We start from the raw sequence: 144,179 nt of genomic DNA on the forward strand, positions 1-144,179 counted from the left end.
TCTCTGGAACTAGAGTTACAGATGATTGTGAGCTGCCATGTTGGAGTTGGGAATAGAGCCCTGGTCCTCTGGAGGAACAACCAGTGCTCTTAACTACCGAACAATCTCCTCAGTCTTAAAATAATTTCTTAAAAATTACTTCATTTAGAATGAACAAACAATAAGCATCATGTTTTGTTCTGTGGGAATGTCTTTATCATTAGGAAGTTCATATTTCTTTCTCATTCAGTGACAGTAGGATTGATACCCATCTGCCATTTTTCTGTGACCTTGTGGTCTGAACGTGAAGTATCACTAGAGGCTCACGTGTTTGAACACTTGGTCTTCAGCTGGTGATGCTATTCTGGAAGGTTGTAGAACCTCCAGGAGGTGGAGCCTTGCTGGAGGAAGTGGGCCACTGGAGGTGGGCTTTTGAGGTCATAGCCTAGTCCCATTTCCTGTCATTATTCTCTTGCTTCCTGACTGTGGACACTTCATAAACAGCAGCTTCATGCTCCTGACACCTTCCAGCTGCGTGCCACCATTCCTTCCCCTCCATGATGGAACACAGCCCTCAAACTGTGAACCTTTCTCCCTTAAGTTGCTCCTTGTCAGGTAATCGATCAGAACAAAGAGAAGATCAACTAAAAACACATGGGCTATTTTTTCAGGGTGCAGAAAATGTGTTTAACACATACTGAATAAGAAATAAAATATCTTTATGTGGAAAAATATGTAAGTGCTACTGAAGTCAGGTGGGCAGTTAATTAAAAGCATCAATCTGCATAAACATCAAGGAAGGGCTGTGCTGGCCACTGGGGCAATCTGGAACTCAGTGACCTCTTATTTACAACATACTTCTAGCTTCAGACAACATCTATAGGCTGAATGATTACATAAGAGGATGATAGGCTCTTTCTTTAAGAAGATTGTCATCCCCAACATAAGTATTCATTGTTTTGTTTTGAATATTCACAAAGCAGTGCATTGTGCTTTGGAAATAAAATATCTAGATTGGGACAGCAGTCATTTCTTTTTTTCACATCTAAATTTAATATGGATGAAATCTTGTTACTATGGTATTTTACTTTTCAGATTAATATGGAAAGACTTTTTAAATAGCAAAAATAAGCTTTGAATCTCATGTTCCACACTGTTGGGTTGCTGTATGCAACTTCTCAGGAAGTAACATTAATTGCAAATTTTGAGGGCAGTAAAACAACACAAAGAAAAATGTAATCAAATGTTAGTACATGGCCCTTAATAGAGTGAGTCAAATAATGTTCTCATCGACAATGGAAGCTTAGTTATCTAACTTCATTGTTCCTTATAATGACTTTTGCCTTAATAGGCAGACTCCATTCAGCATGGAAATGTTTTTCATAGGAAAATTTCTACAACATGTTTTCTGTTTTATTTTCTGTTGAGCTTATTGGAGATAAACCTCTCCTATTGATTCAGAGAAATCTTAGGAGTGTTTCATTATTTCACAGTGCTGGAAGATAACCTACAGCATGAATGTTAGTGATAGCCATCATCATCATCATCATCATCATCCTCATCATCCTCATCATCCTCATTATCCTCCTCATCATTGTTGTGATGATATTGTGATATTTATATTTGTGAGTATATGTCATTATATGTGTGGGAACATTCTCAAGGGCATAGTTTTTATTAATTCATTTAATTTGTGTGAAAACACACTGCAGAACAGTCCAGGTTTCTTTATCATGGTACAAATGATATAATGGAGGCATCAGCTCAGAATGGTTTAGCAATTGTTCTAGGTGGCTCCCTCAGCCCAAGGCAGAAGTGCTGGGGATTCATTTTTAGGCATTTTATCCATACAGCCTTAATTCCTCAGCCTTCACGCTTTTTAGTCTCTAAGTAGGCATGAGATCAATGTCAAGATTGAGTTGTGGCTTTGTACAAGGTGGGAGGTGGCTGATGGGTAGGTTATTTTCCTCTTCCTCCCTCCTTCTTCTAGACAGAGGTAGAGTTTCATACTATAGCCCTAGCTAGCCTAGAACTGAGGACAGTCCTGCTTCAGGCTCTCATGTGCTGAGATTATAAATGTGAGTCACTGTGCTTGACTTTTTAAATCTTAATAATCATGACATCATTCCTTTGTCATGAGGAGAAGAGTTTTGGGAAATATTCTATATCCTAAGGTGTCCTGAATGTAACATTCCTGGTATGTGATGTTTTTCCTCTGTCATTTCATCCACAATTGGTTTACTTCAACATTTTAACTTTGGTTAGAACCAACTCGTTCAATCTGTCTTCTTTTTCCAAGATGCTTGACTGCCTTAGGGCTTCTGTAATATTTGTTTCTCATTTCTGAGTGCTGGCAGATTTGGTGGATCTGTTGCCATCACTAGGGTGATTTGATGGGAAAGGCTTCCCCAGAGGAGATGGCCTTCACGTCTCTCTTCCTGCTTTGTGGGAAAATCAGGTGGACTTCATTTACCATTTTTTGACACATTAATATTGTTGAAATTGATCGTAGTCATCAAGTTTTGGAGCAGTCACAATTCACTCCATCCCCCTGACTGCTTTTGGTTCCTTTTCTTTAAAAAAAATTACTTGCATAAGGCATATTGTTATAGAAGTAATGAGATGTAGATAATTATGTATACCTTTAAAAGGAACACACCATATGCTGATAGTCAAAGCAATCTCTACAAGAATATCAGTGCCATTTTTTCACAAAATAGAAAACACTATTTAAAAATCTATATTAAAGTATAAGGAAATCCTAAGCAGCCAACTAAAGAAATCTTGACTTGAGAAAAATCCAGCCAGACAAATAAACCAGAACAAGACCCAACCAAACAAAAAATTCAAAAAAACAAAAAACAAAAAACAAACAAACAAACAAATAAAAACAAGGCAGGGACATTATCTGATTTAATACCATAAAATTAGTAATTGTGATAGCTTGGATTTAGTATAAAGACTTTCAAGCAGTGGGAAAGAGCATCCAGAAGTGAACCTGCACTTCTGTGCTGACTGGTTCCGTGAACATGCTGAACAGGGCGGTCCTTCCAGTATGGAGCTGGGAAACCGGAGATCTCCATGCAGAAGATTGAGACTAGACCAGCATGTCTCACCAGACAGGGTCAACTCAACATGGCTGAAACTTAAATGCAAGGATCAAATCAAGGGGACAGGACCAAAACAAGGGACACTGGGACTCTGGCAGGAGCACACCAGGACACTGGAATGAGTAAGGAATGTTTAGACACACCCAAGACCACAAGAAGTAAAAGTAAATATAAACAGCCGGGCGGTGGTGGTGCACGCCTTTAATCCCAGCACTCGGGAGGCAGAGCCAGGTGGATCTTTGTGAGTTTGAGGCCAGCCTGGTCTACAGAGCAAGATCCAGGAAAGGCGCAAAGCTACACAGAGAAACCCTGTCTCAAAAAACAAACAAACAAACAAACAAACAAACAAACAAATAAACAAAAAACCAAAAGTAAATATAAACAAATGAGATTATATCAATCTAAACACCTCTGCACAGCAAAGGAAACAAGAACAAAAAGAAAACATCACAATGGGAAAAAATATTTGCAGGAGAATGTGTCACAAGGGGTCATTACCCAGAGTCTGTTATGGAATTCCCCAATATGGTGGTATTTTATTTGTACTGAAATGTGATTTTAGTTGTATGTTAATAAATAAAGTTGCCCGGGGGTCAGAGCTATTAGAGCTATAGCAAGAGTGTGGTGGTGGTGGTGGTGGCGGCGGCGGCAGCGGCGGCGGCGGCGGCGGCGGCGCACGCCTTTAATCCCAGCACTTGGTAGAAGAGCGAGGTAGATCTCTGTATGTTCAGAGATACAGCCAGCATTGGAGACACACGCCTTTAAGACCTGGAGGGCTGTACATAAGGCAGTCACATGTTTGGGTTTACAACCAATGAGAAGGCAGAACAGAAAGACTATATAAAGACATACACACAGGAAGTAGCTCTCTTTCGGAGAGGTAGGAGCACCTCAGGAAGGGGGAGGTTTTAGCTCTGAGCTCTTTTACATTGGTTCTGTGTTTCTTATTTAATAAGACGGTTGGTTACATCTACACCCCAAACACTGTAATGAACCTTAAATAACCTCACTGAAAGTGGACACTGTATCTACAGATGTCCTAGAAGAAGCCATGCAAGCGTGGAATATTCAACATCATCAGACATTAAGAAAATCCAAATCAAAGCCACAAGAGGATAATCACTTTTCTGTAGTAAGAATGGCTGTAATGAGAAAGGCTAACAGTAACAAATTGCTGTTACTGTTATTGATGCAGATGAAGAGAAAATGGATCCCTCACACACAGTTGGTGGAAATGTAAATTAGCTCCATCATAATGGGAAACAGTATGGAGGTTTCCCCCCAAAAAATTAAAAATAGGAGCTAGCCACAGTGGAGCATGCCTATAATCAGAGACAGGAGGATATTCTGTTAGCACTAGAGGGAAAAAAAAACACATCATGAACCAACAAGGAACAACAAAACAATGAAATCTATACATCACGAGGACATCTGCACTCCTATGTCTGTCAGTGTTTCTTTTGTCAGTGTTTCTACTAACAAATGACTTTTCTTGACCACTGACACTTTAGGATTCTAACTTTTTAAGTTAAAAGTTAAGTTTGTAGGTTGGTAGTATACAGTATATCCCAGAGCTTGTTTTCTTTCTTTATTTATTATGTAATTTTAAACAGCATGTCATATATCTTCCCATACCACTCTCTAAGGGTTAAGTGGATATGTCCCAGGGATACACACTGGCCTTATTTCTCCTTTTCCTTCTGCTGACCATGCCAAAGTGAAAAGTGTCCTACTTGTACCATCTAGTCCATGTGGGCGTTATCTGTATGATAAATTCATAGAACTGAGATTTCCAGATAGGAAGAAAATTTGGAAATTTGACAACTGTGGTCAACTGGCTCCACATAGGGCTTGATGCACACAAGTCACCAGAGCAGAAGTTACTCTGTCCCTTCAGCATCAACAACAGGCCATGTTCATATGTCAGGTGAGCTGCCTCATACACATGCTATATCAGCATGGTTTCAATTCTCAATTTTTTTTTTATGTCAAGGACTTCTGCATCACCTTTAGGATACTGTTTTTTTTTTCTTGTGAATTTCTGTAGCTATTTTTATATTAAAATCATTAGGTCTGTGATGTCTTAGGTTTTTTTGTTTTCCTAGCTATTTTTTTGTCTTCTCTTAAAGTAGCTGGTAGAATTAAGCCTTCTCATGTGATGAATTTGTCAACTTTCCTTTGAGGGCTTTTCATTTTGGTAGCTGCATGGCAAGGCCTCACTGGGAGCTGTAGAGGATTTCAACTGTGTTCTCTTCTGGTCACTGTGGTTTCAGGAACTTTGAGACTCTCTTGAATCAAAGCTTACCTCCTCCCATCTGGTGACTCATTGTCTCTGCACCATGTGTTTTAGGGATTTACGTTTCACTCACCAATATCTGGTGCTATGCTACTTGGGCTTCTTTTTAGACCTTTTATTTTCATCTGTTGCGTTAGGTGTCTACTGTCAGATTTATGATATTGTATCTTCATGACATCCTATAATTTAAACAGTTGTGCAAGCCTATCTCATGAGTGCTGGCATATGCATATATACATACATAAGTACAGATGATTAAACTGAATGATAACCATCCAGTCAAATACTTCAGTAGCTTGCCAGGTAGGTTCATCATATGAGAAGGAATGGAGTAGTTTTTCTTGGTTACAGTAGCCATGATGGGAAGTAATAAGGACAGGTTATTTTTTAATGCCTAACATTTGACATTATAAATCTATGATATTTAGTGAGTGAAAGAGTTTAGTTGTAGAATAAAAATCTGATAAGATACAATTCAAAGGCCAGTGAGATGGCTCAGTGGGTAAGGAGCTTGTTTCCAAGCCTAATGCCCTGAGTTTGAGCCCCGGGACCTACATGGTGGAAAGAGAGGACCTCTCTCTTAGGGGTTCGAGTGGAGAGCAAGTAGAGACGAGAGGCAGGAGAGCTCCTTAGAAGGTGGATTCTCAGGACTTCGTGGATGATTTGATGTGGAAGTGACATTTAGGGAAAGCTTCTTGCATTCTACGGACGGTGCAGCAAAGCCTTAAGCAGCACATTGAACAAGAACAAAACTGCCTCAGCTTCCTAAAGCTGCCTGCAAAGCTGGAGGGGTGTAGGCTGGGGGGTCTCTCACTTCTCTAGTACACATTGTTTACACTTCCACTGACAGGTCACTTGGAGTGAGTGCTTGTGTGTCGTGTGACTCTATTAAGCCATTGACAGGCATTAAGTGATTTACCCTCACTATAGTCCTATGAAGTGGATGGTGGCTTGTTCTCATTTTTATAGATAAGGCAACGAGGCAAAGTGAGCTCGGGTAATTTTTATCTCATGCTTAGATGTGGCAGATGGCCTGGACTCAAGCCTCTAGCTTTGGAACTTTTAATCATCTTCAGTTGTCCATGTGTTGTGTTCTTAATTTCCTTTTGGGATCACTCACACTACTATCCTGGTGTTCTCCCTGCCTTCCCTTCTGTGACTGTGAGAGAATACCCTGGTGAAAGCCACTCCAAGAGGAAGGGTTTCTGTTAGCTCACCATTCCTAAGTGACAGAGTAAGCCATGGCAGGGAGACACGGAAGCAGAACTGTGAGGCTGCCCCGCAATCGAGAGAGAGAGAGAGAGAGAGAGAGAGAGAGAGAGAGAGAGAGAGAGAGAGAGAGAGAGGACAGGTAGTAGCAGAGACCATCTAAAAAACCTCACAGTGCCTCCCTGTCACCCCCCTTCCCAATGTACTTCAGGCTCCACCTCCTAGAGAGTTCACATTCTTCCAAACAGTGCCACTAGCTGTTTGGAAGATACAAAGAGCTACTATTGAGCTTCCTCCACAGTAAAACAGTAACTAATTTCTCTCCTTCATTGAGTAGCGGCTTCCTGAAAGCTAGGGTCGGTGTTGTCTCTCAAATGAGTCTTCCCTGCTCTGTCCCAACTGCACTTTGCATTTTATAATTGTTTTCTCTCCACTTTTACAATTTGCTCATGTGACATATTTTAGGTTTTACTGATTTTTAAGCTGGCAGCATTAGTTTCCCAGAATTTTGGAGTCTGACCTAGCCCAGGGCTTCCTTGATCTTCGCCCTCAGAAGATGGAAGTCAAACAGATGGAGTACCTCAAGCAGGAGGGAGGCAGTGTTCTGAAGAGACACCGACCCTCCCCCACGTTCCCAGCTTCTTGATTGTGAATGTCAGTGTAGAGTGTGCAGTTTGGGTTCTGTCTCACACTGAAATTGCTCCACATCCAAGTCAGCAGAGAGGATTAACAGCAGAGAGGATAATCATTCCTTCTAGTCAGACATAGTGTTCTGGCTCTTAGATTCATAAGATGGAGGAAACAAACGATCAAAGGCCAAAAGTCACAGTAAGGGAGACAGCTTAGGAATCCGGTCCCCTGTTTTTGTCTAAGATCTGTCCCTGAGTTCACGATCGCCCAAGCACATGGTTGGTGCACCGAGTTCCTTCTGACCATGTATGGCTCCGACTCTGTGCTCATAAACTTGTATGCAGAGGCATGCAGTGTCTTTCCTATCTTTCACATAGCCCCACCAACTCTGAAGTCTGTGACTCCTCCAGGATGTGACATGTCTTTTGCAACAGATGATTATCTCTGTAGATAGCACCTCTAATAAACCCCAATAAATAGAAAAATAGAATAGTCTTTATTTTATATTACACTATAGTGTGCTTTTGGAAATTTTGGCAAAATGAATCTGTTGTTGAGTGTGGATAGTACTGAGCTTTGTTTTTGTGTCCTGACTTTGTGTTTTATGCACAACCTTTAATGTCTGGCTGAAATGTGTTTTGTTAAACTAGAAGGCTTCTGTGATCTTCCTACTCTTCTCCAGGTTCACCAGAGGTGGTAGCCACAAGTGTACACTGTAAGTATAGTTCAGAGAGAATACTTAGTGTTCAAAGTGATGTTTTATAAATGTGTTTTCAATAATTTAGAAGCACTCTGTAGATCTTGGGTGTCAGTAGATAGCAAGAAAAGTTACATGTAATCCATGGATATTTCAAGATAGAAGCTTTCCACTGGCTTACGTGTCTGGACTGCATAGAGGAAAGAATCTTTGTTACTTACTTTTATCACTATTTTATTTATTTAATTTTGATGTTGTTTTAAGATAAAGTTTCTGTGTAGCCCTGCCTGTTCTGGAATTTGCTAGGTAGACCAAGAAAGCCTGGAACTCACAGAGCCTGCTTCTTCCAAGTGCTCGGATTAATGGCATGTGCCACCATGCCTGACCTGTTGTTATTATTTTTTAACTATTTCTTTTTAAAAATTAATTTATGTGTGTGTGCATGCATGTGCATGCATGCAAGTATGCACATGCATGCCATGGTGCACATATGGTGAGGGAACTTTCAGCAGTCAATTCTCTCTTTCCACTGTATGTGTCCTGAGGCACCATTACCTATTGGGAAACACCTTTATATACTGAGCTATGTCCTTATCCTCGAATAATCTTCCAGTCTTCCTGCCTCCTTTGGACATTGGCTATCTGGTTAAGACTGTCAATGAGGAGGCTGGGCATGGTGGATCCTGACTCTTTCCACAAAAGCATCTGCTGTGGTTCCTGTATGGTCCCTCACTGTATATTCCTTTTCCTCTCACATGTCCTTCTTCTTCCAAGGTAAAGGCTCTAGTACTTTTCTTTCTGTCTTAGTCAGTGCTGTGAAGAGACACCATGACCATAGCAGCTCTTATAAAGGAAAATATTTAATTCTGGCTGCATTACAGTTCAGAGTGCATTATCATCATGGTGGGAAGCATGGTGGCACACAGGCAGACATGGTGCCGAGAAGTAGCTGAGAGTTCTACATTTAGTTTAGCAGACAGCAGGAAGAGAAAGGGACGCAGGGCCTGGCTTGGGCCCTTGGAACTACAAAGCCCACCTCCAGTGGCACACTTCCTTCAACAAGGCCACACCTCCTAACAGTGCCACTCCCTTATGACTACACGTTGAGATCTAGGAGGCTGTGGAGCCCATTCATATTCAAACCACCACACTTCCTCCCAGGAATGTCCTTTTTCATCTCCTTATGTTGTATACCCTCTGAAGCCCTTCTCTGCCTATACATACTGATGCTATACTTGCTTAATGAATATATGGATAAATGAACTATTTATGTATCTTGTAGAATGACAGGCTATGGTTCTTTCCTGTCTTCCTAAATGGTTAAAACTCATTATGAAAAAGATAGTAAGCAGCAAGCAAAGTGAGAAGCAGCTGGCACCCAGAACCTGGTGGTGTTGGTGTCAAATGCTCCAGGGGTATGAATATTATATATTATTTTCAAGGCAGATTCAGACTTTATTAACATCTCTGATTATAATTTCTTTGCATGCTTTAATTTCTTTTTTTCATTTTTCTTTATTAGGAAATTTTCTACTCATTCCACATCCTACCCACAGATCCTACCTCCTCCCTTCTCCCACCCTCCAGCCTTCTCTCCCAAGCCACCTGATATTTCCACATCCTCCAAATGAAGGTCTCCCATGGGGAGTCAGCGGAGCCCTGCACACTGAGCCTAGGTAGGTCCAAGCCCCTTCCCGCTGCACCAAGGCTGTGCAAAGTGTCCACAGGCACCAGATTTCCAAAAGCCTGCCCATGCAACAGGGACAGATCACGATCCCCCTGCCTGGGTGCCCCTCAAACAGTTCCAGCCAAACAACTGTCTTCCGTATCCAGAGGGCCTAGTCCAGTCCTATGGGGGCTCCACAGCCACCAGTCCACAGTTCATGGACTTCCACTAGTGTGGCTGGTCATCTATGCAGTCCTCCCATCATGATCTTGACATCCCCTGCCTGCAGAATCCCTCCTCTCTCTCATCGATTGGATTCCTGGAGCTCAGCCTGGCGCCAGGCTGTGGATCTCTGCATCTGCCTCCATCAGTCATTGAACAAAGGCTCTATTATAACAGCTAGATTATTTGCTAGACCGGTCACCAGAGTAGACTAGTCCCAGCACCCTCTAGACCACTGCCAGAACTCCAAGGTGGGGTCATCCTTGTGGATTCCTGAGAGCCTCCCCAGCACTCTGCCTCTTCCTGTTCCCATGATGTCCTCATCTTTCATGGTATCTTCCTCTCTGCCCTCCCACTCTGTCCCTGTTCAAGCTCGACCCTCCCATTTCCCTATGTTCTCATCCCCCACTCCTCGCCACCCCCCCAGTCCGCTCATGTAGATCTCATCCAAGAGGCTCCCTCAGACATTGACTCTTAAAGTTATATGTTTTTTTAGATAAATCCTTTTTTTTTTTTTTTTTTTTGAGACATGGTTTCTCTGCGTAGCTTTGCGCCTTTCCTGGAGCTCACTTGGTAGCCCAGGCTGGCCTCGAACTCACAGAGATCCGCCTGGCTCTGCCTCCCGAGTGCTGAGATTAAAGGCGTGCACCACCACCGCCCGGCAGATAAATCCTTTAATGGGATTTCTAGAAAAGAGATTCTTCCTCATTATCCCTCTTCCTCTCCATTCCCTCTCTTTGTGTGGTGTGTGTGCATGCATGTGTGCAGGGGTACATGTGCATGTGTATGTGAAGGACCTAGGGAGGGTATCCAGTGTCTTTCTTGTCACCCTCCACTTCAGACTGGTACTCTCACTCAGTCTAGAGCTAGATTGTCAATCAGCAGTCCCCAGCAATCCTCCTGTCTCCACCCCACCCACAGCTCTAGAGTTACAGGCACATACATGAGCATGGTCAGCTTTTTAAGTAGATTTTGGGGATTTGAACTCATGCTTACATAGCAACTAATTTTACCCACTCAACTCTCTCCTTACTCTTAGAAAAGTGATTTTAAGATTTGTGTAGGAATATGGTTTCCTAAACCTGCATAATGACAGCATTAGTTGATATGCCAGTGTGGATGGGGGAGTTTCACAAGGCCACAATCCTAGATTAAGAGCTATAGGCAACCAATGGTTGCTGAGAAAGAATCAATTTTCTCTAGGTACTAGACCCCTGATAGGCTATCCAATCCCAAATGGTCAGTCCTAAAAACATGTATATGTGACCAACGTTATATGAACACAGAAGGTTGTGTGCACGTGTGTGTGTGTGTGTGTGTGTGTGTGTGTGTGTGTGTGTAAAACAATGATAGTTGAAGGAGAGATTATGCATTTGAGAGGGAGTTGGGAAGACACAGGAAATGTTGGAGTGAGGAGAACTAGGGGTATAAATGATGCAAATACAATATTCCCGTATGAAATTCTCAAAAAAGTAAATTAAAAAAACAAAATAAAAAGTAGTTGTGCAAACTAAAACCAAAATAGATTTGTGTTGCTGATATCAAAGATTCTTTAGAAGACTCTTTAGATAACAGAATAACAAATATAAAGCATTGCTCATCTTGTCATTAGTGTTTTCTTTGAATGTGACTTGAAATTTACCAAATCCATTTGCTTGTTCTCCGTACATATCATTTGTTAGTGTGTGCTTCATTTCACAAGGTTCAGTGTGAGTTAAGAGCACTTTATCCTCTGGAGTAAGACTTACAGGTAGTTGTGAGCCTCCATATGGTGCTGGGAACTCAACCGGGGGTCCTCTGGAAGAGCAGCAAGTGCTCTTAACCACTAAGCCATTGCTCTAATTCCTTGAATGTCTCCTTATCCTGTGTTGTCTTCCTTAATTTTTCCACTGTTTTTCTTGGGATTCATTGATCTTTTGAAGAAAAAGTGGTTTTGTTTCTTTATCTGGTACTTCATACACTTCAGCATCTTTGGATACTAGGGAATTATGCACTTTTGGAGGAGTCATGTTACCTTGCTTTTTTCATAGTTATTAAATTAGTCTGTGTCTATTGGTATTTCTTTTCCACATCTACGTGAGAGACCTTTTAGGGAACTACTTTCTCTTAATGATGTATCCTGGGATATCCAATCCCTGTGAAACATTCAATACATTTCCCATTGTATTTGTGGTATATGTTCCCTGTTACTTCTTCACTGATGATTGTTGTATTTTGATCTAGTGTCTATTGTGTTAGAGCATGGGGATCCTGCTTTCCCATAGGTTTCCCAAGAATGGATTACTTCTTTCAGATTTTGTAGATGTATTATAGATAGTGGAATATATCTTCAATTACTCCTCTACTCTTGTCAACACTGTATAGTCTAAAAGGTTGTGGTCATACTTATATGGATGAGCCTCAAAGTGTTGGTGTCCACAGTCATTTTGTTTCTCTGCTGCTGTGGTAGGGTGTGGTGTCTTAGAACATGTCTTTAAGACCCCTTTATCTATGCTCATTTGCATCTTGGTCATTGCTTAGAGTTTCAATCATTCCTATTCTTCAAATTTATTTATTTATTTTATTGATGTTTGAGCAGAGATTGGTTGTATCCAGCTACTCTTAGCTGGATTTGGAGTTTTGTTCAGATGCAGAGGTCTTATACATTAGGCTTGACATGTTGCTCTCAGTCACCAGTGCTGTATAGAAAGGGGAAGGCCATAGTAACAGCAGCAAATAGCAACAATCCAGGTACAGAAATGAAATAAAAGCCAAATACCAATGGGATGACACCTAACAACAATAAAATCAGTGGGGGCAGAAATTACACAATGTAGAGACGTTTTAAAAGATAATAAGAAAAGGAAAAAACAATTTAGAGAGAAGAAAATGGGAAGTGGAAAGCACAGAAAATTAGAATTTTTATATATGTAAAAGAGAAGAAGGTGAAAAGTGAAGATGAGGGAGGAAAGGGAGAGAGGGAGGAAATGTAAAAGGGATAAAAAGATTTTGACTATTAGGAAGAAGAGAAAAAGGAAAACCTTAATTGAGGAAGGAAAATAGGAAAAACAGTATATATAATATATATGTATCTGTATAATTTTTTTTTATATTTTCACCAGGGTGGCTGTGTAGTTGTGTAGATAAGAGTGGATACTTCCTATCCCTCTCACTCTGTACTTCTCTTTGTACCTCCTTGGACTTTGTACTTTTTAGAGAAAGCAAAGATGGTGGAACTATTCATCCCTCTGTCTTTTTTTTCTTTTTTCTTTTTTTTACGTAACTTGATCTGTAGAAGTGGTTTAGGATTGGAGCTTGTCAAACAGTTTTGTTTTTCTGTTCCCTAGTATAAGATAGAATTGAGTCAAAGTTCCTGACTACTGGAGTCCACCCTGGACAGATTCAACTGATGGACTGTGAGGGCTGGACTGGCACAGAGTCCTTAGTAACCCATGAAGCGGACACAGAATGCAGGTCAACGAAGCATACTCCTGGCTAGACAGGGCAGGGTGAGTCCTGTGCTTCACACCATGTGTGACTGTGGTTTTCTGGCCCCTGATCCTGCTGAGTCTTTCTACAGTCCTTAGCTGGTTGGTCACTGGAGCAACCAACTTTGTTGTTGTTAATAGTTCATATCATTTTTTAACCTTTCATGCAAATGCATTTATTAAAGGGAATTTTGCATCTAAGCAGTTAGGATTCCTCTAAAAATACATAGAAATCAAAAGATTAAAATGAGTCTTTAATGCTAAACGGGAGGACCAAGCTCATTTGGCTAATTCTGGGATGTATCGGCATCACAGAGGTGAGCACAGGAGGCATGCAGCACAGTCTACTCCATCTACCAAGCGTCCAGTGTGCACCTGCTGGGTCTGGACAACACTGCAGATGCTGACAGTTTAAGCACCAATGAAGTCCCTGCCGGCAGGGGGATTATCGTGGGGGATACCAACCTTGGTGCACAGGGGGACTAGGTATACTAGATAGTGATTGCTTAAGAGAAAACCAGGATGACCTTGTATTAGAGTCAGAACCAGCAGAATGAATCATAAACACACACACACACACACACACACACACACACACACACACACACACAAGGATTGACTAGATTGGCTTATATGATGGGATAAGTAGTCTAATAATGACCATTTGCATGTTAGAGAGGCTGAGAACATGGCGGCTGCTCAGTCCACAAAGCTGTCTGCTTCAGCAGTCCCAATCTAAGACTAAGAGTCTGGAGGATTCTTGGAGAGTCTCTGGTCTGCAGTCCATATCGGACAGGAACTTGGGCTCTGATATCAGCAAAGGGTAGAGTCAGCAGCAGCAGCAGCAGCAGCAGCAGCAGCAGCAGCAGCAGCAGCAGCAGCACCAGAATAGGTACACTCAACAGCAAGAAGTGAAAACTGGTAAGTAAGCAAATGCTGCTTTCCCTCAGGCCTCTGTATCTGTGACGGCATTGGAAAGTGCTGCCCACTCTTAGGGAAGAGTCTTCCCTCAGTTAATTCTCCCTGGAAATACCCTTACAAAATACGCCCAGAGAAACATCTCTTGTTTGATTCTAGATCTATCTGGTTGTCAGTCAAGATTAACCATCACAAATCTACCCCTGGTCAACTTGACAGCCAACTACCTCTCCTATGTAATGTTTAATTTACAATTGAAGGAAAAATAAACAAGGGCCATAATTGGCCTAAGATGATATAACAAATCTATGGATAACCAAAACATGCATCTTCTTCCCTCAGAATAGATGGCAAAGTCCCTTGAGGAGTGTTTAGTCTTTTAATAGTACATGACTTAAGTGCAATAATAATGATTTATTAACATTTACTGATGTTATCCCAATTGATCTTATATTATGTGGTACATAAATAGAGGAAAGAAAACACAAATATCTGATTAGTATGGTTATATAGCCATAAAAGATGTTAATAACTGCCTTTCTGTATTACCTATTCTGTATTTCCTTTACCTCTAACGAGCACCTCAGCAGGTCCTGGCTCTTTGCCTGTAGGTAGTCCACACTTTCAGTACTGAAGCATCTGAGCTGGTCACCATCTTGCTCCAGTTGAATTGTAGTTTCCCACTGACTTTAATCACAAGGCATGCGATCATTAAATAACACCCTAAAGCAGTGGTTCTCAAACTGTGTGTCACAACTTCTTGCAGGCGGTGGAGTTGAATGACGCTTTCACAGGGGTTGCCTCAAACCATTGGACATATCAGATATGTACATTATGAATTCATAGCAGCAGCAAAATTACAGTTATGAAGTAGCAACAACAATAATTTCATGGTTGGGGCTCACCACAACATGAGGAACTATATTAAAGGGTCATAGCATTAGGAAGATTGAGAGCCACTGCCCTAAAGGATCTCCTGTACCCCAGTTATAATTCTTACCTCTCTTGTTGAGGGGCAGTCCATTTTTTCCCCCTGCAATATGGATCAATCATCCATTATAAAACTGTTACCCTCCATTTATCCCATTGACTCAATGGCATTAGTAACCTGAAGTGGCCATTGGGACATCTTAGCTTCTAGTTCATGGAATGTTTGTTGTGCTTCCTGGCAGAAGCATACTTCATCTGGAATCAGTCTAGGCTAGTAAAGAAGAAGGTCATGGGAACAGGAAGCAAAACCTTGACAGTGAGTCACTAGGGTGATGAATGAGTGGTCTCATCCTCTTTTTTTTTTTTTAACGCCTTGACTCTTGGATCCATAATACTGGCTAGAGGAGAAACAGCACCATGTATCGAATGCTGACTAAGCATAAGTACAGGATTGTGAGAAACCCTGCCACAGCTCTCCAAGCTATTGCCCTTTAGTTGGTACTGTTAAAAGGTCATTCAGTCATTCTTTTAGGTCAAATCGTTCATATGTTTCATTAACTAATACACAGTTACCAGTTTTTGAGGCACTACATTAAACAATAGCACAGTAATACCTAGTCATAAAATCTGTAACACTGCACACAGTAGATGGGCACTTTTGATGAAGGTGACTAATTCTGCCATTGTCATCCATTTTACTTATTTTTAGAACAGCCAACAAAACTTTCATTCTCCAATGCTTATTATCGGTAGCCCTATAGGCTACATCAGCACTTAATTTCTAGATGAAAGATGAACTCCTTTCAAATATTGTAGGCCGACAATATATCATCTTCAAAGGGTGATTTTTGTCAATCAAAAAAATTCCTTCTTGATGTATATGAGGGTTCAACCTTGGGTATGATGATCTCTCCCAAAAGAGATTTTTTCAAATACCTGCCTTCTAGCAGTGGGTGGTTCCACCATGGCAGGTAACAGATGAGAAGGAAAATATGTAGCAGGGTCTGTTAAGTGTCTCCACAAGCTGCTGGTCTTAAAGACAAGGCGATCTCCACTCTCTTCCATCTCCAACACAACCCCACTGCATATTCTTTTTGACAAGCTTGGTTGAATGGCACTCAGCTGGGGCTACACTAGTAAATGCTGATTGGGATAATGTATTTGTAGGAACTTACAGTTCCCAACTCAGCAAGCTATTGGCAGGACCTTCTCAAGGCAAATTTCTTCATCACAGCAGCACATTTACTCATCTGCTGTGCAGATTGTTGACCATTGTAGCATGAATCTTAAAAGTTCTTATTAATAAAATCAAACCTGAGGCCAGGTATTGGGGTCAGAGAGACAGAACAAGCCACAGCTAACCTCACCTGGCCAACTTCTCAGCTGGTCTTGTTTCCTCAGACTGGAAGCGTCTGTGTCCTTATATCCAAATGGCTCTCAGCTGAACTGTGCTGCTAGAAGCCTGAAAGCTTAACCAGCCAAATGCTTCTAGTTTCTGGTCCTCATGCTTTATATACCTTTCTGTTTTTGCCATCACTCCCTGGGATTAAAGGCTCGCTTTCTGGGATTAAAGGCGTGAGTCACCATGCTTGGCTGTATCCTTGAAACATAGCCTCTGGAATGCTACGATTAAAGGCGTGTGCTACCACTGCCCATCCTCTATGTTTAATATTGTGGCTGCTCTGTCTCTGACCCCAGATAAGTTTATTAGACTGCACAATATTTCAGGGAGCACAATACCACCACAGACCATGACATCTTTTTTTTATAATAAAGAATTTTTTAATTCATTTTACATACCAATCACAGATCTCCTTCTCCTCCCTCCTCCCACTCCCCCCAGCTTCCTCCCCCAGCCCACCCCATCCCCTCCTCCAAAAAGCCCATGACATCTTTCCCTCTTTCCCTTCCTATCAACTCTTCCTTTCGTACCACCGTTGAGCCGAGTAAGCTCAGCATGGAGGCATTCTTCCTCTGTCCTGACAATCAGGGTCTTCAGGTTTCTCCTAGACTCTGTCTGTCTGATGTTGAACTTCAAAACATTACTCAGTCACCCTCCACAAGAAACTGTTTGTTGGGTGTCTTGATTCCATGTCATAAACAAGCTGTTTGCTTCTTACCTTCCTCCTTCACTTGGCTCTCTTTTTAGTAAAGAATTAGTAATATATGAGTATAAGGACAAACTCCTCTCAATATGTGCATTTTGGAATTTATAAAATATAAAATTTAGAAGAAGAACTAATAATTGATGAGATATACAATTTGGAAGAAGAAGCTAATGTGTTTATATATGAATCTGTTGATAGGTTGAAGGTGTATACTTATTACATTTTATTGTGTGTGTGTGTGTGTGTGTGTGTGTGTGTGTGTCCTAGTGCATGTGTATGTCAGAGGACAACTTTTGGGAGTCAGTTCTTTCCTTTTACCATGTGTGCCTTGGGATTGAACTCAGGTCCTCTGGCTTGGCAGCAAGTGACTTTACCTGCTCAGCCATCTCAACAGCCCATGAAAATATGTGTGTTTTTGTTTAATATTGGGAGGTAATAGTAGTATTGCAGATGGACACTCAAATCCTTATTAAGTTGTAAGATGGTGACTGCCTTCAGTTCTTGAAGAAGGTTTTACATTTAAGTACAAGGAAATTTGCTCAGTATTTTTGTATGACATAGTTGCAAAGGATTTTAAGGACAAATATCTGTAGAACAATAGGTGATTTATAGTTTCCAGTCAGTTTGACTATTCAGGAAATGAATTTGCTAAAGGACATAGGCTCCTTCAATGCCATCCTAAATCAGGAAACTTCCTTCAGTTAAAAAAAAAATCACATGCAGTGATATTGACTTTTGTGTCTATGTCACATTCATCCTTGTTCATATTCTCATGTGATGACTAGTCTTATCTTTGAATCAAAGCCATACTGATGAAATCCAGTATCTGCCTAGTTAGGTGAACTTGCCTTGAACAGTGTACATTCTCACACATTCTGATAGCTTAAAACCTTGCTTGCAGCTCTCTTAAAAGGCTTGATTTGGGTGGTTTCTTATTCTCACTCTACTTCTTAATGTAGTTTTTCATTCACACTTTTTACTTTTTTATTCTTTCTAGTTTTCTTGATTGCTGTGGGATGGTCTGGATGTCAAATTACTCTGATTGGTCAATAAATAAAACACTTATTGGCCAGTGGCCAGGCAGGAAGTATAGGCGGGACTAACAGAGAGGAGAAAAGAAAGAACAGAAAGGCAGAAGGGGTCACTGCCAGCCGTTGCCATGACAAGCAGCATGTGAAGATGCCGGTAAACCACGAGCCATGTGGCAAGGTATAGATTTATGGAAATGGATCAATTTAAGCTATAAGAAAAGTTAGCAAGAAGCCTGCCACAGCCACACAGTTTGTAAGCAATATAAGTCTCTGTGTTTACTTGGTTGGGTCTGAGCGGCTGTGGGACTGGTGGGTGACAGAGATTTGTCCTGACTGTGGGCAAGGCAGGAAAACTCTAGCTACACTTGATGCTTATTTTTTTTTCTAAATCATTTTTCTAAGGTCTAAAATAATGAGTTAGTCAGATAAGAAAGTCTGTGTGTAGTGCTTTAAGAACCAAGATGAGCTTGTGAAGTGAAATAACCCAAACGCTTCTGGTTACATAAGTGACTCTCTGGGGTCCAGGCACTTAGGCAGACACATTTGTTTTCCAGGCCACTAAGTTCCATTTAAAGAAAGCTCTGTAGCAGTTTTCTGAACAAGAAGGGAGAGTAGTGGCTTGCAGTTTGACAGCATCTACTGTAGTTTTATGTGGGTTATCTCCTTTGTCCTGAAAACATTTCTGGATGTTGGTTTATGTTGTTCCTTAGGAGCCTCAAAGTAGTTAATTCAATGAGGGATAATTTGAAGTCCTATTATGTTGCAAAGCTGTTACTAGTTGCAGAGCAGCAAAGAAGCCTAGTATCTAGCTCTGAGCAGCCTACACAACAATGAGACCCTATCACTTATTAGAAAGTGTGGCTAAAGGTGATGATAGAGATGAGTAATGATCATATAGGACTTGCGTACCGAGTTACTGCTGCAAGACTTAGAGAGTAAACTAGTGAGCAAATCTTGACAATTATAAGTAACCTTGAGCCAACTTATTTTTTAAGTAGAGACATTGGATTCTATAATGCCAGAGGTATGAAAAGTGTGTGTGTGTGTGTGTGTGTGTGTGTGTGTGTGTGTGTGTGTGTGTGTTTCCCCATGTGGACAAGCAGCCTCACGCTCCTGCCGCCATTCCTTCCCCACTTGATGACCTGTTTCCTCTAAAACCGTGGGCCAGAATGAACTCTGCTTCCCATAAGCTGCTTCCGTCAGACATTCATCACAGCAATGAGGAGAGGAACTAGTACTTGAGCTCAGGCTCCCTAGGGTGTTAGCTATGTGATGTTCAGCAAGTTCTTCATCTGAGTCAGCTCCCATGTACTCATCTGACGGTGAAGAGAGTTGCATTTGTAGAAGATTGCCTCTGTCTGGAACCCACTAAATCCTTTGGAAGAAGAGGAAGGCAGAGGAAAGGCCAATTTCCTGTCTGCTGAAGCAGAGACTTACTCCTCTTCCTCCTTGGATGTTGGCACTCCTTGCTCTGGGACCTTTGGATTTAGACTGTGTGCCTCCCTTTTTCTCTGTCCTTCAGATTTGAAGGGGAGCTGCACCACAGCTCAGCCAGCCACCACTGCAGATGGCAGATCATGGGCCTTGAAACCTCTACAATCTCATGAGCCAATGCCTGAAAACATGTCCCTTTCTCTGTGTACCTATCTACCCACTCAGCGCTGTGTTTTTGGAGAGCCCTGATGAACCCAAGTGGATAATGAATAGCAACGATCTCACTACTGAGTCAAGGAGGGTTTTGAAAATGCTCCAAATTGCAAAATTAAAAGTTAGTGTTTTCTGGGTTTATAGAAATTGTTCTTTCATCTAGACTTGGTGTCTCGTACCTGTGATCCCAGCACTTGGGAAGCTGAGACAGGAGAATTGCCACAAGTGTGAATCCAGCCTGAGTTACAGACTAAGACCCTTTATCAAAATAAAATGAAATAAGACAAAACTATCTGGGATTATGTGGGTCCAGCCCCTCGATAGTCCCCTCCCAGGGTCAGGGAAGAATCTACAACTGGCTGATAATTAATCTTTGATGAAAAGAAATGAATCTATGTACATGAAACTCCTTAGTTCATACACTTTATTATTATTCTGTGATAGTTCTCTCTCTACACAGCTTCTATTCTGCTCTCATGTTTAGCTCCTTTCTTGCCTGATTTCTCTATATTTGTCTACTGTCCTAGGTTCTATCTTAATTCCTTCATCTAGTTCTGTCCCTTCTAGGTTCTCATCTATCTAGTTCTTTCCTCTATCAGCTCCTCTCCCGTCTCCTTCTCTCTCATCTGGCTCTTCCTCATCTTGTTCTTCCCCATCTGGCTTTTCCTCATCTTCCATCTCGTTCCTCTTGTCCTTTCTTCTAGCCCTTCAATCTAGTTCTTCCCCATCTCAGTTTGTTCCTCTCAAGTTCTTACCCATCTAGTTCTTCCATTCTCTTTTCTCTTCTCTGTCCTCTGCTTTACAGTTATATATCTCCCCAAAAATCACAATCCTCTCCTCCACCCAGGACATCCAGCCTGAATTTCCTCAGGCAGTGATTGTCCGATATCAGGATCAAATGGAGGGTTGATAAGAATTACAAAGAGGGGCACTAGTTGTTAATTGCCATTTGCGACCCAAAGGGGAAGTGACTAATGAATTAACTAAAGGCTAAATACGGGTAATATCTAAGAAGAGGGATCTTATGTGCACAACTATAATCTTAAATGTGTTTGGTAAAAGATGTTAAAAATCTATAAGTTGCTAGGTCAATGGGAGAAAATAAAACTGTCTTCTTGTTTCCTGTGGCTCCTATCTGTCCAAGCTATCTGCCGTTTTTTCTGCAGGCTGGGGGAAAGTGTGCTCAGTCTCTAGGCAACCTGTGTACAGGTAGATGCCTCTGGTGATAGTTAAAAGGAGATCTGGAACTGGAGGTAAGGTTTGGGAAAGGAGGAAGTTAAGCTTAATTAGCACATCCACCAGGCCTTCTCAAACAGGTAGCCTGGATGCTTAAGTCTGTTCTTAGAGAGTACAGAGGTATCTCTGATAAGGTACTTCCTCCATCTGGGGATGCACCTGGCTGGATGCTGCCAATGATGATAATTACAGGGAGGCTTGAACTGGGATTTCTGGCTGAGCATAGCTGTTAGCACAGAATGTTATCTAAATATTCCTAGAAGTGGTTAGGTAAGTAGTTAGAGGTCTATAAAGTTAGTAAGGCTGTAAGAAAGGAGGGGTCTGAGCTAAATTGTGTAAAGCTATTACTTAATGTCTACGTGACCTAGGCGGTGTCCCTTTGTGGAATTTACCTTAAGTCAGGAGACTCGACTGTGGGTTATCACTGTTAATCCTCGGAAATTGGGTGACCACCTGGGTGACGTCTCCTTTAGTCCTTGAAAGTGGCTAGGGGAGATATCTGATTCCAGAGAAAGCCTTTCCTGAGGCTGTTCTCCAAATGCCTGGAATGTGTATGTCCAGAGAGTGATCAGTCCACATTGTTAGCCCTTCTTAGGGAAAAGTCAATTGGGAAAACTATGAAGGCACACATGATTTTCATAACAGAATACAGCTGATATATAACAAGCCAAGTAACACCAAAAACTCTTTGGGATTTGGCTTCCTCTGGAGGAATTCCCTGATTCCTCCAGGTAGTGACTTTGCCATAACCAGCTGAGCTCTTATGATATTCCTGCGGCCCGCAGCACAAAACACATAAAATATTGTTTTCCTCTCCAAAGCCATGACATTGAATGGACTAGTAAAACAAAAACAAAAACAAAAGCAAAACCAAAAAACCAAACCAACCAACCAAACAAAAAACAGATTCTTTGGTTCTAAGAATATAATTGCTGTAAAATGATACCTTGGCCTCAAATGTGGTCTGAAATTTAGTTACTGTGCTAGCTGTGACCATTGAGGGTAATAGGTAGCATGTTGCACAGTGCTTTGTGGGAGGGTAGGTGCTTAATAAATTTACTGAAAGTCCTGCTGATGCATGGCTGTCAGCTCAGCACGTAGGGGGCCAAGACAAGAACTCTGCAAGTTTGATGTCAGCCTGATCTACATAGCGAGTTCTAGACCAGTCTTGTTCACATACTGAGTTCTAAATCACCAGAGCTATATGGTGAGACTCTGACTTCCACCCAACCAGCCAACCAACCAACCAACCAACCCACTGATTCACCCACCCAAACAAGACAGAAACCAAAGCAAAACACAAACCACTAATAAATGACAACAAAAAGGAGATTTTCTGAGTGAATGAGAACTCAACACACGGAAGGTTCAGTGACATCTGCTCTTTACTGCGGAGACACATTTATCCTGGCTTCTTACTCTGAGGTCCATGAACCACTACAGTTGTGCATATGAGTCCCGCAGCACTCAAAAGCACCCTGCACAGCATTAAATTGTGTGCACAGTCTTTACTAGGGAACAACTTCATATTTTGATCAGATTCTCAAAGGCATTGCCTTTATGTCGACTTTACCAACCCCTCCCAGTGTTACTCCGGAGATGCAGTTTGGGCACTGGAGAACCAGCAGAGACCTTCCTGATGCCCTCGTCTGTGTAAGAAGCTGCATCCAGGAGAGTCGATGTAATAAGTGGGCAGCCATAGTGCTAACTGAAGAAAGAACCATGTGATTATGTAGGCTGGACCCTGCCACTTGATGCATGCGTGGCTCCACCTCTAAGATAATTTACAGCCATTAAAATATCCTTGCTCTGGCCCTGAAAAGCTTTCTTAGGTTTTGATTTTTTTCCCTCTTTTAACCATAAGCCAGGCTTTACAGCCTCACCATGGATAAGTGGGAAGTGCTGGTGTTCCTGAATAAACCATTTCCTTATGGCTGGAGTTCTTGCCCTTAGTGAAAAGTATGCTGGACCCAGTGGAGGAAACTTCTGGATTGTAGGTTATAGAAGTTTTAGTCCCTGCCATGAAACACTTTAAATAGAAATATTCTCGAGGCAAAGCTCAATCAACCATAAGGGATTTGCAACACGAAGCAGAGGCTGTGATGTCAGTTTATAGGGAAAGCAATGGTTGGTTTCTGTGTTCAGTTTGGGGTTGAACAGGATATTAAAAAAAACTTAACGGTATCTGTATCATGAGTCATAAATGGTCATATTAGTAAAAACAAACTCAGAGCCAGATATCGGTGTGGTATTGTGTTCCCCCAAATATTGTTCATGCTAATAAGCTTATCTGGGGTCAGAGACAGAGCAGCCACAATATTAAACATAAAGGATAGGCAGTGGTAGCACACGCCTTTAATCCTAGCATTCCAGAGGCAGAAATCCATGTGTTCAAGGATACAGCCAAGCATGGTGACTCACGCCTTTAATCCCAGAAAGCGAGCCTTTAATCCCAGGGAGTGAGGCAGAAAGCAGAAAGGCATGAGGATCAGAAACTGTTTAAGCATTTGGCCTGGTTAAGCATTTGACTGGTTAAGCTTTCAGGCTTCTAGCAGCACAGTTCAGCTGAGAGCCATTCAGATATGAGGACACAGAGGCTTCCAGTCTGAGGGAACAAGACCAGCTGAAAAGTTGGCCAGGTGAGGTTAGCTGTGGCTTGTTCTGTCTCTCTGACCATCCAACATTTCACCCCAGTAACTGGCCCTGGATTTGTTTTATTAATAAGAACTCTTAAGATTCCTGTAACATATTGGGGTGAATGCTGGAAGATCAGAGAAGCAGAACAAGCCACAGCCACCTCGCTTCGCCAATTCCTCAGCTGATCCTGTTTCCTCAGACAGGAAGCCTCTGAGTCCTCATCCAGAATGGGTCTCAGCTGGACTGCTGCTCAAAAGCCTAAAAGCTTAACCAGCTAAAAGCTTCTAGTTTCTGGTCTTCAAGCCTTATATATCTTTCTGCTTTCTGCCATCACTCCCTGGGATTAAAGGCTCTTGTTACCACGTCTGGCTGTTTCCAGTGTGGCCTTGAACTCACAGAGATCCAGGCAGATCTCTGCTTCTGGAATGCTAGGATTAAAGGTGTGAGTGCCACCATTTTCTAGCCTTTGTATCTAGTGGCTGTCTGTTCTCTGACCCCAGATATATTTATTAGGGTGCACGATATATTGGGGAACACAATATCACCACAGGCATTTTTTTAAAGCTTGCTCTAATCACTAACATTTTTGGTTAAATGTTTCTTTCTGGATATGATCAGGGGATTGTTTATAATTTCACAATTGCTTCAGAACAGTAGCAGGATTAATTCTTCTGGTTTGTAGTCAAATTGCTGCAGAAATACTTGGCTTTGTTTGTGTTGGTTTTCTTTTCTTTTTTTTTTCTTTCCTTCTCTGGGTGTGTGAGAAATTGTCAGGGTGTGAGAACAGTTGGCAGACATTGTGCCTTCTTGAATTTAGCTAAGCTTATCTCAGACTATGATGGCCAGAGTTTAATATGTGGTTCCTTCCAGAAAACCATTGGCCAAGTTCAACATAGTTTGGCTGGTGGGAAAAGTGTGGAACATTCCATGTGACACTAGACTTCTCCCCCTAAATCCGAGCTCAGAGCTGAGGCCAATTGTGTGGATAAACGGACATATCTGACCACAGAAGCAGAAGTAGTCAACACTGCACGTCTCACATGAAGGTTTCTTCCATGATCACATTTGGAGTCATCAGTTAATATCTGAAACAGCAATTTGAGAGAGAGGGGTGCATGGAGGGATAGCTACAGATATTATAAAGATATCTGTATTTCTTAAAAAAATATGTATTCGATCTCTGAGTATGGAGGCTCTTTCGTCTCCATCTCATTTGATAATTAGCACATCAGCCCAGTGTAGACTGCAGGCATATTTTTTCTTTTGAGAAATGCACAGGAAGAAGCAAGATTAAGCCAAACATTTATATAACCAGGAAAAATGACCTAGGAAAGACGGGAACTCTATGACACTCTGTTTACCCACTGCAATGTTAAAATAGTCTGCAAGTGAAACAAAGCAGGGTCCCTTGAATAAATCACCGAGAAAGTATAAGGATAGACCAACAGCCAAGAGTACTCCTTGAGTTATCCATGAGATTGCATTCTGTCTTTTAACACTAGACACATAGACACACATCCTTTGAATGGCACACTCTCCTTAATTCTTTCCCTTGTTCCTATGATGGGAGCACATGAAACAGTAGGCTACAATGAATGGGAATTGGGAAAGGATACAGGTGATCAGGAGAGAGCAAAATATCAGAGTGCCTGGGTGGTAGATTCTAGTCAACACCCAAATCTTAGTTTAAACCTGAGGCAGCTTAATGAACACTGAATGTCTGAAAACCACAGCTACATACTTTCATGAGGCCAGATAATGTGCCCTATGACATTGGCTTTTCCGAGGTCAGCATGCCTAAGGCTGGTTTTAATAAAAAACTGGAAGAACAGAAACTCAAAACTGACAGAACCTTCTTAATTCATGATTATGTGGGTTTGGAATTCTGCTGGGTCATTTATCTACAAGCAAAGATAAGCTCTGTTGTAAAGAGTTCTCAGAAGTTGGCTAGTTTGCCTATCTGCATGCTGCAAAGGAAACCCAACTTGTTGTGAAGGATATTATCCATGTGGGAAGTATGTACCCTGCAGCGGGGCCCTGACAGTAGCTATAAAGGACTTATGTGAGCGCTCTACTCATGGCTTTGTTCAGGCATAAAATAGCTCCAGGTGACTGTAAGAAAGACAGAATTCTAGAAGCAGTTGTGTGTCCTCAAGAAGCATCTCATTAGGTCCGGAGAGATGGCTCAGCAGTCAACAGCACTTACTGTTCTTACAGAAGATCAGGCTTTGGTTCCCTGCGCCATCATGAGACAGTTAATGACTGCCTGAATATAACTCCAATTCCAGTGGTTCTGATGTCCTCTGACCTCCACAGGCACCTGTATGCTCATAAACTCACACAGGCACATGTACACATATATGAATAAAAATATAACAAAGCTTTTCATCCAATTGATAAACTGAAGTTCAAATAATTATGTGAATCCAAGAAGTACAAAACGTGGTTGTCTTTGTAACTTTTCTATTGCTGGGATAACATACTATGGCCAAGGTAAGTTGTAGGTGGACTTTTCTGTCCCACCAGCCCACTCCCAAATAACCCCACAGAGACTTATTACTAATTATAAATGATTGGCCCATAGCTTAGGCTTGTTACCAACTAGCTCTTACAACTTAAATTAACCCTTATTTCATATCTACTCTCTACCATGTGGTGGTAGATTTTTTTGTTTGTTTGTTTTGAGACAGGGTTTCTCTGTGTAGTTTTGGTGCCTGTCCTGGATCTTGCTCTATAGACCAGGTCAGCCTTGAACTCACAGAGACCTGCCTGGCTCTGCCTCCCAACACTGCCTGGCATGGTGGTATCTTTTTTTCAGCATGTGATATTCATCTCCTGCTTCCTCTGCTTCTGGCTGGTGATTCTACCCTCCTTCTTCCCAGCATTCTTTCAGTTTGGCTCTCCTGCTTAACCTCTTCCTGTCTAGTTATTGGCCAGTCAGCTCTTTATTAACAATGAGAGCAACACATCTTCACAGTATACAAAAGGATTAATCCACAGCAGTAACTTAAAGAAGAAAGAGTTTATTTGGAGCTTGTAGTTTCAGAGGGTCAGAGTCCATGACCATCATGGTGGGCAGCATGGCAGCAGGCAGGCAGGCATGGTGCTAGAGCAGTAGCTAAGACCTATGTCTTCATTCATAAGAGAAGACTAACTGGGCCTTGTGAGAGCTTTTGGAACCCCAAAGCCCACCCACTGTTACACACCTCCTCCAACAAAGCCACACCTCCCAATCCTTCCCAAACAGTTCTACCAACTGAGAACCAAGTGTTCATACATATGAGCCTAGGGGGGCATTATCATTCAAACCGTCCCATGGGCCAGAGTTCTGGACTACATAACATGGAGAAGGTGAGCTGAGCACTACCACTCATCTCTGGGCTTCCTGACTGCAGATTCACTGTGGTCCGCTGCCCCAGGCTTTTGCCTTTGTGCCCTTCCCTCTGTGACAGACAGCTCTCGTCAGGTATTTGTCACAGTGATGAGGACAGTGACACACATACGATCTTCTTTTCAGACAGAGCTTAAGTTCAACAGTGGATTTTGTGCACCTGTCTATAGCTTGAGTATCATGTTATTATTGCCAGGCAAGGCAGAACAGAGGGCCCCTGGGAGAAGAAATCCTGGCTAACTTTCAAACTGGTGAGAAGGAGGCCTCACCCCCAGACTTCCACTCAGAGGCTTGAGGGGCCAATATAGTTAATTTTTCTCATTTGAGAGTTGTGAATAATTCAGTAATTATTTGAGAATTCACTTAGTAGCTAAAATGTATCCATTACATTGAAATCACTGCTCACATCCTATTTACGGTTGGTCATATGTGGGCACATGTAGAGCACAGGGACATGTTGCTTACCCTAAAGTCAAGCAAGGTGACACCCTGCCTTCGATTTTCCCATATTATAATAAAGGGTGTTTCAGGTCTGTTTACTGTATTTATAGCTTTCTGTTCATTTGGTGGGTGTAGTCGGAAGATTTTCTGTGTCCTGGCTTGCCAGTGGTTGAGACAAATCTCTCCCACTCGAGTCCCTCAAGTAAACACACAGAGGCTTATTAATTATAACTGCATGGCCATGGCTCAAGCTTTTTGCTAGCTAGCTCTTATATCTTAAATTAGCCCATAACTATTAATCTATGTATCCACATGTTCCATGGCTTTACCTGTGTCCCATTACGTGTTGCTCCTTGGGTGGCTTGCTGGCATCTCTTCTCTCCTTTCTGGCTCTGTCTTTGAATTTCCCTCCTGTCTTTAAGCTGCCTTGCCATAGGCCAAATGTCTTTATTTATCAACCAATCAGAGCAACACATATTCACAGCGTACAAAAAGTCATTCCCCCATCAGGTGGGTGATTTTGCTATTTTAAAACACCCCTAAGCACAGTACTGAGATCCTGACTGGTACTCCTAAGGAGAAGGCTGCTCTGTGTGTCTTGTGGAGAAAACACACGTGTTAGATAATCTTTGATCAGGCATGAGTTGTGACCATTGGCCCTCAACATGAAATCCAACAGTGTAAATTAAGTAAGGCATATACAAATAGAAACACACACATAATGACTGGAGGCTCAGAGGATCTAACACTGTTTCATCTGGCTGCCTTGGTTCAGAAGTCATTGATTCACTGTTTAAGATGACTTTTATAGACTGTAATGGCTACAGATAACTAGAACTCATTGTACTCATGAGATGAGATGTGATGAGAATGGAAATCACTGACTACAATTAAGGGGAAGAATGAGAAGAAGGGACAGAGCTGGGAGAATTCAGAGTGAGGTCAAAAGCAGAAAACAGATGTTTATTAAAATCAAGTCTCAAGAGTCACTGTGGTAGAAGAGGGTCATATGCAAGATTTCGGGTGAGCTGTGGGGGGGGGCATGTTGTCCATTATAAACTGAGGAATTTGAAATTGATCTTGTAAAGGATTTGAGGCAAAGATGTCATGTAGAGCTCTATGAATGGAAAGAAACTGTTCTGAAAAACATTCTGAAAAACTGGCCTGAGAAATGTGGCAGCAAGGACAATTGTCTCTGTGTCACCAATCTCAATGGACAGGACTAGGAAAATGATCCTTTCCAGAGGCTAATAGTTGATGTTGAAGGCACAGCATGAGGAAGGAGCTGGCAGAGGTGGAGGCATTGCAGGGAAATGAAGGGAGCACAAGGAGAAAATTGAAAATAGTAAGGAAGGTGACTTAGGAAAGGGCCCATCCCAGAACGGGGAGCCAATGTAAATGTCGGAGTCTGTGGGTGGTGTGGTTGCTCTCCTTCGTGTGTGAAAACATAGTTCTGAGAAGACAAGGCAGTCCCAGGAGTAGCCATGGAAACTGTTAAAAAACAATTCCAAATATGTATTTAGTTTCAGGGTCCGCTGCTCCTCAGTCCCCATGTAATTTAATAGCCATAGAAAGCTACATTTCTAAGGCTTGAGAATGGCTGTTCTTTTACCCATTTTACCTTTCCTTATGGTTATGATTTAAAGTTTGTTGTCGGCCATTCAGATTCAAATGTTCTCTGTCTCTGTCTCTGTCTCTGTCTCTGTCTCTGTCTCTGTCTCTGTCTCTCTCTCTCTCTCTCTCTCTCTCTCTCTCTCTCTCTCTGTGTGTGTGTGTGTGTGTGCCTGTGCTGCTCAATGAATCCTGACAGCATAGTACTTAACCTGGACCAATGTCTGCTTTGAAATAACCATGGGCAACAGTTGACTGATTGAGAGTGGCAAGTTCAGATTTCTGGGGTGGGCTGCCTGGAGGCAATACCTTAATATTTATCTTGTAATATTTCCATTAAAATCAACTTTCCGAAAGAAGCAGGATGAAGCTGCCCATGAGTCAGCCAGGCTTCATTTGCAATAAACCTGGATATGTCTGGTTTTAGTTTCAGAAGAATTAGCCACCAAGATAGGTTAGGATGGCATTCATGGCTTTCCTTGGCAGCCAAAGGCTTTTCAGTCTTGAGAAGCTTGGTCAAGGCATCTCAGGCTACAGAAGCCAATGGGGGTCCCCCTGGGGAACTAGTTGTGTCCTATCAAGCAGCATCCTCCATCTCGACTTCAGTTTCCTTAGGAAAGCTGTGCCTTCATTCCCATTTAGGATCAAGCGATGGCCTCCCACACTGCACTTGGCTGTGTGTCCTCATCAAGCTGGCATCAATGGTATTGGTATTTTTTATCTGTGTGTCAGGTATCATAACTTGCTTATAACCCACCCTTCCTAGTGTGGGGTTTAAAATTATTTACATGAATAGGTGTTTCACCTATATGTATGGCTGTGTGCCAATTGTGTGCCTAGTGTCTTTGGAGGCCAGAAGAGGGCATCGAATCCCCTGGGCCTGGAGTTACAGATGGTTGTGAGCCTCCATGGGGGTGCTGGGAATTGAAAAAGGTCCCCTGGAAGAGCAGTCTAGCTATCTCTCCAGCCCTACCTAGTGTGGGGTTTTGCTCAGAAGATTTGCCTGTTTAATTGCTTGGGAATAATTTTTCACCCACCAGAGAACCATGGATGCCAAATAACCCAGCTGGTGTCATTAGTCACCCAGGGCCGAATGTGGGGGAAGAATAAGTGTTTCCTATTTTCTTCTTTGTGAAAATACCTTTCCTTATTTCTTATATACTTTGTAGAATAATATCTAATCCTTTGAGTAATGGGAAATTGTGTCACCTGAGGTATAAAATTGTTCTCCTTGAAAGGAGATTTTTCAGCCTGGGTGAAGCATCATGATTGAGGAATAATTATAATCATTACAAAGTCTCAACTGTGTGAAGGGAGTGGTCTCATAGACTAAAAGGGAATATGCAGACCCTGAGCAAAGTCTACCAGGATTGTAGGAAATGGCAATTCTTTCCTTGGGAGAGAGAGAAAAAGGAGTAAAAGTGGTAACTGGAGGGTCTCTTTAAAGGTGAGCTTAAAGGGCCTCAATTCTGTTAAAGCTAGTCACATAGCTCTATGTCTACCTGAAGATAGCCTTAGTTTACTTCCGAAATACATGTGCTAGCAACCCAAGGGGCGCACAAAATACTGAGCTTGACTTCTTGACCTTGCAGGGGCAGTGGGGGGACCCGTGATGACTGCCTCTGCCAGGCGAGGGTAGGAGAGTCCAACGCTGAAGAACATCAATGTTGTTCTGTGAAGGGCGGTGAGAAAGTGAGCAGGCCTGTGTTTTCTCTGGTGCTGCTGAAACAAGAGCACTGCATGGCATCAGAGAAAAGTGGCAGAAGTTCAATGTAGGGGGAGATAAGAGACATATCCACGGTCCGCACAAGGATGGAGGCTGACAGAAGTGACCCATAGAGAAAAGAAGAAAAGGATAGTTAGCTAACATGACATGTGAACTGCTAACCTGGGTAGGCTCCAACACATACATTTGATGGCTCTTACTTCAAAGGCTCTCGACTTCTACATCAAGACAGACAGCATTGAGAAATTAAATTCATTGTAGACATCCAACCCTTTCCTACTCATGATTCTATAGCTGTGAGCTTCCATCCCTTACACCAGGCCTGGGCCTCAACACAGGTTGAATGGGCTCACTATTTTGTGCTTCCCTTTGACTCAATAACCTGACTCCAGGGCTCCCCAATCTCACTATTGGCTCCCTGTTTTACTTTAATTCTTGATATTGTCAGACCAACTGGTACTCAATTCTTGCTCCCAATTGTAGCCTTTACTTAACAATTGTGCTTCTCCCAGCTGGGGTGGCCACCACAAAATGCTAGGTAAATTATACAGCAGGAATTAATCTTCTCATAGGTCTGAATGTGGAAAAGCTAAGTTCAGGGTCTTGAAACTGAACTCATTGGCATCTAGATGACTGCTTGCTATTGGTGTCCACATATGGCTTTTCCTATGTGTGAGCATCACTGATGTCCCTTTGTGCATCTGACTTTCTCTTTCTTATAAAGTCACCAGTCAGATTGTATCAGGCTCCACAAAAAAACAGATTTAAATTAATTAAATTAAATTAATTAATTACTGAATTACCTGATTTTCCCTTTAAATGCAGTCACATTCTAGGAGAATTCTAGGATAAGCCCTCAGCACGTGAATTTTTTTTGGGGGGGGGCACAATTTATTCCATAGCTGTTTGCTTCAAAAGTTGTTAAGCCATCTTTGGTTAATCTGTTCATGGCTCATTAAAAAGGTTGTATTCCTGCCATGGACAATAATTAACCTTCATTAAAAAAAAAAAAACAGTTCAGGCATCATGGTGAATGTTTTCAAAATGCATCAGATCATTACATTTCAGTGAGTGAAAACTTACACCAAAAACAAAAGATTAATTGAGGGGATTTCCTGTTTATTTCAGAGAAATTACTAATTGTTCAGGGAAAAAACACCAGCTTTATTTAGAGCTACCCCACTGTTCAGAATAGTGTAAAGGATCCCTTTGCTACAGTCCCTGAGTCCCTTTTCTTGGGAAAGAAATAAAGTTGATGAGAATCTGGCTGGGACAGAGGTCACCCTTTAAGACTATGGTAGGAAGCTGGGAGGTGGTGGCGCACACCTTTGATCCTAGCACTTGGGAGGCAGAGGCAGGTGAACTTCTGTGAGTTTGAGGCCAGCCTGGGCTACAGAGTGAGTTCCAGGACAGCCAGGGCTACACAGAGAAACCCTGTCTTGGAAAAAAAAAAAAAAAAAAAAAAAAAGACTGGTAGGAGTTGGTTGAGATAAAATAGAGATACTTGGAAAGAAGATTTAAAATTAACCTTTTTTTTTTTTAAACTAGGAAATAAACCGAAGGCTTTGCAAATGCTAGGTGGAGCTTTTCCACTGAGCTACCTTTCCAGCCCCCGATAAAGGCTAGATTTAAATTGGAATAAGATGCCCACACTAGTCCTTATTTTGGGGAGGCCAGTATTTTTATATGTGTTTACATTTTCCATTTCTGCTGTCGAATGAAAAACAAACCTGGAAATTCATACAAAGGATCCTTTGTATGAAGATTGGCGACAGATAGAAATCAAACCTGTGTTAGATAACATGCCTAGGAAGTGGAGGGGACGCTGCTTCTGGAAGTCTAATGATGGAAAGCATCATAGGGAGCCACATTTACAAAGGGAACATTTTCATTAACCACCCCGAAACTTGAAATCAGCAATCCTTGCCTAACTTTCCGTGTCTCCCAGCTACCTCTCACCCTTTCCCCCTCCACACACATTTCAAAGTTGCTCTGTTATCCTGCGTTTACCCCTGTGTCCTTGAAGCATTCACGACAGTTTAAAATGGTGTTTGGGGAGGATATGTTTGATCCAGTGCAGGTGTTCCCATTGCTATATTCCGGAAATGGAACCTAAATAGAGAAAGCTGTGGGTCATTTTTCCCCTCTAGCAGAGCTCTGGCTGATCCCTCTTCCCTTCTGGGTAAAAGGTAGTGTCCTGTGACTCCCAGGCCTGAAGAATGGGGTTTGATTAAAACCAGCAGCGATTCCCTCCCTCTGCACAGGAAGAGAGGAACTCAGGATGATTTTCTGTCGGAAATGTGAACCCGAGACCTAAACTAACAGGAGCTGTGCCTTCAGTGTCTGAGGTTACAACACTGTCATATTATTTACAGTTGAAACAGACAGAGCCATTAACCACGCTCCGCGTCTTGCGGCTGCAAAATTCTGCTCTCCCCTTCCAGTTCTGTTGTTTTCTGTTTGTTGCTCCCTATGAGGACCAGCGCAGCTGATGATGCCATGTGGCAGGGAGGACCATTCCTGCCATCCCTGTTTCAGAACCCGACAGGAGAGAATATTTCTCTGCCCTTCCCCCTTCTCGTGGTTTGGCTTTGGAACTCGATTTTCCAACAGATCCAAGAAGTTCATATGAGATGTTCTTTCCTGTCAAATAGGATCCCGAAACCTTTTGAGGTTTCTCAAGGACTTGTCTCCATAAGCTGAAAAGTCTGTTCTCTTTCTTTGCTGTTGCCAGAAAAGTAATTAGGCCATTTTTCTAATTATAGTAATCTTCCCCAAATGGCATATAACTTCAAACCCAAACGCCATGTAAATTGGCCAAGAGCATCCTGCTGCCAAACACTTCACCAAGACAGCTCAAACGTAGGAGTTTTACTTTGTGTGAAGGCGAAATATGTTCTCCGTTCCAGTTGCGACCCTGCTCCTCCACCCCCAGCATCTTGCCTAAGAGGCGCCAGATCAAGAGCGTGGATAGAAGTTGCTCTTGTCAGTGGCGTTTTGTGTAGAGTTGCTGTCTGGCAGATGAGTTAAATTTCTTTTGGAAGACATGTTTATTCTCAGCAAAGCGGAACAAGATTAAATTGCCCCGCTCTTGTTACACCCGCTTAACAGATGGTCAGAATGAGGTTCTCTGTGTCACACAGCACAGAGCCAAGTCCTTTTCGTGCCCCTAAGAATAACCTTCTTGTGATCAGCCTTCTCTATTATGCTAACCCAGGGGAAATTAGGTCCTGCTGGTAGGTTTTGTGGGCAGGTAAATTGCCACTTTTGTATGTTCCATTTGCTTTAAAATAATATCCCTTAGAAGTCTGATTTTTCTCTGGAAGCCACCTTCCCGGCCTTTCTGGAAGGGGTTCTGGATTGAAAGGACATTGTGCAGAAGTGTCTAGAAAAAGAGAAGATGGAGTAATGATGAATAAGGGCATTCTGCCCCCGGATGGTGGAGTTAGGATTTTTAGTTATTTAACATCATCATCATCATCATCATCATTATTTTTTTTTTTTAGGGAATGGGCTCTAAAACTGTACATTTGAGGATAGGATAAAACTCATGAGGAAATGTCTTGAGTCCCATTGTATATGGATATTAGACAATATTAGAATGAATTTATGGCCCCTCTTAAAAGAATACTTACAATTTGTCAAGAGTTAAAAGGGATATGAATATAAAAATCTTTAAGTCTTGGATTTTTGGAAACTTTGTTTCAGCTCTACTGTCCTCATGTCTCAGTACCCTCAAAGGATGCTCAGATTCTATACTGGACAGAATAAGGACCAACGTGTGAACTCCTGGGGTCTGCAAAGTCCTGCTCTCATTAAAAGTGTGTGATCATGTGGGAGCTTGCAGTGGGAGATCATTCTGGATTACCTGCATGTGTCTGCTGTAGTTACTGTTTTCATTGCTGACAAAAACCAATAAAGAGAAGAAGAATTAATTTTAGCTCACAACTCCACGCTGGAGAGGGCTCCGCACATTCATGGCTTTGGGCATGGCTCTTGACTCTGGTGGCAGGGGTATGGGATGGCTTGTACATATATCTACAGCAGACCGAGAACAGAGACTTTGGCAAGAATTAGGTGGTCTGTAACTCTCTAGTCCTGCCCCACCCTCAACTCTACACCCGCTAATCAGATACCATGGCCCAAAGGTTCCACAACCTCCTGAACTTGCTTCAGCTGGGAACCCAGTGCTCAAACACAGGGGTCTGTGGGGAACATTTCGATTCAAAGTAACTTCTCTAAGCCCAGTCATACGTTCTTTATAAGAAAGAGGCAGCTCTGACACAGAGAGGAGAGGAGAGGAGGCAAGTGACCATGTGGGCGGAGAGAGGGATGATAAGGCTACCAGTCAAGGAATGTAGACAGCCCCCAGACTTCCCACGCTGGTCCTTCTATAGGGAGTCAGGCTCAAGGTAACCCCTGATGTGTGAGAGTACCTCAGTATATGAGTGTGTGCCTGTGTGTGTGTGTGTGTGTGTGTGTGTGTGTGTGTGTGTGTGTCCTTCAGTTTAATTAAAAAGTTACATTTGTTTATTTATTTGTATGTGTGTGCATATGTGAGGCCTGGGCCTCAACACAGGTTGAATGGGCCCACTATTTGTGCTTCCCTTTGACTCAATAACCTGACTCCAGGGCTCCCCAATCTCACTCTTGGCTCTCTGTTTTACTTTAACTCTTGATATTGTCAGACCAACTTGTAGCCTTTACTTAACAATTGTTAAGTAACAACAAGCTTGAGTGTGGAGTTCAGACTCAGTTCTTTCCTTCCACCATATGGGGCCCAGGGACTGAACACAGGCTGTCAGGCTTGGTGGCATGTGCTTTTACCCGCTGAGCTATTTCCAAATCTCCTTTCCCCCTCCTAGTGGCTGTTTGCATTCCTTGACTGTGGCCCACTTTCCCATCTTCACGTGTCAGTCCCATTCCTACTCATATAGTCACATCACTTCCTCTGATTTTCCCATCTGTATCTTACAAGGTCCACTGGGGTTCATGAGACCCAGATAATCTAGGCCTTTAATCCCAGCACTTAGGAGGCAGAGGCAGGCGGATCCCTGAGTTAGAGGTCAGTCTTGTCTACATAGCTAGGTCCATAACAGTCAGGTCTACCCAGAGATTCCCTGCCTCAAAACCACAACGTCAACAACAACAATACTTATTTAGATCACATCTTCAAAGTCCCTGTTGACATGCCACTCACAGTATCTAGGACTAGAGGTTGATACGTTTTTGTGGAAGAGTTATTCAATTTACCAGAGACCCCGTGATAACATCTCAACCAGAACCTACAAACATAAATGAGATCCAATCACAGTGTGTCATATTATTTTATAATTTATTCTCCCCCTCCTTCCCTCCCTTCCTCCCTCCCTCCTTCCCTCTCTGTCTGTCTGTCTGTCTGTCTGTCTGTCTGTCTCTCTCTCTCTCTCTCTCTCTCTCTCTCTCTCTCTCTCTCTCTCTCTCTCTGTGTGTGTGTGTGTGTGTGTGTGTGTGTGTGTGTGTGTGTGTGTGTGTCTACTACTGTGTCTAGTACTCCAGAGGTAACAAAACTCAAATAGTTGACTTTACAAAAGTTTTGTCATTACAACACTACAATTAATTTAAATGTCAAGACTTTTCTGCCAATCATCACCTCCACCCCTAAATAGGCTCATATTCCAGGTAGAAACATACTTCTTGAATGGCTAATGTAGCTCAATGCATCCTAGGTAAACATTCACTTAAGGGAAGGGTGAGCCCCTTAAAGATCCTTTCCAACTTGTCACCTCCTTGTAAAGTGCATCATATTGGTAAATTGGCATGTCCCCTAACTCTGTGACAGGGAGAGAAGAGAACAGCAAAACTGCCTAAGAGTAAAGACATTGTGTCCTTGAGGACAGCTGGAAGGGTCAACCATTTCCAACTGAGATCGCTACTGTTTATCCTGTGATAAAAAGATGCCTGCAGTGGGAGAGGGAACCCTGGAGTTCAACCATGGAGATGAGCTGTCAGGAATTCCATCCTCAGCTTCCCTAGTCAGTTTTTGCTGGATGATTTGAGCAGCCCATTTTATGAAGTTTTCTTATCTGCCTACCTACCATTTCCTATGTCTTTTTTTTCTTCTTTTACTTGCTGTGTGCTTAAGAAGCTCATTTATTCACAACTGAAAGTACAGCTGTGTAGATCATTCCTTGGGCAGTACAGCATCCCCTTCAGTCTATAGACCTTCCATGCTTTACTGTCTGCACCTTGTATTTACTGACAATGAGAACTATGTATTCAAAGTGGGTAGTTATAGATACTGCAGAGCAAGGATACATTTCTTAGAAATATGACTTGTGTTTTTATCATTAGTGATATGTTGGTCAACCAGTGAATTTATTTATGTTTATTTTAGTAGGAATATCTTAGATTGAGCTGAAATTTACTTCTAAAGGGTAGTTAGATGGCTTCCATCTTTGTGTGTGTGTATAGGCTGGAGGTTGACATGGTGTCATCCTCAGTCACTCCCCACCTTGTTTTGGACATGATGTCTCTCATTGAGAATGTCTCCCATTGCTTCAGCTAGACTGGCCATTATGTGAGCCCCAGGGATCCACCTGTCTCCATCCCTCAAGTGCTGTGGCTACAGATACAGGATGGCCAGTCCAGGATTTACATGGGTGCTGGGGATCCAAACATGGGATCCCCAAACACAAGCATGGGGATCCTCATGTTTGTGTGACAAGCAGCACTTCGCAGACCGAGCCTGCTCCCAAGTCACCCTTGGCTTTTGTCTCCTCTCCTGTGGCTGCTTCCACAGGCTCCTGGGGCTGCTGCAGCTGATGCTCAGCTTATTCTATCCTTTGTTCCCACTGTTGCCAGTCTTCGTCCCAGCTTGCCGCTCTCCGGGGGACTGCCAGTCCTGCCTTCTCAATCCATAAACCTGATTTTGGCCCACTTCCACTTCAAGTCTTTTAAAGGCTGCCCCAAGATGGAAGTTGAGATCAGTACAGCATTTAAGGCCGCCTACAATTCATAACTACTTTTTCCATATTCCTTCTTCCAGCTATACTCTCACATACCTTGTGTGCTTCCTCAAGGTTTTCATGACAGTTTTGAAAGCTGCTGTGGGAAGAAGGAAATTTTGTGATTAAATGTGTGGGAAGTGCATTTTGTAATTCTCTAGAAACCTCACAAAGCCCCCTAGTGTGTTAAATGACTTGGGAAATCCTATTGTAAATAAATTGTTATGGTTTTTGTCTGATTTTTTTTTTAATTGAAGCCAGCATAGCTGTCCTGGAGTACACTGATCTTCTGTTTGCAGGTCTATGGAGTTTTACACCATGAACACAATGGGGGAGTATAACCCAAATTAGAGATGTTGCCGCTCTCTAGCAGCTCCCTCCCCCACCCCCATCACCATGCTGTCAGCCTTCTATCACTGTAGATGAGTTTTGTTCTCAAACTTCATGGAAGTAGTATTTTAGCTATGATGAACTGATTAGAATTTTTGAAATCTTGTCTATCTGTACAACTCAGCCTGATCTTAAACTCGTGGCAATCCTCTTGCCTCTGTCTCCTCCTGAGTGTTGAAAGGTGGGCATGTATCACAGAAGCCAGCTGATGTTTATTTCTTTGAGGCTTGTCTTTTGCTCAGCGTTACGTCTATGACCTCCATCAACGTAACCACATAATTTGCTCTGTGACTGTCAGCCAGCAAAGCTTCCTCCAGGTCCAGTACAGGTGGATTAGTACAGCCTACAAACTGAGAATGATTTTGGACTATAAAAATCATACAGAAGAGTACTCAATAGAGACCATATTTGGCCTGCAAAGCCTGGAACATTTCTTCATCTGCCCCCTCCCCCCACCTTTGCCAGCGCCTGCCCTGTGGTATTTCTTTGTATGAATATACAATTTACTTATTCCTTGTTCTATTTATAGATTATTTCCTGTTTTGGGTTATGACAGATAGTGCTACTATGAACATTCTTAGACAAATTTTTGGTGAACAGAACTACATAGTTTTTTGTGGGAAGTGAATTGTGGATGTGTGTGTGTCTAGATGAAATACTATCAACTAGTTTTACACAGTAGTGTACCAATCTAAATTTGTACTTTTATGTGTGGGAATTCCAACCAGCCTTTGGTACTGAGAGAATTTTATGTTCTAATGTTTCTATTGTGTGTGTGGTATTGTCTCATTTTGCCAAGAAAGGAAAAAAGGATTAGCTCAGTTGTGAGTGAGAACTGAGATTTCTCTTAGTTCCCTAGACTTCTAGAAGGAAGGGCATCTGAGATGTCTGCTGTCGCAACTGCAAATATCTAACTTATTGGTGTCTCCACTCCTTAGACAGACAATGGCTAGAAGATGGTTGTGGAGTTGATCCATCTAAGTTGGAATTTTAGGAGAATATATTTTTACTTTTTATTGTTGCCTTCCTTCCTTCCTTCCTTCCTTCCTTCCTTCCTTCCTTCCTTCCTTCCTTCCTTCCTTCCTCCCTCCCTCCCTCCCTCCCTCCCTCCCTCCCTCCCTCCCTCCCTCCCTCCCTCTCTCTCTCTCTCTCTCTCTCTCTCTCTCTCTTTCTTTCTTTCTTTCTTTCTTTCTTTCTTTCTTTCTTTCTTTCTTCCTTTCTTTCTTTCCTTCTTTGAGACAGGGTCTCAGGTAGTCCAGACTGGCCTTGAACTCTATGGGGCAGATAATGATCTTGAACTTCTGATCATTCAGCTTCCACTTCCCAAGTGCTGAAAGTCAAGGTATGTACCACTATGCTCAGTGTTTGCCTTTTTGCTGTTTCTTAGGCTTTCCTACAGTTACAAGTCTCCTGACTTACCTTCTCAAGTGCTGGAGTCAGAGGCATGCATCACCACACCTGGCCAGAGTGCATCTTATCTTAGCTCTTAAGTATTTCCTATAAGGAATTGGACATGCTTGGCTACTAAATTCAAAGTATGTTACATAATTTAAAAATGTGTTTTAGGTCAAGCATAGCCTTCTGAAACAAGAAAGTCCCAAAATAATTATTAATTTTTAAGAACACTAGATATACCCAAAGGGATCATGGAACTTATTTTATATTACTCTCCACACATGTCCACAGGTGTGCATGTGGATGCTTGTTCATTGAACAATGTTTTGTTCTATTACAAATTATTTTCTATCAATATGCATGTGTTGATTAGAGTTTAGAGTTTTGAGAAAGTCATTATTTATGGTTATCTTAATTACTCTTCCCATTGCTGTGAGAGAACACTCAGACTTAAGAAGGAGTTTGTTTTGGCTTACAGTTCAGGGATACAGCTCATCATGATGGGGAAGTCCCAGCAGCAAGAGCTTTAAGCTGGTCACCTTGTATCCACAGCCAAGAAGCAGAGTGATGAATGTTTGTGTTCAACTCATTTCCCCTTTTTAGTACAGCCCAGGATCTCAGCCCAAGGAATGGTGCCTCCACTTTTAGGTTGGATCTTCCCACTTCTATTAACTCAATCAAAATAGCCCCTCACAGACATGGTCACTGGATACCCTAATCTAGAGAATGTGTGCTTGGAGGGTTGTCTCCTAGGTGATGCTAGCTTCTGTCCGCTTGACACTAACCGGCGCAGTACTCTATTGTTTTCATTTTTCTTCTCTTAAAGTGAGTTCTTGATGACATTCAGGAGCAATGTGAGCCAGTTTTTTTTTTTTTACATTTTACTCCTTTTCTCCATTTTTTTTTAAAAAAAATTATGTATACAGTGTTCTGCCTGCATGTGTGCTGGAAGACAGCACCAGATCTCATTATAGATGGTTGCAAGCCACCATGTGCTTGCTTGGAATTGAACTCAGGATGTCTAGAAGAGCAGCCAGTGCTCTTAACCTCTGAGCAATCTCTCTAGCCCCTACCCTAACTTTAGATGTCATTTGATCCACACTTAACTCCATTCTAGAAATGATTCATTTCTACAGTCAATTTTTCTTTATTGTATCTTCCACAAAACTTGTGTTTCAGAAGTGTTTTTCACATTGATGCTGTGACGTTTATAAGTTTGAATTGCATATTTGCCATACAATGGATGTAGGAAGACGTGGCAGGCTCTTGACTATCATAAAGACGTGGCAGGCTCTTGACTATCATAGAGCCCTCCCCACCCAGTCAAAGCAGAGATGCCACACTGAAGAGGGCTGTCAGTTCTTAGACTCTCAGGGCCATCTATGTTTCAGAGTGATTTATTTGGTAAAATGTACAACCTCACAGGGAACCCCAGTGAAGGAATTTAATAAATCCCTACCAAGCAGATGTTGATCACGACAGCATCATTTTTAGGGATTTTATAGGATCCCGGGACATTTTGCTCATGTATATTTTTCTGAGGTACACAGACCATCCCACTCCCATTCCTCCACAATTTCCCCTGACCACATCAGCTTTCAGACCTGGCAAAATGGTCTTTATATGCTGTAAGACTGCTCCACTTTTGGCTGCAATCAGGACTGACCTTCACTCTAGATCTTGGAAATAGCTGTATTCTAGTTGGAACTAAAATGAATGGCATTTGACACCATGATCATTTACCCCTTAAATTGGGGGCTATGTGCCAGAATGCACATGTATTGAGGTATGGTCTATGACACTCTACAAGGAAGATGTAAGGCTAGGAGAGTAGGATACACCCATTGAGTGTGCACAAAGATTCAGACTTTTGAAGTCTGTTCCCACCTTTCTATGGTTGTAACAGCTGGCTCTCCATGTGATATTTGCTTGTGACAGAAAAGATAAAAGTAAACAGCAGGAGTTTTAGATAATGTTTTAATTCCATCTGAAGTTAAAAACAGAACCTTAATAATACATGCACAACCAAAAGCTTTCCCGGCAGAGGCATCCGGTGTTAAGAGTGCCATCTGATGCAGTTACTTTCTGTCTTGGCTGAGCTTTCCGATTCTGGAATCTGTGTGGGCTACAGCTTTCAGAGAATTTGAATATCGAAGCTCATTTGGAAGCAGTGATATTAAAGGCAGTGAAAACATTGAGTCTTTTTCCCCTTTCTATTTTTGACTCTGCCATTAAGATAAAAGACCAGCAAAAATGATAGAGATGCCACATACAGGACAGAAAATGGACTGCTTGATATGCCTGCAGATACTCGTTCAACACAAGTGTGCAAATAATCCTGATTAAAAGGGAGAGATGGTGGGGCTTCAGGGTGGTCAGTGGACAAAGGCACTTGATGTGAAAGCTCAACGATTTGAGTTCGATTCCCTGAAGTTACCACATAAAAACTGAAGGAGAGAACTGGCTTCACAAACACTGTCTTATGGCCTTCACATGTGTGTGCTTTCACACACAATAATAATAAATAAAAGTTAAAAAACAGAGGTGGAATATGTTCGTATATACCTCTATGTAAATTAAAAAGAAAATTTACCCCCACCCCAATTCTGAGAGGGAAAAACCCATATATTTTCCTAACTGAACATTGACTGTGAGGGAGGAAGTAGAAACATTTTGATGAGAAATGAGTTACTTGGATTGCTTATGTGAAAAATTAAATAGTGTGTAATTTTTCAATGTATTTAATAAATTGTGTCTGATTCATTCATTCATTCAGGCACTGAGCGTGCACCTTTTATATCATGGCACACCCCTAGTCATTTAACATCTGATCAAACAGCCAAGAAGGAGAGAGCGGCATGGTCTTAACATCGGAAGAAAGAGCTGAGTTTGCACCAACAGTCAGTGTTTCTTCTTGCAGTTCTGGGTAACCCAGCATTACAGAGACGAGAAAAGATGGTGGCAGGACCATGCTTCTGTCAACGTGCCTTAGCGTTGATTCATTCTTCTGTTAGGAATTGAGGAAAGCTAAGTTTATATTACATGGCTTACAGCTTTTAGACAGAAAAAAAAGTAGTTGAGCACAAGCAGCGATGGTTGTTATTTTTTAAATCTGGGACTGGAATCCTTTTCTTGGAGTTGCTTGCTGTGTGTTTCTTGTGAGAGTGTGTGCCAGGTATATGAATTTAGAAGTGACAGACACGAGCTGTGAATCCGCTCACATACTGGAGGAAAACAGTTGTGACAATGGTAGCTGGAATTCAACAAATTGAGCTGGAAAGATGGCTCCATGGGCAAAGATGCTTTTCTGCCAAGCTTTGTGTCCTGAGATTTATCCCTGGGACCCCATGGTGGAAGGAGAGAACTGATTTCTGCAAGGTGTGCTCTGACCTACACACACCCACACACTAAATAAATAAATAAATAAATAAATAAATAAATAAATAAATGCCTGTAAAAAGAAAAAAAATCACCAAATTATATTAATAAATAAATAAATGCCTGTAAAAAGAAAAAAAATCACCAAATTATATTTATGTTCTGTCAAGCAACTTCTTTGTCTTGAAAATCTCTGATGTACAATATAAGACACAGTTAAAGAATGGCTCCATTTGACTGGTTTTTTTTTTTCTAGATGCCATCAAACCATTGGATGCTAAATAATGTTAACTTCTTCAGTCATTTATAATGAAGATACCGAGACAGAGTCTTGTGTAGCCTAGGCTATCACTGACTTACTATATAACCAAGGATGACCTTAAATTTGTGGTCTTTCTGCCTCCACCTCCTGAGTGCTGGGATGATAGGCATATGCCACCACACCTGTCAATGCTGGGGATTGAACCCAGGTCCTTGTGCTACCAACTGAGTTACATCCCCTGTGTTTGTACATATTTTATATTTTAAGGGTGGTTTAGGTGATCACACTATGTATTTCATCATTCATAGAGGTTTTCGACAACCTAGCTTGCAAACACACACACACACACACACACACACACACACACACACACACACACACACAGAGAGAGAGAGACAGAGAGAGACAGAGAGACAGAGAGACAGAGAGAGAGACACAGAAACAGACAGAGACACAGAGACAGAAACAAAGAACAAGAACAAATAGATTCAATAGACTCCCCTCATCTCCTGGGAATTTTGAAGTCTTTCATAACCATTTGCCAAATTTCAGACAGAAGCCAGTTTTTATATTTCCCAAGTAGATTTCTTTAGAATCATCCCTGAAGCAACACATGACTCTCGGTTTTTGGATGAGAGGTTCCCAAGCCATTGGGTTAAGTGAAGTGTGACTGTCTTGGGTGCTGCAGCTGGTTGTCTCCTGCAGAGCAGGGCTTGCTTGATATCACAGAATTAATTCAAGCCAATATAATGTATCGATTGCGCAATGTTAGGTGAAAATCAAGGCACTCACAGGACAAGATTCAAGGGTTGCAATAACATCCTTAGTGTTGAGGATTAGGGTAGTCATCTTAGAAGACTTAGGAGAGTGTCACAGAGGTGCTGCATGGTGAGGAAGGAAAGACAGCTGCACTCTCAAATAGTTAAGTGAGTCACGGACGGCAAAACCTTGAAATGTTGGTCTGCTTGAGATTTCACACATAAATACATATTTGTGGGGATAGTCTGCAGCTTCCTTTCAAACCTTCAGCTGTAGGATTTCTTACTCATTTTCCTTGTTTTTATTATAATGATTTTTATAAATGGTTTTATCTAGGTGGTTGGTTTTGGTGAAAGCAGTGGAAAAAATTATCATTCACAGAGTTGGTCTTTTTGGGTTAAATAATGCCAATCATTTAAGCCTCCCTGCACTGACGATGGGATGGGAGTGGGGGTTGGGAGTGGAATAAACATTGAGTCATCATCCATGGGCTTCAGACTCAGAAGACGAATGGTTTGTGATTCTGGCTGCAAGTAGCTCTAAAGAGAACATACATTTTTCATTTATTGTCAAAAGAGGGACTATGTCCCTTGAATGCCCTAGAATGGGTTCCTTACTCTCTCAATATGATGATATTACAAGTTAATACTCACCAAGAACACACCAGTTTCTGGGAAATGGTGTTGGGAGAGCTGGGGAGAAAATTTGGATTGCTTTTCTGTGGAACAAATTCTTCACTAGCTATGCAAACAAAAGTGACTTTTTATTCATTTCATTTTATGCCTACACTCTGTATGATAATTCAATGGATGGATATTTAGTCATGGCAACAATTTACAAAATATATTTTAGGTCACTATTTACTTTGTAAGGGAAGTTTTCTTTTTCTTTCCTTTTTTTGGGTCTTCTTTCATTATATAATTTCAAAATACACATTTACATGGATATATTAGGTTGCTTTCCTTTGCTATGATAAAATACCATGACCAAAAGCAACATGGGGAGGAATAGGTTTATTTGGAACATACACTCTGGTCATAGTCCATCATGAATGGAAGGTTAGGGTCAAGCAGGAACCTGTAGGCAGGAACTGAAGTAGAGGCCACGAAGGAACACTTCTTATTGACTTGCTCCTCATGGCTTGTTCAGTCTACTTTCCTATAAACTATGGACCATCTTCCCTGAGGTAGCACCACCCAATGTGATAGCTTTGCATCTATAGGAGGTAGTGAATGGTAAACTCTCTAGCAATTGCCTAATTGACAACTTCCTTTTTAGTCACATCATCTGTCACCTCTCAAATGGATTCTTCCGATTCCTCACTGTCATTGGATATAAGACAAAGCAGTTCATCTACTCTTAAACGCAGTCTAATCAGAACTAGAAGAACACATTCTGGTCTAAGGACGTTTAATCATGCATTACACTGATTTTTCCTTCAATTGTGAGAGTGGAGCTGCTTTGGCTATGGCCCTGCTGTGCTGTGCACCCAGGGAGCCAATCACAGTGAAGGAGTCAGGTAAATCTTGCAGCCCGCAGTTAAACCAAAAAGTCACTGAGAAAGACAACAACTACTGAAAACTAGTTTGCTTCTTGAGTGCTAGACTCTAAGTTCCAGTCTTTGTGATTGTAAAGCAAGTGCTCTTAACTGCTGAGCCCTTTCTCCAGCCCTCCATGTTTTCTTATAATGTTTTTTTTTTCTCTCCTCTGTGAAGGGAACACCAGCATCATAGAATGAATTAGGAAGCATCCCCATTACCCCATCTTTTAAAGAGATTGCAGAGGATTGGAACGATTTCTTTCTTAAACATTTCACAGACCTAACCAGTGAGCCCAACTAAGCCCTGTAGGGTTCTAGCCTGTAATATTATTAATTATTGATTCAATTTCTTCCCCTCTTAACCTATCTGGATTACCTACCTCTTCTTGTGTGTGTTTTGGCAGGCTGTCATGAAGGGAATGAGCACATTTCATCTAGTTCATTCAATGTCTGGGCATCAACTTGGGCTTAGTATTCCTTCATTGTCCTGCCAGTCACCATGGGAGATGGATAAACATGATGGTCAAAGACACGTTGGAGTGGCCTAGTGAAGGGTCTGGCTACCTGAGGCTGATATGATGAACTCCACATGGGAGATAGTAGGTTGTATTTCCTGCAGATTGGTGTGAACTAGGCAGAGAAATGATGAGTATGTTCAGAGCAGAGTGTTGGATTCTGGCCTCTAAGTATTAGGGACAGAGAAATGACACAAAGACATCTGTGTTTTAGAAAATTCAGCCTGGTGTGGTGGCTGAGGCAGGAGGAATGTCATAAGTTCAGGACAGTTTTGGGTATATGGTGAGATGGAGGCCAGCCTTGGCTACACAGTGAGGTGCTGTTTCCTCCAAGAGGGAAAATTCCCCTTCTAGATATTATATATTTTAGTGGAAATGTTCAGCTTTGCACCTGAGCAAAGAAGTACTGATAAACCACACTGCAGCAAATGAACATGTCCACACCGTCACACATAGACATGGGTTCAGCAGGCATGAGTAATCCCAGAACTAGATATTACTGAAGCATCATAATGTAACTATTGTGTAATCATCGATACTGTAACCATTTTTGGTCTGTATGTTTGTGTGTGTGTGTGTGTGTGTGTGTGTGTGTGTGTGTGTGTGTGTGTGTGTGTGTGTGTGATCTATCTGTTTCCCTGGCCTGCCTCCTTAGTCATGTTCACTTGGGACATAAACTCTTTGAAGATCATTCCCTTTCTTGTCTGTTCCCCCACTTATGACCTGTGAGCTTCCTGCTGCCAACTGTGACATTTTGCTAGTTTTGTCCTTTTGGTGTAGGGGACTTAGTGTCCCTGAGAAGAATGAAGGAGGACATTTGATGTGTCAAAACTCTCGGTCCTGATTTGATGGGCTTTCGTTGTAAAGGGCGTCTGGCTTGCAGTTAACCGCAGTCCAGTGATTTCCAGTGTCACCGCACTGCAAGGGTGAGCCTTGAGCCTGCTGCTGGGAAGGGCTCAGAGTGCTTTGTTGATTCTTGGGCAAACTTTCCTTTGTTCTTTAAGCTATTCTTGTTTTTCATTGGTCCATGCTTCTCTTTGTCCTCTGATATCCTGATGACTTTACTTAAGATTGAAGGAGGAGAAATTTGGTTATTTTTGCTAATGCAAGGTTATTTTCTCTTTCTGTTCCCATGATTATTACATTCTGCTTATTTTGAATGTCTGATCCCTCTAGTCTCTACTGTAGCTAAATGGAGAATTTTCTAAGTAAACATTAAAACCAATTGTATTTTCCCATAAAGCCCAGTTGATGCTAGTTGGGAGGGAAATGTCCACTTGGAAAATCTAACTAGAGCTTTGAAAAAATTCTGATCCCATTCATTGAAAAAATGAGCCAAAGCAGCACTTTGCTGAGAAATCAACCCATAGGAAGCTGCTCTGAGGTTTCTGAATTATGAATAGTTTTCACTGTCCTATCTTTCATCGCTTCATTGGTAGGTAATGGAACAGACAGAAAACATGCAGCAGGGAGCACTCAATTCCTCATGAGAGAAGCTATTTCTAGCCAAGTCTTTGGAAGCCTGGGGATTTCAGAGAGGTTGAATCAGATTCAAATGTGTAATTCAGGGTGAATTCTTATTCTGACAACAAGAGCAAAATTACAAGACCCAGTTGTTGCTTCAAATACTCAAAGTAATAATCAGAGAGGGAAGGAGAAAGAAAAATATAATTTTTCTCAGGGGAGGGCCTATGTTTTTATTTATACGTCACTGGAAAATGGAGGAGAAGAGAACACATTAAGTGACCGTGGAAGGCATGGACACCCAAGGGGGGCTGAAGAATGCCCATACCTTGCGTTGCATTCTTAAAGCAATGCCTTAAAAATAAAGATATTGGGGTGGGGAGGTGGCTTGGCTGGGAAGGTGCTTGCTGGGCAGACACAAGAACCTGAGTTTGATCCTCAGCATCTACATAAAAAGCCAGACATGATGTGTGAATAATCCCACGGGACTCTCTGGCTGGTCAGTCTAGACCACTTGGTAAGCTTCAGATCCCGTGAGAGATTCTGTTTCAAAAGTAAGCTGGAGAGTAATAGAGGAAGTTACCTTATGTCAACATCTGGTCAGAAAACATACGCTCATATGCATGCCACATGCATGTTTATACACAGACACACACACACACACATACAGAGAGAGACAGAGAGAGAGAGACAGGGAGAGACACACACACAGAGACAGAGAGACAGGAGAGACAGAGAGACAGAAGGAGAGACAGAGAAAGACAGAGACAGAGAGAGACACAGAGATAGAGACAGAGAGACAGAGAGAGACAGAGACAGAGAGAGAGAGATATGGACTAACCGAATTTGAATCTTTATTCCAATGCAGAATCTTCTGGGTTCTTTATACCAATGTGTGAGGCTGGAGAGGTGCTCAGTGGTTAAGAGTAGTTGTTGCTCTTGCAGAGGACCTCATTTTGGTGTCCAGCAGCCATGGTGGCTCATGACCACCTGTAATTCTAGTGTTAGGTGTCTATCTGACACCCTTCTGGCCTCTGTGGGCACTGCACACATGGTGCCCATGTTCATACATATACTTACACATACTAATAAAAATAAATAAACCTTAAAACATAGAGTGTCTGATCCAATCCATGATCCCTAAGTCTGAAAACCTGAGGCAGATTTCTGCATTCTCACGTTCCTGAAGACAGCATGATATTCAGCCAGCCACAGTCCATACAGGCAGGAATAGTTTAGTGTTGCCCAGTGGCACTCACTGAACTGGTTGCACCTGAGAAGTCTCATTGCCCCGTTTGCAGCCTGGAGCCGAGACATCATATATCATGTTTCTATAACATGTTGTTCTCCCAACTTAGCAACTCTGCTCCTCAGTTACACAGGGAAAAAGAGATGGGATCCTTCATGACAGACCTGCCTGTGGTAGGGAAAAAGAACAGAAGGTGTCTTCAAGTGCATGGTTGTGAGTCTGTCTTGAATAAACCCATGATGTGTCCTACGTCAGCAGCCATTCTGATATGGTGTGAGGATTAGGTGGTGACCTGGCAAAGACTTCTGAAAGACATCTCTCTCTCTCCTTTCTCTGGTATGAGTGAGACACATCACACCTTCATACTTGGAGACAGGAGCCACGAAGAACATTTTTAACTGGGTGGAGTGGCTGGACAAGAAGCCTCGTGAGTCAGAACCTTTGAGAGTCCTCCTTGTCTGGACGAGCACTCAAGGGAGAGCCATTGCTTCACTCTCTTTTGATCTTAGATGATGACCCTTGCCCCATCAGCAAGGATCACAGCATCCTAATGCCTTTAGCTGCCTGTGAATGTACATTATGAACACATGGATTATATATGCAACTTTCCCAAAAGGTGCTTTTAGGCTATAAATTAAACATACCTCACATTGGTAGCTAAAAGTCAGTCAAAACGATCATTCATTGTCAGGAAGGTCATTTACTGCTGGGGCAAGCTCAGCTGAAAGTTTCTGATCTCTCTGTGCATGCGCGCGCACACTCACATGTTGAGGTCAGATGTCTTTCTCAATCTCTCTCCATTTATCTATCTATCTATCTATCTATCTATCTATCTATCTATCTATCTATCTATCTATCTATCTATCCATCCATCCATCCATCCATCCATCCATCCATCCATTCATTCATTTGGCAGGGTCCCTTACTGAACCTGGAACTCACTGGTGTCAGTTAGGCTGGCTGGCTCCAAGCTCCAGGGACCCTCCTGTCTCTGCTGCTTCAGTGTGGGGTCCTTAACTCAGGTCCTCAATCTTGCATGACAAGAAATTTCCCGACTGAGTTGTCTCCACAGCTCTGATGATTTAATTTTGAAAAACTGTTTTTTGGGGGTGGGATAGGGTGGGGTCTGGAGATGTAGTCATGAGCAGGTGCACCTACATGGCAAACCTGTGTCACTCTACTGGGACCAGTGAGTGCTTCAGAACAGCTGAGAGAGAGAGAGAGAGAGAGAGAGAGAGAGAGAGAGAGAGAGAGAGAGAGAGAGAGAGAGAGAGAGAGAGAGAGGGTTTAACTGCTAGAGAGCATGCCTTGCCTGGGCAATTCATTTGCATTTGTTCTTTAGTTAATTAGAAATGGGGCAGGAATGGGGTAAGATTATTCCAGAAGTGAAGAAGAGACTGGAAGAGAAGGAAGACAGCAGAGAAGATTGCCCAACTTTTGTCCAGTTTAAACTCATGGGCCACATCTCAAAGATTTGCAAAATTCACTGAGGAGGCAGAGAATTAAAGCTCTCCTGTGGAAAGTTCTGGTAATGTCAGAGAGTGACAAAGAAATATTAATGATAGATTAGTTGATTATGAAGGCCATCTCCAGATGTTTTTGTCTCTACAACTTTGCCTTCCTGTGACACAGTTAACTCTCTGAAGTACTTTCACACTTAGTAGGGCTGCACCTTTGTTTATTTAAAGCAGAGTTGAGGTAACCCTTCTCTGTCAGTTGGCCAAACCCCACAGTGAGCAAGCACAGTCACTCAGAAGTCTGCAGCTTTTCTGCAAGAGTCTTTCAGACCTGGCAGCTCCTACTCCTTTTCTTCCCCTTGTGGCTGTCACTTTGTGTGTGTTCTAGTCAAGTGAATTCGGAGCGCGAGCTTACATGAGGAGAAGTCATTAGTTCATGTGTAAATCTTGTTTTTATATTCATTGAAAGGAAGAGGAGTGTTTTGAGTTTACAACCACAAATTCTACCTTTCATTGCAGGAAATCAGACAGTTCAGCCATCTTAAGAGAGTTAAAAAAAAAAATGAAGTCTCAAAAGAAACAAAGGCGCAGTCTTCCAGGGAGTGGAAATGTACGTAAATTTCCACTAAATGCTTGTGCACACTGTGACAGTGTCCTGCTCCCATTTCTTCTCCATCTAGAAGAATATGAACTTAGCCATCCTGAGCCACGCTTAATACCAGCAGATTGGAAGGCTGATGAGATGGCATTTGAGCCAAGCCTTTTTTCTTCCTCCCTGCATCTAGTGGCTTACTAAATTTAAGTGCTCAGGGCATAGTTCTGCCCTCCTTTGTGAGTGCTCGGCTCGTATTGACGTCAGCGGGAGCCCTGTGTCTCTGCAGGGCAGAATCTGGCGCTTCCACGTAGAATATTTTTAAACTATAAAATTGAATTACAAAGGTATTGCATCTGCTTTTTATATAGTGATTGTTTAGCTTATTAAAGAATGTTTCATAAATCTAGCCAATTCTGCAGGACCTACATATTTAGCTAAGCAAACTATTTTTAGAAATTACATAAAAGGAGAGTGAACTTTTAATTTAAAATCGGGGTTGTTTAGGACTGAGTTTATAGATATGAGGGCAATATATCATAGAAATTGAGCTTATTATTAAACTGTGCCTTTATTTTTAGCAAGTGTGATGGGATGTAGAAGTTAGCTTTGTATTTTCATTTTGAAAGCACAAATGAGGATGGTAAACACATATTTAGCAGATTCTATTACCACTTTAAAAATGTTATTTCTAAAATTTCTTATCTATTTAAGTTAATTTAAGTTTATTAAGCTTATTGGTGGTGAATTTATTACTAGCCTAACTTTGGTAGAATTTGTAGGACATATTCATTACAGCAGAATAAGGTAAAGATTACTCGACTCATCTCACATCCCTACCCTACAGTTGTTTATGCATTTTCAGACAAGGTCTTGCTCTGTAGCTCAGGGTGGCCTTCAACTCTAATTCTCCTGTCTTACCCTCTCAAACACTGGGGTTACAGGTGTGCACCACTATGCTGGATTGAAATTTTTATTATTATTATTATTATTATTATTATTATCATTATTATTATTATGTGTGTACATGTTTGCATGTATGCATGCATACATGACTGAGTGTATGTGTGTGTAGGCAAGAGATAAATCTTGAGTGCCACTTTCCAGGAGCCTTTGGCTTTGTTTTTAGGCCAGGGTTCTCACTGATAGGAGGCCACACGGTTAGGCTGCTGGCCAGTAAGCTGTAGGGATCGCTGCTGTCCTGCACCTCTCCCTGATAGAATTACCAGTATGAGTGCACCATCACGCCTGCCTGTTTGCTCTCTAACGTGGATTCTGGGTTTGAACTCAGGTCCTCATGTTTGCATAGCACACACTCTTCCAGCGGAGCTGTCTCCTGGGTGCTCAGTGCTGTGTTTTAAGCCACTCTCCTTTCTACTGCTCCCCTCAATCTGTCTTGATTCCCCCAGGTGCTGGTGAGGGCAACGGTAGGTGAACAGTGACAAACAGCACAAATGATGCTGCTTCCACTCTCTGTAATTGGATGGGTCTGGAATCCAGATGCCCTCTCTGAAGGTTCTCTTGTTTTGGGATGGAGCCGTGCAGACCTTTTACTGTCGCATGTGTTTGTTGAGTGACTGCACTGCTTTGATAGCACAGGACTCTAGAGTATGGTAGGAATTCCATGACCACAAGTCTTCAGTGTGGCGTCCTCTGTCCCTGGATGTTACTGTCACTGATTGACCCCCCAACCCCCTTGATGCAATAGCAGTGTTACAGGCTTCAATATAACCAAGGAAAAGTCACTTCCCTTGAGCTAATACTTTAAAATATACAACAACAAAAGATCTCACAACTAAAATCTTGGGGATTTAAACAATTATTATTATTACTTTATTACTTTATGTGTATGGATATTTTGCTTGCATGCATGTCTATCTATACACCATTGCATGTGCATGGTTCTATGCACCATGTACATACCTAGAACCCTCAGAAGCCAGAGGGGGCATCAGATTCTCTGGAACGGGATTACAGATGGTTGTCAACTACCATATGGGTGCTGGAAATTGAACCCAAGTCCTCTGGAAGACTAGTTAGTGCTCTTAACTACCGAGGCATCTCTCTAGCTCCTGGACTTTCATTAATGGTGCAGTTTTAGTTTATTGGCAGATTTACCTTCAGGAATGTTTATAATTTCGAGAGTAAAGTTTCAGTTGATAATCTAACAAATATGCCCAAAGATAATCCAATTGAATTCCAATGCAAAAACCACTAAGGAAATTGGTAACATTTGCAAGAATACAAACACAGGCTGGTTCTGAATCCTTCTGCTGATGATCGTCTCAGGAAGCCTAGAAGAATTCCCATGCCCTTGTGCTTTGTTATTTCAAGTCTGCTCCTCGAGAAAGCATAGCAGCAGGAGGACGCTGGGGAGAGAGCCAGGAAGTGCTGCAAACCCAGTATGTTTAAATGTTGCTACGGCAGACATGAAAATAAACAACGAGGACCTGCAAGAGGAAACATTTCTCCTCTGACTGAGAAATTATAGACCCCAACAGGACACAGTAGGAGATGCCATAACTCAGCCAGACCGGGAGCAATTGGAGTCCCTGGGCTTATGTATATCATCGCCTCCTCCTCTTCCTTTTATAGATGAAGAAATGGCGAATGGGAGAAATTAAGTGGTGTGTGGAGTTAGGTAGTGACAGGTTTAGGAAGGAAGCCAACCTTCCTGGCTCATCCTCGCAGCCCTATTTCTTCTGTATTGAGGCTGAAAAGGCAGAACAATTTTTGGAAACTATTTGTTCTCGTTCCCCTGCCCTTTGCCGTGTTTCCTTGTGTAAAATGCCAGCACACATGTTGGTAGTGAGGGGTGGGTGGTGCTATTGGTAATGCTTGAATAATCCTTCCATGTGATTGACAGGTGCTTTACTTTCCCGTTCTCCCATCCTACACACTCTCCGTGTCTACTGGCAAATGCTGTCCTAGGAGGGCCATGGGGTGGGCCCCCATGACCATCCACACTCGGCATCTTAGCCTCATATTTCACCTCATTTCTCCAAAAGTTTGACTGATAATGGAAACTTCTGAGTTCCTGTTAGGTTGAGGAAAAGGACTTCTGGGTACATAGTTAGCATAAAACAGGGTGCAGCCAAAGTGACCCTGCTCACTTGGAAGTCAAGTGTAGATCCTGGTTTTCAGAGATAAGATTAGGTTGGGGGGGCATCTCGGCCAAAGAACACTTTAGAATTTTAATAGTTTTACTATATAAAAGCCATGAAGGACTCATGTGCAGTGTGAGCCATGGTGATAACCGAAGTTCTTAACTCCCTCACAGAAACAAACACGAAAATTTATGGATGCGGAGATAAGATCAATTACTGGGACATTTTCCTTTCCTTATGGAGGGATGGCTTGTGCAGAGCAGAGAGTGTACAGTTAAAGTGTGCAGTGTGACACATGTTACATATCAACTCCTGCGTGGAGCCCCCTTAGGATGTGAAACTGTTCCAGCCCTCCAGTCAGCTTGCTGTGGAAAGACTTGTGAACATCTCATAGCCCTTTGGTAAACCACCAAGTAGGTGCTCGGCCATCGGCACTGATCTTGGTACTCATGTGTGTATCTTTCTCTCCTTCTCTCTCTGTTTCTCTCTCTCCTCACCCCCGTGTGTGTGTGTGTGTGTGTGTGTGTGTGTGTGTGTGTGTGTGTATGTGTGTGTGTGTGTGTATGTATGTGTGTATGTATGTGTGTGTGTATGTATGTGTGTATGTATGTATGTATGTATGTGTGTGTATGTATGTGTGTATGTATGCATGTGTGTATGTATGTATGTATGTGTGTGTATGTATGTATGTGTGTGTGTGTGTGTGTGTGTGTGTGTGTGTGTGTGTGTACATGTGTGCAGTGCCCTCAGATCCCTTGGAACTGGAGTTACAGATGCTTGTGGACCACAATGTGGATGCCAGGAACCAAAATCTGGTCCCCTGCAAGAGCAAAAGAGCTCTTAACCCCTGAGCCATCTCTTCAGTCCCTTTCCTTCTAAACTTAAAGTTGTACAATCTCTGTCAATAATTATTAAGATGAGAGGAGATATCATTTAATCTGAAGGCGAAACATTTAGCTTTGAGCTTTTATAAATGATTAAACTTGGCCACCAATAAAAATGGGTAGCCAATTCCTTTAAAAAATATTTTACTAACTGGCAAGTATTTTACTTTGACAACTCACAAATTCCTTGAAAGGAGTTGTTTTTAATATGTACTAAGTGTAAGGACAATGACAATATCCTAGTTTCTACTTTTTTCTGACTCAGTGGTCTCCAAGCCTCAGTATGGAATCTGTTGCCGGTGTCTCTGGTAGCCCTATGAGCTCAGGTGAAGAGAATCATGGGACTCACTTAGCAATCATAAAGAAAGTCCAGTGGACACCTGTGGTAGTCTATGGGCATCCAGCTCCAACCTTCTCCCACCTTTCAAAGGTTCTCTGGTGGAGGAGAGAGGAATGAAGAAATATTAAGTAGAAAGACAGACCTAGACAACAAGGAGAAAGACAGAGACACAGGACAGCTTCAGGAGGGCCCTGGGTCCATACCCAGCCATGCAGTCCTTTATTCAAAAGGACCTTTTATAATTTGCCAAGAGGAGGGGCAAAAGACCTCCCCCTTACAAGATCAAAGCACACCATACAGCCAAGTGCAGACCCTTCCAAAGCCCTGGTAAACATGCCCGTGGTCAAATCATCTCCTTAGGCAGCCCTGCTGGGTAAAGCAAGCTCAGCTTCTCTGACCCCGATAAGGTCTCACTAGGAAGCCTCTCTGGGTCACCACAGATGCCATCTGAGGTGCTTGTGCTCCTGAGGAATGAGAACATCTGAAATGGTAGAAACCTGAAGTTTATTCTTGCAGTCTGTATTTGAGTCTCTGGGCCTGTTGCCAGATGGCTCTCCTTGGCTTTCAAAATCTTGACTATTTCATTTAGCAACAAGAGAAACTAAAATTATGGCTTGAATGAACTGCATTTAAGACCTATGTTAGAGTCTCTACTATCTCATGGCACAGCAGCTCGTCTCTTTCAGGAGGCTAGCACACAGGACTTCAGTTTGACAGCCTCCTTATAGTAAAAAAGGGAAAAATGTACATTGGCCTCTTGGTCGTTGCCTAACGTCTCTTTGAAGTACTGCACAGGAGGCCATCAAGGTATAAACATTTGCCTGGGTTTGACGCGGTGTTTTTCAGATATTCTTTCCTTTGATTGCCATCACCCCAGCAGAGGGAAAAGTTAGACGTCGTGTTCTGTTCATTAGTATTTAGGAGCTGAAGTCACTGGATGCACCATACAACTAAGCCAGTGTTCTTACTCTGGGACAGTTCTATGATACAACTGAGCTGAATTTTCTTAGGCAATGTGATTTCTTACAGGATACTTTAAGATTTTGACTTTTGGGAAAGATGGATATGGGTTATATATCGTTAATTCTAGTGTTAGAGGAAATTTCATACTTGTATTTGAAAAATTCTACTCTCTTTTGTGACCAGGAAACTCCAGAGAGTTAAATCTATATAAAAATGGAGGGGAGGTGGAGTACTATTGTTACCTTCTTAGGTTATTTTTGGCAATGGGATATTTATACAATTTGACCTTTGCTTGAAATGTCACAGTGTAATTGAGCTCTGACATCCAGAGTGGAAAGGCAAGCTCCCAGCTAGTAGGTGTAACATGTAGTTGTGTCTTATCTGGGGAGTCATACTTGAAGCTGTCATAGTTAGCTTTAGTTGTCAAATTGGCACAAACCTAGATATACCTGCAAAGAGGGAATCTCAAATGAGGGATTACCTCCATCAGATTGGCCTGTGGCATGTCTATAGGCGCATTTTCTTGATTGCTAACTGATGTAGGAGGGTCCAGCCTATTATGGGCATATGGGTCAGGACTGTGTAAGAAAGGTAGTTGAACATGTGTCTGGAAGCAGGCCAGCAAGCTGAGTTCTTCCACCATTCCTGGCTCTGCTCCTGCTTGAGTTCCTTCAATGGTGGCTTGTGGTTGGGAAGTATAAGCCAAATAAACCCTCTCCTCTCCAAGTTGTTTTTGGTCATGGTGTTTATTATAGCAACAGCAATCAAACTAGAACACCAAAGACAAGAAGGAAACAAAGGCAATGAGAAAATTATACTCATGGCATCTGAAGTCTGGTGGAAAGAGTTAGTGGATCAAAGAGAAAATACACAGGAAAGAGTTGTAGATTTGAAGTATTTAGATAGAAGTGGGTATGGTAGCCATACCAATTATTTATGGCCCTAAAGAGGACAGAATAGGTGTGTGAACTTAAAGAATGGCAGATTTTTTTAAAGCTCACTTTAAGAAGTTTGTAACAATCAGAGTAGAACCCTAACAGGATGGACTAAACTAGGCAATGCATAAGCTGTTCTTGATATCTGCTGCAGAGTTCCTCAATGAGGGTGTTGGAGACTGAGACATCATCCTTGGGATGTTTGTCATAGGGTTGGGGCCATATCTCAGCGGCATGATACTTACGCATGAAATCCGGGCTCAGCCGACTGGAAAAGCTTGGTTTCTGTCCCTCTGACTCCTGGGTTCTACACTTTCGTTGCACAGGAGGCACAGACTCCTTATGTTCACAGATAAGCACTAGGGAACTTGGAATGCTAACCATATAGCCTTGCTCTTTTTAAAGGAAGTGATGCATAACCTGCTATCTGCTCAGAAGGCTGGGGACAGATGTAGTTAATGCCTGGTGACTTTCATGCTATCTGTGTGGCCAGAGATCACACTGGATCTGTCCCCAGACCCTTATTGTAAACTTGTCTTTCTCAGTCAGTCTATAGGACTAATCTTTATTGAGGTGTCACATGTGGTCAATCTATAGAATCTATCTCATTTTTTTCATTTTTTTATATTAAATTAATTGATTTATTTTACATTCTGACCAAAGCCTTTCCTTCCTCCTCTCCTCCACTCCCTCCCTTCCCTCCTCCAGCTCCCCCATCCACCCCTTCTCACTATCCGTTCAGAAAGGGGGAGAGGCCTCTTGTGGGCATCAGCAAAGCATGGTATATCAAGCTGCCATAAGACCAAGCACCTCCCCCTGTATTTAGCCTGGGCAATGCAATTCAGCATGAGGAATAGGTTCCCCCAAGAGCCAGCCAAAGTACTAGGGACGGCCCCTGCTCCCATTGCCAGGAGTCCCACAAATAGACCAAGCTACACAACTCTCACATATATGCAGAGGGCACATGTAAGCTCCCTGGTTGCTGGTTGAGACTCTGTGAGTTCCCAAGAGCCAGGCTAGCCAGTTCTGTGGGTTTTCCTGTGATGTCCCTGACCCTCTTGGCTACTACAATCCCACCTCCCTCTCTTCAAGCTAGGCCCAACGTGGGTCTCTGAGTCTGCCTCCATTAGTCACTGGATGAAGGCTCTCTGATGACAACCAGAATAGTCACCAATTCAATCACAGGGGATGACAAGTTCAGGCTATGCATCCAGTGCTGCCAGGAGTCTTAGCTAGGGCTAAGTCTTGTAGACTCGTGGGTGTCTCTCTTGCATCAGGCTAGAAGCCATCTTTATGGAAGGTATCACATATACTTTACAAAGAGTTTCAATGTAGTCATGTCTGATCTTTATTTGACTGACTTGGTGCTTTATTGTGCACACAGAATTGAGTTAATTATCACACAGAATGTTTTCATCAATTTGTGCTGTGCTTAAATAGGCCTAAAAAAAACTACTCAGGGTCAGACTTGGGAAGTTTGAACCAAATGAACACCAGCTACTTAGTTGCATTGAACCAAACAACCTTCTCACCTCCCACAGAGCGTTACTCTGCTGGCCATCATGGTTGCAGAGACCCCTACATTGTTTTGAAAGACCCTGTCACTGAAGGATGGTACTTGATCAAATTTACCACCTTAGTAAAAGCCATTTTTTAACATATATACTTTCTTCCATAAAAATAACTTCAAAATATCCTTCATAGCCTTGAAGATAGAGGACCACCCCAATATGAATTTAATTAAAACTTCAGAATTTGTTCATTTGAATTAAGGATATTAAAGGCTTTGACAGACAGCCCGAAGACTACTCCAGTGTTTTTCAACACTAGAATAATTCTACTGACCCTCTTTGTCTATCATCTTTATATGTTTGATTCCACAGTCACTGTAGGTCAAAGGCTTCCAAATGGCCATTTCAGTGAAAGAATAAACTAGAAAAAGAGCTCACAAGTTTTTTTCCACATTGACTTTTAATGATTAAACCATTTTTATTCTTATTGTGTGATGTCTTTTACTCTTTTCTGCTTCCAAGTTGATATTTGAGCTCATGTGGATATCACTCTGTATAAATAAAATGCTGATTTTATTTATTTATTTATTTATTTATTTATTTATTTATTTATTTATTGGCCAGTAGTCACACAGGAAGTATAGGCAGGACAAGCAGAGAAGAGAATTCTGGGAACAGGAAGGCTGAGTCAGGAGATGCTGCCAGCTGCCGCCATGAGTACCAACATGTAAGATACTGGTAAGCCACGAGCCATGTGGCAAGGTATAGATTTATAGAAGTGGGTTAATTTAAGAAGTAAGAACTAGATAGCTAGAAGCCTGAGCCATTAGGCCAAACAGTTTAAATAATATAAGAGTCTGTGTGTTTATTTTATAAGTGGGCTGTGGGACTGCTGGGGCTTGGCGGGAGCTGGAGAGAAATTCTCCAGCTACATCTTTCTTGATGGAGATGCAATCCAGGTGTACATGCTTGGGGAGAACTCTACCATTGAGTTGCATTCAGCTTGAGATCATTGTTAATAATTATTGGTTTACCTTAACAAGGACTCCATCTGTCTCTCAGTTTTCTCTTCAGATACTAAATATTGCTTGTGGATTGATATTTTTAAGTGCAGTTGTAACTGTAGTCATTCTCTGCTCAGTGAATGTCACTTGTCCTCGTTGTTACCTCCTCTTTCTGGGTTACACAGGCCTCAGGAGGCTCACAAAGACTTTCCAAGAGCTTCTCAGGCACAGAGCATTTGTGGACATCTGTTTTCAGAGTCTCATTTTCAAGCTGCTTTCCCTGCTCTGACTTCCCGTGTAGTCACCTTTTTCACCTGATGAGAGAAAGGGCTATGTCCTTCAACATGATTCTTCTTTATTTGTCCAGGCTACACTACACTTGGTGTTTAAAAGCAGAACAGCTTAAATATAATAACGATCTTCTTATTGATAAGATCACATTTTAGTCCTCAATTTCAATGAAGTTAAGGTGTGTCTAACTGAATTATTAAGTAGTAGTTGAAAATAGTCTTTGAGACTTTTATAATCTAGGACCTGTTCAAAGAAGAGGGCATTGGATCTCCTGGAGTTAGACTTATAGTTGTTTGTGAACCACCTCATATAGGTGTTGGGAACCATACTTGGGTCCTCTGCGAAAGCAGTATACATTCTTAATCACTGAGCTGTCTCTCCAGCCCCATAAATAATATTTTTGTAACAGAACTCTTGGGCACTTATACACATTGCATCTGTGTAATCACCCAAGATAGTGGCATGATGAGCATCGCCTAACCTTTATGGAAATGAAGTCGTAACTGATTCCATATAAAGATGGCCTCTGTCGCTTTCTCCCTTGCCTGCCACGTGCGCCTCCCCTCCCACCTTCCTCTAGTCTGGGCTGACTCTGCGTCTTGCTGTTGTGACCAGGAAGGGGAGAACTGGTGGTATACGTATTCTGGAATGAGGCCTACACAATTCTGTCAGCTTCTACCATGTCACCAAATCCCTGAGCTATGAGGTAAGGAAGTCTACCTACTCTAAATCCAGTCTGCTTTGCTCATATTGGATATGTGTGGCAAGGAGATGAATACAGTTTCTTTCCACCATGGATAGTTTCCATTCTCTGCTTGACATTTTCATATTCAATTCAGAATAAATGTAATGAAGTTCAGGATCCAATGTTTCCTGCATTGATGTTGAGGCCTTGCTTTTTAAATTTCCCAACCAAAATAATTTCGTCCTTATTCCGTGACTGCAAGTCTAATACTAGACAGATTAACCACATTCTTTCCATTGATTACATGTTTTCTTCTAACCAAGATTCCATGATCTGGAAAAAATGGATTTTCACCAGATAACTCACCAGCTGGTGTTCAGTGATTTGCTGGTCATATGTTACTCTGTAATAAGTTCTTTCATGTTGATATATTTAATGATGGGGAAAAATTAGGCTAATTTAACCAAGTATTTAAATATTTAAACAAATTATTTGTGTGTATGTGCAGGGAAATTACTGCTTTATCTAAAAATGCCTTTTAAGAACTTTCTTTTGTCATTTTATTTTATTTTTATTAGTTATGCTGGGTATTAGAGCATGCTAAGCCTGAGCTCTATCTCCAAGCTGCTCTAGACCCTGTACTCAATGAGGTCTCATGAATGAATATAGATTAGGATAATGTTTAGCTAAAAACAAGATGCAAATTAAAACAAAATAATGTTGTAAAATGGGGCTAGCTCAGACATCAGGTGACCCGGGTTTTTATGTCACATTTGTCTGTATAAAAGAACTGTTCAGGATAAGATGCTAGTAGTTGGATGGGTGGCAGTGTGGACGAGTACACAGGAAGCTCCCTCCTTTAGAGGTCACCCAGGACACACAATGTTGGCCCTACTTACATATCAGCTAGGGAATGCTTTTCCTTATTTGTTTCTGTTACTTATAGTCACCCTGACAGACAGATGTCATCAGTCTTGCTACGAAACTGAGGCTCAATATTAGTCTGAGTTACTCACAGTAATTTTTTAGAAGCTATTGATTTGAGATGTGAACATTTTATAAAATCATGAAATACAAAGTGATGGGCATTTGTTAAATTTCTTGAGTTTGAGGACAGGTTTCCAGAGGCTCTGGTTGGGTAGGGGAAGCTCTGCACAAGTGTCTGCAGTCACCAAACCCTACAGTAGTCTGCGGGTTGGATGGAACTCAGCCTTTAATACCATAAACGGAAAAGAGTCTGTAAGTATTCCTCAGGGAAGATTTCCTGACTACCAGGCACATGCAGAGGGCAGTGTCACTTTCCGGGAAGATTTCCTGACTACCAGGCACAAGCAGAGAGCAATGTCACTTTCCAGGAAGCAATTGAAAAAGAGGCATTTCCTTTGCTAAAGCATAAAGGCTTACCTCATTTGTGTTCATGAATGGAAATGAAAAATGTGGGCCTCAAGTGGTTTGCATGTTACAGTACACAAACCCGTGACTGCCATGCACACTGCCTACAGCCTGGGACCAAATCCCTTTTGAATTTGTTCATCTTCTCTGTGTTTTAAAAGCTCATGAATGGCACTAATTGTCCTCTCCCCTTCTCCCTCTCCTCCCTCCATCCCTCCCCTTTCCTCCCCTATTGTCCCCTTCTCTCCCTTCCCCTTTTTTCTCTTTCTTCTCTGTAGGACTTTGTTTCTTTGCTAGGCAATACTAATAATTATTCAAGGATAGAAAACCAACCCAAGATGGTTTAATCATTGATGACGTTATAATTTATTATGCAAATGAGGTCACTTCCCTTCCTGAATTTTAGTTTGAAAAATTTTCAGGCATACATAAACATTATAAAATAGTAGAGTGAATACAATGTACTGAATTACTCATATCCTAGTGAGTAGGGAAGAAGCTAGAAAGAACATTTGGGCAGCATCTGTAAGACATGGCAGTACTTATGTAGAAGTGTGTACTTTGTCTCTCAGAGGGACAAGCTGAAAGACAGGGAGAAAATGTCACAGTGACTGCGACTTGATTTTACATGAGTTAAAAATAAATATGTGTCTTAGGTTGGCAAGATGGCTCATCAAGTAGAGCCACTTACTATCAAGCCCTATGACCTGAGTTCAGTCCTCAGAATACATGGTGACAGGAGAGAGCTGACTCCTACAAATTGTCCTCTGATCTCCATATGAATACCAGACATTGACCTTGGACAATCACACTTTAGACACACACACACAGGCACATGTGCACATGTGTATACACACACACACACACACACACACACACACACACACACACACACACACCACACACACACACACAGGTTAAGGACATTTGCTGCTCTTGTGGAAAACTTGAGTTCATTTCCAAACATCCATATCAGGCAGCTCAGAAATGCATATTACTCCAGTTCCAGGGAATTTGATACCTTCTTCGGGTCTCTGAGGGCACTCACACAGACACACATGGACACCCATCAACAGGAATAAAAATTTGAATCTTAAAAAGATAAAAATCAAGGGGAAAGAACCAAAGCCTCAGCCCATGACATACCCTTGATACAATGCTGACCCCACCTACAGTTTTCTCTTGTTCTTGGACGTGTGAGCTTGGATTTCTGCCTGCAGTCCTAGAGTCCAGGCTGGTAGTTGAAAATTTTCCTGTATCCCAGCCTACTGATGGTCGGGACACATCTTTCCCACTCGTGTCCCCCAAGTAAACATACAGAGGGTTATGTCAATAACTGCTTGGCCATTAGCTCAGGCTTATTACTGACTAGCTCTGACACTTAAATTAACCCATAATTCTTATTTATGTTTAGCCATGTGGCTTGGTACCTTTTCTCAGTTCTGCCTTGTCATCTTGCTTCCTCTGTGTCTGGCTGGTGACTCCTGACTCAGCCTTCCTCTTCCCAGAATTCTCCTTGTCTGTTTGCCTAGCCTATACTTCCTGCCTGGCTACTGGTCAGTCAGCATTTTATTTATCAACCAATCAGAGCAACACATATTCATAGCATATAGAACATCCTATAGCACAGGCTAATACACACATAATTTCCAGGTCTCTAGGAATTAGAAAACCAAGTTAACTCTTGACACTTTAGATGTTAATAGATGACATCCGTTTCTCAGGCCCTGTTTTCATTTGTCTTTTAGCCTCAGGCTGTCTTTGGGGTGTGCACTTATTTAGGAGTTTGCCAACAGTTTGTTTGCACGGCTGTACAGGATGTTACTGTAATCACTACGTGAATAATGAAGGAATTTTGGCACAGGCAGGGTTGAAACTTCAATACTTGCTGTTTAGTCAAACCAATTAAAACACTGAGAAAAACAATTAAGAGAAAATAAACTTCCCCACATTTAACCCCTTCACAATATTATCTGCCTAAGAACAAATTCTTTAAGGGCTCTATCTTTATGTGTTTGAAGATGAGGTAGTCTGTTCTCAGATACAAAACAGAAGACAATACAAAGGAAGTGGTCATCCTGATGACAGGCTATTGGGAAATTTTAATATGCAGAATGGTTGGTTGTAAATTGCTTCCATATTGGTGAAGGTAATTTGCAAGTAAGAGACACTGAGTCAGATCTTCCATTGGCATTGTAACACTCACCAGTAAATAAAACATGAGAATTAACATGGAGTTCTACTCTGCATCAAGAAGAATCAATTTATGCACATCCAGTAAAGCCATTTCAGTTTTCAATACCACAGGCATATTTTAAAGATAGTTTTCAGAGATGAAGCATGAAAGTTAAGATGTTATGTGGAGGTCCAAGTTAGCATGGCTATTCTATTTTTTTAAAATTCATGCTGGAAGTTGTGTGTGTGTGTGTGTGTGTGTGTGTGTGTGTGTGTGTACTTCTGAGTGCAGTTGCTCAAAAGGATATTGGATCTCTTGCAGCTGGAGTTACAGGTGGTTATGAGGCACCTGATGCAGGTAGTGGGAACCAAATTTAGGTCCTCAGCAAGAGCATCATGTCCTCTTACTTTCTGAGCCATTTCTTCAGCTCCCATGCATGATCATTTTTAAATTACCCATCAGCTGTAATGGTATCAGTCATTATTTTAAGTATTTTATGAATGAACTTGAACTTACATTTGGCATGGGAAGGCTGGAGAATGCAAGTGTGAGTTAAGTGTTATTGCATAACTGTTGGTAGGTCAGCTTCCTTACATCATTGCAAAACAGCTTTAAGGTTCATTGGTAGAGAGCTAGAATGCAAGTCTTTTCCACTGCAAAAAGCAAGGCCTGCTGTCACATGCTAGAATTCCGGAAAGACTGAATAAGAATAAGTAATAAAATAAAGCAGTCCTAGACATCTATTCAGGATTGAAGATGAGGCTTGGTTGATGTGCATTATTTGCTGAATAGTAAATATCCTCTCAAAAAATGATGGAAACATAAAATCTCCAAGTTATTCACACCCAGTCTGCTTAATGCTCTTTCTTTACCCATGAAGGGTGTCCAAGATCAGTTTTTATTAACTTGCTTACTTCTGATGGTGATGCTTGAAGGCAGACTATTTTTAAAAAATAGAATACTTTTGAGAAATTCATACATACATACAATGTATTCTGATCATATTCACCCCTCACTATTCTCTCTAATTCCTCCTAGATGCAGGCCTGCCCCTATCTGCTTCCAACTTTATGACCTTCACATTTCACATTTCCTTCCTTTTCCTTCCTTCCTTCCTTCCTTCCTTCCTTCCTTCCTTCCTTCCTTCCATCCATCCATCCATCCATCCATCTATCTATCTATCTATCTATCTATCTATCTATCTATCTATCTATCTACCTACCTATCTATCATCTATCTATCTATCTATCTATCTATCTATCTATCTATCTATCTATCTATCTATCTATCATCTATCTACCTACCTATCTATCATCTATCTATCTATCTATCTATCTATCTATCTATCTATCTATCATCTATCTATCTCTATCCATCTGTAGCAGGAATCTTAGAAGGTCTTATTAATAAAAACAAATCTGAGGCCAGTTATTGGAGTGAAATGCTGGAAGATCAGAGAAACAGAACAAGCCACAGCCACCTCACCTCACCAGTTCCTCAGCTGATCCTGTTTCCTCAGACTGGACGCCTCTGAGTCCTCATCCAGAATGAATCTCAGCTGAACTGCTGCTCCAAAGCCTGAAACCTTAAGTAGCTAAAAGCTTCTAGTTTCTGGTCTTCACGCCTTATATATCTTTCTGTTTTTGCCATAACTTCCTGGGATTAAAGGCTCACTTCTTGAGATTAAAGGCGTGTGTCACCATGGCTGGCTGTTTCCAATGTGGCCTTGAACTCACAGAAATCCAGAGAGATTTCTATCTCTGGAATGCTAGGATTAAAGGTGTGAGTGCCACCATTTTCTAGCCTTTGTATCTAGTGGCTGTTCTGTCTCTGACCCCAGATAAGTTTATTAGGGTGCACAATATTTTGGGGAACACAATACCCCCACATCCATGTATTATTTTTGTGTCACCCACTGAGTCTTATTTGCACTGCCCATGTATATACTAATGGATAGGAGCCATCCATTGAAATGTGGTTGAATTGCTAGGAGTTACATCTCTAAAGAAAAGCAATTCTTTCTGCCCTAGAATCCATCAACTATAAACAGTTTCTCAGCTAGGGGTGGGGACTGGATTCATGATGAACCATTGACTGGCTTGATCATACATAGATGCTTTGAGTGCATGAATACATTTCTGTCATGAGTGTAGTATTCTTTTAAAATATAAGTTAGACTTTGGTACATTTGTGACACTGTGTTGCTGCAAAATTCCAGAACTCAGGATAGTTTTGCACCCTACCTTTCATTTCCACAGGGACAGTAGAATACTGTTACATGGTGCCAGGGTGTATGTTCAATTTGTGGTGGCTCCCAGTTGAAGGCTGAAGTATTTTAGTCAACATCATTCCTTTTAAAATTTGTTTATGCAGAGGCAGACTAATTGTTTATATTAGATTGAGTTATTTTTGTACTCATGTCACACACATATTATTTTTTCTCTTATCAGATCCCCCCTCTATAGGAACCATTTGTCTGTCTCCTTTAATTCACAAGAAATACATACTTGTCAACCTCCCCTGCTCTGAGTTAAATATGCATGTGAGCACAGATTTCCCCGTAAATCAATCCCTTCAATGCTGCTATCAGTAAAGATGTCGTGGCAAGATCTGATGGGTGCCGGCAGGTTTGCAACAGCTCTGGAGTCTGGCTCAGCTATTTTCACGGGTCCACACTCTTATCTCCTGTGGCTTGCCAGCAGTGATGGAAACAGGAGCGATTTCTTTGCATTTGCAGAAAATACAATTTAAGAAGACATTGTTTCCTTAGTATTTTTTTTTGAAGTGTAATGTTTGTTGAGCTTGATAGGATTTGATTGAAAACAATTCACTCAAACTGTATTTTTATAATAAAAATGGTCTTATGATACTGATTTACATGGTCCTAATAAAATACTTTCTTACTGTATGGAAACAAGTAGTTCTGAGGCATTTTGGAACTAAATGAGACATATAACTCAACATACCATACATTCTTTAGAATGGTACCTATTAAAATGCTATGGATTTTTTTCTTTCTCAAGAATTGAAAGTGTGTGTGTGTGTGTGTGTGTGTGTGTGTGTGTGTGTGTGTGTTATTTTACATAGAATTTTAGTTGTTTTCCAACCTTCTGGTGTTCATTCAAGGATTAAGACATCTGTGACTCACTAATTTCTTCGGTTGTTATGTAACCATCAGTTAGTGTATTTTTGAGTAACTAAGACTGACTGCATGAGGTACCTATTTGGCATTTTGTCTTGTCTCTGAGCAGAGTGAAGTGTCTCTTCTGTAGCTGGGATGTGACCTGTTCTGTTATTCACTTGATTGTTATCAAAGATGAGGGTAGATTTTCGGCAAAACTCCCCCTACTAATCACATTTATATAAAACATCGCACTGATGGCAGTAGATCAAAGCACAGAATTTTATATTCTGTTGATTCTACCAAAGTCCCTGTTTCTCTGTGTATCAGTTACTTTCTCATGGTTGTGACAAACACTTGACATAAGCAGCAAAGGGAGGGATGGCTCGTTTTGACTCACAGTTCAGGGAAACGGTCCTCTGTGGTAGGGAAGGCGAGGTGTCAGGAGTGAGAGGTAGTGGCTCCATCACACCTGCCGTCAGGAAGCAGGGAGAGATGAAGGCTGGTGCTCAGCTTGCTTTCTCATTTTTATTCAGTTCAGGACTCCAGCAGGTGGGGTGGTGCTGCCCACATTCAGGGTGGGTTTCTCTTCTTAGCTACATCTCTCTGGAAGCACCCCAAAGACACACTTGAAAGTGTTTCTTGGGGCTAGAGAGACGATGGCTCATTATTAAGGAACACTTGTTCTTTTTTTTTTTTTTTTTCTTTCAAGACAGGGTTTCTCTGTGTAGCTCTGTGCCTTTCCTGGAACTCACTCTGTAGCCCAGGCTGGCCTTGAACTCACAGAGATCCACCTGGCTCTGCCTCCCGAGTGCTGGGATTAAAGGTGTGTGCCACCACCGACCGGCAGAACACTTGTTCTTGCAGAGGACCTGGATTCAATTCCCAGCACCTACACAGTTGCTTACAACCATCTATAACTCCAGTTCCAGGGGATCCAACATCCTCTTCTGAACTCCTCTGGCATCAGGCATGCATGTGGTACACAGACATACAGGCAAGCAAACACAAACATAAATCAAGAAATTAAAGAAATCTAAAAAAAATTAGCCTGTTTCCTAGGTGATATCAAATCCCCTCAACTTGACAATGAAGATTTACAATCTCATATTATATCTATTTTTGGAATCAGATATTTTGACTGTTGAGTTTGCTCTAAGCCCTGTCTCATATCATATCTACTTTTATTATATCTATTATCTTCCCTAATATCTATTTTTGGTCAACAGAATTGAGTTCTGTCTATATTTAGAACTCCACCACCTTAATGAGAAAGGCTGTGCTTCTATCAGTGCATAAAAGAAATGGATTTGCTGTTTTCTGTAAATTGTTTGAAAAAGGATTGCATTTACTTCTGTTCCCTTAGATGGGAATTATGAGAGTTTTTTTTTTTTCTAAATTTTTTTTTTTGATGTGGTCTATTCTGTACAGGGCAACAGCACCAAAAACATCTCACATAATAGTTTAAGAAATTATCTTCAGTTCCTGTAAAAGCTACTCAGTCTATTATGTAGTAATACAGAGTCTTAAACAGAATTGTAACTACCTTATTTATAAAGTTTGACGGCTGAACACAGGAAGACCTGAGACCATTTTGGTTCTAGACAGAGGCCCAAGTTATTACACCACTTTGCAGTCTGTCTTCTGTCAAAATCATGCTTCTTTCCTGGGGAAAACAATCATGTCCAGCTCTGGAGTTTCTTTGCCTTGAAAAGCAACATATTAAAAGCATGGAAATGGGGAAGAGAGGTGGCCCCGTGACAAGCCTGGGGTGTGCTGTGTGTGGTGGAATACTGACAAACAGAGTTTGACACCAACCCTAGGCTTATACATTAATGGCCCAGGGAAACTTTGCAGACATGAGGCTGGCATCCCTGGGGAGTTTTGATGTCTGCGCCACAGGGCTAGGCACTTCCATAACAATCTCAAGTCTTACTTCTATGTAAAGACTCACCAAAGCAGCTTCAAGTTCAAGTGGAGATGGTTGTAATGAGCTTGTCTTATAACTGCCCAGTGGGTGTCTAGACTTAGCTTGAATTAGTTTTACTTTGATGTGTTTATTGTTTAATTACTCTGCTGAATGATTTATTCATTCAAAGAAGTGAGATTAATGGCATCCGGCGGCTTTATTGGCAACACCATCGGAGACATGAACCAGTCTCAAAATAGAACTGGGAAGACAGATTCTAGGCCTAACTAAATGAAAACTGGATGCAGGAACTGTTACCACTTAGTGGCTTCAATGGTGTCTATTAGTGCCATTTTAAATTCTCAGTTTAAATGAATGGTGCTAAGATGACTTCTATAGGATATGTGAGACTGATACTTCAGAAATGGCTAAAAATCCAGCCTTTTGAATAGTTACCTAAACTAAGCTTTTTTATATCCTCTGTATGTACAACAGCATTTTTTGGTAGAATTTTGGAAACCCCTGAAAAAGAACATATTTCTATTTCTTTTGATTTAAATATTTCTTCTGTGTTATTTTATTTTAAATTAGCATACAATTAATGGGTTTCCTGATACATTTCAAACATTCTTTGTCTTAGTTGATCTAGGATCATATATATATGATATATATATATGTAATATAGTTTAAATATATATAATTAAATTTTAATACTTTTATTTACTTGTGTGTGTGTGTGTGTGCGTGCGTGCGTGCGTGCGTGCGTGTGTGTGTGTGTGTGTGTGTGTGTGTGTGTGTGCTATGGCCCATGTGTAGAGGTCAGAGGAGTCTCACTGGAGTCTTTCCTTTACTATGTGGGTCCAGGAATCCAGCTCAGGTCATGGAGGCAAGTACTTTTACCCACTGAGCCATGGCCAGACCAGGATCAGATAGTTTCACTATTGAGTTTGCTCTAAGCCCTGCCTGATATCCACAGCATCACAAAAGATGCTGTCAGTGTGTCAGACATAGAGATAACCCCATCTTGGCACATTCATATTACTTTTGTGTGTTCTGTATCTGGTCAGATTCCCATCTTCTTGTTTTTGTTGCAGTTATTTAAACAATGAAATTTTAGTTTTCCTCTCAACTCTGAGACCTTGAAGTCCAAAATCCAAGTGTGAACAGATTCTACTTATTGAGGATTCTCACTTTGGCTAGCTGACTGCTCCTTCTCTCTCTGCTCACCTGTGTCCTCTCTGTGAAGCAGTGTCTTGGGTGTCTCTGCCTTTTCTTGTGAAAATGTCAGTCCCCTTGAGTGAGGCTTCCAATTTATGGTCTCATTTAACTTCAGGAGTTAAGAAAGCACTGTCTCTGAATATAGACATATTCAGGGCTAGATTTTCCACCCATGAATTCGAAGGATAGATGAGGTTGTAGTTAGGATCAGAGACTTTCCATGTAGGACAGTGGGTTAAAAGCTTGGTCTTCTGACTATATTCAGAGGGAGGTGGTGGAACCTTCAGGGGGTGGGGCCTAAGTGGAGGAAGTTGGTCTTTAGAGGTATGCCTTGTAGATAGTGGAGCTCTAATTCCTCCATTTCCTCGTTGCTGCCTGTGGCCTATTAGAAGTGAGTAAGCAAGTTGCTCCTGCCTTGACGAACAACCACAGGCCCAGAGTAAGAGAGTCAAATAATCATTGGACTAAAACATCAGAAACTATGAGCTCTAATGCCCACCCCCATCTTTAAGTTGATTTATTCAGGTGTTTTGTTACAGTGACAGAAAGCTTCTTAGCACAAATAATTTCCCACATTGTGCATTTGGTGGTCTGAAGACAACACACGTCTGAGAAACGTCTCTATGGGCATTTCATCCCTTGAAATGTTGCTGATGGGAATTTACATGTTCACAGAGTAGGCCTTGGGAAATGTTGGATATGTTATTGCACCTATATTTCCTAAATACAGATAAGCAAGAGAGGTCTCATATTTTTCTGAAAATGAATCTCAGTAATATGAGGAAATGTATTTGAGTGGGAGAAAATGTAAAAGTGTGTAAAAAAAAAAAGCTAGTTGATAAAGCAGAATAAAAACTCATTTCAGTGACCAAGAATCTAATGTTTGCAGAAAACACTGCTCTAGTGTTTTTGTTGCTTTGCTTTCTTTGTTGTGGAACATTGAGTAGCTACAAGTAAGGTCAAGAAATAGAGCAAAGCCAGCTCTCTGCCAGTTCTCAACCTAATCACAGCCTATCTCTTAGAATCCATTCCATTGCTTGACATGAAATATAAAGAGAAAGCAACACCTACGAGTACACTTCTAGGTCATGTTTCAGCCTCACCATTAAAAGTCCGATTTCATTTGATTATCACTACTTTAAATCTTAAACATGTGTGAGGCATATCTGCGTTGTATATGCTGTAGGCACATTTGATACATTCATTTTCATTGTTATACAGTGTGTGTTCTATGGACACACCACATTTTTTTAATGTCTTATGTTGGAAGATGTTGGGCTTGTTGCCAGGCATAGCCATATTTGTATTCTAGTGTAAGTTTGTGTTAGTTTCTCTAGATGTGGGATTGTTGAGTGGAATGAAATATAAATCTTCAATTTTCTACATAAGTTCAAGAGATTCTTCAGCACTGCTTGGGGATTCCTATTGCAGCTTCCTGACTAACATGAAGTACATCGAACTTTTAAATGTCTTAGCCTGATGAATATGTAAACAGCTATGGAAATTTGCATGCCCTCTGTTACTAATGAGTTCAGCATAAGCATATGCTTATTTTTCCATTTAGACAACATTTTCTTTCATACTCTGCCAGTGAAAAATGTTTGTTCATTTTTCTTCTCTCTCTTTCTGCATGTGTATAGCTGGAGACTGAACCCAGAGACCTGTGCGTTCTAAACAAGTTGACACCTCAGCCCTTTATAGTACATTGTTTTAAAAATATTCATTTATTTATTTATTTATTTATTTATTTATTTATTTATTTATTTATTTATTTATGTGTGTATGCACATGTGTTCAGATGCCTGTGGAGGCCAGAAGATGGCACCAGATTCCCTAGAGCTGGAGTTATAAGCAGTTGTGAACTACCCAACATGGGTGCTAAGAACCAAACCTGGGTACTGAATCATCTCTTCAGTCTCTATATATTCTTTAAAAAATGGTTTATGGAAGAAGTTTTAAGATTTGAGGTTACAGTTTCCTTTGTGTTTATGTACTGTGGATATCTTTCCCAGTGGTCTCTGTTGTTTCTTGACAGTTCTTCAAGGAGATACATTGGCTCTGTCCATCATTCCCTCCTTGTTTGTGGTTTTATAAGAACTCATACCCTACCCTAAAGTTTTTGTTTTAAAAGGTTATTATCTGGAGATAAATTCATGTTAATAAACTGTATGAATAAGTCTGATTTTAATTGAATCTCACATGGATGTACGGTTTTCCTAGAATCATTTAATTAGACAGCTTCTGTGACTTTGTGGAAGGTGTCTTGTGTAGCTGCTTATTCCTTTGTGGCCTGAGCCCAAGCTCTCTGTCAGTAGACTAACATCATGTTTTTTATTTACTTGAGTTACAATCTGGATATCTTTTGGAGAAAGCTACTCTGCTTTGTTCTTCCAAAGTATTTTGGCTAATTGTGACTTTTTGAGTTTTTTTGATCTATTTCAGAGACAGTTTGCCATACTCTTGGACATATAGGTACACTGAAATTTTGTTCAGTTATGTAGTACATACTCATCACAGGAGAACTAATAACTTTAAAATACAGACATGGAAACCAATGAGCATATTTTCTATTTCTGTTAGGTCATTTTAAATGTTTTGATTAGTTTTAAGTGATACACATTTTTTGTGTATTTCTTCATAGGCACTTTACATATTTTTTTTTATTTTTTATTTTTTTTATTTATTTTACAATACTATTCAGTTCTACATAATAGCCACAGATTCCCTTGTTCTCTCCCTTCCTGCCCTCCTCCCCTTCCCCCCAGCACACCCCCCATTCCCACCTCCTCCAGATCAAGGTCTCCCCCGAGGACTGGGATCGACCTGATAGACTCAGTCCAGGCAGGTCCAGTCCCCTCCTCCCAGATTGAGCCAAGCGTCCCTGCATAAGTCCCAGGTTTCAAACAGCTAACTCATGCAACGAGTCCAGGACCTGGTACCACTGCCTAGATGCCTCCAAAACAGATCAAGCCAATCAACTGTCTCACCTATTCAGAGGGCCTGATCCAGTTGGGGGCCCCTCAGCCTTTGGTTCATAGTTCATGTGTTTCCATTCATTTGGTTATTTGTCCCTGTGCTTTATCCAACCTTGGTTTCAACAATTCTCGCTCATATAAACCCTCCTCTTTCTCACTAATTAGACTCCCAGTGCTCCACCAGGGGCTTAGCCGTGGATGTCTGCATCCAGATTCCTCAGTACTTGGATGGGGTTTCTGGCACAACTATTAGGGTGTTTGGCCATCCCATCACCAGAGTAGGTTAGTCCTGGCTGTCTCTCGACCATTGCCAGCAGTCTTTTGTGGTGGTATCTTTGTGGATTTCTGTGGGCCTCTTTAGCTCTTTGTTTCTTCCTTTTCTCATGTGGTCTTCATTTACCATGGTCTCCTATTCCTTGTTCTCCCTCTCTTTTCTTGATCCAGCTAGGATCTCCCGCTCTCTTTCCCTCGACCCTCGCCCTTCATTGCTCCCACTCATGTCCAGGCTGTTCATGTAGATCTCATCCATTTCTCCGTGTCTTTCTTAGGGTCCCGTTTTCCAGGTAGCCTCACTGGTGATGTGAGTAGCAGTATAGTCATCCTTGTTCCGAAGCTTTTGTAGAGCAAAGGATACGGTCAACAAGGCAAAGCGACAGCCTACAGAATGGGAAAAGATCTTCACCAACCCCACATGTGACAGAGGATGGATATCCAGAATATATAAGGAACTCAAGAAATTAGACATCAAAACGACCAACAGTCCAATTAAGAAATGGGCTTTATGCTGGGCGGTGGTGGCGCACGCCTTTAATCCCAGCACTCGGGAGGCAGAGCCAGGCGGATCTTTGTGAGTTTGAGGCCAGCCTGGGCTACCAAGTGAGTTCCAGGAAAGGCGCAAAGCTACACAGAGAAACCCTGTCTCGAAAAACCAAAAAAAAAAAAAAAAAAAAAAAAAAAAAAAGAAATGGGCTTTAGAAGTAAACAGAGAATTCTCAACAGACGAAACTCAAATGGCTGAAAGACATTTAAGGAATTGCTCAACATCCCTAATCATCAGGGAAATGTAAATCAAAACAACTCTGAGATACATATTTATATTATTGCAAATGCATTGCTTTTAATTGATTTATCTTTATTTTATGTGGGTGGGTGTTTTGCCTGTACACATGTAAGTGTACCATATGTGAGTCGTGCTCACAGAGGCTAGAAGGCGGCATTGACTCCCTTGGAACTGGAGTTACTAGGTTGTAAACTGCCATGTAGATGCTGGGAATCAAACCTGGGTCTTCTGGAAGAAAAGCCAGTGCTCTTAACTCCTGAGCCATTTCTCCAACCTCTTTAATTTTATTATTTTATTACTTTGTAGGAGTTTTTATATTGATTCCTATGTCTATGGCCCACATAAAATCCTACTTATTAGGAACTTATTTAAAAGGGCTAGGGTTGTAGTTCAGTGGTCGAGTGCTTGCCAAGTATGTTCAAGGCTCTGGGTTTGATTCCCAGGCTCTCTGTTCTTTATTACTTTGTGTGATGCTCTGACTGATAATAAAATACAACAGGAGTCATGGTTATAATGGTAAGGACTCTTCCCCTGTGCCTGGTTCATAGGACAGGATTTCACCATCGATATTCCAATCTGTTACATTTTATAGATATTCTTGAACCCAGGATTGACAGTGTATATATGGACCATGGGCCAAATCAAAGCTGTAATAGGTTTGTAATGAAAGTATCGTCAGAACACAGACACATTCATTCATACATAGACATTCTCTGTGGCTGCTTTCATTACCAACAGAGTGGTTGTCTTGTTGTACTATAATAGAGATCACATGGAAGAACAGCTTCCCAACTCCTGCTTTACTAGATTAAACTATTCCTTTTTAGTCTATTTAAATTAAAAAATATTTTCATTTATTTGTATGTAGGTGTGCCTGCTTGTCTGTATGTGCATCATGTACATTCAGTGCTCCCAGAGTCCAGAAGAGGATATCAGATACCATAGAATTGGGCTTACAGGGGGTTGTGAGCTTCCTGACACTGAAACTGAGCGCTTGTTCTCTGCAAGAGGAGCATGTGCTTTTACCCATAGAGCCTCTTCTAGTCTGTTTTTATCAAGTCCCTTTTATAAACATTATAAACATTAGCTATGGGAGGATTTTCTTGCCTGTTTGATATTCAGGTAACACAACAATGTAGAGAGTCAAACTGCTTTTCTTGTGTTAAACTGAGTTTATATTCTTCATGTAAACTCTCATTTGTTAAAATGCAGTATCAGTTTCAGATATTGTTAGATTTAGCTTGCTGCTATTTTGTTGAGAAAATTTCTCTCTTGATGTATAGTAAGACTGGCGTGTGATTTTTTTTCATACTAACTGTTCCATTGTGTTTTGGTATCAGAAGTATGCCAGCTCTTCAAATAAGCATAAATTATGTGTGGCTCACTAGCCCATGGAATCATGGTGCCTGGAACTGGGTTATGGGAAGAGTTCTCACTGTTGACTCAGTTCCTTTCATGACTGTAGGACTGTTCATGCTTCCTTTCTCACTGAGTCATTTTTTTTTTCTGGGAATTTGTCCACTTGTCCTATTTACATGAATTGTCATTAGCTGTTCAGAGCATTCTCTCTGTCCCCATAACGTCCACAGGACGTTCCCTGTCATTCCTAACGTGAGCTGTCTCCTCCCTGACTTACCCACCAGTGCTGGGGGGCCTTGGCTGTGTGTGCTTTTCAGCCATAAAACCTCTCTGCTAGCACTTAGAAATTTTTCATTTATTCAGGGGTGCTGACTTGGAATTATATAACTTTTGGGAATGAATGTTTAATAATTTTTTTAAAAAAAGCCAGTCTCTTTATTTTAATATTTGTCTTTAAAGAATAAATTTACTTAAAGCATGTAAATGCTCTGTTACTGTTATTATCTTTAAGGATTCATTTATTTTTATTTTATGTGTATGGATGTGTTGCCTGCATGCATGTCTGTACACCATGTGTGTGTTTGGTGCCCACAGAGGGCAGAAGAAGGTACTGAATCCCTGGGACTGGAGTTACAGACTGTTTTGAGCTACCCTGTGGAACTTGAGGCCTTGGCAAGAGTAAAAATGCTCATAACCAGTAACCCATCTCTCCTGCCGCCCGAGGTATATATTTTTATTTATGTGTTTTTGTGATAATTCTATGTGCACATGAGTGCAGTACCCAAGAAGACCAGAGGAAGGCACTGGTTTTCCTGGAGCTGGGATTACAGGCAGCTTTGAGCTGCCACGCGTGTGCTGGGAACCTGGTTTTCTGTTAAACAGTGCAGACTCTTAAGTGCTGAGACAACTCTGCTTCTGCCAGAAGCTGTGATTAAAAAACCATAATTCACTACAAAATTTTACCAAGTTTTTCCTTAAATACTTCTTGAAATACCACTCCCTAATTTTTTTCTGAATACCTTCCTGTCTTAGTCTGTTCTATTACTGTGAAGAGACACCATGACCAAAGCAGCTTATAAAAGAAAGCATTTAACTGGGAGCTTGCTCACAGTTTCAGAGGTTTAGCCCATGATCACCATGGTGGGAGGGTGCCAGTAAGCAGGGAGGGTGCTGAGAGCTACATCCTGGTCTGTAGGCAGGAGGCAGAGAGAGGGGAGGGAGAGACAGACCTGGAGAGGGAGAGAGGGAGGGGGACTGGGTGTGGCATAAGCTTTTGAAGCCTCAAAGCCTACCCCCAGTGACTCACCTCTTCCAACAAAGCCACACCTCCTAATCAAGCGGGAACCAAACATTCAAACACATGAGCCTCCCCGGCCACTGTTTTTTCTTTTATACTCACTTCCAGCTTTCCTGTCCCACTTACTCTGTTCTTTCAGACAAATGATCCAGCTTTTGTTTAGTGATAGATCTTACCCTTATAGATTTTTTTGGTAAGCATTAATTAAATGAATACATGCTAAATGCTTTAAAAAGTGCTAGAACAAAGTTCCACAGTATATTGAAGGTTTTTTTTTTTTTTTTTTTTTTTTTACCACCACCATCATCATCGGCATCGTTATCATCATCATCATTTTCATCATCATCATCAACCTCCTCCCTCAGTTTAGGTTTGATCAACTGTCTGAACTCTTACTGTCCACTTAAATTCCCTTCTGCACCCATTCTTGTTTCCTGTTTTATTTTAACAGTGAGTATAGAATCACCTACATAAATCATAAATTGGACCATTGGCAACCCTGCTACAATTCTGTAATTTCCTATGGTAGGTTCTTTTTCTTAAATTTCTTTTACTTGTGTGTGCATGCGTGTGTGTGTGTGTGTGTGTGTGTGTGTGTGTGTGTGTGTGCGTGTGTGCATGTTTGTGTGCATGTATGTATGTGTGTTGAGTCAGAGGACAAGTTTGTGGAGCAGGTTCTGTCCTTCCACCTTTGTGTGGGTTCTGGGGATCGAACTCAGGGCATCAGGCTTGCATGGCAAGTGCTTTTATGTGCTGAGTCATCTTTTTGGCCCCTCTGACAGCTTCTAGCTGCTAACAGAGTCATCACTGAGCAGCAGAGGCTGACTTGGGTGTCTGCCTAGAAAGATTTCAATCTCAGGTTTTTTAATTATACACAAATAAAAAAATAACTGGACTTTCACATGTAAATATAATTATTATGGCTGGAAGCCTCTACATTTATCCTGAACCACATACTGACTTTTCTTGGGTCTTTCTGTCTTCAATGAGTTCTTACTCAATTTCCAACTATTTTCTCATCCTGAAGGGTTTAATTTTAATTACCCCAAGCATCTTTCTTTTCCATATTTCTGGTGGATATGCTTTTCTGGCATAATTAGTTTCCCTTTTGATCTTCTTTCAATGTATGGGGATAAACATCTTATTCTTCTTTGAAAGAACAGCTTGGCTTGCTCTCAGTTTTTATTATATTCTAGGTGGCTCTAGCTGCACTTTGTCCGTCTGGTTCAATGAGTCACGCACACACGCACAGCTGTGTGTTTGAATGCCGAGAAGAGAACACCGAGCTCAGACATGACAGCCGGAAGCTGTCGGAGACTCGGAAGCAGACTCTGAAGACACTGCTGCAGGTAGACGGTTTCTGCTTCTCCCTGTTTACTCTTGGTTTCAACTTCCCCAGACTTCTGCCCAGCTAGCTTCTAAAGCCTTCCAAGGTGAATGAAGGGCAGATGGTGTAAACCTTGCTTCACATATTTGCATTTCATTTAGAAATCCCTGAGAGCTGTACCTGTCCAAAGCCAAAGGAAGATTCTATTGATGAAGTTTACGGCAGAACCAGAAATTCTTTTGGCACACAAAGCTCTCCCCCAAACCTTCAAATCATAATGAAGATGCACTGTGGGGCAGGCACGAATTCTCTTCCACTAGGAATCCCTAAACCCTATGAATAATCTGTTGTGATCATATACATTTATGGTGAACAACATGATAGTTTGAGAAAATGTTTACATTGTGAGATGTCTAAATCAAGCTAATTTATACAGGCAAGACCCCATATACCTAATCTGAGTTGAGAACACTTGAAATCTCCCAGGAATCTTCACACCCTATACACTGTTATCAACTATAGCTAGCAAGCTGGACAACTGAACTCTTAGATATTTTCTAACTGAAATATGACAACCTTGCCTCACCCCTGCCCAGTTTCTACCCCACTTCTCCCAGCCTCCAGTCACCCCCACTTTTCTTCCCCCAAAGTGAGTTTCACTGTTATTAAAATATACACGTGTGTGAGATCATGTGGCTTTTGTCTTTCAGTGACTGACTTAGTTTACTTGTTAAATAAAATTTGTGTAAGGCCATTGGTGTGGGCTGACCTGCACCTGTCAAAACAGAACAGATGATAATGGGGGCACACATGCTGGCATCCTCACCACCAAGACAAGGTGGAGTTGTTTATCTGATTGTCTATGAAACTAGGGGACAGATCCATGACAGTCAAATTCTTGAGTAGGCCAGTTGTGTGTGTGTGTGTGTGTGTGTGTGTGTGTGTGTGTGTGTGTGTTCACATGTATGTTACTGGAGGTCAGAAGAACATGTCAAATCTCCTAGAACTTGGGTTTCCAATGGTGTGAGCCTCCACTTAGATGCTGGGATTCAAACCCAGGTCTTGTGAAAGGGCAGAGGAGGTGGTTCTTGGAGCTGCACAATCGCTCTCCTGCACTAACGGAAACATCACTCTCTTCCACTGACATTCTCCTGTTTAATCTTGTCCCATTTCTTCACTTTTAGTCTGCTGGCCAGTCTGGCCTGTGTTCAGAACAAAGCCCACAGGACCCGAGCTTGGTGGTGAGTTAGCACTTCCCCAAGCTGTTGTACCCAGAGCTTTTTTAGGATCCACTCATTGCTCAGGTGCCCATGGTGAAAACTTCCTAGGCACCCCAGATAACAGAGTTCTCTTCCTTAGCCACAGGATGGCATTCTGCTCTCTTCCCACAGCAGCAGTCGCTATTGGTAGCTACGTGTAGTTTTTAGTGTTAATTTTTTATGTCTCCAACTAGGATGGGATTACACACCTCCTTGTGTACATTTCCTTCTTGGCTGAGGCCAAGAGGGACAGGAGAGCTATCTCCATTTTAATGTTTAGTAAACTAAATTATTTGTATATTTATCATTATGTTTTCCTCACTAAATTGTAAACTTTAATAGTGGGCATTTCTGTCTTGTCTAATGTAGTACTAAACTCATTACAAAAACAGTTACTCAATATTTGACAACATATTTAAATTGTGCAGTTAAATGTGCCTTCATGGCCAAGTATCTGGTGGCTAGATGGTTGACAAAACCCAACCCAGGAAAACAAAAGATTCAAGAGACTTGACTATATATGCCCTCTTAGTTTATGGGATGTATTCATGCACATATGGATGGAATGGATGCACTAAACTTCAAAACCACTATCAATTCCATTCATTCATATATATATATATATATATTCATATATATATATATATTCATATATATATATATATATATATATATATATATGAATCTCATGTAGCTCAGACTGGCCTTGAACTCACTATGTAGCTGAGGATGGTTTTGACTTTCTAATTCTACCGTTTTCACCTCCTACATTCTGAGATGACAGGCAGGCCCTACCATGCCTGACTTGTTCATTGTTACATTCTTGATAAATTAATTCTCTAAAAGAAAAATCATGAGTGACTTAAAATTTGTGTTTTCCTTTCTCCATGTATACAAGTTCTTATGCTACTTAAATAAGCACGCAATTCTTACGTTGCCCTACATTGAAACATCCATGCTATTTATTTCAGCACAAGGGGAATTAGAGAAACCAAATTAGAAAGGTCGTTAAGAGCACAATTGAGCAAGATAATAGTCGGCAGCCCTGTATTAGAGTGAAGTGTACTTGAGTGTAAGGGAGAGAAAGTAGGAAAGAGAGAGGGCATTCAGAAAGGAAGGAAAAGAGGGGGCATAGAAGAACTCAGAGTTCTGTAGGAGACGTGTGTGTTGGAGGGTGTGGGGTGTTGCCATGTCTGATATGAAGACTGATGCTGGGCACATCCCACTGGGACTCTGGGCTCGTCTCCCTAGTTCTTAGTCTCTTCTCTTTGTGTCTGATAGGACTGAACATCACTATAGACACTTGCTCTGTGATTCTCTGACTCTCATTTCTCCAGGATGATGGTTGTCATGAAAGAAAAAGATGCAGAAAAGAATCATGGGTTCAGAGATGGAAGGGCAGATACATGGGGCAGTGGGAAGCCAGATCACTCCCGTCTTCCTCCCTGACTTTGTTTATTCTTATTTCACAGCTGATGAAAGTGAGGCACAAAGAGGTGTTATGATGTAAGTTACTGTAGCTAGTGGAAACCAGAGCTGCCTTTCAAACTTAGGTAACCCCTGAGACCAGAGTTCACACGTTTTAATTCACTCCACACTTCCTAATTGCAACCCCCTGCATCAAAGACAGAAACTTATTGAACTGTAGCAATAATAATCATTCACCCTAGACATATTTAGGCTAGCACATAACCTGTTAGTTTTTGCGCTATTATGCTTTCTCAGTGGCTGCCACATTTGGTATCACTGTTTTCTTACAGACCCTTCAAGGCTGACTAATACAGAAAGGAGGGGATTGTTCCGCCTTCAGCTGCAAACCAGACAATCAAAGAGAAGAAAGCCAGACTCTACAGTGGAGGCAAAGACAGCTGAGGCCCCTCACACTGACTTCACAAGGGGGAAGCATTTTTTCCTCTGTGATTCCTTGTTTAAAACCTTTTATCCTGTCTTTTTCTAATCATCCTAAAACAAAAAAGCGCCATCACTACCCACAAATGCAAAAAGTAATGATATTAAGATAATTTGAGGTAGGTTTTGCCATTAAACCTTAAACGCAAGTGCTTTGTTGTTCTCCAACTGCAGGGGGCAGCACCTTATTAACAAAAACAAGGGTCAGGGCTGCCTGCCATTGTTTTTGTCTCGTCAGACTGCTAACAAGGTCACCTCCTTCCTTAAGTGTGGCTTTGTGGAGCAAGCACCTACAGGTTGGTAAGGGCACGGATCAGTGTCTGTTGCTGATTTAGTCTCGGAAAATCGAATTCCTTGCCCTTATTCGAACGTATTCCATCTAGTTCTTAACACTCATCATGCCTAGACTTTAAAATCTTGCAGCTGGGAGGAAACAGCAGCGGCACCCCTTCTTTTGAGTTAGTCCTCTCACTTTATAGCTGGGTGTGGGTGTGGTGGTGAAGCGGTTTGCTTGCCTCGAAGACCTCCATAGCACAGATGGCTCCTTGGCTTCCCCACAGCTGGTTCTGTGCCTTCCACACAATACCCAGGCGACATCTTGGGGTTCCAGACCTTCCAACACTCATTATTTCCCCCTCCACAGCCAAACGCACAATTCATCTACATTCCCTTTGACTTTCTTTCTTTGGGTCATTTTGACTTTGGAAGATCTGTGAGAATAACGAGGGACTTAATGCTGATGTCTAGGGGGCATTTGGATTGCTTAAGCCCCAGCAATGAAAAGTCTGCAGGACTTTCCATCACAGGCGCCTGGGAGGGATGCTCACTGACAGATGTCCTGAGCTAGGAGCTAGGCCTTGCCACACCTCAGGGCACTGCTGTCCTGTTGTCAGTGTGCATTAGAAGTCATCTTCAAGCCTGCGGTCCAAGGCCCCGACTGTCCTCTCTACTCCATCTTCATCTTACAACTTATTCACATATGTACGCAATTTGTATTAGTGTAGGAATTAGAATTAGTGTCTAATGACAGACCCATACTCTCCCAGTCCTCAAATGCTTTTAAAAAAATTTATGCATTTGTTTCTTAAAAAAAAAAATCTTGTATTTCATCATTCAAAATTTTAGGATATTCATGGTGCGTGACTTTTCCCCAGGAGACATAAGCAAACATCAATTCACCCCAAATAGTGCACTGACCACAGACCAAAGAAAAGATTCCATTCAAGTCTAGCTCAGTGAGCTAGTGAGTTTACTGGGGTTATTCACAGGAATGCGGGCAAGGAGGTACAGGAGCAGAGGTGATTCAAAGACCGCTGCGGCACTGAAAAGCCCACCCCAGGATGGGTGGCAATGTACAGGTGCATCCTTCCTGCTCCCTGCCCAATTTGCAGGCAGCTCCACTTAAGAGTCCCTTCTCCCCAGAAATTATTACTGCTTATGTGACCTTGAAAAGAGGCCTGCGAATCTTGTCATTCTCTGAACTTTCAGAGCCTTGTAAGTTTCCTAAGCTTCCTTATGGGCCCTTCTCCTCCTGCTAAGGGTGGGATGTTCTCATTAAAAGGAAACAGCTGTGTGCCAACGCCAGCCCATAGTCTTTCCTCCCCCTGTAATCCGGAGCATCTGTTTTGATGGTTGCCTTCTGATAGCTGTGTACCTGTGTGTTCATGTGAGTATTTGTGTGCATGCACGTGGAGGCCAGAGGTCAGCCCTGGGAATCTCCACTCGAATGCACACATATGCTTTATCTATCTATCTATCTATCTATCTATCTATCTATCTATCTATCTATCTATCTATCTACCTATCGCGCGCGCGCGCGTGCGTGTGTGCGTGCGTGCGTGTGTGTGTGTGTGTGTGTGTGTGTGTGTGTGTACACATGTGTGGTATGCTGTACCCATGGAGGCAGAGGACAACTTGCAGAAGTCAGTTCTCTCCTTCTACTATGTTGTTTTTAGGGATCACACTTAGGTTGTTGGGCATGGCCGTAAGCATCCTTACCTTCTAAGTCCTCTCTCTAGTCTTTCACCTTATCTTTTGAGACAGAATCCCTCCTTGAAATTGGAGCTTATGGATTGGCCAGCCTCGTCAGCCAACAAATGTGTCTGCCTGACCCTGGGAGCTGGTGTGGCAGGTGTGTGCTGCTGCAGCCTGAGTTAGAGCTCATTCAGGTCCTCATGCTTGTGTGGTAAGCATGCTCCCAGCTGAGCCACTGCAGCCCCTTCTGATTTTCTCAGTGCACGAGTCTAGCATCTCTGAAACTGTAGCCTGTCCCAGGGTCCTACTCAGGTTGGCTCTGGTCTGGACTACACGATGGCCCTGTACACAGGGATGAGCAAATCCAGCCTCTGCCCATCCCTCAGTCCTTGTCACCACGTCCCTACCTACTCTGTGGCTGATGTGGTAATCACATGGTGCTTTAGAACATGTTTACTAGGGCACTGACCTTTGTGAAGGGCCACCCATGATGATTCAGGATGGCAGGCAAACTAACTGTGCCACAGGGTAACTTTGGCCATGTTGCTCTCTTCTATATTAAAAAAATATCTGGGCTAATAAAAATTAATGTTAAAAAACTGGCCTAGCTGCCTTAAAATAAAATTTGTATTTGGTGTTAAGTAGTAGGACAAGTAACTGCTGGGGTCTTAAACTCAGTGATTAAGCACAGCTCTGATGTGGGGCTTCAGGTGCAGCTGAGCCCTCCATAATAAACTGACCATTGATTTCTGCTTTTACACCCTTTTTTTCTGTTCCATGCACTTTACATGGAGAGACAGTGTAAGTGACACAGCCAGGTACCCTGACTAAATCCAAACACAGAATCATTTTAGAATCCCAAGTTTCTCTCTGCCTCTTTGTAATTGACCCCTCATCTGCCCAAGGCATCTGCTGATCTGCTTTCTGTTGCTATTGTTTGGTTGGCATTTTCTAGAATTTTCTATGAGTTCATACAGTAAGTTTGCTTGGTCTTTGTCACTGAGCATGTGTTTGGATGCTTATCTTTGTTTTGGCGTGATTCTCTTTACATCTTCTCAATGTGACTCTCAAACAGAAAGCAATTTTAACTTGATTTATTTTGGCTTATACTTAATGAGGCAGGATTAATCAACTTTAAATACTTTCTACCCCTGTTGTTCTCAGAAACCTGCAAAGTCTAACATGTATTGAAATCACACATATATTTCCATTTTGACTTCTGACTTAGTTCTGTTATATAGTGAGAAGATGTACTCTGCATTTCCATCTTTTCAAATTCATGGAAACTTGCTTTAAGGTTCTGTGTTCTGTCTTGGTGGACATATGTGCATGAATACCATAAAATGATGTGTACTCATAGTGTCTGATTCTGTTTGGACTCATTATGTCTCTGTGGTTTAGGGTTTTTTCCAGATGATCTGTGTTTCTAAGATATTGTGCTTGGCTCTTTATCCATTGCTGGGGGAATGTTGAACACACACACACACACACACGTATATATATACATATATATCTTAATGCCATTTTTCTACATGTATTTCAAACTCAGTATTATATACATAGATTCATACATGTCATATCTATTTGGAAAAATTTCAAAGAATTTTTTTTTGCAACTAAAATATCTTTATGTGTAGAGTTATACTGCTCAGCATAAGGACTCATTTATTTCTCTCTCTCTAAAAGTTAATTACTTTTACAATTTTATGCACACATAATACTCCTTTACCAATGTTTCCCTCCCCATTATTCTTTCTTTCCTATTTCCTGTCCCAGAAAATCCCTTCTTCCCAAGTCCTCTCCCCACCCCACCACCTCTCCTCTTCATTTTCCTGAATTTGTCATTAGGAGGTTATTTTCTTGACTGGAGACGATGTTCCAGTGTCTATTCCATTGAAGAATATGACCCCCTTTCCCAGCAACCTTTAATCATCTATAGTTTTTCTGGGAGGGGGAGGCCATCCCTGACCCATGATTAATTTAAATAATTTTATGATAGCTTATGATCTACATTGCATTTAAGTCTTGTAAGATAGAAATGAAATACTCTAGCCTTCATAACTCTGGATTTTTTTTGCATACTATGTATTTTTCTCCTTATTTACCATCAACTTAATCTACTTTATACATAAAGCTCGTCTCTCTAAAGCCATATGTTTTTGTTCTCACTCTTTATTTGTAGGTGTTAATTGGTTTGGGGGGTGGACCATTATGTGGTCCAGCCTGGGATGGACCTTGCTATGTAGCTCAGGCTGGCCTTGGCCTAGCAGCTGCAATCTTCCTGTCTCAGCTTAGTTGTGTGCTACCAAACTTGACGTGTTAATTTTGCTCTTGTATCCATTCTGATAATAGCCATTTTTTAAAATATGACTTGCTTACTGAACATATAATAGAGACATATAGTTGGCTATTTTTTTCTCTTTGCTCTTCGGAGGTCCACCACCCAGCTCCCAAATACATACACAGAGATTTATTGTTCCTTATAAATGCCCAGGCTTAGCTTGGCTCATTTCTAGCCAACTTTTCTTAAATTATCCTGTCTACTTTTTGCCTCTAGGTTTTTCACCTTTCTTTATTCTATATAACTTTCTTTCCTTCTTACTCTGTGGCTGGTTGTGTAACTATGTGGCTGGCCCCTGGCATTATCCTCTTCCTCTCTTTTTCTCACATCTCTCTCTTCTTTCCTTCTCCTATTTATTCTCTCTGCCTGGCAGCTCTGCCTGTCCTTTCTCCTGCCTAGATATTGGCCATTCAGCTCTTTATTAGACCATCAGGTGTTTTAGACCGGCACAGTTTAGCAGTTTCACAAAGTTAAACCAATGCAATGTAAAAGAATGTAACACATCTTTGAATCATTAAACAAATATTCCACAGCATTAATGAGTGTAACACATCTTCAACTAATATTCTACAACAGAGTTATTGATACGATTAAATCTGTATCTACCATGTAGTTTTCAATGTTTCTACTGTCTCTCTGTGCTAAAGTCCACTTGCTCCTTTCCTACCCTTCTGGATCATTTAAATATTCTTTAAAAATAAAGCTATCCTGCAGCTTTTTAGTTACACCTCTGCATTATTTATTTCCAGTGACTCATTATAATGATCAGCATCTGCAGTATATCTAGAATTCATATTGTATTATGTAAGATGAAGAGTCCCATGACTGACTGGGTTCATTTGTCCTCCTCATCTTTCTGCTACTCTGTACAATTACTGTTGTCACCTTGTGGCAGCTACACACATTAAAATTTGTGCCCCAAGAAGAAGAGATAGTCTGCTTTCTCTGATACTTGTTAATCCCAGTGCTCCATGGAACCTTCTCTAGCGTGTAGAAAGCCACACAGCTGTGGGAAGTATGACTTTCCCATGTTAAGCCATGGTACTCTCATAAGTACACAAAGACTGCATATTAAAGCTCTGTCTAACACATCAGCAAGGTAACAAGAAGGTAGGGAATTGGTTTCCTTTAATTTTTTATTTTCTGAAACAAGGTCTCACTGTGTAACATAGGCTAGCCTCAGGCTTGTGATGCCCCTTCCTCATCCTTTCCCAGTCCTGAGATTATAAGCATGTGCCATTATAAGTTCCAACGATCCATGTAATCACAATCTGATAATCTCCTTGGAGGTGTTTCTAGCTTAGGACCTCCTACATATTTGATATTAATTTTTAAAGTCATTGATACTTGGAATAATATATGCCCAAAAGACTTCATTTGATGTATAAATTTCTGAATGCTTTCTATTCTTGCTGTCTTCACAGGTTTAAAATCATGTTCTTACAATTTCTCTATCATCCTTAGACTTTGTGGGCTTGTTCATTCACATTGATTTTTGATTTCCCTCTTAAACAAGCAGGGCCAAATCAGCTTTGTATGGACTAAAGCATTGTTTGCAAACTTAAAAGTTTACTCCCTCCCCTCTTTTTTTTAATAAGGCCAATACTCATGGATTTGAGAATTAATTTTGTTACAGATTTTTTGAAACAGAATTATTTATTGTATGGCCCTATGAACTTAAAAATTGACATGCAAAAGAGTTAAGAGTTCTAAGTAAGCTCCAAGTCAATAGTGTCCAAACATTTTTTATTTTTAAAATTTATTGTCACAACAACTTACAAAATTTTCCCCATTGTAAACTGTGTGTATTGGCCTTTGTGTGTATTAGTATATAGTTCCTCATTACTGTGTGTTGTTCACTGTAAAATATACAGGAAATATAGAATTGAATAAAGAATGATGCAAACTGTAACTACAACTTCTAACTTACGTTTGAAAACAAGAATGGGTTTGTTATGTAATACAGGCTGGCCTCCAACTCCCTATATTCCTGCCTCAGACTCATGGGTTCTGAGATAGCAGGTCTGCACCAACGTACTCAGACTTATCTAAGTACATGTTTTCTTAATGTCTTTCTGAATCCCAGGAGTAATGAGTGCATTTCCTGAGGTGTGCGCATTCTCCTTTCAGGACTCTGACCCCTGCCTGCCTTGCACTGTGCGGTTTCCTTACCCTCACTGTCTTCACCTAGGTGTACCATCTTTCACATGGACTTTGTTTTCTTGTTCTAGGGATGGCTCACATGCTACACTCCACTGTTCATTTTATGCCTGGCACTCTCAATTGCAGCTGCCATAACAATTGTTGGATTGGGTGATAATGATGCAAGAGAAGCCAGAGGGCATGGCACCCTGGGAAATGCAGCCTTCACAATGAACCAAGAAACAAACATTTCTGTTAAAAATACCTATCTTGGTTTTCTTTCTTTCTTTCTTTCTTTCTTTCTTTCTTTCTTTCTTTCTTTCTTTCTTTCTTTCTTTCTTTCTTTCTTTCTTTCTTTCTTTCTCTCTCTCTCTCTCTCTCTCTCTCTCTCTCTCTCCTTCCTTCCTTCCTTCCTTCCTTCCTTCCTTCCTTCCTTCCTTCCTTCCTTCCTTCCTTCTTTCTTTCTTTCTTTTTTTATGGTCGATAACTTTGCAGAACCTGCTCAGGTTTGTGGAAATGTCTGAGGTTCTGTGGTCTCTGAAATCTCATCATAGGCTGCTGCTGTCTGCCTCTCGGCTAAGAGGGCAGCAGAGAGAAACATATTGTTCTCAATGCAATAGTCACCATTTACCCAACACAAGTGCTGTTCACTACATAGTTACATTCCAATATGTGTTGGAAAACCCATTTCTAATCTCTTATTTGCGTCTGCTGTTGTTAGAACCCAACTGCTAGGGTTTGGAGCACAGCAACCCAGAGTCATTTGAAACCACTTGTTCATTATTGGCCTTTGTCCCTTTCTTATTAATCACAATACAGTTTTCACACTCTTTTCCAGTTGGTGACACAGAGAGTCAATAATTAACAGGAATATGCCACTTTAAAATACAGATGGTCCCAGCTTAAGATGGTTTTTGACTTGATGATGATGTGAAAGTGATGTACATCCAGTGGAGACTGGCCAGTAGGTTTTGAATTTTGACCTTTTCCCAGGCTAGCATTGTGTACCATGATGCTCCTTCATGGTCCTGGGCAACAGCAGTGAGCAGGAGCTCTCAGTGAGCCATGTGCTTGTGGGGGTAAACAACCCATAATCCACAGAGTGCTGCGTTGCTAAGCTGTGCTGTCTGGTAACTTAGCTGTATTGAGTGCGTTTCCAACTGATAGTGTGCTGAGTGTAACATAAACATATGCTGGAAAGTATCTGCATAATATGAACCCCAAGGAATCAAAACAGCATGGCCCTGAAATATAAACAGACATGGAAAAATGGCATAGAGAACAACCCAACCTGAAGTAAATCTAGGCATTTACAACACACTGGATTTTGACAAACATGCCCAACACACACCATGGAGAAAGGATAACCTCTCCACTAAATTAATGGTGTTAGGAAAACCAGGTATTGTATGCAGAAGGATGGGAGTGAACCCCACTCTCACACTATAGACAAAATCAACTCCAAATGGATAAACACTTAAAGGTAAGACCCCTAAGTGCAATGACTGCTTCGACTTAGAGGAAATATCCATCATATTGGTTTGAACAATGATGTTTTGATTTTAGAAGGAGCTTAGACAAAAGCTAGAACAGAAAAAAGGAGCCACAAAAAGTCTATTCATGACTAAGAAGTCAACAGTGTGAAGAGACAATCTAAGGAATGGGAGAAAGTATTTTCAAACAATACATCTGACAAACAAGTTATATAAAAACACCTAAGTAGCATAACAGAATGGAAATAAACAGTCCAAGTGAAAAACAGGTAATAATCCTGAAAGGATGTTTTTCCAGAGAAGAGATACAGATGGTTGTAGCAGGAATCTTAAAGCGTCTTAATAAAATCAAACCTGTGGCCAGTTATTGGGGTGAACACTGGAAGATCAGAGAGACAGAACAAGCCACAGCTAACCTTACCTGGTCAACTTCTCAGCTGATTCTGTTTCCTCAGACTGGAAGCTTCCATGTCCTCATCCCAATGGCTCTCAGCTGAACTGCTGCTCAAAAGCCTAAAGCTTAACCAGATAAAAGCTTCTAGTTTCTGGTCCTCATACTTTATATACCTTTCTGCTTCCTACCACCACTCCCTGGGATTAAATGCTCACTTTCTGGGATTAAAGGCATGAGTCACCATGCCTGTCTGTATCCTTGAACACATGGATTTCTGCCTCTGGAATGCTAGGATTAAAGGCGTGTGCTACAACTGCCTAACCTTTATGTTTAATATTGTGGCTGTTCTGTCTCTGATCCTAGCTAAGTTTATTAGGGTGCACAATATTTTGGGGAACACAATACCAGCCTGAGGAAAAGTGTCAGCACAGAAGAGATTTGTTTGTGTTGGTTTGAGACAGAGTTTCATGTAGTCTAAGCTGGCCCCAAACTGACTATGTAGTCAAGGATGACCTTGAACACCTGATTTTGATCCCAAGTTCTGAGTTAACAGGCTTGCACCACCACATCTGGCAAGAAGACACCCGGGAACTGAAGCAGAGGCCACAGAGGACCACTGGTCACCGGCTTGTTTTCAGGCTCATACTTAGCTAACTTTCTTATGTAGCCCAGGTCCTTCTGCCTAGGGATGGTTTCACCTACAGTGGGCTGGGCCCTCCCTCATTAATTGCCATTCAAGAATGTGCCTATAGGCCATTTTCTAGAGGCAGTTTTTCAACTGAGTGACTCTCTTTCCAAGTATATCAAGTTGATAGGTGACGTTAACTATTATACACTGTGTATATTAAATGAAAATGAATAACTTTTGAAAATCTTTAGAATATTTCTCAGCATTGGGTAAATAGTCATTACTGTTAGTGTGATTATCAATAATAAACTATATTTATCAAAACTTTGTTTCCAACTGTTATTTATTATTTAATGTCTGACAGTGGCAATGGTGATATACAATGCAAACATTCATTGCTTTGCCCTTAAACATCATTCCACCACAGTGGTCACAATTCCTTTGCAGGTTGCATATAATATATTCTGAATATCAAATATTTACATTGCAATTCACAACAGTAGCAAAATTACAGTTATGAAATAGCAACGAAATAATTTTATGGTTGGGGGTCACCACAACATGAGGAACTGTATTAAAGGGTCACAGCATTAGAAAGGTTGAGAACCACTGCTCTACCGTCTTAGCTGTGGCCTGTAATGTTTTGCCTCAGTAGTGTAGGAATACAGGTGGAGTCAGAGTATGGATGAAATCGGTATGGACTGATTTCAGTTCCTGGAAAACCAACAGAGGAACAGCAGTCATGACTACCTTTTTTCTTTCTCTATGAGAAAATGTTGTTTGACTATCCTGGTGCTTTCCTTTCTGACTTTGAGTCTTTAGATGCTATGCTTCTTTCAATGTACTTATTTTCATTTCTAATTCCACGGACACTTGTTAGAGCAGTCTTCATTCTTTTATGAACACAACTTCTCTCATCAAATGTCTTTGCTTTATTAGAAATGCTTGGGGTACTTTACAAAGAAGGTTGTGTGTATTCTTCCACTTGACAGGGGATTAGCTAGAGCTATAATCACTTAATTAGTTGATATTTGAGGAAAAGTTCCTGATTAGCCTTCTTGTGACCCCACATACTTTAGTGACTGGCCAGAAATCTAACAAAATGCCAATACATGTCACCTCACCAGGAGGGCTTGTTTGAGATAGGCCAGACTCATAGAACTAGCTGAGCACTAGAGAGAAAGACTATTAAACCAATTAACACAGGCTTTCTTAATTATTTCAGCTCTCACCCATTACCATAGGAGCTTCTTTTTGCAGTAGCCATTGCAGAAAACCATGACTGGCCAATGTGCAGAGATTTAGTGACTGTAGATTTCTCATCTCAAAAGTGGATATCTACAACACAACTCCTACACTGAAAGCTCAGGGACCATCATGGGAGAGAGGAATGTATTCATGTATAAAATTCTAAAACCAAAACAATAAAATAACAAGACTCAGTTACAAAGACAACTGGATTTGAGAAATTTCTTCACAACAGAAAGAGAGTAGGAAAATGTCTAAGCCTTTCATGTACTTAATGTACTTATTTGGTTTAACTGTGATCTCTAGCACTTTATTAATTCCTAAAACCTTAAGGTATTTGACATTGTAGATGTTTCTTCTCTGTGTACTTTCAATCATCAAATGGTTGGCCTCTTGAAGTCTTAAGGAATCATGTGGCTCAAATATGTTTCATTTCCAGATGGGAATGTAGGAGAATTACAGAGACTGTGGCAGGTCCTGACTCTTAATCAGATGTATTTGCCAGTGAATGAAAATGAAAAGCAGATTTTCAGAAAGGTGTGATGATTTTCCATCATTTCCCAGTGATTGGCCACCATCCCCCAGGTCAATCATCATTCCTTTTAGCGACTGATGTAAAAGAAGAATTCTATGTTCCAACATTTGCTCAGTGTAGCTTTTTTCTCAGAAGGAGAAATGAGCTTGTTATATGGTGTGTGTGTGTGTGTGTGTGTGTGTGTGTGTGTGTGTGTGTGTGTGTATGTGGATACAGGAATGTATTAAAACTTCATGTCAGTGGGAAATATCTAAGAGACTTGTTTAAATTTCAGAGTTGTAAATTGTGTCCCAAAACACTGGGATGGGCTCCTCAGGTGATTGTAGTAGAGAGCAATGCTAAATCACATGTGCAGAAAAGGACCAGCTAAGATAATAGTGAAGAAAAATAGAATAGTTTCAAATGAAAGAAGGATTATCTAACTGTGTGCAGAAGAAATGCTAGGGTCAAAAGACAAAGAAATTAATAAATGCTTTCCCTGGAGGGGTCACATCTGAACTATTCTTGCTTTTGGTAGCACTGGTGGAAAAAGAGAGCCCCACATCACATTTCATAGGGCTATTTAGTGAAAGTAGAATAACTCTGGGTCCCTTACAGGGTTGGTAGGCTGTGACCTTCTAGAATAGTCTTACCTCTTGGTCCAGGTTGTGATTAACTTAAAAATTATCAGTATTTTTCATGTGTAGTTGCACTTGAATACAATGACTGTAGGTTGACTAATGAATTTATTTACCCATATTTTTAGTTATTGCTTCATTATGCAAATTTATGCAAAAATAAAGCAAAGCCACATTTTTGAGCCAAGAATACTGTTTTCTTTTTGAAAAGAGTTAAAAGCAAACAAAATCAAGTTGAAGAGAAGGAGCATTAAGGAAACATGAGGGGGACATCTGTTGTCCTTCTGGGGCAGTCCCTCTCAGGACTCCAGAGACATTGCGGGTGCTGGGTATGGAAACACAACCTGCAGGTTCAAAGCACTATTCTGTGCCTTCATCAGTGCTTAATAAGCATGCAGGGTTGAGGAATGAAGGGTTTTCCATTGGCCGAGGATCAATGTGTCTTGATGTTCTGAACTCACTCTGAGAAGTAAAGGCAGGAAGAAAGAGAATTAATGACCAAATTTTCATACCGAACAACTTCTCAGAGAACTTTATACTTCTTTTCCTGAGTTTGGGGAAAAAGAGACCTGAAAAAGAGTGTTCGTCTTTATTTTCTCTAGCTTTTGTTCTGAGTATTACATATTTATTTTCATAGGAAAATTGCCCTTTGAGTCTTTGTCATGTAATTTTAAGGAATGTAAATTTCCAATTGAATCACATTCTTCCTACAGTAATCAAGCTATAAACAATTTTGACTCAGAATAGCCCCCAGTTGCTGATGTTACACCTTGGTATAATATCAGAGTCAGAGACAGCACTATTTATGAATAGTATTTGTGTTCTCACATTAATTGATCAATAATAATTTATCAGACACCTACTATAGCTCCAATTCTGTGGTATATGTATGTGTGTATATGTGCATGTGCACACACACACATACACACACACACACACACACACACACACACACACACACAGAGTTCAGTAACTTGCTACTGGCTGTCTTCTTCAATAACTCTCCACCTTCTTTTCTTGTGGCAGGTCTCTCATCAAATCTAGAGATTTTTGATTTGGCTTGGATAGTTGACCAGCAAGCCTCAGGAATGTGTCTCTGGTTACATTTTTTCCCCCCTATGGCACTGGGGTTTAAACACTTGTGTGGCAAGCACTATACCAAACTGAGCCCTCTTCCCAGTCTCTATAGCCCTAACTTTATGACTAATACAAAAACATTTGTCTCAACCAAAGATTCCATATTTTGTTGAGTATAAATATCATAGAACATAAACTGACAATCCACTAAAGAGATTGCTAAGGACCGATGGATGCCACTGATGTTACTGACAATTTGGGAGAAATCCAGGGACACTCCCTAGATGTTTGAGAATATGAAATGGAGCAGTAGAACATAGGAGAATCTCCTGAAGGATAAAATTGAGTTGCATGTGCAGAAAGAAGTTTGTGGGTGAAGGCAGGGAATGGAAGACAATATTCTCAGTAGGTGAAATAACATGAGAGTGGTACTCACATTTTGTAAGTCATCTAAAAAACCAGAGATAGAAACTTACAACTGGAGTGAATGACTTTGAGTGCTGTGTGTACAAGTCTGAAATGCATCCTATAATAAACATGAAGAAGCTAAGACTCTAAACATTAGATTGGATTTAGCATGCCAAAGAAGGATTGTAGGTCAGGTCTTAATGTAGGTCAGGAAGCTCCATGTGCAATGTGCAGGTTGTATTCGAGTGGCTAACAGAAGCAATGAAATCTCACCTGTGTTTCCATAGGTCTATGGCTATACTATACTAAGTTACTTTATCATATACAATAAGTATTTATTGAATGCCTACTATGTTTCAGGGATTCTTTGAGGTACTGCAGGTGTTAACAGTGAAAAAGCTGAAGGCATGACTTCATTGAGCTTACATTCCAATGGGAAAGACAGACTAGAATAAAACAGAATTACTATATAGGATACATGGTAAAGTTAAATAGTGGAGAAACGTAAGAGCTGAGTGGGAACAGTTTGGGTGGAAGCAGTCAGCGAAAGTGTCTTTGAGGAGATGGTGTGTGACTTATACCACTAAGAGTTAAGAGAAAGGAAGGGGGCATGGGAAGCAACAGGACAGACATGCTAGGCTCTTGTCTATGTTCTGTGTAATATGAAGCAACTGTAATGTATGCTGTTGCTACTCAATTTTCTTTTCAGCTAAGGAACAAGCCACTCATAAACTCTTTAAGATCTCTCTTCCAGTATTTTGGAGGCTAGAGTCTGTGTTTCTTTATACAATTTTTTGTTTCTTCGTGGAGGATTCCAAAAATGATTAATGTGAAATATTCCCCACAGGCTCATGTGTTTGAACACTTGGTTTTCACCTGCTGGTGCAATTTGAGAAGCACAGAAACCTTAAGAGGTAGATCATGCTGGAGGAACTGGGCCATTGGAGCAAGTATTACAGTTGTTGCTTTGGTCCTGCTTCCTTCCCTGTATCTGCTTTCTGGTCTGCTAAAATGGTTGTCCACCACTGCAGCCAAAATGGCTTCTGTTGGTATATCTTCCCCAGCCTGATGGATTGTAGCCTCTTGAACTGTGAGTCAAGATAAATCTTTCCTCTCTTAAGTTGCTAGGCCAGGTACTTCATTACAGCAAGAAAGGTAACTATATGTAGAAAATTTTGAAAAATCCATGGTTTTATAATCCAAAGTAGGATCTTTTTTGAAGATGTAAAATGAAACACTTTAATAAAACATTTTAAAAATTAACTAAAATATAATTACATCATTTCCCTCTTTCCCTTTCTCCTCCAACTCCTTCCATGCCCTCTCTTTCCAACTCTTCTCATGACCCACCCCACTCCCACTCAAATTCATATTCTTTTTCTTTGGTTATTATTGTTACATATATTCATAAATATATAAATATAACATGCTAAGTTCATTTAATGTTATTTGTATGTATATGATTTCAGGGTTAACTACTTGCTATTGGATAACCAATTAGGGGGACTATCCCTGGGAGAGGCTGATTCTCTCTCCTTAAGAGGTCCTTAGCTACTCGTAGTTGTCTAGGGGTGGAATTCCGTGAGATTTCCCTGCTCTGTAACAGCATGTCTATTGGTGGTGTTGTTGGGACCTTGTTTAGTTAATCACACTGTTGCAGATCATGGGTGAAGTTTCCCTGTCATTCTTTCAGGGCCTGGAGAGACAGACTGCCCCAGATATATCATATATAGGTTATAAGGAACAGAGGAGAGAGATCAAAACCATAGGCAGGTGAACAGTAACAGGACCAGTTCTAGGAACCCAGGTCTCTGGGCAGCATAAACAATTTGATTAAACTTATCACAAAAACCACAAGTCTGGTAATTTATCCCTGAGGTATAGGACAATGAGTAGAGAAGTCACTATTTCTTTATTGTCTAATACATGCATACATAGATCCTTCACTGTCTAGGAGCCCTCATTTGGATAATTTCTTGTTCATTACTATTGTAGTTTGTATCAGGGTGCCACAGAAAGCCTCATGTGCTAAAGGCTTGATTGTAACTTACAGTGCTGTTGGGAGGCAATGAGGCCTTTAGGAGGTGATGCTTAATGGAAGAAGTTAGGGTGCTGTGCTTTGTTGATGACATTCATGGCCATAAGTAAAAGCTTTATACACAAAACACAATGATGTATTAGTAAATAAATTTTTTAGGCCATGCTCAATTTGCTTCTGAGAGTTGTACATTATAAATGCAATGCACCCTATATTACAACTGTGTCTTGTCTTCAACTCCTTTAGTTTCTAATCACTGCATTCCTAGAATGTGATGTCATTCAAGGTCAACCTCAACTCTACCTTCCATATGCTTACATTTATTGGGAGAGACCAAGAGCATATTTAAAACAGGTTTTTCTTTGGGCCACCAGCTCCTGAATAATGACTCAAAGACTTATTAAGCATGAAAGTTTGACCTTAGTTTAGGCTTGTTCCTAACCAGCTCTTATAATTTTAAATTAACACATTTATATTAATCTATGTTCTGTCATGTGGCTTAGTACCTTTTCTCAGTACAGTGTACATCTGATCTCCACATCTTGCTGGTGAATCCTCACCTCTCAGATTCTACCCACCCTCCAGTTCCTCTCTCTCCCCAGAAGGCCTGCCTATCTTGTCCTATTGGTCATTCAGCTCTTTATTAAGCCAATGAGAAGGTGCCTTGGCAGAGACATATCTTTACAGTGTATAAAAAGATGATCTCACAGCACATCTTTAGTAGAGCAAGGAGAGTTTTGTCCCGTGGAGTTGCCCCACATTGCACAGAGAACACCAGGATACTGCTTTTTTGAGTTTTCTCCCATGTTGAAGTGGGCTTTCTAATTATGCAGCTGTTTTTGAGTTACATATGCTTCTGCAAGTAACCCCTCTCCTGTGCTCTTGTAAACAAGCCCAATACACTAATTGGTTCACCAATCTAGACTGGGATGCAACAATTCCTTTGGCTGTACCCTAGTTACCTGTGTCCTCTCTGAGGTGAATGGATATTTATTCACATCTTCCCAGGGAAAGTGGCATCTGTGCACAATAAGAGTGATGCTAATCAAGTTTGTGTTTCTCCATGATATGTGGTATAGGAAGAGAAGGGGAGAGAATGGAGAGTATTTGTGGGTAGTGGTTATCTTGATCGCTGGTAGATGAGGAGAGAGGAGAGTGCAGAAAGGAATGATAGACAAGAGAGGAAGGGGGGTAACCAGTTGGAAGTCTTCATAGCTTTCCCTTGGATTGCCTACTCTCTTGTCTTCTGTAACAGGCCTGCTGCACTGTGGACATATGAAACTTTATGCCACTATGTGGGCTAGGTCAGACTGACCACCACATGTGGTGTTTCTACATATTCTTGCCTTGTTTTTATTTTTGTCTGACTGAGTCTCTTGCCTTCTAACCTTTGCTTCCTCCATGGTATACTTTCAGCAATTATCACAGCACCCTGTAGTTATTCTGTATTTACTTCTGTTAGCTTCTCTAATTAAAATGCAAGTCTTGTGAGAGTGGAGATCATGCATTATTTATGCTTGTATCTCTGCACAGGGCTTGGTCCACAGTAGACAAATGTTTCTGGCATAAGTGAGTGCTTTGGGGGATTTCAGAACAGATCACAGGTGAGGAACCTCCTCGCCCAAGATAGAACATTCCTGCTCCTACCTCTCATTTCAATATTCATGAACCATATGCTCTCTTTTGAGGGCAAAAGGATCTTTTCATAGTGCTTTAATATAGTTTTCTCAATTACTTTTGGCTTCATTTTGGTATCAGCCATCATCATTTATAAACAGTAACAAATAAAAGTAGGGATTTGAGTAGGATCCTACCAGGCATGGTGGTGTATATCTGCAATCCCACTACTCAAGAGGCCAAGGTAGGAAGATTTTGAGTTCAAGGCCAACCTGGGTATATTAGTTACTTTCCTGTTGCTGTGATTAGACATCATAACCAAGACAACTTACAGAAGGGAGAGTGTATTCTGTCTTACAAGTTACAGAGGACTCACCACGGAGGGGAGGCATGGCATCAAGCAGCAGGCATGGTGGTAGGGGCGGAATGTTCACATACTGAACGACAAGCACAAAGGAGAAAGAACAAATGAAGTAGGAGAGGATTTTTAACCTCACAGCCTCCTCCCAGACTTCTTCCAGCAAGGCTGCATCACATGTACCTCACTAAGTGATGCCACTCATTAGAGACCAAGTGTACAAATGCCTAAGGTTATGGGGGGCATTTCTCATTCAGACTACCACACTGGAATACATAGGGAAACACTGTCTGGGAAAAAAAAAGAGTACTATCCATAGATCCATGGTGGTTCTCTTATACTCAGAGAAGACAGAAACCCCCCAGTGACACCATCTTAATTCTTTATGGACAGGTAAGTGAATCATTGAGGATATTAGTGTAATATTGTAGCTGATTCCTCCCTCCCTGTTTCTCCTTCACAGCACAGATGACATGTGAGTAGATTATCTAATCCAAACAGTTCTTCCCCTAGCTAACTAAGCTCTGGTAACCTGGATTTCTCCTCTGAAGGATAGTGGTTTGTATTGCTTCTTCATCAGCTGAAAAGCCTTTAGATGCAGGTGTCATCCTGTATTTCTATTCTCATTTTGGAAACACGAAACAGAAAGTATCCTGGGAAATGCTCTATGGCAGTTCTGGGTTTCTGAACACAAAGTGGCTGCATATATAATGTGACAGAACCTCACCTGGGAAGGATGATTAGATAAGAGTAAAGGAATGGATATATATCTCTGTGGTAGCACACTTGAATAGCATGCACGCATCCCTAGGATTAGTTCTCTGTACAACAAAATGAAAAAGAAAACAAGCAATTCTATTGCTGGATATGGTGGTGAATGTCTATAAGATCAGGACTTGTAGCCGGGCGGTGGTGGCGCACGCCTTTAATCCCAGCACTTGGGAGGCAGAGCCAGGTGGATCTCTGTGAGTTCGAGGCCAGCCTGGGCTACCAAGTGAGTTCCAGGAAAGGCACAAAGCTACACAGAGAAACCCTGTCTCGAAAAACCAAAAAAAGAAAAAAAAAAAAGAAAAAAAAAAAAAGATCAGGACTTGGAAAACAAATGCAGGAGGAAAAAAGAAAAAAAGAAAGAAAGAAAAACAAAGAAGCCAAGTAAGAGATGTGTAGTAACACGTAAGCGTTTCTATGGAAATCATAGGCCAAAGCTCATAAGAACAAATGTTGTTAGACTCTTGTGTCTAGAGGGAAATGGCCCTAAGCCCTAAGCTAAGGTTTGGTAGACTCATGATTCAATGCCCAATTAACCATTGAACAGCCAATTAATTTTGGTGATACCATAGAGTTTATCATCATATTCATTCTAGTAAAATAGACACACAGACTGCTTGTATGTATTGTCATTTAATGATATGAGTGAAATTAGCCCAAGTTTGAATAAAGATCATGGAGGTTGGGAATCCTACTTCATGTGAGTCAAAACTGACCTCAGAATTATATAGAGAAAAAGAACAATATAGAAACTGATTATGAAAATGGTTACATTAATTAAACCAAGACTGAGACTTCATCTCACCACAGGCAGAGTAGCTGGCATTAGCTCAGTCTGGAAGGAGGGGACTGGACCTGCCTGGACTGAGTCTATCGGGTCCTCGGGGGTAGCCTTGATCTGGAGGTGGTGGGAATGGGGGTGGGGGAAAGGGGTGGGCTGGGGGGAGGGGGAGGGGGGGCGGGAAGGGGGAGAGTGGGGGAATCTGTGGCTGTTGTGTGGAACTGAATAGTATGGTGGAATAGAATAAATAAAGGAAAAAAAATAACCAGATTTTCTAATCAGAAAAAAAAGAAAAGAAAAAGAAAATGAGTATAACAAATGATGATGAGTGTATGGGAAAGGAGAACCCTTATTCACTGCTGATGGAAATGTGAACTATGGATCTCAGTGCAGAGACGCCTCAAAAAGCTTAAGATTGAACTACCACATGACCTGTTCATACTGTTCATAAGTCAGCACAGCACAGAGACACCTGCACATTCATATTTATTGCTATCACGTTAGAATAGCTAAGTTATAGAAGTAGCTTAGCTGTCCCTGAAAAGTAGGTGAGGGGTGATGTATACACAATGGAGTTTTATTTAGTTGTAAAGAATCATGTCACTTGCAGGAAAACAGATACAACCAACTCTCATCACATTAAACAAAACAAAGCAGATTAAGGATAGACAAATATTGAATGTTTTCTCTCATTTTATATAAATATATAGAATTGTGTATGTGTATAAAGACCCCAAAGTAGAAGTGAGAGTGTCTGAGGTTATGAATGGAAATAATGGGAGTACGGAGTGGAAAGAAAGGGGAGGTATGACTGAAGTATGCTGTGGGATGTTCTGTATGTCCTGTGGGAGCCCGTTCTTGGGTTCCTCGTGGCGTTACCCAGCAGGTCCACATAGAGGATGATTAGGACCACGGGCCTGAGTGCAGGTGTCTGAGATGGTCTGCACTTGGCTGTGCTGGGGGATGGTCTGTATGTCAAGTTGCTCTGATTGGTCAATAAATAAAAACCTGATTGGCTGTGGCTAGGCAGAAAGTATAGGCAGGACTAACAGAGAGGAGAAATAAAAGAACAGGAAGGCAGAAGGACTCACTGCCTGCCAGCCGCCGCTAGGACAAGGAAGATGTAAAGTACTGGTAAGCCACGAGCCATGTGGCAAGGTATAGATTTGTGGAAATGGATTAATTTAAGCTATAAGAACAGTTAACAAGAAGCCTGCCATAGCCATACAGTTTGTAAGCAAAATAAATCTCTGTGTTTACTTGGTTGGGTCTGAACGGTTGTGGGACTGGCATGTAACAAAGATTTGTCCTGACTGTGGGCCAGGCAGGAAAACCTAAGCTACAGAAGTATATGGAAAGTTTATATGAAAATGTCTTTGTAAAGCCTGTAATTATGTACAGTGAATACAAATCAATAAAAATTCCAAAAAATGCTACATGTTAGAATCAAGTTATTTTCCCCATTGAATGGACATGGATTTCATTTCTTGTAAGGATATAGTAGAAATTTCATTATTAAAATGAACCAGATGTGACACCCTTCTTAAATTGCAGGTGTGTTAATTAAAAATTATTAAACCACTCTATTATGTTAACAAAAATCTCAGCCACTCTGGAAATGCTTAAACATGTAGAAAGCGGCAGTAATAGGTTCTCCTCTAGGGTACCCACATTCAGGGGTGCAAGTTATTAAAGGTTATGGAAATAAATAGTATTTTGGTAAAATAAGAGGTTTTTAAAATTAACAACAAACATAATTATGTCCTTAGGCAAATCAAATTTTCATTTTCAGGTAGGTATATTGAAAATTCCCTAATAAGGAGCAGGCCTGAAATTTCAATCAGGAAAGGGTTACAGGCGCTGTTGCTTGGCACTGACATTCCATTTTCTGGAATCCACATGAGTAGTTTATAAATGCTATCACAGCACATTAAATGTTATTATCCTGATTATTATCACATGGTTAATTATGCCTAATGCAGAGCGGGACTTCATTGCAACTGATTATAATTGGAAGTATTCGGCTGCAATTGGAATTCGTAATGGTGCAGGGTTTATATTTCCTGGGCCTGTGAGAGGAGAGGCTTCAGTAATGAGTTTATAGCAATAATTAGGTCATGGATTTACTGTTAAGTACATTGCTACAGATAAGCAATTTCATATATATATGTGTATATATATGTTTATCTCAGACTAAATGTATACATACTTTAAAAAATTATTAGTTCTTTGAGAATGTTGTAAAATGTGTTTTGTGTTTTGGTCATATTCACTTGTTCCCAGCACTTCCCTGATCCATCCCACTTGCCCATCTACCCAAATTTGTGTCATCTACAAAAGCTAACCTATCAAGACCAATTTGTTCTGTAGGCGGAGTTTTCCTGGGCTGGCAGCTGCTCCCAAATAATCACTCAGACAATTAATATTAATTGTAGATTCTTGGCTGATAGCTTAGACTTGTTAGTAGCTAACTCTTTTTTTTTAAATTTTATAATTTAATTTAATTTTACATATCAGCCACGGATTCCCTTGTTCTCCACCCCCCACCCCCACCCCCGCCTTCCCCCCCAGCCCACCCCCCATTCCCATGGGGATTGAGTTCAACCTGGTAGATTCAGTCCAGGCAGGTCCAGTCCCCTCTTCCCAGACTGAGCCAAGTGTCCCTGCATAAGCTCCAGGTTCCAAACAGCCAGCTCATGCACTGAGGACAGGTCCCGGTCCCACTGCCTGGATGCCTCCCAAACCGATCAAGCTAATCAACTGTCTCACTTATCCAGAGGGCCTGATCCAGCTGGGGACCCCTCAGCCATTGGTTCATAGTTCGTGTGTTTCCATTGGTTTGGCTATTTGTTTCTGTGCTTTATCCAACCTTGGTTTCAACAATTCTCGCTCATACAAACCCTCCTCTTTCTCGCCAATTGGACTCGTGGAGCTCCACCTGGGGCCTGGCCGTGGATCTCTGTATCCAGTTTCCTCAGTCATTGGATGAGGTTTCTAACACAACAATTAGGGTGTTTGGCCATCCTATCACCAGAGTAGGTCTGTTCGGGCCTTCTCTTGATCATTGCCAGTAGTCTATTGTGGAGGTATCTTTGTGGATTTCTGTGGACCTCTCTAGCACTTTGCTTCTTCCTATTCTTAGTAGCCAACTCTTACATTTAAATTAGCCCATATTTCTTAGCTATGCTTTGCCATGTGGCTCATGGCTTGTTACCTCATTTTCTACATGTCCTGCTTCCTCTGCATTTTCTGGCTTCCCCACTCTTCTGTGACTCCCATCATTCTTAGTTTGGTTGTCCTGGCTATACTTCCTGTCTGGCTACTGGTCAGTCAGCTTTTTATTAAACCAATTCGAGTGACAAATCTTTACAGTGTACAAGAGGATTATTCCACAGTATTGTTCCTCCTAAATATTCTTGGGTATGTGGCCTTCTATTGAGGCATGGTCAGTTTACCAAGGAGTTTCCCACTCCTAGAAGATAATTGTCAATATTTAAACAGCTAGAGATGGGATTTGGTGTCCAACTGACCTCTCGTGCATGCTGTCATAACCACTGTGAGTTCTTATGTGCAGCTTCCCATTATGTGCAAAAGACACCATTTCCTCATCAACTATTGCAGTGGTTCTCAGCCTCCCTAATGCTGTGACCCTTTAATACTGTGCCTCATGTTGTGCTGACACCCAACCATAAAATTATTTCATTACTACTTCATAACTGTAATTTTGCTACTGTTAGGAATTGTAATGTAAGTATCTAATATGCAGGATATCTGATATGCAACTCCTGTGAAAGGGTCATTTGATCCCCAAAGAGGTTGTGACTTACAAGCTGAGAACCACTGATCTATTGCCTGTTCCTCTTGTATTCTCTCTATGCTGCCTTCTACAATGATCTCTGACTGTGGGGGAAAATATATATACTTCACTATATGGAATATATAAATTGTATGTTCTCTAAAGAGCTTGGCATTGTGCATTCTCTTAGTTTCTGTACCACCTACTTGTGGATGTCTGGGGTAGTCCTCATCGATTTCAGATAGAAGCTTCTCTGATGAGGGTTGAAAGATGCATTAGTTTATGAGTATAATGATGTCGTTAGGAGTCCCTCTAATACTATATCAGTTTAGTAGTAGGTTCTTTCCCACGGGCCATGACCTGTCTAGCTGTAGGTTCTTGGACTAATAATGGAACCAGGTCTGGGTTTTATCTTGTGGAGTGGGACTTAAATGCAATCAGAAATTGGCTGGTTACTCCCATGACATTTGTATCACTACTGTACCAGTGGGTATACCTTGCCAGGCCAGTCATTAGCATAGCTCACAGGGATCAGAGCTAGGTAAGACTGATAGTTCCTTTTCTCTTCAGTGGGTCTGCAACCAAAGACATATTCAGTTGCTGAAACAAATTGATTTTCCTTTTAGCTTCCTTTTTTGTTGTTATTATTATCTTGAAGGCAGAGCAGACATAACTATATTTTTATATGTGTGTGTTCAAAATTTTAGGACCTATTGAAATGACTATGCATCTCTGTAAGAAAAGTCTAGGTGTGTGCCCTAGCTGGAAGGTTTCAGAACAGAACATCTAAAGTTTCCCTGCACAGCATAGTAAATGCTCTTTAAAGGAATTGTGCACACCACTTCCCTTTGGCTCCTCAAATGGCAACAAATAAAAAATTGAGAAATTCTTTCTGGACAGAATGCATTATTTGTAGTATGATAAGGATATTTGTAATGTTCCTAACTTAACCCCAAACTGAATCAGTATGTGATTGAGAAGTCTTAATTTTGTAGCAAGATGTCACTAAACTGACTTTAGATTTTAGTGACTCCCAAGCTGAAAATTCATCAGATAGTATTAAAAAATAATTACAGTGAGATGCCTGCTCTCAGGTCAGAGATGGCTACAAAAGACTCCCGGCTTTGTGGAATCCTAATCATGTCTTCTTGTTCTATGTGAAGACTTTGGTTCTGAAGCAGCTGATCTACAGTATGTCAGAGTAAGATGCCGGGAGCAGAGATGGAGGGCGTCTAGGATGGCAGCTGGGCCTGGAAAGCTGAGGGAGGGAAGTCCAGGCCTAACCAGTGAAGGAGAGCTTGGGTCATGGCACCACATATACCACAGTCTAGAAGAGTCAAGACAATGGAGATCCAACTGTGTGGAGAGAACTGAAGATTACTACTTAAGAGTGAACATGAAGTTTTGTTTCAGAACCTCAAGGAGAAATTCAGAGGTGGAAGTAATGGGACATTAACATTATTTCAGTTAAATCCATGACCACACCCCCAACTTTGTGACATTTAGATTACTGACTTAGTACTTAGTGAACCCCTGGACTTGTCAAATGTGAAAAGAGAAGCTGCTGCCCAAGTCATCAGAGAACAATATATAGAGGGAAGGCTTGTTCCCACAAACAAAACAAAGCTCCCACAACTTCCCAAGTTCTTAGCTTCTTGATTCTCCAGGTCCTTCAGGTTTTTCTAAAGCACAGCATGTTGGATAGTCTGTTCAGTAGCTCACAAAAGCACCCCGAGGTTAATATGTGTGGGGAAAAAACCATGAATTCTAGACTATCAAGACCAAAATATATACAAAAAATTTGAAAAATTTTAGTATTCAGATTTCTTTCTCAGATATAGATACAATATAGAAGTTTGCTGATGAATAATTGTACTTATGATGTAATAATTAATAGAATTTAGTAGAAATGGCAAAACATAGGAAAAGAAGTGAAACTGAAAGATGTCAGAATCCACATGAATTTTAATGTCATATTATTAGCATATGCATAAAGCTTGAATGTTAAATATGGTAAATTGATTGAGCTGAGACCAGCTTCCAAAGGAAGAAAACAATGCACTCTCTCTTCTCTTTTGCAGTTGGCATCTGCTTTTGGTAGAAATCCCAGAGAAAGAGTGAAAGAAGCTGACTCTTGGTGTGAAGGAAATAAGCCCTCTGGAGACCAAGGAGAGGGTTTTGGAAGGTTGGCTCCAACTTGGTGGGCATGCATGTACTACTGAGGATGAGAAAATAAAGTGGATTCCTGTAACCAGCTGTGGTAACCAGGGTGCTGGTGTGCAGAAGAATCACCTACACAGCCTAAGGATATGTAGAAAGCCAAAAGGATGAGAACCATCCATTCAAGGGCAGGGGATTTAGTAGCTCAGAACCAGAATGCTTGCCTGGCATACTAGACCTTTTCTTGTTGCTATGACAGAATTCCTGCCAGGAACAGTCCAAGAAAGGAAGGAAGGCTTTATCTGGGCTCATGGTTTAAAGGGCTACTGTCATTCAGAGTGGGGGAAGGCCTGTGGCAAGGGTGCCTCCCAGCCAGTGCTGAGTGGAATGTAGCTCACAGTGGAATGTGACTCACATCATGGTAGGAGCAGGAAGCTTAACTGGTTTTGTTTTTAGTCTTTTTTTATTCATTGAGGAACTCTAGCTGCTGAGATGGTACCACCCATATTCCTCCCTCAGTTAATCTGTTCAGAAACTGCCACACTTGCCACACACACACACACACACACACACACACACACACACACACACACACACACACCTCACTAATGCCCCAGGCATTTCTTAATACAATCAAGGTGACACCTGGCAAGCACAAGGCTCTGAATTCCATCCTTGTATGAAAAAATGATGATGATGATGATGATAAAATAACACAAGAGGAAGAAAACTAAAGTCCAATGTCCCAGACAATGTCAAGGAGGTGCTGCCTGATGAAGTAGTAACAGGAAAAGCTGGCATAACAGCTCTGGCCATAGCAAAAGAAGGAGGTATCAGCAGCTAGACTGCCCCAGGCCTTAACTATATATGATGGTGTTTCTGGACACCACCACCAGAATTATAGGAAACCTGTGAGTCTTCAGTCACTTTATCATCTGCTGGGGATCAGAGATCTCCAGAGGAAAAGAAGCAGGGGCCCTGCAGTTAGTTGATGGTATATTGGCAGCTGCTATGTGGTATGTCTGTGTGTATCTGTGCATGCCTGTGTGTGTGTGTGTGTGTGTGTGTGTGTGTGTGTGTGCGTGCGTGCGCGCGCGCGCATGTATGTATGTATGTGTTTAGTGAGTTTTTTCCCCTTTTAATCCTTTGGAAAGCAGCTTAAAGAGTAACTGTTTAAGAACAAACAAAACCCCTTGAACATTCTGAAAAGCACAGGGCACTCATTGTCTACTGCATCTGCCCTTCAGACAGTGCTTATTCCTCTTAGCATCCAGGCATCTCTGAGCATCTCTCTTCATTCTCTGTTCCTAATCCTGTCACAAGTTTGTTGTTCATCCATCCCTTTAGGCCCTGACTGATGCAGGTTGCACTATCTACCTATTGGATCTCTGCCAAGGGCTGTCTTACCTTGATTTCTACTGCAGGGCCAAGTAGTTTTTTAAGAGAGTCATACAGGTTGTGTCCTAGATCTCAATGTTCTTCATCAGCTTCCTTTTCTCCCTAAGGGTAGATTGCAGTCATTACTGTGGCTGATGAGACCCAGTGTGGTCTGGCACCCTCTGCCTAATTCCTTAATTCCTCTCTTTTTTTGAGATAGGGTCTCATGTATAACATGCTGGCCTCAGACTCTCGAAGAGAATATGACTACATGCTCAAGATCATTAGTTCCTAATGTGATGTGAAAAAAGCATTGCAATGTATGGTCAGAGGTTTTTTTTTTAAATAAATATTTTAATTTTATAATTAATTTAATTTTACATATCAGCCACAGATTACCCTGTCCTCCCTCCTCCCACCCTCCAGCCTTCCCCCCCAATTTACCCCCCATTCCCACCTCCTCCAAGGCAAGGTCTCCCCTGGGGAGTCAGCCCAGCCTGGTAGATTCAGTTGAGGCAGGTCCAGTCCCCTCCTCTCTGCACCAAGGCTGAGCAAAGTATCTCAGCATAGGTCCTAGGTTCCAAACAACCAGCTCATGCAGCAAGGACAGGTCCTGGCTCCACTGGCTGGGGGCCTCCTAAACAGTTCAAGCTCATCAACTGTCTCACTTATTCAGAGGGCCTGGTTCAGTTCCATGGGGGCTCCTCAGCTATTGGTTCACAGTTCATGTGTTTCCTCTAGTTCGGCTATTTGTCCCTGTGCTTTTTCCAATCATGGTCTTGATATCTCTTGCTCATATAATCCCTCCTCTCTCTCGCCAATTGGACTCTTGGAGCTCCACCTGTGGATCTCTGCATCTGCTTCCATCAGTCACTGGATGAGAGTTCTATCATGACAGTTAGGGTGTTTGGCCATCCGATCACCAGAGTAGATCAGCTCAGGCACTCTCTTGACCATTGCCAGGAGTCTACAGTGGAGGTATCTTTTGGATTTCTAGGGCTCTCTCTAGCACTCTGCTTCTTCCTATTCCTATGAGGTATTCATTTATCATGGTATCTCTTTTCTTGTTCTCCCACTCTGTTCCTGATCCAGCTGGGCCCTCCTGCTCCCCTAAGCTTGCTTTCCTCTGACCCTTGTACTCCATTATCCGCCCCCACCCCTAGTTTGCCCATGTAGATCTCATCCATTTCTCTGTGGCTGGGCAATCCCTGTGTCTCTCTTAGGGTCCTCTTTACTAGGTAGCCTCCCTGGAGTTGTGAGTTTCAGTCTGGTTATCCTTTGCTTTACATCTAGTTTCCACTTATGAGTGAGTACATACTATGTTTGTCTTTCTGAGTCTGGATTACCCCACTCAAGATGATATTTTCTAGTTCCATCTATTTGCCTGCAAACCTCATGATGTCATTGTTTTTCTCTGCCGAGTAGTACTCCATTGTGTATATGTGCCACATTTTGTTTATCCATTCTTCAGTTGAAGGCATCTTACTGGTAAGTTGGTTTCAATATGCATTTATGGGGTTCATATCCTATATAGTCATTCTTTATGATGTCTCTATTGAATGCAGCAGAATGTCCACACACAGCATGTTGTTCAGGAGAAAGAAAAGGGATCTATTATAAATCTATTACAGATCTATTATCTGTAATAATAGATAATCTTTATCACACCACCCTCATAGCAGTGCCTCAGAGAGGTGACTGGGCAGAGGGAGATTTATTGATGGGGTTTAAAGCCTTGGATCAAGTCCTCCTAGGAGCAGGGAATCTCTCTAGGGAGGGCGGTGATTGCTGCTAGGCAGTTTCCTGCACAACAGACTTTCTGTAAAATGTAAGGGGAGAAAGGAATGTCTAACTCTTCCAACTAAGCAAATTCACATTATTGATGTTCATTATTTACTTAACAGCTCAGGTCCAGCCACTTGCCACGGCCATGCGAGGACCCTTTTCTGGCAGCTAGGCCCAGGGAATGGTCGGTGCTGTGTTTGCTCCAGGTTTCCTCCCTTTGTCATGTGGGCGGGTGCTGTGTTTATTCTCTTCTGTTTGTGCCTTGATGCTTTGACTTCCAAGGGACTGGTTGAGAACAGTGCCTTCCTCTAATCAGGAGGCATTTTCATTGTTGACTTAGACAGCCCTCCTATGCAGTTCCTTAAAGGTCCTATTTTCCAGAGCCTTTGACAACTATCTTACTGCCTCTATCACACAGACGCAGACATTCGTTTTCATTATGGCGTATGTCCCAGAGAGGAAGTTACTAGGGGGAAGACATGTGGAGCCCTTGTCTACTTCTAACTATCAAGAGCTACATGTGCAAAACAAACACTCGGCTCAGTACATTTTGCACTGTGCAAACCTCTTAATGGGAATTACTTCCAATTCAAATAGAAAAGTAAAAGGGAACAACATGGAATGAGCTTGTGATAATATTAAAACTTACGCTGGCTAAGTGTTTGTCACTTGGGTTGTCCAGTTACATTACTCAATATTCTGTTAATAACCACAAAAAAATGCCTGAGGTTTTTACATCTCACATAAAACTCCAGCTCTGCTGTTTTATCCACATGTTACTGTGATATGGACAAACAGCAAAATGCGAGGATCTTAAATGCATGGTTGACTCACACTGAAATATGAGTACATCTGTGTCCTCCCCACCCAGGAATAGGACATTTCCATCAGCCCCTTCTAGTTTTAAAACACCCCCACACCAGACATCAGGAACCCACCGGCTTTATCTAATCTAGTATTTTATTTAAGTGGAAATGTATATTGTATACTGTTTTGCATCTGGCTGTTCTTCCTTAGCATGATTTTCTTTCTTTCTTTCTTTCTTTCTTTCTTTCTTTCTTTCTTTCTTTCTTTCTTTCTTTCTTTCTTTCTTTCTTTCTTTCTTTCTTTCTTTCTTTCCTTCTTTCCTTCTTTCCTTCTTCCTTCCTTCCTTCCTTCCTTCCTTCCTTCCTTCCTTCCTTCCTTCCTTCCTTCCTTCCTTCCTTCCTTTCTCTCTCTCTCTCTCTCTCTCTCTCTCTCTTTCTCTCTCTCTCTCTCTCTCTCTGAGGTTCATCTGTTGCATGTAGCTATGGTCTGTTCCTTTGCATTGCTTAAATGTACACCAGACTGTAAATATGTTTATTTATCTGATCTATTGATGGGCAAGGAGCAGTTCCTAGGTTAAGTCTATCACGAGGGAAACTACAATAAACATTTGCATGCAGGGATGTTTAGAGGTCATGTGGTTTCATTTCTCTGAAATAAATATCTAGAAGTGAGACTGCTGTCCTGGGTGACGTGGGTATCTCTGCTGTATTGTACTTCTGCCAGCAGTGTGTGAGGGTCCTGTCTGTTCCACCTCCTCATCAAAGTAAGGACCCACTCCTTTCATTTCAGCCATCTTAGCACAGTGTGTTGTCATCATGACTGTAATTGGCTTTTTCCCCTGATAGCCAATGATGCTGAATATTATATTGTGTGGTTATTGGACATTTGTGTTTCTTTATAAAGTTTTTTTTCATTTTATTTATGTATATGGGTGTTCTGCCTTCATGTAAGTTCCCACAGAGGTCAGAAGAAGGGTTTGAGCCCTGGGACTGTTACAGACAGTTGCAAGCCACCATGAGGGTGCTATGATCCAAACTTGGGACCCCTGGAAGTGCAGCCATACTCTTAACCTCTGAGCTGTCTCTCCTGCTCCTGGGTTTCTTCTTTAATGAAATGTTTTATGTCTATTTTTTAATTAAGATGCTTACCATTTTGTTAGTTAAGGTTTTACAACTCTGGGTTCAAACTGTTGGTCTTTGTATATATTATGAACTATTTTTGGTTACTTAACCTCATTGGGTCTGTGAATTACAGCATGATTAGCATTTACTTAACAGCTAATATCCACTTGTAAGTGAATACATACCATGTTTGTCTTTCTGGGTCTGGGCTACCTCACTCAGGACAATTTTTTTTTCTAGCTCCATCCATTTGCCTGAAAATTTCATGATGTTATTTTTTTAATGGCTGCATAATACTCCATTATGTAAATGTACTGTGTTTTCTTTATCTATTCTTTGGTTGAGGGACACCTAGGTTGCTTCTAGTTTCTGGCTTTTATGAATAAAGCAGAAGTGAACATGGTTGGGCAAGTGTCCTTGTAGTAGGATGGAGTGTCCTTTGGGTATATGCCCAAGAGTGGCATAACTAGTCTTGAGGTAGATTCCCAATTTCCTGAGGAACTGCCACACTGATTTCCATAGTGGCTGTCTTAGGGTTTCTATTGCTATGAAGAGATAGCATGACCATGACAACTTCCATCAAGGAAAACATTTAATTGAGCTGGCAGTTTACAGTTCAGATGTTCAGTCCATTATCATCATGATGGGGAGCAAGCCAGCCAGCAGGCAGATATGATGCTGGAGAAGGAGCTGAGAGTCCTTACATCTTGCCCTGCAGGCAACAGGAAGTAGTCTGACTCACTGGGTGTGGCTTGAGCATATATGAGACCTTAAAGCCCACCTCCATAGTTTCACTCATCCTCTAACAAGACCACACTTACTTCAACAAGGCCACACCTCCTAATACTCACTCCCTTTAGGGGCCATTTTCATTCAAAATGCCACAGGATATACAAGCTTGCATTCCCACCAGCAGTGGAGGAGTATTCCCCTTGCTCCATATCCTCATCAGCATGAGCTGTTACTTGTGTTATGCATCTTAGCCATTCTACTGTGTCTGGCCTTAATGTGGCTTCTGGGCTGGGAACTTGGGTTGTTATGTTTGTGTGATAAGTGCTTTAATCATTGTACAATCTTTCTAGCTGGTGGAATTTTTTTTAATTGAAAACAAAATATTAATTGAGATGAATAATATCTCTTAAGTTTTTTATAAATAGGCCTTTTTTTTTTTGTTTTTTCTTGTAGTGTTGGTGATGAACACTATGTATGCTAGGTAAGGGCTCCAGCAATGAGCCATACCCCTACCTGTAATAGGCCTTCCTCACTTGAGAAAATCTTTGCTTAATTTTTTTTTTCTTCTGGAAGTGTTTTAAGTTCAGCTTTTATATTTGAGTTTGTGAATTCTTTGGGATAACCATTGTGTATAATGACTTTTTTCACTGTATTTGTCCTACCCCCTGCCCCCCCCCCCACAGTGGATTATGCAATGCCTCAAAGACTCAGTGTTAGAGTCAGATAATAGGAAATATAGTCTTGATGTAAGAGGGTCTAGCCCACTATGGGTAGCACCCTTCCCTGGGCATGTGTTTCTGGGCTATATAAGAAAGCTAGCTAAGCATGGGTTTATGAGCAATCCCTCAAGCAGCTTTTCTTCATGGTTTCTGCTCTACTTCCTTTGCTATAAGTTCCTTGGTCAGAGTTAACACTGTGTTCCTGCCTTCAGGTTCTTGCCTTGATTTCCCTCAGTCATGGGTACTGACCTGGAAATTTAAAATGAAATAAATTCTTCTTGAAAAGCCAAAAAGAAAAGAAAAACAGAAATAATGATCATGCATCCATATATGACTATATGGTTCAATATAAGGTTTATGCTTCAGATCCTTAATAAAAAGGTTTTCAAAATGTCGTAGTAGAGAAGCCTATTTTTTAAATAACCCCTTAAAATACCTAGAAGACATCATGAACAAGCAATAGCAACAGAAATAGACTACACAAAGCAAAGCAAAACTTCACAATCTATGCATTTCTCTATGAATTGAAGGGTCAATCATTATATCTTATTGCAAATCTTTAATCATGTATTGCACTTTTTTTTTTTTGGTTTGGGAGATCCATATATTTCAGTTGTGTAAAGGTTTCTTTTAATGTTATTATTATTTAAAATGTTTTATTACATTTATTTAAAGTTTTTACCTGTATGTTCAGAGTCTATGACCTGCATGTGGCAGTCAGAGGGCAACTTGCAGGAGTCAATTTTTCTTTCTGTTTTGTATATATATATATATATGGGATTGAACTCAGGTCATCAAGCTTGGCTACAAGTGCCTTAACCAACTGAACCACCATGCTACCCCATATTATTATTAAAACATATTATTATTATTTTTAAATGATGAGTTCCTCACTGTTTTCTCTTTTGGAAAACTGTCAGTTCCATGACACATTTACCTCATTAATTCCCCCATCTTCTTTTTCTTTCTTCTATCACCCACATTTTCATAGGTATTATTTTGTTGTCTGAGAAATCCATTCATTTTTTTTCTAGACACATAGTAGGTGTCTTAGGGTTTCTATTGCTGTGAAGAGATACCATGACCATGGAAACTCTTATAAAGGAAAACATTTAATTGGGGTGGCTTACAGTTTTAGAAGTTTAGTTCATTATTATCATGGCAGGGCATAGATGTCACTATTTTTAAAAAATTGTTTACTTATTTTTAAATACTTTTTTTCTGTTCAGAGATGGTGCCTAAATGTTATATGTTTTCTGTTTATGCTATTTTCTTTTGTAAAGGGATAACACTTCTTAGCTTTGGGGATGAATTATAGTTACTATGTATTAGAATTTCAACATTTCTCAAATTATTCAAAATATTTTAGTTTCATAATAAAATATTAGTTTAGGAAGAAGATTTTCTCTTTCATGAAGCTCTTGTTTTCCAAGTGGTAAAAACAAGAAAGCTAACTACAAAATTTTTATAACCCAAGATTATAATTTAATGAAGTTTAATTAGGGAGAAAGAAACTTTAAAAGTTGGGGAGCAGTCATTAGGTATTTAATCTAGAGTTTGAATCTTCCTGTTTATAACACAAATTCAATAAATGAGACACAAAAATAATGTTGACTGAACAACAGGATATTGTCCTTCCAAGTCATGCAGCTGAGGTTTGTCACTGTTACCCATTGGCTTTCTGTCAAGAATGCTAATCTTTTATGGATCTGGAGCCCACAGCTTTTAGTGACGCAGTTTGAGCATACACAAATAAAGCTGTGCTAACCCCAAGAAATCAATCGACCAGAAGTATCTCCTGGTTGGCAAACAGCATGGAGACTCTGATATTGTTGCCAACACTCAGTCACCTGACTCTGGGTTGCCTACCTGGTGACTGATATCATGATGAACTGTATTGTTTTTATTGACCCAGGGTTAAGGAGCTGTGGGAAAACACATAGTGTGCAAAACAGATTGCTAGAAGTAAGTAAATAAGTAAATAAGATGGATGAGGGGCTAAGAAAGAAACCCATGACAATCATAATATTATCATATAATTGTATCTGATGAGAAACGGTTTAGAGTAAGGGTATCCATTTCAGGAGCCATTGTTCAGCAAAGCCTTCTATGTTCCTGGCATGTGCCATCTATCCTTCTGCAAAAATGTTTTCTATTATTGTGGAACCACTTCATGATGCTGCAGGGGAGTGATTTTCTGAATGCTCTGTAAACCACATCTATTATCCTTTCTCTTATTTTCCTAGTATCCATGTACCATACAACCCCACTGCCCTTTAGAAAAGGAACAGAGAGCTTTGACAGAGACAACTGGGATGATGAATGGAATTTAATTTATGAAAATCCTGTGAGTCAATCAATGTGGTCACACTCTTTCCTCTTTATTCTGCCTGGCTGACTCAACTCCCTGTGAGAAGCTGGGCACTTAAGGTTATGTAAGCAGCACACTGATGTTCAAATATTCATCACAAAAATGATCATGAGAAAGAGCAAAATGGAGGGGAAGATGAAGCTGCCTAGACCTACTAGGAACAGCTGGAAAATGGGAGGGATTTGGAGACCTAATTTGGGAATTAGAGATTTAGTCCCAGAGGTGATTAATAAAGTGGATTTGAGGCATGCTCAGAGTGCTAGGGTACTATTGATTGGCCTTTAGCCCATATCGATCTCAGCTTCTCTCTGCTACTCAATAAAGCCAAATAAAATTATTTTATTTCAAAATAGAATAATAAGTGTCTTCTCTTTATTAAAAGCTAGCTAATTATGGTGATGACCTACATTCTGCTCTCACTGACAGACTACCCATTCACCTTGAAAGCTGCTGACTATCTAGAACAGCAGTTCTCAACCTGTGAGTCATGACCCCTGGGGGGTTGCATGTGAGATAGCCTACATATCATACATTTACACTTATGATTCTTAACCGTAGCAAAATTACAATTATGAAGTAGCAATGAAATAATTTATGGTTGGGGTCACTACAACATGAGGAACTGTATTAAAGGGTCACAGCATTAGGAAGGGTGAAAGCCACTGCACTAGAGAGACCACAGTCAGAGCAGACAGAACCTACCCAAGTGTGAGCACCAAAGAGTTCCTGAATGACCAGAGGATGTCTACAGATGTGGTGTAAGTAAAAAAAACTATTCTTCATTTTAATAAATAAAATATTCTCACCACGAGACAAAGTTCTCCATAAAGTGATAAATAAACAAATGAGCAAATTGCTTTCTTTGGAAATGCAGAGTCTGTGTTTGAGTCTGTGTCATCTTGGTCTCATTAATTGTGCTTGTAATTCCTGTCATCGATGAGTCATCGATTCCACAGGTTGTGCATGTGTAGCTATGCCATTTTTCCTTAAGTAATTTGTTAGAAGGGAAGGGAAACAGTATAGTGGTTTTAGAAGTCACTTGGGCATACCAGCACTGTCATTTTCCTTGACATTACAAGGGAATGGTAGTTAGGAAGCATTGCATTTGTTTGTGAAGCCACTGTCCCAATTTAGTATTGAAAGTTCCAAGCATGTTATTGACGTGTGTGTGTGTGTGTGTGTGTGTGTGTGTGTGTGTGTGTGTTAAATCAGTTCTCTCCTTTCACCCTGTGAGTCCTGGGAATCAAGGTTAGACTGCCATGTTTGGCAGGAGCACCCTTACTCACAGAGCCATCTTGCTGGCTGGTCTCACTCTCTTATTAAATTACGCTTCTCTAGTATCCACATTTGAGGGACTACAAACCACATTTGTCCTTTTGAATCTGGGTTACCTCACTCAGGATGATATTTCTGGTTCCATCCACTTGCCTGCAAATCTCATGATGTCATTGTTTTTCACTGCTGAGTAGTACTCCATCAGGATCCATCCCTGGTGCATGAGCTGGCTTTGTGGAGCCCACTACCTATGGTGGGACATCTCGCACAGCCTTGAGACAGGGGCTTGGACCTGCCTCTACTGGATGTACCAGGCTCTGCTGACTCCCCATGGGAGGCCTTACCTTCTTGTAGGAGAGAATGGGGCGTGGGTTGGGGAGGAAGGCTGGAGGGGCGGGAGGAGGGAAGAGGGGGATCTGTGATTGGTATGTAAAATAAATAATAAAATTTCTTTAGAAAAAGAAAAGAAATTTTTCATACAATATTTTCTAATCACAGTTTGCCCTTCCCCAACTCCTCCGAGATCCTCTCCCCCTATCCAACCCAATGCTTTCTTTACTGTTTCTGTAGAAAACAAACAGGCAAACAATAACAACGGAATAAAAAAAAAGAAAAAGCAGGAGAAAGACAGACACACTGACATACAGACACATATATACTCACATACAGCTCATAAAAACATAAAATTGGAAATCATAATATACAAGCAAGAGACCAATAAGGTAAAAAATGTTCAAACAAAGCAATATGAGACAATAAACCTCCTAAACTATCCTTGAACTTGTTTTGCGTTGGCTCTGTCCTGCTGGGCATGAGGACTGCCCTTAAATGTGGTCTGTAGTCCCAGTGAGACACTCTTGGTGAAAACTAGTTTTTCTTTTGCAAGTGGTTGTCAACTAGAAATTAACCTCTTGGTCAGGAATGGGAACTCGTGTCCAGTCTCCTCTCAGTGCTGCATCCCCATCTAGCTTGGACCTGTGCAGGTCCTGTGCCGGCTGCCATGTCTTAGTGAATTCGTGTGTGTGTTAGTCCTGCATGCTTAGAAGGCTTTGTTTCCTTGGTGCCCTCCATCTCTCTTGCTCTTACAATCTTTCTGCCTCCTTTTTTTAATAGTTTCCTGAGTAGGAGGAAAAGGGTTCCAAAATCAGGCAAAAGAGTCAGAGACAACCCCTGTTCCTACTGTTAGTAGTCCAGAGGAACACCAAGCTACATACACATGTAGAGGACCTAGGTTAGGCCCATGCAGGCTCCCTGATTGTTGCTTCAGTCTCTGTGAGCCCCTATGAGCCCAGGTTAGTTGATTCTGTGGGCCTTTTTTTTAGGGTGTCCTTGACCCCATTGGCTCCTACAATCCTTCTTCACCTCTTCTGCAGGATTCCCTAAGCTCACCTAATGTTTGGCTATGGGTCTCTGCATTTGCTCCCATCAATTTCTGGATGAAGCCTCTCTGTGACAATTATGCTAGGCTCCAGTCTACAAGTATAGCAGAATATCATTAGGAGTTATTTCATTGACTCTTTTTTTTTTGCAAGTCTTATTTGGTTCTATCCTAAGTCTCTTGGCTATCAAGACTCTGGTTCCTGGTCCTCCAGGCAGTATCAGGGATGGGTTCTCTCCCTTGGCATGGGTCTCAAGCTAGACCAGTCATTGGTTGGCCTCTCCAACAAGTTCTGTGCCACCTTTACTACAGCATATCTTGTAGGCAGGACAAATTTTAGGTCAAAGGTTTTGTGACTTGGTGTCCCAATCCCTCCACTGGAAGCCTTGCCTATTTACAGAAGATGGCTTGTTCAGGTTCCATATCCCCTATTACTTCAAGTACTATATTGAATAGATATGGGGATGGTGTGCTACCCTGTCTTGTTCCTCATTTTAGTGGATTTGCATTGAGTTTCTCTCCATTTAATTTTATGTTGGCTATAGGCTTGCTGTAAATTGCCTTTATTATGCTTAGGTATGTCCCTTGTATCCCTGGTCTCTCCAAGACTTTTATCATAAAGGGGTGTTGGATTTTTGTCAAAGGCTTCTTCAGCATCTAATGAGATGATCATGTTCATTTGTTTGTTTTTGTTTTTAATTTCAGTTTGTTTATATGGTGGATTACATCGACAGTTTTTTATATGTTGAACCATTCTTGCATCTCTGGAATGAAGCCTACTTGATCATGGTGGATGATCTTTTTGATGTGTTTTTGGATTTGGTTTGCAAGTATTTTATTGAGTATTTTAGCATCAATATTCATGAGGGAAATTGGTCTGTAACTCTCTTTCTTTGTTGAGTCTTTGTGTGGTTTCAGTAACAGGGTGACTGTGGCCTCATGGAAAGAATTTGGTAATGTTCCTTCGTGGTGATATTTTATCTATATCCCCCAATAAAGTTTATCTGAGGATCAGAGGAAAAAGCCAGCCACTATATTAAACAAAGAAGTCAGGCAATGGTAGCATACACCTTTAATCCTATCATTCAGGAGGCAGAGATCTATCCAGATCTCTGTGAATTGAAGGCCACACTGGGAACAGAGCCAGGAGTGGTGGCACATGCCTTGAATTCCAATACTAGTTAACAATAAAGGTCTGGAGTCTGTACAGACAGACAGGAAGTGACAGAGCTGGGCAGAAAGGAAGTGATGTAACTAGACAGAGAGAGGAAGTGAAATGAAGAACAGAAAAGCATATAGGCATGGGTATATAGGAAGTAGCTCTTTTTGGCAGAGGATCTCCAAGTAGTAAAAACATGGCTGGCTTCTTTGTGCTCTTCTGATCTCGATCTCTTTTTCACCCCAATATCTGGCTCTGTTTTCTCTGTTTTTTATTTATTTATTTATTTAATTAATAAGACCGTTTAGCACTTTGTCCTACTTTCCTTCTGTTTCTATTTTGTGGAATAATTTGAGGAGTATTGGTATTAGCTCTTCTTGGAAAGTCTGGTAGAATTCTGTGTTAAAACCATCTGCCCTTGAGGCTTTTTGTTGTTGTTGTTGTTGGGAGACTTTTAATGACTGCCTCTATTTCTTTAGGGGTTATAGGTCTATTTAAATTGTTTATCTGGTCTACTTAGGTAAGTAGTATCTATCAAGAAAATTATCCATTTCTTTTAGATTTTCCAATTTTGTGGAGTACAGTTTTTTGAAATATGACCTAATGATTCTTTGATTTCCTCGGTGCCTGTTGTTATGTTCCCCCCTTTCATTTCTGACTTTGTTAATTTGGATATTCTCTCTGACTTTTAGTTAGTTTGGATAAAGGTTTGTCTATCTTGTTGATTTTCTCAAAGAACTTACTCATCATTTCATTGATTTTTTTTTGTATTGTTCTTTTTGTAACACGAATCTTAAAAGGTCTTATTAGTAGAAAACCCAGAGCTAGATATTGGGGTGAAAGCTGAAAGATCAGAGAAACAGAACAAGCCACAGCCAACCTCACCTCACCAACTTCTCAGTCGATCCTGTTTCTATGAATCCTCAGACTGAAAGCCTCTGAATTGTCACCTCTGAGGGTCTCAGTTGAACTGCTGCTAAGAGCTTCTAGTTCCTGGTCCTCATGCCTTATATACCTTTCTGCTTCCTGCCATCATTTCCTGGGATTAAGGCTTGTGTTTTTCCCAAGCAAAGACATGAGATCTCAGGTCCTGGGATTAAAGGTATGTGCCACCATGCCTGGCTCTGTTTCCAGTGTGGCCTTGAATTCACAGAGATCCAGAGGGATCTCTGCCTCCCAAGTGATAGGATGAAGAGTGTGTGCCACCACTGTCTGGCCTCTATGACTAATCTAGTGGCTGGCTCTGTCCTTTGATCCCTAGATAAGTTTTACTTGTTAGAGCACAAAAAAAATATCATCACACTATTTTATTGATTTCAGCCCTCAGTTTGGTTATTTCCTCCTGTCTACTCCTCTTGGATGTGTTTGCTCTTTTTTGTTCTAGAGCTTTCAGGTGTGCTGTTAAGTTGCTAGCATGAGATTTCTCCAATTACTTTATAAAGGTGCTTAGTGCTATGAGCTTTCCTGTTAGCACCTCTTTTATTGTGTCCCTTAAGTTTGGGTATGTTGTGCATTCATTTTCATTGAGTTCTAAGAAGTCTTTAATTTCTTACTTTCTTTCTGCCTTGACATAGTAATTATGCAGTGAAGAGTTATTCAGTTTCTATGAGTTTATAGATTTTCTGTTGTTTCTGCTATTGTTGAAATCCAGCTTTATCTATGGTGCAGTGGTTATTTCAATTTTTTTGTATCTGTTGAGGCTTGCTTTGTGACTGAGTATGTGGTTAATTTTGGAGAATGTTCCATGAAGTGCTGAGAAGTTATATTCTTTTCTGTTTGGGTGAAATGTTATGAAGATATCTGTTAGGTCCATTTTGTTTATTATGTATGTTAGCTCAAGTATTTCTCTGTTTTGTTTTTGTTTGGATGACCATTGGTGAGAATGGGGTATTTAAATCTTCCCTTATCAATGTATGTGGGTCAATGTGTGATTTAAGCTTTAGTAGTGTTTCCTTTACAAATATAAATACCTTTGTGTTTCAATTCAATAAGAATTGAAAAATCATCTTGGTTGAGTTTTCCTTTGATGAGTATGAAGTGTCCTTTGCTGTCCCTTTTGATTAACTTTGGCTTGAAGTCTGTTTTGTTAGATATTAGAATGGCTACACCAGCTTATTTCTTAGGTCCATTTGCTTGGAACATTTTTTTCCCAACCATTTACTCTTAGGTAATGGCTATCTTTGATGTTGAGGTATGTTTCTTGTATGCAGCAGAAGAATGGATCCTGTTTTCACAACCATTCTGTTAGTCTGTGTTTTTTAATTGAGAAATTGAGTTCATTGATATTGAGAGATGTCAATAACCAACATTTGTTAATTTTTGTTATTATGTTGTTGTTGTTGGTTTGTTTGTGTGTGTGTGTGTGTGTGTCTCTCTCTCTTCTTAGGGTTTTTCTGGTATGAGATTATTTATTGCCTGTATTTTTGTGGATGTAGTTAACCTCCTTAGGTTGGAGTTTTCCTTCTAGTACCCTCTGTAGGGCTGGATTTATGGATAGATATTGTTTAAATTTAACTTTGTCATGGAAAACTTGTTTTCTCCATCTATGGTGGTTGAAAATTTTGCTGGGTATAGTAATCTGGGCTAGCACCTGTGGTCTTTTAGATTCTGCAGGACATCTTCCAGGCCCTTCTGGCTTTGAGAGTCTCCATAGAGAAGTCTGGTCTAATTCTTTTTTTTTTAATTGTGATTTTTTTTTCATTTTTCTTTGTTAAGAAATTTTCTACTCACTCCACATACTATCCACAACCCTCCTCTCACCCCCAGCTCTCTTTCTCAAGCCACCCCGCAACCCCACATCCCCCAAATTGAGGTCTCCCATGGGGAGTCAGCAGAGCCCAGGTTTGCCTTTATATGTTACTTGGCCTTTTCCTTTGAAGCTTTGAATATTCTTTCTTTGTTCTGTGTGCTAGGCATTTTGATTATTATGTGTCAAGGGGCTTTCTCTTCTGGTCCAATCTGTTTGGTGTTCTGTAAGATTCTTGTACCTTTATAGGCATGTCCTTCTTTAGGTTAAGAAAATTTTCTTCTGTTAAAATATTTGTGGGTTTTTGAGCTGGAATTCTTCTCCTTTGTCTATTTCTATTTTCCTTAGGTTTGGTCTTTTCATGGTGTCCCAGATTTCCTGGATGTTTATGTCAGGGCTTTTTGAGATTTAATGTCTGCTTTGAAGAATGTATCTATTTCTTCCATTGTATCCTCAGCACTTGAGATTCTCTCTTCCATCTCTTGTACTCTGATGTTGATACTTGCCTCTGTATCTGTTCTCTTACCTAGATTTTCCATTCCCAGAATTCCCTCAGGTTGTGTTTTCTTTATTTCTTCTATTTCTATTTTCATGTCTTAAACAGTTTTATTCATTTCCTTCACCTGTTTGTTTTTTCTTGGCTTTCTTAAAGGGATTTATTAATTTCCTCCAATTTTTTGTTTATCTTTTCCTTAATTTCTTTAAAGTATTTATTCATTTCCTCTTTAAAAACCTTTATCATTGTTACAAAGTTGGCTTTAAGGTTATTTTTTCATGTTTCAGCTGTGTTGGAATACTCAGAGCTTGCTGTAGTAGGATGGCTGAGCTCTGGTGGCAACATAATACTCTGGCTGTTGTTGATTGTGTTCTTACACTGACATCTAGGCATCTGGGTTTGGGGTGATTATAGATCTAGGTGTCAATTTCTGAGTTTGTCTTTTTTGGATGGGTGTTTTGTTCTTTGTTTTCTGTTTCCTCTCTGATCTTCTGGCCAGAGTGGCCTGCAGTTGAGTAGAAGATCTCTCCCGGAGTTTAGGGATGAACTTCCAATGACTGAGATGGCCTCTGGTAGGTAGAGCAGGGGGTTTCTGCCCCAGTTGGGAGTTATAGCAGTCTGCAGGGTGTCTGGTCTAGCCAGGGTTCCTCTGGGGTTCTGGGTGCTAGTATGACTATTGGTAGAGCAAACTGTTGGAGATCTTGGCGCCTGTGTGGCCACTGATCTAGCCAGTTGTCCTCTGGGGTTCTGGTTACTAGTGTGATCTCTGTTGGAGCAGGAGACTTTTGTTGGTGTAAGAGGCTTCTGCCAGAGGTATGGTCTAGGATAGGCTGACAATGAGATGAGGAACTGTTGGAGTTAGGCTAGGTAGGCTCTTGGGGAGTGTTGGTAGTCCATGAAGTGGCGGGGCTTGCCTTGTGGCCTCAGTGCTGGTGTGGCCTCTGGTGAAGCAGGGGGTTTCTGCTGGAGGTTGGGGCTGTGATAGGGTGACTTTGGTCAGGGGCCTGGGTGCTGGTGTGGCCTCTGGTGAAGCAGGGCCTTCCCTCTTATCACGAGCCATCACTTACTATCTTCTCTTTCCCTTCCTCCTCTTCCTTTCTCCTTACTCTTCTTCCTCTTCCTTTTGGTTCTTCTGTTCCTTCTTTTCCTCCTCACTCTATAGACCAGGATGGCCTGGAACTTGTGGACCCCTCCTGCCTCAGCCTCCTGAGTGCTGGGGTTACAGATGTACACCATCACACTCAGTTCCTCTTTTTATAAAGATGGCATCTTCAGGAAAAGCTAAGAAATTTTTCTTGAAAACAACATGAAATTATCTTAGGAAATGCTTCCTATGTGTGTGTGTGTTGTGGTACTGAGGACTGAACCTAGGCCCATGTTTGTCCGCCATGAGTATGCTAGGCAAAGGCTCTACTACCAGACTATATTCCCAGCCCACTGTCATTTTATATAAAGAGCTGTGAGAGAAAGATGGATAAAATGTGGCTACTCACTAGTATAAAAATAGAATCATGACGAATCAAGATGGTTCCTTCTATGGACAAAAACGCTTCTTGCACAAACCCGATGAACAGACTTCAATCCCTGGAACCCATATTTCCTGCCAGGTGACCTTTGACCTCCACGTGTGTACCATGACACTCCACACATCCAAAACTACACAAACATTATACACACACACAGCAAAAATATATAAAATAGAAAATTTAAAAATAATTGGATTTATAAGGCTAGAAACGGGGTGGTTGTCTCCATTGCCACCAACCTCTTCAGGCCACCTTTGCCTCTAGTCTTGACCCTGATTCTTGTGTATTCTCTTTTCTCTCTGGTTCCACTTTTCTTACTTTCATTCTTTCTCTCGTAAAGCCTGGAACTCCAGCTACACATGCAAGTCTGCCCATAGTGAAAGAATGGGTAGAGAAGGGACAGAGGTCATATAAACACCGAATAAATAATGGGTTACATTTTTTTTTTGGTGATTTGTACAACGCAGTGAATTTTCAAAGTTCACTCATATAATTGCTTCTCAAACTTTGAGCTCATAGTGAGTATGGATTTGTGAAAGTCTTAGAAAGGCCGGGAAGTGGAGCTAAGACATGTTCATGTAAGGTTTTACCATCTCCACGTGCTGGATGCTTACCTGTGCAAAGTCACTGAGTTCTGCCGTTACTCACACTTACACTGACAATTGAGTTCCCAGTGCTGCTCCCACCATCACCTAAAGCTGCGTTTGGGGTCACTCCCTGCAATTTCATCAGGCTCCAGGATTTGGGTGTGATGTGGACTCATTCTGCAACTCTAATTTAAAAGAAGTGTGAGAATCAGTCAGCAAATCACTCAAATGATTTTTTTTTTTTTTTTGAGAGAGCGTTTCTCTGTTTAGTTTTGGTGCCTGTCCTGGAACTTGCTCTGTAGACCAGGGTGGCCTTGAACTCACAGAGATCTGCCTGCCTCTGCCTCCCAAGTGCTGGCATTAAAGGCATGTACCACTGCTGCCCGGCAAATGAATTTTTCTTTAGGCAGACCAGAAAAAAAATTGCAAGAATCTTCTTCATTAAAAAAATACCAAACAAAACAAACTCAAGATAAATGTCCCAACTTGTACATCATATACCATACATCAAAATTAGCTATCGTGACAAACTTGTCTGCTGTACTCTCAGACCCAACACAAATAACTCTTGGTTTCATTCCAAGATAGTGGCTTTTTTCACTGTAAGAAAGGAAATATAAAAATGAACCTTGAAAATGCAATAGTGATATACTATAGATTTAAAAAAAGATAGAAGAAAAGATTTTTGCATCTTTACCTCATAAACAAATGATCAGTGCCCAAGAAGACAGATAAAGCTTTCCCTGGTTTGAGTTCTGGTCAATGTATACATTATCAAAATGTCACAGGGTACCTTGCACATACATTCAGTGTCATGTATCAGTTCAAATATCTAAAAGTCAACTTATTGTTAGGCATGTAAGCAACTGATGCTTGTATTTTTAACACTAAAATTATTTATCTTTGTAAATGATTTTTAAAAAATTCCCAGTAATAAACCTGGGGATATTTGCTAAGAAGATGTTCAATAAATTTTATGGAATTTAAAATTTAAAGTTATGGCTTTAAAATCTCATTGTCATTTCAATTTTTATTTTTGGAATGAAAGAATTCCTATTTTTTATTCCTTTAAATTTTGCAAACTTTTGTTTGAATATGTTTCCCTATTCACTTTTTTCATAAAAGAACTATCTTTTTGTTTTTGCTTTTTGTGAGGTGAGGACTGAACCCAGGGTCTTGCACATGCCAGGCCAATGTTCTGCCACACAGCAACCTCCTTAAGACTCACCTTTCCCGTGAGACTGTAGTTCACTTTTTGTCCTCATTTTTCTGTGTCTTTGTGTGTATGCACACACACATGCAGTGATAGTAGCCGGAGAGGGCATAGGATCCCCTGGATGTGGAGTCACAGGTAGCTGTGAACCTCCCAATATGGGTGCTCGGACCCAAACCACAAGCAGCCAGGATGCTTAACTGCTGAGCCCCTCTCAATTTGTTTTTAAGTTCATTAGACTTAAATAATTTATTCTCAGGCTCATTAGTGAGGGCCTTGAATGGCAGTTTCCTGGCATCCCTGTATCATAGATAGTCTATTTTCACACAGAATTTGGGTCTGTAACACTGTGTTACAGCCTTGGTCAACTGATTTTCCACTTCCTTCAGATCTTGTCGACTGTCAGGCTTTCCCTGATAGTATTTAAGCTTCTCAGCCTTCATCTTTATCATATTCCACTGATTTGTCCTTTAGCTGTCCCTGTCTGCAAACCTCCACTTGCAGATCAATATGCAATCCCTTCTGCTTCCACATGTAGCTGCTGCCATAGGAGGAGACAGGTCACTCAGCTGCCATAGACTGAGGCCACAGCAAGTTTATGGCTTCCTATCTTACCTGGCCTGCAATGCAGGTCCACGTGTACAACTTCTAATGGCCTCTGGACAGTTTCCACGCCCATTACATAGGCCGGTATCCTGCATCCCAACTGCTCTTCTTGTGCCCTTTCTGGTTCGCACTCCTAAACCCCATCCATGAAAAACAGCTTACCTTCTTACTTCAGAAGAAAGTAAGTTCCCAAACTTTTAGTTGAATTTCCCCTGTACTTTGGTGCAGTTTTTACCCTGAGCCTCTTTTTCTAAGGGGCTAAAACAGAATTCTCTCAAAGAGAAAACACCATTGCCTCTCCCTGCCCTCCTTGGGGCAAAAGTCTGCTGGCAGTTTTGGAGGTAGGGGTGGGGCATAGAACGACTTTCTTTCTTTCCCATGTCTGCCAGCTATAGGGGCACCTGCACTGTCTATCCATCTCTAGTTCTTGGTGGGCTGTTGTCTTGGGATCCTCTGTGACTGAGAAGTCCCTCTCCCACAGATGTGAGGCCCATGGGCTCAGCTGGGACTGCTTTGAGCTTGTCTCAGACAACTAGCAGGAATGTTAGGGTTGGAGGATTACTAGACACTCCACCCACCCAGACCAGCTATTCTCAAGCCTGGTAGTTCAGAAAGCTCACCTGAAGGGTTTAACACTCCCAACTCCTGGGGCAATGCCTCCAGATATGGTCCTGGAACAGCAGCGTTTATCTCATCTGGAGATGGCACACTCCACACCCACTATGCCAGAATCTACAAATTTGTTTCTTGAAGGAAACCCTTCTCTGTGATTCTGGTTTTCTGATAACCTCTTGGAATGACGTCATGGCTCAGGGACTCAGGAGCAGTGTCATCCCTGGTGGGTTCAGTGTTTGGCAGGGGAGAGAACTGTGGACAATGTACCAGGCAGCATTGTCTTGGGTTTCGATGGGTTCTCAACTGCTCAAGACTGGATGGAACAGAACACATGTTCTATCTGACAGAGACACAGCTGGAAGTTGGCTTTCCCTGTGGATTAGCTTGTCTGACTCTTTCGTCTTTCCTCAGTCTAGATTTCTTCCTCATTTTCAGAAGCTGAGAGGTGAGGCCTCAGGTTTCCCCATGACAGTTTTCTCTGGAGTGTTGTAATGTGAGTCTCGGTTCTGTTCTTGTAGAATTACGCTTGGGGGAGGTTACAGCATGTGTGTCTAAACAGGCTTTCAAAAGCCAGGCAGTAATCCCTCCACCCTCACCCCACCCCATTTTCTCTGCCTTCTGCTTTCACATAAAAGCCTCAAGGGCATAGCAAAGTTAGTCTTTAAATATTTTATATTTCAGTTGACCTTTCAATTCAGTATTTCTACCCAAAGGACAGAAAGTTGATTTTAGTCTATTAACAAATTCTCCATATATTTTATATTCTGGGTTGTACGTAGTTATGTGGAGGGAGTGGGTGGATTCCAGTCATGGCCCGAATGTGCTGGGGTGGAGAGGACGGCAAGCCTGAAGGAGCCCTGTGTTAGGAGCCGAGGGAAGCTTCCTCAGACGTTTGCATGTACAGAGGAGGTGAGTGGGCTGCCTGAAGTATAGCTATACACCCTGCCCATGCAGTAAAATTGGGGGTTAATTTTTCACACTCTCCAATACCTTGAAAATTATTAGGGTTGAAAATTTATGAGCAACTCCCTGAAAGCTGATGTGGGGGAAACCCTTTGAGAGACTTATGATCCTGTGATTTCTGTGCAAACTCCAGAGCTTGAGGAAAAATTTCAGTCAAGGGACAAGAAAGTGACAGTTGTTGGGTTTGTGGCTAGAGATTCCTCCCTGCTGTCTCTTCTATAAGATTCTTTATCACATTCACTTTTAAAAACAGTTCTGGAATTTTCTTGGGATCATTTTCAACGTGATAGAAAAGCTAAAAAAACATATTGCAAGCTCATCCCTATAAATTTACCATACTGTTCAGGCACTGCCTTTTCTTCCTTCCTTCCTTCCTTCCTTCCTTCCTTCCTTCCTTCCTTCCTTCCTTCCTTCCTTCCTTCCTTCCTTCCTCCCTCCCTCCCTCCCTCCCTCCCTCCCTCCCTCCCTCCCTCCCTCTTTCTTTCTTTCTTTCTTTCTTTCTTTCTTTCTTTCTTTCTTTCTTTCTTTCTTTCTTTCTTTCTTTCTTTCTTTCTTTCTTTCTTTCTTTCTAGACACAGATCCCATAACCCCTCCCCAGGAGTTCAGCATGTTGTCTCTAAATAAGGAAACTCTCCTTTGTGACCCCAAGGAAACTCTCCCGATCAGAACATGGGCTGGGGAGAAGATGGCTCAGTGTGTGGAGTGCTTGCTCCACAAGCGCGGAGACTGAGTACAACCCCCTAGCACTCTGTAAAAAGCCAAGAGTGGCTGCACACATGCCTGCAGTCCCACGGCAGTGGAAGTAGAGGGAAGATCACTGGGGTTTGCTAGCCACTAGCTCAGCTCTAGGTTCAATGAGAAATGGTTTCCTGTTTCGATAGGATAAGGTGGGGAGCGCAGAGCAGGACACTGGTTGTCATCCTCTAGCCTCCATGAGTATGTATATGGCACAAACATGTGAGCTTACACCACACACACACACACACACACACACACACACACACACACACACACACACCCCAAAGAGTTACTGACACATTACTGTATCTCACCCACAGATCCCATTCACGTTTTTTCCAGCCCTTTCAGGGCCCAGAATCTCCCCAGGAATGCATGTTCTATTTAGCTGCATCTGTTCAGTGGCCTGCATCTTGGAACACAGGCATCTCTCTTCTCTCACCTCACTGTCATAGTTTTAAATAACAGGCTGTACGTTCTGTTTATAGGATGCCACATGGCCTGGGTCTGTCCAGTGTTTTCTTGTGACTGATTCAGATCAGGATTTCTGGGCAGGAATCCACAGAAATGATGCAATGTTCCCCTCAGGACAGCAAATCCCCAGGGGTACCTCTAGGCGTTTCTAACCTGTCATCTGGTCATGTTGGTGTCTGTTATGTTTTTCTACCACGAAGCAATTCTTCTCTTGTGTGCTACTGATCACATTGCTTTATGGAGTAGATATTCCAAAATCATCCCATATCCACCCCCCTTTTTAAATTAAACCCTAGCCTGCAGCCTTTCAGCCTTCAACAGATAATTCTCACCTACATTAACCATCATTATAATTGTTCAGTGTTGATTTTCTTTTACCTGCTCTATTTATCCACTGGCATTCTTGCATCAGAAGTTCTTTCTGAGCTGAGGAGATGGCTCAGTGGGTAAGAATGCTTGTTGTGTAAGATGAGGACAAGAAGCTTGGAGTGGCCGCAGGTCCATCTGTAACTCCAGCACTGTGGGGGATGGAGACAGAGGGGGTCATCGGGACTTGGTGGTGCTCTCTTAGCTCAGATCCAGTGAGAGACTTAGCCTCAAGGGAATAAGTTGGAGAATGATAGAGCAGGACACCAAGTCCTCTGGCCTCCTCTGGCCTTTGTATAGGTACTCAGGCACACACACACACACCTGTACACATGTGAGCTCACACAACACAGGCACATGCAGAGTGCCCTCTCATTTACATATTTATAATCTAATCAACATGGTCTGTGGAGTCCCATCTTTACCCATTGCTTTTAAGTCTGTTAACATCATTGCCAATTTGACATTCCAACATGTCCTAGATATGGACCAATAGAGCTCCATTTAAGGTGACTTCTGTGTCCTTTTGACATATTCTCACTGTTCTAATTCTCACTGTTCTAATATTCTGGTCCCACCTGCCTAGTACTTTCCCTGCCTGTCACCATGGAATCAGCAATAAGTCCTGGTTCTCAGTTCTGAATTTGTTGATAGTGAGAAGCCATTGCTCCTCAGCGAGCTCAAATGAAACCAGCAACGTCTCCTTCCTTTACCCTCCTCCTCCTCCTCCTCCTCCTCATCATCATCATCATCATCACCCTCTACCTCTTCTTCTTCTCTCTATATTCAGGCAGATAATTAGACATTCTTTCTCTGGTTGTCAGATATTGTGCCAGTCATTTCTAGGCATCCTTCTTTTGTGTGTAAGGTCATTCATTGTTAAGTAGTAGAGCCAGAACTCTGGTAGTTGTTATTCTTAGTGATTCACTTTGTTTGTTGGGGTACACCCGATATTCCAGCCACTACTTCCATCCCCACCTCCACGCATCCACCCCATGTGGCTCTTGACTTCTGAGAGGTCAGCAGGCGCAGTGCTTCTGATGGAAGAGGGTGAATTCTCCTCTGCTTGAGTCCTTTTCCCGCGTTTCTCATTGTCTGAAGTTCACATGTGCATTGCCATAGTGCTCACATGATTCCCCATTACTACTCCTGCAGGCCTGCTGTGGGGGTCAAAAGCAAAACAAAGGAGCTGAAAATGTAAAGGAAGACTCAAAACCATTTCAGTTTCTATCTCCGAGTCTTATTATGCCCACAGTCTCGGACTGATAGCCGAATCTGGAAGAAATCAGCCTTGCCTCCAGCATCATGTGAACTGATTTCCATGCAGTAGATATCAGAAATTGGTCATAAATCATTGAATTGATCTTCCCTCTAGAATTATACTCTTGGTCTTGGACATTTTCATAACACTTCCTCATGAGAGTCATGTGGGAGATTTTGCTTAAGACCTTGTCTTCTTTTGAATAAAGAGCTAATTTGCATACTGTAGTATTTACTGCCTGTAGTAGAATGAAGGTTTCCAAAAAATGTAACCCCATTCACTTATTAGAACAGTTTTGGGAGTCGGTCTCAGGCAGCTCACACTTGTTTCAAACTCACCAAGTAGTTATAGATGACCTTGGTCTTCTTCCAAGTGCTGGGGTTACAGGTGTGCACCACTACACCCAGTGCTTATTTGCTTTGGTGGGAGGCTGGGCACCCTTAGAGGTCTTGAATGAATGGGACTCAGATGTTTTTGTCATATCCTTAACTTGAAAGTCAACAATTTTCTGCAATTTTGTAATTTCATACTCAGCAGTTGTACACACTGTTGTTTCATGTCAAATTGTCTTATAGGATCCATTTGCTGGATGTTTGATCTTTTCTATGAAGTCATCACTTTTTATAGACAGAGACTAAGTCATTGGTTTTATGGTACACCATAACTGCTTTACACATAAATACATAGAATAATGCTTAACATGTGAGAAATAATTAGTAAATTATTGGTGAAATTATTAAGGCCACTCCACATAGGGAGATTTATTTAGTGGCATAACTTATAAGTGAAGGGATAGGTAGGTTGCAGGTTCTGGGAAAGATGCAGCACTGTCTGGCGGTGTTCTCTGGAGAACTCTCCTCAGTCTACCTCCAGTGATCAGGGTCCAGGAAACAAGAGAGGGTGGCGCATCTGGATCTCGGGCCTTCAGGGCTCCTCTCTTGGCCCTGCTTTGTAGGCATGATAGTTACCGAAGCCCCAATGGGGGTTGGAACTTCCAGACCAAAGCTGGAATGGCTACCCACTACAGTAAATATTTGCTAAAATAAATTCCCATGCTGTGTTGTAAAGAATTGATGATTTTCATCTGTGTCACCATGAAAAATTAGACAATGTTAAACACACCTCAAGTCAGCATTCAGAAAGTTGCTGATTACTTGATGAGTTACAAGGGGTTCCCTCTCTGATTTTCTTGCTGTTGCTATGGTAAAACAACCTGACCAAAGGCAACTTATGAGAGGAGAGGGTTTATTTCAGTGTACAAATTACAGTCCATAATTGAGGGAAGTTGGGGTAGGAATTCAAGCAGGAACTTGAAGCAGAGACCATGGGGAACACTGTTTGCTGCCTCTTTTGCTACCTCATGCTTAGCTGGCTTTCTCCTACATGCCAGAACCAGCTACCCAGATTTTAGTGCTACTCATAGTGAGCTGGGTCTTACTACATCAGTTGACAACAAAGGCAGTTCCACACAGACATGTCCACAAGTCAATCTGATCTAGAGTAAAAAGCTTCTCAATGGAAGCTTTTTACTCAAATGATTCTAGGCTGTGCCAAGTTTACAACTAAGACAGTTTTCTATAGAGAGAGGTTTGGCTTAACTATTTTTTTTTTGTGGGGGGAGGATGGATTGGCTTTATAAGATGATGCTAAAGGAATGTGATTGTAGTAGAATCCAAGCTTTGAGTTTGCAGTTTGGTCTCTTTTGTGGGTTGTGGTATGTAGTCTAATGCTCTGAGCTGGCCAGTGGCATTGGGCTGCAGTCCCCATTCAGCCCTGTGGTCTCTGGGGCAACATAGCCTGTAGCATATTGTGTTGCTGAGCTATGATGCTCAGCAGGTTAGATGTACCAAATGCATCACGTTTCCAGGCTTCCACGAGCTTCTTGGGGCATAGCCCTAGCATCAACTGGAGGACACCTATGTACGTGTGCTATTTGTTCCTTCTCATAAATTCTAGGTCTTAGTGTTAACTAAGTTAGTTAACTAACAAATGAACTTTTGATTCTCACCTAAAGCTATAGGTAGGGCCCAACAACTACAACAACAACAACAACAAAACCAAAAAGCCCCACCTGTCTGGAAACTCTGTATGTACATCAGTTAGCTTTGAACTTCCAAACATCTACCTGCCTCTCCCTTGAGAGCTGGGTTTAAGGACATGTATCAACACACCTTGCTGTTTTTCCCACTCCTATAGACAGATGATTTTTACTAATGAATTACAGCAGTGTTTGCTTCTGATTTTGAATTCCACTTCCAAAGCTTTCTCAGTATTATTCTGGATAAATAATAACAATGAATTATATTTGATACTCAAACCCCTTCCTCTTTTGTGCTATTGTTTTGTGTTTCTTTTTAAATTTTTTTAAAAAAATTTCTTTTTTTTGAGATTTAATGTAATTCCATCATTTCCTTTCCCCTTTCTCCCTCCAAGTCCTCCCATCTCCCCTCCTTGTTGTCTTTTGTAGTTACATGCTCTTTTTTCCAGTAATGGTTGTTACCTGCATGTACATGTGACTTTTGGGCATGCAAGCTGTGACAGTTTTGACTGTCAACTTGGCAAGGTTTAGACTCATGAATAACCTCTGAGTGTGTCTGTAAAGGGGTCTTGGAGGGGTGTGAGAATCTATTCTGACTGTGGAGTCTTGCTGAATGACGATCCAGTAAGCTGGCACCAGCATCTATTCTTTCCACAATGGACTGGACCCTCAAACTGGGAGGCATAATAAATCCTTTCCTCTTGAAGCTGCCTTTGTTATGTATTTTGGCCCAGCAAGAGAAAAGTAACTCTCAGCAGATCAAGACTGACTGTACTAAAGATCTGGTACCTACCTGAGGGATGCTTCTCTGGTAATATCTGATCTGGGGAGCTTTCATGGTTACAAATCGTAATTTGCATAGCTTTGGGTATTAAACATATCACTGTTCTTCTGCCTCCCCCACCTCTTTTACCATCTGTGAAATGTCCATCGTCTTTATTCAATACTGGGCTTCCTGTTTAATCATCCCAGTAGTTGAGTTATGAGAGATCTCAACTAAAAGTATTTCTAGCTAATCTTAGATTTCAATGTATTCTGACCTTTGCATCAATTATTCTGGTATAAATAAAAAGATACGATGTTTAAACACATTATGTGGTTTTCTTTTTGCCTTTCCTTTCTCTACCACATGGAATCAATCAAGGCAGGCTACAGCTGGGCAGAGGTAAAATAGGGATAAAATGCCATCTTGCAATATTATATATGCCTTCTTTGTTATTGATCATGTTGGTCTAAGGGAAGGCTTCTCAGAGCTGACTCAGAGCTGGGCCTTGAAAGAAGGTAATGCCACAAGGAATATTTCTATCTAGGTCAGGCTAACTGGCTGTTAGAATCTCAGTCATTGAGGTTGCATTCTCTGTTTATACAATCAAACTTCTAGAACAGATCATATAGTAGTGGTTATTTCATTCTTTCCATTTGGAGGCTAGCTGCAATCAAGAGCCAGAACATCATTCCACATAAGAGTGATGAAGTAAATATGATTCCCTTCATCTGCTTTAATGAAGGATCATGATGCTTAGGAGGAGACATTTTCTTACAAGAACATCTGGCATCCAGCACAGTAATTCGGGTCGGCTTCATATGTTAATGATTGGAATTACTTAGTTGGAACAACACACATGTCAGTGTCAGCCCACATGTAATCAGAAGAGTTCCTGCTACGTGCAGGGAAACTGAATGGCTGGGAACCACATGTGGGTCTCTAGTCGTGCCTGGGTCCATGGAAACTCCTGTGGGAACTGTTCACAGTGGCCCTCAAAGAAGGGAAGGAGTAATCTATTCACAGTCTGCAGACTCCAAAGTCCCATAGTTCTAGGACTGCTTTTGACTGGTACTACCCAACCTCAAAGCTATGATGATGCTGGCATTGGGTCAGTGTTTGCTCTCATTCAAATCAAGTTGGTGAGTGCTCGCTCTGTGGCAGAGTGGCTGCCCAGTGTATGGGAAGCCTGAGTACAGTCTTCAGCACCACAGAAACTTATGACTGTGGCTCTAAGTATCTCTTTTATAAAGTAGATTTCTCGGTTTTGGTTGTTTTATTTTATTTTATTATTTTTGATACAGAATCTCTTGCAACCAACACTGGCCTTGCACTCCTGATTCTTCTGTCTGTATCATAGGATTACAGGAACACACAATGCCCAGCTTCCATATGAAGATATTTTGGGGCCTGGAGAGATAGCTCACTGGTTAAGAGCACCGGATACTCTTGCAGAGGAACTGGGTTTTGTTCCCAGCACCTAAAAGGAGGCTCACAACCTCCTATAATTCCAACTATAGGGGATCTGAGACCCTCTTCTGACCTCTGAGAATTTGCACTCACATACATGAAGGTGAGCGTACACACACACACACACACACACACACACATACACACACACGATTAAAATAAACCTTAAAAGATGTTTTGATGACATTTACATTGATATGTGTTCCTGTAGCAAATAAAGGAAAGTGCTGGTTTAGGGTACCATGGGTGCTTCTAAACACTGAATATACTTTGCTAGCCCTTCCCAGTTACAGGGTTCAAGCATGGGACTCCCATAACACCCAATCTTGTCATATTCTCTCTCTCTCTCTCTCTCTCTCTCTCTCTCTCTCTCTCTCTCTCTCTCTCTCTCTCTCTCTCTCTCTCTCTCTCTCTGTATGTGTGTGTGTGTGTGTGTGTGTCTCGCACGTGTGAGCCCAGGTGTGCACACATATGAGGGAGTGAGAGGACAAATTCCACATTTCTCAGGCACTACCCACCTTGTTGGGCTCACACTAGCCTGGAACTTGCTATGTATGCTAGGCCGGCTGGCTAGAGAGCCACAGACTATCCACCTCCATGCACTGGGTTCAAAGTGTGCACCACCATGTCCAGCTTTCCCCCATCTCTCCCTCCATCATTCCCTCCCTCCTTCCCTCCCTCCCTCCCTCCCTCCCTTCCTCCTTTTCTTCATTTCTTTCTTTTTACAAGGGTTCTTGGGGTCCAACTCAAGTCCCCATACTGCTAGCCATCTGCCCAGCCACACTGGTACACTCTTCAACTTGCAAAGACTTAAGGAAAGTGAAGAAGAGCAAGGAAGAGGGGCATAGTGAACATTAGAACAGGAAAGGAGCCATTGGGCCATGGAGTTAAGCTCAAAAAAGTCAATACATGCTGATATAAAGAGACAGGCTGAGCCTTTGGGAGTTATAGACCATAATAAAGAGCTTAGAGCTCTTTTCTGCATCTTCCCCATCTGGCTGTAGAACAGATGTTTTCCTCTGTGTGTTTACTGTTTAGGTTTTTTCCCTTGCTCTTTCCCATGAAACTTCCTTGGTTTCTGAGTCACCCACATTACTTTTTAGGCTATATAATAGAAACCTTGTGACAGAACCTTACCAAATACATTTATTTCTCACACACCAATTATGATTTTTGGACTCAGGACACGGTGGCCTTGACTCTATTCTGTCTAAGGTTTAGGTAACAGGACAGAGTTAGACAAAGTCACATGTTAATACTGTATCTACCTTTTGGATTATTAGATTTTCTTTTTCTTTTTGAGTCAGAGTTTCATATAACCCAAGCTAGCCTCAAATTTATGTTAGCCGAGGATGGCTTTGAACATCTGATCCTCCTACCTCTACCCTCAAGTGTAGGTGTGTGCCTCTGGACCCAAGAGTGTCTGGCTTTTTAATCAGGAAGACAGCAGATTCTATAGCATCCCAGTGGCCTCTCTTCCACATGCTATTGGACAGAACTGTGTTCTTTGCCTCCTGGGGCTTTGACTTAACAGGCCTCTTGGAGGGAAACAGGGTTTGAATTAGACATATTGCTACTCTAGGCAAACTTGTTCTACATGAGATGCTCAGAGGGAGACTGGACACCAGCCAGTTAGCAGCATCTGCTGCAGCTGTTGACTGGACTCAACTTAGAATTACTTATTTTTCCGCTAGGAGAGCAGCAGACAGTACCTGCTGTGGTGTCTGAGCCTAAGTTGTAGATACTTCCTCACACTCTCTGTGGAAGCCACAGCTCTAACTGGGTTATTTGAAACACTTCTAGGAAGCAGTCTGAATTCCTCTAACCCAATCATGCCTCCAGAGTGACTGTCACTTGTCTGTTGGTACTTTATGTGGCAGCTGAGCTAAAACAGTCACAAAATCCCTCAAGCTCTACTAGAGTCCAGGGAACTGAATCAACTACTTCATTTTCTTGTGCTGTGACTCCTTTATGAGAGTATTTGCTAAGACCCTGCACTGTTATTGTCCCCAGCGTGAGGCCATGGCTACCACTACTGTTTCTCTTCTCAGCCCCTTGCATAAGATGTGTTATGATGGCTCTTACTCCTTTGAAGTTGTCTGTCTAACACTCCTATCCTGCTGCGTATTCAGAATGGGTCCATAGTCTGCTTCCTCATGTCTCATTCAAGGCATTCATGTTGTAGCTGGCATGAGGCAAGCCTTTGACTAATGCTTCTTAGATGAGGGAGGAAATCAACTAACTGTAGGGGTGCACATCACATGTTAAGGATCTTTATATCCAATAAAAATGTCACATTCTAAAATCAAACTAAATCAATATAAATTCTCTCATGAATGTGTTAATTTTCCTTAATGGTTATGCTCACACTTCATTTTTTTTCCCTATAGGACAGATGTCTTTGTGATATATAATACTTATAAGACTTTTCATTAATATTTTTCTACAACATGTGGTTAAAGATGCTAGATGTGATGTTCAGAATACAGTATTTATGTGGAGCTTGAGACATGCATGTGAAAATCTGTGACCCACACATTGCTAAACTCAAGAATTACAAAGCATTTTTCTGCAGGGGTGCTCAAACAGGGCACCAAACACAATTCACTTTTCAAAGTTAAAGGAAGTCAAGTGTATATTTTTAAAAGTTTATATTTATTTATTGTATGCGTGCATGTGGGCTAACACACAGCATACGTGTGGCAGTTAGAGGGCAACTTGCAATAGTCTCTCCTTCTACCACACGGGTCCTAGGGCCCAAACTCGGATTGTCAGGCTTGGCAGCCAGCGCCTTTACCCACTGAGCCTTCTCTCTGGCCTGGAGCCGTTATTTATAGATACTTGAAAGTATTGTTACAATAATGGAGTCTTAAAGAACCGTGGCCAGAATAAAGTAATACGTCAATAAAGTTTTCCACATCCATTACCACTTTGAAATATTTACCTTTGACTGGGTGGTGATGGTGTATGCTTTTAATCCCAGCACTTGTAGGGTAGAACAGAGGCAGATGGAACTCTGAGTTCAAGGCCAGCTTGGTCTACATAGTAAGTTCCAGGACAGCCAGGGATATGTAGAAAAACCCTATTTTTAAACAAAATACAAAATATTTTTACCTTCGTTGGTTTATAGAAGAGAAATAATTTTTAAAAATTCATCTTTATATATTGCATTAAAATTTTGTGTGAATGAAATTGTGGATGTTGGATCACTTGTGTTCTCAGCCAGGGAAGTGTGCCTTCTGTCCAGGTTCAGGTGAGACGGCACTGAGTTCAAAGCTTCAGATTTTGCAGTAGGTATCTATGAGTACCTTCACAGGAAGGAGTCCTTGGGGTGTAGCTGCAGAGTGTGTGAGTCCTGCAGGTCAGAAAGTGCTGGCATGTTTGAATTCTCTGCCTTAGGTGACAGCGATTCTTGTGGCTCACATGGGCTGGGCTGGATTCGGGGTGAAAGTGTGGTATTGTGTGTGTGATGCTCAGTGCTTGAGGGTCTGTGAGTCAATGATTGCTCTCTTTTTCCTGCCCCTCTCTCTGGCTTATTGTATACTCACACTCAGTGAAATGAAGATCTCTTCCCTTCCCTGGGAGACAGAAGAAAGTAAAATATTTTATATTATGCACTAAGGGCTTTTTCTTTGTTGTTGTTGTTGTTATTATTATTATTATTATTATTTGTGTGTGACATGTGAGCGCATGCGCCTATGCTTGGTCAGAGGCTGGTGTTGGGTGCTGTCCTCTATTGTTCTTTACCTTTTTTTTGAGACAGAATGGCTCACTGAGCCTGGATCTTGCTGTTCCAGCTGGCCTGGCTGGCTCGCAAGCCCAGGATCCACATGTTACCCTTGACTCCCCGACCACCCACTGTGCTGGGGTTAGAGGTCACCACCATACTCAGCTTTTATGTGGTTGCTGGGAATCCCCTCTCATGTCCGCATGCTAAGAATCAGGCTCTTCATCCTCTGAGCCTTCTCCCCAGCCCCTCTTTCCTGCTCAAATTCTATTATTTGGGTCAAACAAGTCTAGAATGAGTTGTGCTCATCATTCCCTATAGTACTTGATTCACAGCATCAGTCCAATCCTTTTAATGAATTGCTTATACTTTTTCCAATTGTTTCAAATTTTGTCTCCCTGGTACTATTGGAAATATAGGGGAGACAGAAGAACTCTAGTTTCACAGTGGGGATCTTTTTTCAATCATGTGTACTCATGGACTGAGAAACCCACAGCAATGTAAACAAATCACACTTGCTTAGTCATTCTTTCTGGTGCTTCAAATTGAAAATAGATTAGACTTTCTTTAATAAATATTATTATTAATCAAATTTTACAGAGGGGAAGAGATAGGAGCTATTTAACCTCTGATTATTCAGCTAGTGATACAGATTTTAAGAAGGCTTCTTTTTATTATTTTCCAAGCTGAAGCTAACTGACATTAGCCTCAGGAGTTTTCTGAGTTCTCTTGCACAGACCTCAGCCATCTCAGTGCCAAGATTGGCAAACAAAAACATCCCTGCTGCAGTTGCTGTCAGGCATGGTCAGACAAATGCTCCTGGTCAAATCTGGAGGGTTGCTTGTGACATTCCAGAGCAAATGGGTTCCCCAGTGATTGGCTTAATGGTTACATATGCAATAAGAAGGAAGCTATACCAGGGGCAGTTCTAACTCATGATGTAATCCTCAAGTCAGCCAACAACAAGGACAAATTGGGAAGTGTAACCTTCCTGACTTTCCCCTCATGGTGCCACATAACATCCTGAGAAGGCCTGCCCTTGAGGTATTCTGGAGATATTTATGAAGTGTATCATTAGGGTAAGCTCTCACCAGTCTCTATTGTTTCCTATGTGGTACAACAAAAATTACGTCTTTTTAAAAATTTCATGAAAGTGCCAGTAAATAGAATTGCAGTTCAAATGCTACACTAACTGTGAGCTTGACATATGCCATGGTTTCAAGCTAACTGAATCTTTCCTGAAATTGCAGATGTTAGAAGGAGATGCCCAATGTGGTAATGTTAGGTGGCAGAACCACCATAAAATATTCTACTTACCAGCCTCTTCATTGATGAATGGGGTTACTAACACTCCTAGCAAGACAGCTTGAGGGAATGTATTTATCTCTCCCATCATGGAAGACACATAAAGGGTGTCATTTATGGAACAGGAAACCCTCTTAAACACCTACTCTACTGGCATGTATTTTTCTTAATTTTGGCAAGCTCTCATGCAATGTAGGCTGGCCTCGAATTCTGTAGGTAGCTAAGGATGACCTTGAACTTCTAATCCTCCTGCAGCTACCCTTTGAGTATTGGGATTATAGGCAGGTTACCTCCACCTATCCCAGCTCTGTTGGCATCTTAATCTTGGATTCTTAACCTCCAAAGCTATGAGGTTTGCCACTCATAGTACACAAGCTAAGACATTTTGTTAAAAAGTGAAACAGACTAAAGATGCTGGACTAAGACCCTAAACTAGAAAAAAACCAGAATAAATGAAAACACTAGAAGAAAAAGGGGACACCCAGTATTACAGAACAGTCATTCTAGTATTAGAAAGTCTTGAAGAAAACCTTGAGTTCATGGCTAAGGTGCGTTCTCAGCTTTATCTTCATCCCTCAAGACACTCCAGAGATAGACTAGGCCTGAACATATGTGAGCACAGATGGGAAGGATGGTTGCTTGAGATTAAATAAGAAGAGTTGTGGTTATTTGATTATTTACTGGCACCAATTATAGTGCTACCAGGCCACCCTTTCTTAACTTTTCCAGCCAGTAGGAAGATTACTTTTCTGGATGAAGCATCCATCCACTCTTTAACCCTGTTATTCATACTTTGCTCACTGAATACCCTATATCTCTTTATGTCTCACGTTCCTCCTCTTCCAAATGCTGCTGATCTGACAAGAGTATCAGAGGAGGGCACAAATGACAGGAAACACTGTGTGCTGGGATGCTATGATTAGTTTCCACATCTGCTTTCACATACATGTACATCCAGGCAACCCCAGGACACCAAGGTGTACATGCACATACATACACAGACTCACACAGACACATACATACACACACACACGCACGCACGCACGCACGCACGCACGCATGCATGCACGCACGCACGCACGCACGCACTCAGCATAGCTCAGTTAACTTTGTAGGAGCCAAGATAGTCTTAATAATTACCTAGACTCCCCAGGGAGCTCATGTGCCTATGGATCATTCTTGTTGATATTCAATATTAAATATTAGAAAATGAAACAATAATTTTTTAATATGAATTCACATTTACTTATAAACAATAAATACATTGCATGTGAGTATGGACAGTTGTCTTTTTAAAAAACCCATTCTATTTACAGAAGCTAAAGCAATTGCCCTAATCCCCTGTAAATGGAAGCTTTTCTGTGTCCTGCCCTGTCTCACAGCTGCTTCCAAATAATCATTCAGAGGTTTATATTAATTATAAATGCTCAGCTTGTAGCTCAGGCTTATTACTAACTAGTTCTTATACTTAAATTAACCAATAATTCTTATCTATTTTTAGCCACATGGCTTGGTACCTTTTCTCAGTATGACATTCTCACCTTGCTTCCTCTGCATCTGGCTGGTGACTCCTGACTCTGCCCTTCCTCTTCCCAGCATTCTTAGTTTGGTTGCACTGACTATACTTCCTGCCTGGTTACTAGCCAGTTACTATTTTATTAAACCAATTCAAATGATAAATCTTTACAGTATACAAGAGGATTATTTCACAGCATGCCCCTGCTGTGGGATGTTCTGTATGGCAAATGTGTTGCTCTGATTAGTTAGTAAATAAAACACTGACAGCCAGTGACCAGGCAGGAAGTATAGGCAGGACAAGGAGAGAGGAGAATTGGGGAAACAGGAAGACAGAGGGAGAGACACTGCCAGCCACCACCAGGACAAGCAGCATGTAAAGATGCTGGTAAGCCATGTGGCAAGGTATAAATTTATAGAAATGGGTTAATTTAAGATATAAGAACAGTTAGCAAGAAGCCTGCCATGGCCATACAGTTTGTAAGCAATATAAGTCTCTGTGTTTCCTTGGTTGGGTCTGAGCGGCTGTGGGACTGGTGGGTGACAAAGATTTGTCCTGACTGTGGGCCAGGTAGGAAAACTCTAGCTATACTCCCCCCTCCCCCAATACACAAATCTCCCTAAAACCTGTTGTCTGTGCTTCTGGGAGAGGGGACAGTGAAGCCTTGTTTTAATCTGTGATGTATTTAAACATTCATAGATGGAGAGATTTCCTTCGGAGTTGTCTGGGTGACTGGATACAGACTGTATAGAGGGCAAACAAGTAGTTGCAGTTGTCAGTGGTATCATGTTGATTTGTATATTAAGAAGACACATTCTCCTATTTTCTTCCACTTACTTTTGGTTTAATGATCTGTAACTGAATTGTAGATGACATGAGTCTTCTCAATATGAAATAACTGAGAAGTGCAGGAGGAGAAGGATGCTCCCATGAAGTAATATCACTAGGGATGGGACAACAATACCAAAATTGGGATACATTTTAGTATTATGTTTTTTAGAAGATGGCATACATCTTGGTCACTTCAATTATAACAATGGCTATGCATATTAACAACAATATATTCTCAATTTTTTTAGATTTACTTATTTTAAATGTGTGAGTTTTGCCTCCATATATGCATGTGGACCATGTGTGTGTAGAACCTGAGGTCAGAAGAGGGCATTGGATCTCCTAAAGCTGGAGTTACAGTTGGTTGTGAACCATGGTGGGGCACTGGGAATCAAATCTGGGCCCTTCACAGGAACAATACATTCTCTTAACTGCAGAGCTGTCTCTCCAGCTCTGGTATTTTCAGCATAGGGAGGTAAGTGCTTCTACTGCTGCTTTTACAACTTGGAGATTTCTTCCATTTCTCTGTGGGTAAGAAGGATGGTGTACTCTGTAGGATAGAAGATAGGAAGAGGCATCTATCAGATGTTCCAGCATAAAGAGATACTTAACAAATGACTGATGCCATCATTCTTGGTCCTGTCTCAGCTTTGCATAGAGCTGTCCAAGCAGCTCTCATGAAAACAGTGCCTCAATACACTCATACCCCCGGGAAGGAAAGAGGATGAAATCACACACACACACACACACCATTCTCTTTTTCTGCTTAGCTCTTTCTTGGCATCTGCTGGGCTTTTCCTAAGTTGCCACCATTATACCTATTCCTCCAACTCTTGGAATCCCCCCAACATCTGACCTTAGTGTTACACCATCACATGTATTTTTTTAAAAAAATCCCCACATTCATTTTATTTATAGAGGCCAATCTTTCCTCTAAGAACATAATTGCTAACGTTTGGGATCATTCATGAGAATTTCTGCAAAGCTGCTTGCATTTAAAACAAATTTTCAAAGACACACACATGTGTGTGTTTGCTTAAGCATATGCTGTGTTTTTCTTTATCAAGAGCTGCTGATTAATATTTACATAAATATATCATGCAAAAAGATCAACTATCCCCACCCCCTTGTGCTACAGATGGTTCCAGAGAAGCTCATTTTGTGCCCACCGAAGCGTGCTAACTTGTGCAGAGGACAGGGACTGCTAGTTGACTTCTCTAGGCTTTGGTGTGCCTGTTGGACACTGTGGGCTTCTCTTGAGACCAGAATTCAGAGCGACTTACATCGTTTAAGACACTGTTATAGTTTGTATGTGAACTGTCTCCCACAGGCTCATGTGTTTGAGCACCCGGTCTCTAGATGGTAGCACTGTTTTGGGAGGTTGTTGAACCTTTAGGAGGTAGAGCCTCACAGGAAAAGCATGAATCATTGAGGGTTTTCGCCTTGAGGTTTTGTTGCTACGGTCAATCCCACTTGTCTGCTTGTCTGCTTTCTACTTCTTCTTCTTCTTTTTTTTTTTTTTTTTTTGGTTTTTCGAGACAGGGTTTCTCTGCGTAGCTTTGCGCCTTTCCTGGGACTCACTTGGTAGCCCAGGCTGGCCTCGAACTCACAGAGATCCTCTTGGCTCTGCCTCCCGAGTGCTGGGATTAAAGGCGTGCGCCACCACCGCCCGGCTTGCTTTCTACTTCTTAATTGTGATGGCCCAGCTCTATCACTTCCTGTCTGTCTGTACAGACCTCCAGACCTCTCTGATTAACTAGCACTAGGATTAAAGGCATGTGCCACCATACCTGGCTCTATTCCCAATGTGGCCTTGAACTCACAGAGATCCAGACAGATCCCTGCCTCCCAAGTGATAGGATTAAAAGCATGTTCTACCATTGCCTGACTTCTATGTTTAATATAGTGGCTGGCTTTTTCCTCCGATCTCCATGCAAGCTTTATTTATTAGAGCACAAATAAAACATCACCACAATCCCCACTGCCTTTAATGCTCTTCTACTGGGCATCTTTACCTGTGGATTATTATGAAGATGATTTCCTCTTAAGCTGTACTGTTTAATTGAAGTAATGATTTTACACAATAATAGTGAGGTTTAAATAGAATTTTGCTGATTAAGGGTTTTAAACAAATATGGTATGGGATTATGGTAGAGTTTAGTTTAGTGGGAAAATTAAT

Source organism: Peromyscus maniculatus, chromosome 3, assembly GCF_049852395.1.
Source record: "Peromyscus maniculatus bairdii isolate BWxNUB_F1_BW_parent chromosome 3, HU_Pman_BW_mat_3.1, whole genome shotgun sequence".
Taxonomy (NCBI): domain Eukaryota; kingdom Metazoa; phylum Chordata; class Mammalia; order Rodentia; family Cricetidae; genus Peromyscus; species Peromyscus maniculatus.